Raw genomic sequence first — 125,378 nt, forward strand, 5'->3', positions numbered from 1 at the left:
AGCACTTATAATGATAACAGTTAGGCAGAGAACTTTGGAGTTAGATCAATATATAAATTAGAGTAACCTAGGTCACATAAACCAAATTAAGAAGAGCTAGGTATAGGTTCGGTACCACATTTTCACAGCTGTAGATTATAAGATTAGAATGATTAAGTAAGTAGCTAGAGAGTAATAATGCAAATATATACAATACAGGTCTGTATACGGAGGAGCAAGAAAGATAGCACAAAAATAGAAATGAAAGAGGGTATATAAATCATAAAATCATTCTCGTACTGAATAAGTAGGGCAGGGAAATTAAGACGGTGAGTGAATATAATAGTATTAGGGTAGAAGTAGTAGTTAATGGACAATTTTGTTGGGTGCGTTTAAAACATGACATGACAGGAAAAGTTGAGCTGTTTGACACACAACAAACGTTTTTTTTTTATAATGTTTACTAACAAACAACATAAAATTATAATAAATAAAAAAATGTAGTATTTTTGCAAGTGGGGTCGAAAGTCTTTTTGACTACTTTTGTTTGTGTTGTTGAACATATACAAGTATACAGCTGTAATCTTAAAGCCAAACTCATCTCATCTCAACTCAACTCAAGTCTATCTATAAGCAACCAATTACCAACCAAAGGCAAAGAAAAGTACTCATAGTGCTCTTCACCAATTATGGTTCACATGAGGCCATAAGCTGCAAAAGCAAAACTTGTATTAAGATATTCATTTTTCTATACAGTAAGTTTTTACAAACAGAAATCTTAAATATAAGGTGTTTCAAAAAGAGATTTATATTTATCTCTCTAACGATATTAGCAAAGCTCAAACTCGAAATCTTCATATTCTAAGATTATACTCTAATGATTATACATGTTTAGATTGCCGATACCTATGACAACAAAATAATAACAACGTCAAAGTAGTAAACATTTGTTTTTACGATAAAAGTCTAAGTCTACTCTACGCTTGTTTAATTTGATGCCACGATTTGTGGCTTCTGCGCTTTTATGAGAGAATGTCATTGAAATGCAAATATTCATGCTTCAAATCAAAACCAAACATGCTAATAATTTTGTCAAAACCATACCTATCAAACAAAAAACAAATATACTTTTTGGTGATCCATCATATATCTACTAATGTCTAATATTATCCCCAATTTTCTTTTATAGGTTTTAAACAAAGCTAATGTTTAACTATGATTATTACTTATTAGTATGTTATATAAATAAAATTTACTAGAAGTCAAGGTAAAATAGAAATTCTTTAAAGAAACGAGCAAAAACAGAATTTGGTAGTTTAAGGGAGAAATACAGAATTGAATTGAATTACAACTCTTAAAAAACTAGATTAACAAACTTTTGATTAAAAAATAGAGTATTCCAAAAAAAAAGCCATAAAAAGAGCAGTTTGAAATATGACTTCAACGTCCTCCACGTAAGGAGGTCCCACAACCAGGCTGTAAGAATCTCACGTGATATTATTCAAGTTGAATTCGTTTGACTTTCATGGCTCTAATCAACCATTAATCCGGGTGGGGCCCATAATTTATTCTAGCGTGTGACCTCATACTCAAACCACTCGTAACTCAGTAGAAGCTCCACGTTTCGATAGTACAATTCTGTACACACAAGAAAAATGGAAAGAATAATATTTTTTTCTCATGAACTTTTATACATTTGAAAATTGAGATATCGATCGAGTCTGGTTGGTTGGTAAGACAATTTTGAGATTATATTTTATAAGCTCCTTTGATCAATATAGTATGGTAAGAACTCAAAAAATTGATGATTGTATCTCTTACCAATTCACGGGCTAGTAAATTGGTGTATCTCCTAGTAAACTCTACCATCGAGTTTGAACTCTAAAGCAATACAATTTCTAACTATGAAACCAAAAGAAATAAAATCTGCAGTCGGCTTATTAAAAAAATCTACCACCACTTTAGTATTTAACTCAAAAATAACATCGCTGAACCTCATTTCAACCACACACTTGATTGTTTGAAGTAATCGGGTTGCTTCACGTGAACTTCTAATGTATGGAGACAATATGACTACTCTAAAAAAAATAAAAAATAAACTATACGACAATTCTATTTTTATATGTGCTAAAATAGTGTTGGATCATAAGTGACTGTCGGGAAGATCATTCATACTAGGTTAAGAGCAATCATATAAGTAAATTGAACTTCAAAATTTTGTTGGAAAGTTCGGGGTCACGGAAGAAACAAGAATGAGTCAAATGACTCAAGACTACAATAGAGGGAGACGTCACATCTCTATTCAAAATCTTAAGATATTAGGTATGTGTGTCCCCTCTCTTATATATCAAATATTTTTTTCATTTCTATTCGACGTGGAACTTAACCACTTACATTTGAAACTCAGTAGGTTCATGGTTCTCTCTTATATTATTTATGGGTTCTATCCCTAAATTCACATATTTACTTTTATAATTAATTACTTGTGTATCGTAGTGTCTTTTGCATGTATCCCGTTGTTTCAACCACTCACTGAAGTTCGTCTGATGCTGTTCTCTTAATCACCTCAATTCACAATTGACCGACAATATAAAAAATATTTATATTGACAATTTATACAAATTAAATCAGATATTGCATCACAATTTATGTGAAGGACCAAACCACATGACTAATTGATTATCATAAATGGATAAGTTTGTACATAATTTTTTGTGGTGATTAAGCTAATTCACTATGCGTTTGTACATAATTGATTTTGGTTCCAAACGGTTTATGTGATGGGACCGACCATATATACTTTTTCTAGCTTTTTAGATTCACTTTCTTCTCAACAACTTGCTCCTCAATGATACCAATACCAATCAAATACTTAGTACAGAAAACATATCTCCAAGATTATTAGAAAAAAGGGAAAAGGGCTTGTAAGTTAGTTGGACAATTTGACACAAAAGCATAGAGAACAAATAAGTTAAAGCACGGTAAGCCGCCCTCGTGGCATAAATTAATGAATTTTGGAGTATTGTGGAAATAATATAGAAGCAGTTAGGCAGTTTTTATACAAACAGCTGGCATCAAACTCAAACACCACCGACTTTCTTGAGTTATTTGGCTTTCACTTATTGCAATCGTCTTTAACGTGTGTCGTGTTACGTGTTGTATTACAATCCTGTAAATAAAAAATGATACAACACAGCATGACACACGTTAAAGACAATCATCATTGTATATTATAATGATGCGGAAGATGCGGATAGTAATGGTAACTTGTGATCAATGTAGTTTTGGATTGGGGTATGATAGTTATGAATTATGATTTATACGTGATAGAGGAGCAGTTGCAAAGTGGGGTATAGAGTTGGACCATGATATATTCTCTGTTTGATGCACATTTAGTTTATGTGAGAAGGGATTATGGAACCATATATTTTAGTATTAATGAATGGGTCCAGTATGCCCCCTTCCAACCTATTTGCCGGTTGAATTGTAATACATCTTCCCGCGTGTGCTGACTGCTTTGTTCTGTTCATCCAATAAAATAGTCAACTGCTACTACTTCTGCATAGTTTAATTATACTGCCTACCGTCCACTTAACACTGTGATTCAGTGAGTGCTCTGGTCTGGTCTCTCTTGATTTTATTTTTGCACTTGCGATTCACATATGCATGATTTGGTGAGGACTTTATAATTAAGTATGTGTTTTCACCATTTTTTTTTTCTAACACATATCATAATTAGGCTCTTTAAATTTATAATGAAACTAATCATCGAGTCGACAAGGACATATTAGTATTTTATAATTGAGATGACATTCAAATGAATGATTTCAAAAATAAACTATTTTTTTAGGAGAGTTATGTTATCAACTCTCCGACATTTTGTTGATATGTTTTCACCATTTAAGATATATGTTTAGAAAGTTTAAAAACATACATTCACATTGTAACTATAATTTAATCCTAATATGAATAACATGTATGCTCATTAAAATGCATTAGATGATACATCTACTTGATCGACTAACTTTCATTGCTCATACACTTTCTGAAGAAAATAATTGTGCAAATTTCATAGCAAAGCTTGATGCTTCTACTACTTTGGAGCTTGTCGTTCATACCTCTTTTGCATCAGATTTATCGGACCTCATCCTTTCAAACTCTGCAGAAATCTAATTCCTTAGACTTTAGTCTTTCTTGTTTTTGTTCTACTTTCTTTTCTTATTACTGTTAGTTCTGTAACAAAAAAAATAACAATTTTTCTTTTTGAGAGGAAAAAATCAAAATGTTGAAAATGAAGGACGTTGATTTCTTTTTTGAGGGAATGAAGGACGTTGATTTGTCTAGCATATTTATGGCATACATGACGTATCAAAATACACTTTTTTTTTTTTTTTTTGTATAAATCGGGTATTCGAACCCAGAACCTTGGTTAAGTTATAAGAGACTCGTTCCATCTCATCTAAGCGCTCTTGGATAATCTTATTGTTTATATGCATATTAAAATATTTAACTAATATAAATTACTTATTTTTTGTCAAAAAAAGATTTACTCATTTCAGTGAACAATTAAATAACCTTTTATTTGATTTATTATGACATAATCTCCTTTATTTTTCAGCGAAATGAATTGACCCCTAAAGAAGAACAAACATTCACCTAAAACACACTTGCTCTCCAATTATGTCTTGGTCGAAAAAGCGAGAATCATAACTTTTGGATTTTTTTATCAATTGGATCATGTTAACCTAGATAAAACAAAAGGGGGATTTCTTTTCCCACAATTCTCTCTTCTCGTGTATTCCCATTTGAATTATAAATTTGAAAGAATGGAGGTTTTTTTTAAGGTGTTTTACCGTGTTTTGGATGGTGTTTAATGCTTTTGGATTATAAAATTCAAAATTATAAGGCGCACAAGAAGATAGTAGGGTGGGAATAGTAATTGTCATTGAGAGGATTGAGTATGGGCTTTTTAATTATTTTGATTTTCTCTAGAACTTGGGTTACCAAATATTTCTTCCTAGGAAATTTTACCCAATACCCCTACATTTGTACTTCCACCCCTACAAATTTTAAATCATTCCAATATTATCCTTGTTGTCATTTAACTTTGTGCACATTTGTCTTTCACCCTCAATTTTAACTTAGGGTTAATAGTGTTTTTCACCCATGTAATAATATAAATTTATTTATATTAATTTTAAAAAAAAATTATTTAAAAATTTTAAAAATTAATTTCTTGAAAATAAAAAAATTGTAAAAATTAGAAAAATATTTTATAAAATTTTTGAAAGAAAAATTGAATATTTTTCTATATTTGTATCTAGATTTTTTAAAAATTAAAATTTTTCCATAAATTTTATTTTGTAGAAAAAATATTCGAAAAAAAATCCGATTATATTTTTAAATTAAATTCCAGAATATTTTAATTTTGACAAAAATCTGATTATATGTTCAGATTTTTTTTATAATTTTTTAAATTTTAAAAAAAAGTTATAGTTATATTTTATTTTTAAAATTTTAGAAAAAAAATGGTAATGATTGTTTTTCAGAAAAAAAAAACCTATTGAATTCCACAAATTTTAAAAATCGTCATAATTTCGTAAAAAAACTAATTTTTTAAATTTCTAAAAAAAAACTTAATGTTTTTTTCTGGTTTTTTTTATTTTTGAAAAAAATCTGAATGTTTTTCTGATTTTTAAAATTTTTTGAAAAAATCTGAATATTTTTATGATTTTTTGGATTTTTTATTATTTAAAATTAATTTTCAACTTTTTTTAAATAAAATTTGATGTGGAAATGTTTTTTTTACATGTGTCCAATTAAAAAAAAATGCCAACTCAAAGTCACATAAGCAAATCTGCTGAGTTGAATGGGGGAGGAGGATTTTCTAAAAAAAATAAAATAAAAAAATTACGAGGACGAAAACCAAACCGAAAATTTAAAAACACTATTAACCCTTTAACATATTTCCAAATTCACCAGTTCACCCGCACATAGCACCACAGACTATTTTAAACATTTCAGCATGCCATCAAATCCATCTTTAAAACCTTAATTCCTGCGAACCGATTTTAGGCATAACCAGAAGGAAAACAATTGTTGAAAAAAATGTTAAATTCATTGAAAGGTGTGTTAAATTCCATAGAACCCATCCTTAAATCCTAACAAATCTTTTACTTAAATCATTCATTTTCAAAGCAATCCCTTTTTCACTTAAATTATCTCAAATTCTTCATAGAGGGTTGATTTAGAAACAATAGCAAACTAAAAAGAACGTTAACAAATAAAATAAAAAAGAAGAGGAAGCCATGATTATAAGTTTTACGGGTGGTTTAAATTTCGTAAATCGTAAAGCTTGACTGTACGTTTTTCGTTAGGGGGTGATTTGTATAAACCGAATAAACCAACAAACAAAACCCAGCAAACAAATTCATGATTAATAAACAATCACTATCTTGCAATGATGATGATGCAACCCATGAAACAATAACCGCAAACTGCAAAACCAGAAAGCATGAAATGTTTTGACTTCATAAAAGGGTAAAATTGGTAGTTCATGTAAAAAGTAGGGGTAATGGTATAATTGCAGGCGTATGTGGTAAAATTTCCTTATTCCTAATAAATGGATCAAATATGAGAAGTTAATCCTTGTACCCATGCAATTAGTCTTTTACCCCTAAATGTCAATTTCAATGGAATCCCTCCCTCCCTCCCTCAACAACAAATTATGGGTATTTCTCTTATCGATTTCATACTAAAGAAATGCATGTTTCTAAAGTTTTCATCTTCTTTCAAACCCAAAGAAACGTGTTACTATTGGTTGGAGGAGGTTTCATTTCTCTATCATTCATCTATTTCACCAATGGCTTTTCTCTAAAGAATAGCGGAGTGGTTAGTCGTGGGTAAACTGTGGCTACAATTCTGTTAAGTATTTCAAAGAATTATTTATTAAAGGAAAGTGCTAAATAGTGCCTTTAGGGCATTGTTAAAGGACACAAATATGAAAATTTTGTGCCGGGGAGTTGTGTATTCAACCTTTTAGAAGACAAATGTTGTTTCCAATGAAGAATATCTACTTTTAACTTCTTTAATAAATGCTCTTTGAATACTTGTTAATATGACTCAAAACATTGAAATGTTTTGTGGGGAAGCCATGGAAAATTCTGACCGATTGTAGGGGGTAAAGGAGTAACTGTAGGGGTGCAAGGTGTAACTTTTCAAATATGGTGTAATGTTATTTAGGTTTGTTTTTGCTCAAATCCAGTCGTGGTTTATTTTTTTTTCTATGATGCATTTATTTCGTGTACTTGTGTTTTATTTAGTAATAAATTTTTTCACACTTTATACGCGGGAAAAAAAGGTTTAGAAGTTATGTTTAAATTTTATTCCTGGAAATAAATAATACATGGGAATAATTTTAATAAACTAGTACCAAACATGAAAAAAAAATAGGAAAAATTACACAAGCAGTCATTTAAGCCTGACTTTTTTGTTTTCTTTCTCTGTATTGGTCTTTAGGTTTTTATTTTCTTAAATTGATCTTTTATGCTACATTATACTTTCAATACTAATCTTTTTAATAAGTTCCGTAGAAATAAAGCATTGTGTGACATTTTAATATTGAGAAAACGGACATGTCAGATATTTCCATATACTTTCTCCTCTCACCTCTTCTTATTTAAATCTATATTCTCAAATCCAAAAACGTTAAAACAAAAGTATCTCATTGTTTGCAACAATGTCTTCATTTAGTCTAAATAGTTAAAATTTACGATCCTAAAACAATTGAGTCATTTATATCTAGTGTGAGAAGTGATGAATGAAAACTTGAATGTTGTTCATCTCTAATTGTGCAACAAAACTTATAGTTCACACCATCACAAAATATAACATAAAAGATTATAATGCAACACGAAGACAACTTAAATGCACCGCAAACAAAATGTATCGTAAATGATCAATTCATAAAAATTAAAATTTAAATGACCAATCCAAAATAAAGGTTAAACTTAAAGAATCGCATATGAAATTTTGCCAAAAAATTATATTTCTACCCTCACTTTTTTTTTCTTTCAAATTCTTTTTCAATTAGGTCTGATTTGGCCTTAGTTGCTTTCCCCTGGGTTCAAGGCTAGCCACTTTGACTTCGATTACAAAAAAATATGTGCATATGGTTACAATAATTAATTTTGAGTGGATGGATTAAATAAAACGATTTTAATTAAAATTGAGTTGAAAGTAAAATGATTTATATTTGAATACAATTTTGGTGGACTAATTTGGTTTCTTATAAAAAAAAATTGTTTGTAAAAAGCAATTCTAAAATTAAAAACTACAAAACCTGACATGTGAATCAATTCTACTACTCAACCAAACATGTCAGAATCAAATACCTCCAAAATTAATTTTGACCTATTTAAAAGTTGAATCAAAGATACACTTTGAACTTTTGGCTTCAAATTGAAACAAAAACGTCGGATGGATTTGATTTTTTTAAAAGTGAGTTCGTATATTATTTCTTTTGTGGTGGTGAGTGAGTTTCTATGTTATAAAATAAAGTTTGAAAGTTAAATCATTGATAAAAAAAGTTAATGTCTAAGATTTTAACAACTTAATAAATCGAAGATATATTTAGTATATCACTAAAAGTATTATATAATATTTTTTGTACAGAAACCTTATAAAATCCACTAACCACTGTGGATCATGAAGTAATATTAGGATAGTTAGATTATATATAATTTGTAAAAATTTGCTAACTGACTTATGTGCCAGCTCACTTATCCTATAACCGTTAGCAACTACCTTAATAGGATAAGATCAGGGGAGGATATGATATATAAGTCTTAGCATGATGACTGTAAGAGAGCACAACAATAGTGAATGTTTCTGTGATCAATTGACTAATATCTCAAATTCGTTCTTGAATTTTGAAAAATCGGCCAATTTCGTCCCTGAATTTTGTGAAATATCAAATTAGTCCCTGAATTTACAAAATGTCAATCAAATCAGTCCCTACGTTAAGTTGGTTTGTTAATGGAGGTGACGTGTCACGTTAACCTCTGACAAAGCTTACCACGTCAGATGTCACGCAAGCAGGGACCAAACTGATTGATTTACACAAAATTTCGAAGGACGAAATTGATGGATTTACACAAAATTTCCAAGGACCAAATTGATGGATTTTCAGAAAATTGGCAACGGCTCTTTCCCTTCTTTGTGAGTAACGACTCTTTCTCCACTTCCTCATTAAAGGCTATTTCTTCCCCAAATATATAAATTTGGAACCCTAATGTTATAATTCCTTACATAGAGTTCAAAATCCCCAAAATTTCTTCCATGAATTGATGTAAAATTTCTTCCCCAATTCAAAAAACTTAGAACCCTAATTTTTTTATTAAATTTGAAATTCATAAATCAAGTGGTCTGCCTTGTAGATTCAGTGTTTAGAATTGATGGGTGGTGCTCGAATGGGCCCTTGAATTATATTCATATCCATCATTTCGATCCTCAAATTAGTGAAAATACCATCAAATTGGTCCTTGAATTATCATAACAGATATCAATGTGATCCTTTGTGCATACATTTGCTGAACAAAGTAAAATGTAAAAGACAAACACTTTGATTATAAAAAGACAAACATTTGCATTATATCATAAGTCAATATTCAATGTTAATAAGTCATTACATAGCCAAAACAACAACAGTACATAGCCAAAAAAACATTAACTAAACTAGTCCAAAAACATAATTAAAACATGGGTTAATAGGTCTTTACCCCCTGTAATATAGGGCACTTTTGGTTTTGCCCCCTGTAATTTTTTTTTTTTAGATTCCGTCCTTGTAAAATGAAGATTCTTCAAGATTGCTCCCTGAGCCCTGTGACTCAGCAGAATCAATGATGTGGCATTTTTTTTTTATTTTTCATTTTTTTTTGGATGCCAAGTGTAAAAAATAATTTACATGTCATTTAAAATTAAAAAATCTATTTTTTTAAAAACGAAAAATAATTTAAAAATCAGAAAAAAAAATAGAAATTTTTTTCAAAAATTTAAAAAATTGAATTTTTTTTTTTTTTAAAATAAAGTTCCAGATTTTTTTTAAAATACTTCCTAATTCCAGATTCTTTTTAAAAAATTGAAAAAAATTTCAGATATTTTTAAAAAAATTTAAAAATTCAGATTTAAAAAAAAAATTAAGTTCCAGATTTTTGTTAAAATCAGAAAAAACATGAAGATTTTTTTAATTTAATTTTTAAAATAAAAAAATTATTTTATATTTCAAAATCTTTATTCCAGAAATTTTATAAATTCTTTTTTGAAATTAAATAATTAGAAAAAAATTCAAATATTTTTTACAAATTCAAAAAAATTAGATAATACTTTTTTTTTTCCAAATTTTATAATTTTAATTTAATTCGGATTTTTTTTAAATTTAGTATAATTTTTTTGGAAAATTTGAAAATATATTAAGTTCGAGAATGGAAACGGTATACCATATGAGTTTTCCTGTCATTGATGGGAAAATATCTGAAGTTAAGATTTTATAATATTAGAATGAAAATATATTAAATTTAAAATTTTCGAAAATATCTGAAGTTAAGATTTTAAAAATTTAAATAAAATCAATTTTTTTTTAGATTAAATAGTTGAAATTTAAAAACATTTATATCCAAATTTTTAAAAATTAAAATATTTTTCAGAATTTTCATTCTTTGGGGATTTTGAACTCTATGTAAGGAATTATAACATTAGGGTTCCAAATTTATATATTTGGGGAAGAAATAGCCCTTAATGAGGAAGTGGAGAAAGAGCCGTTACTCACAATGAAGGGAAAGAGCCGTTGCCAATTTTCTAAAAATCCATCAATTTGGTCCTTGAAAATTTTGTGTAAATCCATCAATTTCGTCCTTCGAAATTTTGTGTAAATCAATCAGTTTGGTCCTTGCTTGCATGGCATCTGACGTGGTAAGCTTTGTCAGAGGTTAACGTGACACGTCACCTCCGTTAACAGGCCAACTTAACGGAGGGACTGATTTGATTGACATTTTATAAATTCAGGGACTAATTTGATATTTCGCAAAATTCAGGGACGAAATTGACAAATTTTTCAAAATTCAAGGACGAATTTGAGGTATTAGTCGTGATCAATTCTTTGAGAGCATATATATATATAGGCACTAAAGCTGAAAATTCTTGTAACTCTAATCTTAATTTATGAGGAATAGGAATGCTACATCATTGAAGATATGAGTTAAATTGCTCCTAGCCTCGATAATCTTTATGTTTCTTCTTCTGCTCTCGTTTCTAATTCTTGTTATTATTAAACTATGCTGCAATCGGCCATCAAGAGTTATTCAATTACGTTACTTTTTCGATGCAAAATTATTTTCGTCGTCTCTTAACTAAATTTTAAATAACAATTTCATTCTTTATCTTTTTTTTTTTTGTCATTTTCCTCCTTTTGATCACTTTACATATGTATATGCATTTGTTGTTGAATTAATTATTTAATTAATCAATTATGGATTGACAATAATCAAATTATAGTCTATTGTGTTAAGCACTAATTAGATGATAAATATGTGTGATTGAACTATTCTTTCTAGATGGATCGTGATGAGTTGGACCATTTAGCTAAGCCCAATAAGAGGTCACTGCCCTCAGCCGTTTAGTTATTTAAACGTCATGCCATCAGACGGTTAAACATTCTCAACAATACTCTGAAAACTTAACGCTAAACGGAATGAGGGTAGTTATTCCTCTCATAATTTGATGACGACCATTCATGAACCTAAACATACATACAAGGTACACAATTTTTTATTTCTTCTTTGTTACCGATGATATGCTAATTTGTATCTAATGATCTATGGTTAAATTCTAAAACTTTTATTATTTGCAAGATTCAAATCCATCGTTTTATGTTAATATGAACTCTTAATGTTCAAATCTATGGTTTTCACTCATGTTTTCTTATAAAATTTAGATTTGATGTTTAAAAATTCATATGCACACGAATTAAAGGACAAAAATGACATGAAAAAATTAAATAAACGAAGAAATCAATATCAGAAATTCCGTAAAGAGATGGCGAGTGTAATTTTGCATTTTTTTTAACTAAAAACATTTCATATTTTCACTTAACAGTATGGGACTGAGACAGATGTAGGGTCTTATTTAATGTATTCATGGAGTTTACTCATTTTGTAGCATTGATTTACTGTGTTATGAATTGTGAGACACTGAATGTATACAAAAAAACAATGAAAATAGTCCCAAGATGTTTGTTTTTTATTTTTAAAAAACACGAGTAGTATTTTTTTTTTACAAAGCGTTATCTTGCTATTTCAAAGATGTTATAAGGTGGACCTATCAGTTAGTTTGGAGAGGGATGTAAGAGTTGGATATCTTCATCAAAACAGAACATTTCATTACTTCCAAATTTGAGGGAGATCCAAGAATCCAAATTCGAATTTTAGCTGAAACTATCATTGAATATGTTTTACTTACTTCTCAACCGAATTTCATATTATTAGACTTCTTTTCTGCAAGAATTGGAGAGCTAAGACCATCAAAGAATGATTTTGGAGGGAGGGATACGAAAGTGCTGCGAAAACTAAAATACTCTTATTTTTCTTTCCGTTTCCATCACTATTTTTTAATAACAAATGTTAATATGTTAATTGTTATGTTAGTATTTTCATCTTTGTTAAGACTTGAGCCCTGAACCTTTTAAGCCACGGGAAATCTTCTTACGACTAATGGATAAACGGGCAGTAAATAAATAAAATTTAAAAGTTATCTCATCTGTCATATTGCATATTATTGTTCATAGAATTATATTTTCACCCTATAGCTTAAGCTGAATTTGTTCCTTTATTAAAGAACTAACTTGAAGAAAAAGTTTCTTTGATTTCAGGGGAATCCAATCAATGACAAGGAGAAATCAGGATAAATTAGCAATCATAATTCATTATAAAATGTAACATATGTATAGAAAATTTGCAGACAAAGGCCACTCTACAATTAAACATGAATTAAGGTGAAGGAAACACTATATAAGAATTGAGAGAGTGACATGGTTATTCATTTAATGCCACTTTTAAAAAAGCTCGAGCTTAGAAGTAATGATATTCAATATGATGATACATACACATTAACATATTATAATACAAGAATCCTAGTGAGCTCTAACAAAAAAGATACTAAACTCAGGTCCTTGAGCACCATTATTAATATTATTATCAGGATTAATCATATAAAAAGCTTCAGAATCCTTAGAACCAATTACTCTTTCAAATCTACCTCTCATATAAGTCATTTGGTCACCATCAGAACTTTCCTTATGATCAGATGCGGTTGGTAACACCCCTGCTCCCATGGACACACCTCTCAAATGTTGCATAACTTGAAGTTCTTCATCACCCATTTGTTTCCTCCTAATTGAATACCCAACTTTTCTTCCATTACAATAAACAGCCCAAACAAACTCTTCCAACAACTTCTTCTTATTCGTTTTCGTCTCACTTTCCAACGCGATTCTAACGATATCAGACGACATTTCTTTGTTCAAAGCACTTGTTAGCATTGGTAACTCAATGAGAAAAATCGGCATTTGTCGCGTATCTTCTTGTATTGCTATGCTTACTCTTCCTTTTCTGTAACCAAAGATTGTTCCTGTTGTGGCACTGTCTTTTAACATAGGCTTTCTTGGTCTTCCTAATAGTGCTACCATTTTGCAACCAGATGTTAACATAGGGAAGAGTTTGAACATCTTTAAGAGTCCACCAGCGGAGAATTTGTTGCGCTTTTGATCGCCTGTTGTATGGCGAAGGAGTGATGCTATTGCTGGATTTTCCATTGGATAGCATGGACTAGAGTGAACAGATGGCATTATGGAATATGATAATGAATATTAATCGTTATGAAATTGTGCTAAGTTAAGGTAACACGATTCTAGGAAGACAGAGTGGTGGGTATGTTTGGAGATGGATATATGGATTATGGAGTTTACAGCTCATAAGATGGAGCAATACATATAGAGAATGGAAGGTGTGGTTAACTATAGCTAGGGTCTACCAAGCTAATTAGATGTAAGTTGGGACTGGAAAGTTAGTTGGTCTTGGTCACATAGATAGGGCCATGTACTTATGGAATCTTTTTAATGGTAAGCTATATATATTAAATAATAGTTATGTCGTAATTATTGATACCGTAGAGAATTGCGATCAAATGTAATTTATGTGTGATTTCTATAACGGTCAAGGAAATTTTTTGGATATCAGGACAATTATAGTCACGGACCGAGTGATAAAATACTATATAAATAATGTTGTCTCTTTATTTATGTGGCCCTAGATACAAGGCTCATAGGAAGCAAGTAAATTTCATGTGCACTAAGTTGTTAAACTCTACTTGTTAAGATTCAAATAAATTTTTAAAAAAATATATAGGATAACAACTTCATTATTCGTACAAGAAACTCAAAATTTCAGGGACGTTTTGCCATCGGAGATCCTCCACCATCAATCTCCGTCGAGGTTGGTTTATGTTTTTAGACAAAAACAGAAACATAAAAAATTGAGATGTGATCAAAATGACTGTAGTAAGTAAAGCATTATTTAAAACTGGTGGTAAGTGTTATAAGACATAGTTTGAGTGAAGGAAAAACCAATATTAAAGGTAGGTTGATGTGACAAAGTTTGTGAAATATAAGTGATAAGATAAGGGTGGGCAGGACCACAGGGTTGTGGGGTTAATAAGGAAGAAAAAACTCACAAAAAGGTGAAGAAAGAAGGGAGGGGTTGAGGAAAGGGTTTGTGGTAATGTTGGAGTAGCATGTGCCTCTCTGATCATTACATTTTACATTAGAGTATCAATGTCAATTGCTTTATGCTTTTTCCAAAACCCATCACTAATTATTGAGATGAACCTCATCCTTCCCTAACATTTATGCTTGTATACATGAAACTTTGCTTTTTACTTGTAAGTGACTCTCTCTTTCGTGTGCCTTCTTTATTTAGTTGCTACTTTATTTTAATGTGTCAGACCATATGTCATATTCATCAAAGGTGTGTTAGGCAGTTCAAATTATCAAGAGGCCCGGCTCGGTCGTACCATCCAACTCAAACTCTTGATTTCATTTCTTGCCTTTATTTTTTTTACCACACACTCACTCCCCAATTAAACACCAAAATATTTCATTTTACACATTTGAAATTGGAGTTGTAAATTGCAATTCCAATAGATCTCACAATTTGGGTGATTAATAAACACCAAACTTATTCTTTTTCAGATCGAGAAAAAGTTTAAATGAGTTTGGTTTTGATAACTTGTTAAGGCTAAAAAAATCCTTAAATTTAAAAAGATATATATGTATTATTTGGTGGTGAGATATATATACCACGTTAATAATAAGATTTAAACTTGATTCATTGTGAGATATAAGTTGAATCATACCAACTAAATACATTACTTTTTTTAGGAAAAGATAATTCATTTCATTTCAACCAAAATAATAGAGTGGATACAATATGGATGACGATATAAAGTAGTGGGACTAGCATGTATTATAAAAGCTCGAGCAATATTATGAGCGACTATATTAGCTTGTCTTCTAACATAAGCTATACCATAACTAACATTAGAAAAAAGCAAGGTCCTACAATTAGAGAGTAAAATTCCTAACTCATTCACACAGGAGCTAATGTTATTACAAAGGTGTGCATTCACAACTAACTGACAATAACTTTCAAATACTACCCGATTGAGAAATTCGAAGTGCTTGTTGTATAGCGGTAGCTTCACATTCAGTTGCAGTTGGAATAAAGGGAAAAAACATTGAGTGAGCTTGTATAAGTTGTCCAAGGTTGTCTCGAAAATAGATACTAACACCAAATTTTCCTTTAGTTTCAAAAAGGGCACAATCAATGTTACACTTGATCTAATCTGCCTACGGTTTAGACCGTACTAGAGTAGCAGACTGTACATTATCATTGGGACGATTGAACCACTTGAAGTATCGAACAATATCCAATGTTATGACACAAAGATGTGTTTGCATTGACTGGTTTTTTCTCCCATAAACAAGCATTACGCGCTCGCAAAATACTCCATAAGATAGCTACAAATCTAGCACGATTTTCTACCTCAAGCGCTCTAAGAATGGCAAAGATAATAGATGAAAAACTTCCACCGGACGTCATGTATGATGCTATCATACCCCAAAGATTCACTGCTTTTTAACAACCAATAGCAAACTTACAATGCATAAACAAGTGCATTTCATTTTCCAAGTCGTTTTGCAAGCCTCACAAGCTAAATGGCAATGTACTCAACGACCTTGCAAATTAAATCGTGTATGTAAACAGTTGCGAAACAATCCCCAACAAAAATGTTTGATTTTAGGCAGAACATGTCATGACCATATCAACTTCCAATCGCCAGAGACATGATAGTTTGATCGTTGGTCTGAAATACTCAAAATACATCTTGTAGGCAAATCATTTGACTGTGTATGAGCCATTAGGAGATGCATTCCAATTAAATTGTATCATAATAAGTTCGAGAGTGCAAATGTAACTTACAAACATCGGATGTATCTTGTGTGTTCATAATAGAAGCAATATTTCAAGTGTTGGTTGTTGGGTAAACTTGTGAGATATGTTAGATATTTTTTAAAAAAATCTATAAGAAAAAATTCTTAAATCTCGGGTGGCGAAATTTAAAATGTATAATCTAGTAAAGAAAATTTTAACGTAAATTTTTTTAATCTATAAGTGATAAAGAAATTATGAGTAAATGAAATGTATAATTATATCGAGTGTGAGCATAAACCAGCAAAGTGTGGCTAAGATTAAAGAAACTAGCAAGTGTGAGTGCATAAATAATAAAAAATAAAAAAAAACTGAGTAAATGAAATGCATAATTATAACGACTGTGAACTGTCAGTGTAAACTAGCAAGTGTGGCTAAGATAAAAGCAACATCTGACTAGTAGCGAAAAATCTAAATAAGATTCTTCAAAACAAAAATCTAAATAAGAAACTTAAGTAGCACTCTACTTCAAAAAAAATAAAAATTAAGTAGCAGTACTCTCTTTAAAAAAAAACTGCATAGAACTCATTTTATCCCCTCAACAAAAAAAAAAACAAATGTTTTTTTTTTTCAATTAGTAATTTTTTTCGATATAAAGGTTCATATAATTGTATAAATATTATACCATCTGTTTCAAAATAAATGTCATTTTTAAATAAAATCAAGTAATGTCATGTTAAGGTTTATATAACTAGTTACTCCCTTCGTCTCTTATATTAAAGAAACATCTAACAAAAATTACGAATATTAATAAAGTTGTTGGAACAAAAAAATTGTTTCAAATGTGAGTATTTTTATTAAATTACCCCTTATGTTTAAATGTTAAGTTTTATATTTCAAGACAATTTAGTAAAAGAAAATAAATGTATCTAAAATTTATAGAGGGTCTTATATTTAAAGACAAATAAACTTTTATATTGAACAGATAGAATATACATAATTATCTAACAGACTTGGATCGTAATTTCTTATTTTATGGTACAATAATACCTTTGTTTTTAACTGACTAGAGATCAAAGATATGGAAAAAAACTAACTAGAGATTTAAGTGAAAAATCATAAATTTAATATAATATAGAAAATATTGGAGGGTGGCCACGGCCCCATTAGGGGTAATAAACCCTCAGCCCCTACATGTAGTGTCCCATGATACATGTGGTGTTATATTGTCACACATCCCACTCTTCTCCCGCAACTTGTACCCATGCTTACAAGCTAAAGAGTCATGATTTTGTGCAAAAAACAAATCCCATTTATGAAACCGCAAAGTTGATTAATATATTTGAATTGTACCCTTCATGCAATCCTTATCTCCTCAAAAGAGAAAATGAAAGAAAAAGATGAAGACACTATCGGTAAGTAACAAAGGAAGAAGATAAATTAAATTGGTGCATAAATTATTTTTTTGAGAGAAAATTAGTAATGTCAAAGATTAGGGTTAATATCCAAAGTGGGGACCTTTCACGCGACTTAATGAAAAAAGTTGAAGCAGCGTCGGTATCAAGCTGTTACTATGAAAGTTTGACAAGTATACATTGCAAATAAAGTTCCTTTTATGTATGGTGCATACGTAGGGGAATGATTTAGGCTTTCCTAATTTTTCTGCTTCTCATGTGCTTCTGTTTGATTGCACCATTCATGAACCAGATTTTCTAATATACAAAAAAGCAAATTCCTCCAAAAAAAAAAAAAAAGGTGAATCAGTTACAGTTAAGATGTTAAAAAATTAGGTTGGATTTAATATGGAAGGCACAAATAGCAAAGGAATAGGAAAAACAATTGCAGCGTGATTAATAATCACATCATGAACACAATGCTGTGATAAAAAAGTGGAAAGTTATGTGGTGAGATTTCTAAAATGATTACATTAAAGAGAAGACTATAAAGGTGTGATTAATAGAACGTGCTATTTTTATGATTGAATGGGTTGATTCACGCATTAATATACACTTTGATTTGAAACATAGCATTAAAGAATGTATCTTTTTGTTAAGAACTGTTTCTTCTCATCAAGTTTTGCATGTTGCTCTACAAATAGACAACTTCACCATATACATATATTCTATTGGATCTATTTTAGTGTAAGTGACGAGTAAAAATTAATCTAACAACTAATTACTTATATTCATCACTAAAAAAAATGAAGGTAAATCGAACCTAAAATTTATTTGTTCGCACATGACATGCAGTACCCAATACAAATTTTTCCAATTTATCCAAAAATGTAGAAAGTTCTGGTTTATGCTGTGGTGAGTTTGAATGGATATAGATATAAATTGTAGCCAAGAAAAGAAGTAACTGTAATTGTCTTTAGCTATTGGAGCCAGCTATGCCAGCGTGATAGATTTGATGTATAATCTTTGCTTTACAAGTGCTACAAAATTAATAGTGACTTGTTGCCAATCAATATTTTCATACTACGTCCTTACTTGGAGAAAATAATTAAATGTTTCTTCTTTTTTTCTTTCTAAAGCGAAACATCAAGTTAGGTTAAACTTTTGATTTTATTATATTAGCGGCAATTTGAAATCAGTGAATTAGCCTAAAACACATTATTCTCAACTCAAATCAGGGTTGCATTGTCACTTAATGACTTGGAATTATTGGAGCTATAGTGATGGATGGGATTGATGATTGTACACTACTTTTTTAGGATTATATTATGTGATGGATTGAATTGTTTGTGGTTTATTTGGAAGATAGACATGACAAAAAAGTTTTACCAGTAAATAAAATACTCTTTCCAGAGATAGCGAAAACTGAGAAGCTTTAATGGACAGACTGGGTGTACGATTCAACAACTACAGCTTGCCAAAAAAATAATATTGAACAACGACAATCTTGTACAATGAATGAGGTGGGTAGGAAGTGAATGTAAAATGAAATAGTTTGCTCAAAGTTCAATTAACACTTCTTTTTTTTATAGAAACCAATTTAGGTTGGTTCGATAGTGTTGACTTGAGACCTAAAAGTGTGTTCCTTCTTAAAGTTTAAGGTTCAATCATCTTCGTGTTAACTAAGATGGGTCAGTGTACATTTTCTTAAGAGGAAAAATCAAGAAGGAAAAACTAAAAACAAGATCGTTGGTACTACACCCTAAAACATCAAGATAAAAGTGTGTTTTGAAAAACCGTAACAAATAGATGAATGTTTTTAAAAGTGTTTATTATTTTATTTAAAAAACAAGATTAAATATAATTTTAATCTCTATAAATTTTCATGTAGTCAATTTTAGTCTCTATGCAAGCATGTTGAAGTAAAACATGTATAATTATGACTACATGTTTGACTTCAAAAATTTTAAATGAATTTTCGTAAACATGTTTTATTTTTAAGGGTTGGAAACATGTTTATAACTTTGTAAGAAGTTATACAAAATTTAGAATTTTTTAATATGAGAAGGATTAAATATGCATTTTTTTTAAATGTCAAAAACTCAAAATAAAAGTAACAAGAATTTGGATCAATAAATCAAATTTTGAGCTCATTTTTTGTAGATGGACTTTATATAATGTTGTAAACATATCAGGAAAAAAACTTTAAAAAAATACATTGACTTAACAACAAGGGTTAAAATCATTTGCAAAAAAGTTAAATTTTATAATTTTATAGAAATCAAAATCTAATTAACAGAAAATATTTAAAAAAATTGTAACAAATAGACTCAATGTCATGGCTTTTGGAGCAAAACATTATACATCAATACTCCACACTTATACAAGCCTATTAACTCCAACCTCAAACACCAAAGTAATATAAGCAGCTCAAAGACAAAACAAAATATTAAAATTAAAAAGAGAGGCAACTCATTAGATTTGAAGGGGTGCTGTAAACTAATAGAGCAGGTCTTATCAAATGCGATAAGAAGGAGGTGGTGATGCATGGTTGTTAGTGTCATGACTTTTTGGACTAGATTATTGAAAACCAATAGAAGAAGTCTTATTTTAGAAAAATTACTCTTTTTTTTTTTTTTTAAATTGTTCATTACCTTAAATAAGATAGAGTTAAATCTCGTTTGACATTTTTTAACTAAAGATAACTCTAGATGAGTTAAGAGAATGATCAATTTTAAGAGGGAGAAGAGCCATTTTCTTATACTAAATGTGATAGAAGGAGAAAAGGTTTTACAAAGTGAGAGCTATTTTTTTTTAAAAGGAAGTGAGCGCTATTGTTTTCATATAAATCATAACTTTTTGGATTTGTCAAGCCACGGAAGAAAAAAATATCAATTTTTCTTTTGTTAAACTTAAATGTGTTTTTCCGTCCAAATAAGTAAGTTTGATAAATAGTAGTTTTTTAGAAAAAAAGAAGTTCTCTTGTGAAAATTGCTGAAGAGGTATTGATTAAAAATCAATGAAAAACATTGATCCGAGGTGAGAGTTCAATAGGTTTTTTTTTTTTTTTAAGGAGAATTCAATAGGTTTGTTAGTACAAAAAATACCTATTGAAAATTACCTTCCGATAATTTGAGCAATTTGGAGGTTACAAGAGACCCATCTCTTAAAAAGTGGGTGATTCATTGTTGAGTTGGATCATGATGTTTTGAGTGAAGACACCTTCTTTTGATATTATATTTCTATATAATTTGAATTATAAAATTGGATTATGATGTTTTGAGCGAAGACACCTTCTTTTAATATCATATTGAGTTTCTCTCGTCCTATATAATTCGAATTATAAAATTCAAACAACATAAACACCTTATAAAATCTTCCAAAATACATTAAAATATTTAAGATTTAAGAATCCAAACAAAACGTGTAAGAAACTCAGGGTGGTGGGAAAAGTAACTGCCTTGAGAGAATGGACTCATACAGGAACACTAAAACAAGCCCATAACTCCATACTCTCGAACTCATATTAAGTTAACCAAAAAATAAACAGATTAATTTGCGCATCAGTGGTGCTGGCTAGCAATAGTTTCTTGACTAAAATATTGTTTTGATCCCAGCAAATATGCCTCATTTTAGTTTTATTTTCGGTAAAATAAATTTTTTATTTTTGGTCCCTGCAAAAAAAATAGTCCCTTCAGAGACTATTTTCAAAAGTAAAATATTTTGTAGGGACCTTTTTAAAAATCAAAAGATTTTACAGGGACTATTTTTCTAATAAATGAGTGACAGTCATCATGTGTCATGTGTGCAAATCATAACAAAAGTGGGACGAATAACCAAAACCAAAACGTAGCATATTTGCAGGGACCAAAAACTAAAACAAAAAATTTCAGGGACTAAAACCAAAACGAAACATATTTGCAAGGACCAAAACCATATTTTAGCCTACTTTCTTTTCAACACTTTCAAATACTCACTTTTTTTTATTGGTTTAAATCAAGGTGGGTCTTACACTTTAGAAATGTGTTCAACTTAAAGTGGTGTGACATACATTAATTTTAGACTATTACTTTTCCCAACCTATGGCCTTCTCCCGCGCCCTGTAAAATTTTCAAAAATGCCCATGTGCATTCCGGATTTTAAAATCCGGATTCATGTTTACTATTTCGGATTTTATAATTCGGACAATTCTTATGTATAATCAGCCATCAGACTCTCACATTTCAGCAGTTTTGAGTTTTGCTTTTAAAAATAACAAAAAAAAAAACGAAGTAAAAAATGCTAAAAACCTGTCAAATAAAATCATAAAAATATAAAAATAGCACAAATTTTTTTTAAAAATCAAATAAAACTAATGCAAATTTTTTCAGATTTTTCTAAGAATATGAAAAATGGGTCTAAACGATGGAATTTTGGATTCTGAGGGGCGGAGTCCCGTAAGAAATTGATTCTATGGGAGTGATGGTCCTTGAATTTTTTCTGATTTTCTGGGAAAGTTTCGGAGCAATCCGATCAAGTAGTCCGAAAATCCGATTTTTGACTAAGAACAAGTAACAATGACCCAAAACAGAAGAATGAGAGTAAGGAAGATTAATATTGTCCCTAAAATGACTATCCATGTTTAGAATTTGTGCTGATACAGTTCGGATTATATAATCCGAACTGTTTTACTTTGAAAAATGGTGTTTAGGGGGTTTCCAGATTATGTAATCCGGAAACATCATGTAACGTGTCCTATTTTTTGAAGTTTCCGGTTTTATAAAATCCGGAAAAATCCGTTACTCATTTTTTCATCATTTAACAAAAGAAAACATCATTCCAGATTAGAATGCTCCGAGGGTAATTTTAGGAAAAAAAAATAGGGTGCGCGAGGAAAGACATAGGGTGGGAAAAATAATGCTCTTAATTTTATCCAATAAAAAAGTAAGTGTTAGATAGAGTGTTCAAAAGAGTATCATAACATTCATCTTTACACATTATTGGCATGTGGTTTCATTAAATATGTTAACTAATTCAATCTACATAGCCATCCACGAATTATTAAAAATAAATGGTTAAGCTGTTTAATTATTTTTATTATTTTAATCTTTGCTACTCAAGTTTTTTTTTTCTTTTTTCCAATGGAAAATCTTTACTGCTCAAGGTTAGATCAGTTCAACAGGTGGCCATGACTTCTTTCATTCACACACAAACAAAAAAAGGGGTTTTTTGGTACCGGACGAGAAGTCAATATTTTAAAAATGAATGATAATTGATAATTTAGATACTTCAACTAATTTGTGAGGTTATAGTTATAATTTGAGGGGTATGACGAAATTTTCTTATTAATATCTACTATCTTAGTACTAATATAAGAATTCTAATTTTATAAAAAATTACATTTCAATACTTTATTTAAATAAATAAAGCCCATTTTTCTTAAGGGTATTAGTGTCATTTAATAATTCATTATCTTTAAAAAAAAAGGGTTTATTTGTTTAATGATAAATTTTTTATTTTTTATGTAATTAAAATTCTTATATTAGAAGTATAGATTATGTTTTTCAGCTTTGGCAATTTATCCAAGAGGATGGCTATGTCCTTCATATGAAACTTATGTTAGAGCTCTATGAAGGTTTAGAGACACATATGTGAATTATACAAGAATGATCATTTTATTTATATTATTGATCTTTAGATTTCGGCTATGTGTTTGATTGATTTCAACTTAAATTTATTTATAGAGAAATGATATTTGAACAACCATTTTTTACAACTTTTGTGACAACTTTCTCTCTGATATTCACATTATCTTTTTACTTTCTCTTTCTATTGTTTTGGTTTTTGTGTCACTACCTCATTTTCTTTGTAAAATTTTGATTGTCACAAAAGTTATCACATGTATGGATGTTCAAATAACACAACTCTTATTTATATTATAGATCATTAGTTTTGTGCACTTGATTAGCGGAATCAATGTCTGTGTGTGTATTTTCTATTGATTTGGAATGCTCGTTATTGCTGTTGGATTTTGAGGATTTGGAGAAATGAAATGAAAAGAGCCATAAAGGTTTAAGGGAGAATAAAACTTAAAGAAGACCATTTTGACAAAAGATTGTAAAAATGAATACAAGTGATGCTCTTATATACAACCTGTAGGGGATTAACAAAACAACCTCTTAATAACAAACTCGAACTAATTTCATATTTGACACTTTACCAACAATTAAACTAATTACATAATTTACTAACTATGATCATTATTCTTTACGGTCTTCGTCAAACTTAAGGTAAGAGAAGTCTTAACTTCTCTTGTTTGAGGGTAAAAAGAACTCTTAACTTTAGATAACAAAATTAATGGTAAAAAAAAGAAATTATAAACATGATTGTCTTCGTATCATTGTTTTTTTCATGTAGAAGTTGCTTAAAAACCCATGGAAATGGCTAAAAAACAACAACGGTACCGTTTGATATTTTTTTGTCATTTACATGTGTTTTTAAGCAACTCTATATGTGAAAAAAGCAATTTTATTGTCTTCCATGCATTATGCTAGGTCTAGGAAGTGTGGCCCAAAAGAGATTTTGAGGGTCAATCTATTCCGGTCCATGCCAAAACTATTACTTTTTCCACCCTATGTTTTACTAGCGTGCCTGTAAAATTTCCAAAAATGCCCAAGAGTAATTCAGATTTTAAATATGTTTGTAACATGTATAGTCATTTTATGGAAAATATTAATCTTCCTAACTCTCATCCTTCTGTTTTGGGTCATTATTAGTTGTTATTAGTCAAAAATCTAATTTTTGGACTACTTGATCGAATTGCTCCGAAACTTGGCCAGAAAATCAGAAGAAAAAAAAAAAAAAATCAAAGATCAAGACTCCCGTAGAAGGGACTTTTTAAGAGACTTTGCCTCTCAAATTCAAAATTTCATCGTTTAGACTCATTTTTCATTTTTCATTTTTTTTCATATTCTCTAAAAAATTCGAAAAATTTTGCATTAGTTTTATTTGATTTTTAGAATTTTTTGGTGGTATTTTTATGATTGTATTTGATAGGTTTTTATCATTTTTTACTTTGTTTTTTGGTTGGTTTTAAAAGCAAAATTCAAAACTGATGAAATTGGAGAGATTCTGATTGCTGATTATAGATAAGTATATTTCGGATTATAAAATTCGAATTATTGAAAAATCATTTCAGATTTTAAAATCCGAATTACTCATGGTCATTTTTGGAAAATGTACAGGACGCGCGAAAAATGGATAGAGTCGGAAAAGGAATAGTCCCATGCCAAATTTTGATATTGAGGTTTTTAATCATCGTTGTTTGCTAGTGCCTAGTGGTGTCCATATATTACAATTGCAACAAAAGGAGTTGTGTTCAATCCTCATACTAGATACACAACTAAACAGGTATATTAGAACCTCTTGTTTGTTTCTAGTTTAAACTTGTTTTTGTTAACTGTTATTGCAATGAGTTTTCAAAGTTGGTTGTTGTTATTCAATTTTATTCCACTTCTGTACGTGGACTTGATTTTCAAATTGGTTATGTCACATATTTTGCATTAAATTGGACCATACAATTTTGCATTAAACTGGCTTTGGCACTTGTTGTATCTTCGATTTATATAGCAAATTTCCCCCAAGGTCTTTTTCTCGCACCTATATATGCCTTTTCCTTATTATTTTGCACTTGTTTTAAATGATTTCAACTTTGATTGTTTTGGCTCGTTTTTTCTTGGTACTTGCGAACTCCAAGAGAAGTCGATCATAATCAAAGGTGATACAGAGTAGACCAAAACAAGGAAGTGCTTGTTCGAGAAGGTTTTCCATGCTGCAGAAGCTTACGGTGGGACAGAAGATATTCTCTGGTGCGGTGGAAGGTTCAACATTCAAAGGCAAAACATGTAAGCACTCAAGTCAGCGAGAGAATGATGAAGGAAAAATGTGTGAAAAGTGATCTCATCTTAGTTGTGGCACAAAGCCACACTTATATAGATGGTAGAAATGGCTTAAGGTAATGATGGATTTTGGTGATACCGAGTGGTGATCTAAAGATTCAAACAACGATGAGAGGCTTAAAAAGGCAGTTTATTTTTTATTTTTTTTACTGAAGAGGATGTTGAATGGTGATTGGAGAAAAGTTGCAAGTGTCAGACTCATGGTTCTCACCTAACATGGGAAAAGTGAAGTTGCTTGTCCTAGAACTCCTTTCTAAGATCCTAACGACTAGGTCCTTCTTCAATTTGGTCCATAGGTTAGAGGTATCATGTCAAAACATTGGTTTGTCCTCGACAAGGACAGTGTGTAGTCTTCTTGTGTTTGATATTCGTGTCCATTCCCTTTAATTTAATGAATGGAATCATCTGAAGGTTTTCCCTTCTCAAGTGCACCCTTTGAATCAGGAGAAATGATATTTGAACAACCATTTTACAATAATTTTTAGATAATTTTCTCCTCATACTCACATGACATTCTTATTCTCTCTTTTCTTTTTTCTCTCTATTGTTTTTGACCAATAGAAAAAAATAAAAGCAAAGTTGTCACCAAAGTTGTCATCAATTAGATGTACAAATATCATTACTCTTGAATTAGACTTTTGCGAAGGTTTTTCAATATTGGTGAGAGTACAAGAAGCTAACTGATAGCTTATAGCTGATAGCTGATGACTAATAACTTATAAGCTAACTAAAGTGTGTTTGGTAAAACTAGCTGTTCAATTAGCTGATAAATGTAAAATGACATAAAGGACATTCTTAATTTATAATAAAATCATATAAAATAATATTTAAGTATCTGTAATTTCGTAATCTAAATTATCTTTAAAAAATACTTTAAAATAATGAAAGGTATAATTTCATTAAAATGTAACACAATTGATGGTATATTTTTTAAAGAATAATCAAAGAATAAAGAACATGTCCGTGAGCATAAAAAAAAAATAAAGAACATAACACTAAGGTTTATTTTCATAAAAAAAAAAAATAATAAATAAACTAAAGGTATATTGTTGCGTTGCGTCGATTTTTTTTTAAGGCATATTGTGTAAAAAAATAACAACGAAAGCCGTAGAGTAAAAAAAATAACACTAATAGTATATTGTTCCTTAAGAAAAAACTATTAGTATATTGTTCTGTTAAAAAAAAAAATAGTATATTGTATACATAGAATTATAAAGAAAGCTGGTTGGTGTTTTTATTAACAAGGGCTAGTAATATTTTCTAAAAAAAAAAATAGACGGTGGTATTTATTATGGAGCTATATTATAATAAATTGTAGTGGGTAAAAATGGAATTTAGATATAATAATAAGGGTAAAAGTGATAGAAAAAGTGAGAAGCTATAAGCTATAAGCTCAAACGCTACTTGGAATAGCTTCTGAAAATTAGCTTATAACCTCGTGAAATAAGCTATAAGCTCATGGTGAAAAAGTATTACCAAACAGAACTTTTTTTTGTCAAACGAGCTTATAAGCTATAAGCTAATATATGTGTCTTACCAAACGGTCTCTCCAATAACTCTAATCCTTTTGGTGTACCGGCGTTTAGGAAATGGTGTGCCTTGAGAAGATTTTCAGTTTTTCCGTGTAAAAATTGATTTATTTTTTTTTGTTGAAAAAGAGTAAAAATTGCAATTAAATGGGAGTACGAGAGAATTTTCAATTTTTTCCTTGTAAAAATTGTATTTTACTCTCTCCGTCCCAATTTAAGTGAGCCTTTTGTTCATTTCACACTTATTAAAAAATATATTAGTAAAGGAGGAAAAATGATTTTAAGTGTTCTTGTCAAGTATTGATGTATTTACCATTATCATAAATGCAAAGTATAATATATTGAATAGAGAATGATAAAAGTAGTATTAATTATTATAAATGAAAAACAGTAATTAATATTGCATTGAAAAGTGAAATGAAATGAGTCAGTTAATCTAGGACAATATTTTTTTAAAATATTTTTTAAAATATTTTTTTATGACAAACAAACACAAAATAGCTTCTGTTTATTTTAAAATATCTAAATTATTAGATATCAAAATCTACTAATTATTTAATTCATATCAGGCTCTAAAAGTTTGCTTATTGATATTAATATGATAGTGATAGTAAATAATTAGTTTATTTGCTAAAAAAAAAAGTAAATAACTAGTTTACAAGTTGGTTTATAGAATTATTCATTTTTTTAGAACTGTTTTTTTTTTACAAATTATTTTTTGAGAACTTGTATGACGATTAGTTACTAAATATTAATTAAAGATGCATGCATCAACAAGAACTTGTTATTTTTTTGTCAAACAAATAAAAGAACTTGTTATTTTTTTTCAATAAATAAAACATAATTTTATGGTATGCGTTAAATAAAATAATGTCATATTATCAAAAATCGAATAAAATATTGTATTAGAGTCAAATAACTTTAAAAGAAAAATTTACTAATATTTCATTTTACCATAATGGAGAACGTTGTTCACATAGAACAGTCCACATATGGTAAGAAAAGTAGGAAACTAAATCGATGAATACTCCTTTTTCCTTTTTTGCTAATAGATTCATGCATACTATAGTCCTTTACCATTTATGATGACTTAGATGTTTAGATTCAAATCAATTTAAGATTTAAAATAAAACTGTCAGCCGATCTAAAAAGTTAAAAAATAACGTCAAATTGAATGTTAAAAATAAAAAAACATTCGATTTGACGTTATTTTTTAACTTTTTAGATCGATTGACAGTTTTATTAAATTAGTTTTTGAAGTCCTATTATATAAATCGTTTGGATTGGATTAGAATCCGAATTACTTCTTTCATAACCGAACCAAATTGTATAAGTAAGTTTTAATAACTTTTTTAGGGTACTTATGTATTATTTAGTTGTATGATATACTGCTTAATATATTGTTTGCTGGTTTCAATTTTTTCCTTAAATAATAATAACCAAAAATTCTAATTCAATTGATAAAAATATTAATATTGTTGATTAGACGGTGTGACAGAGGTTTAAATCTCAGTTCATCAACGTATGATGTAAGTTTTCAATCACTAGTGTTATTTCTTTTAGCTAAAAAAATTAATCATATTCTCCAATCATATATAATTTTTAAAAAAAAATTAATTCAAAACCAACTGAATCGTATCATAAAACATTTTTTTTTTCAAAACATATGTTAATGAGCTTCAACTGAGATGGAATGGTGTAAATTAAATCCCATGGTTTAAATCGAATTTTACTTATCTCTTGTCTAATAATCTCGAAATTCCAAAAAAGTTATCCTACTCTCCCAGCACCCAGACAATTAAGAAGAAAACATCGTGAATAAATTATACGTCAGATGTGTTAGTTAGGAAGCAGTGTCTCTCTAACCAATATTAGATCACAATACAGCCCGCACTTTGTCTCTTCAGAGTTCAGACTTGAGAGACGTGTATTATTTGTGCAAGACAAAATAAACACATTCATCTAAAGTTTATCTGTTTTGCATGTTCTTGCAAGAAGATTGTTATCAAATTGAATTCAAACAATAATGTGATGAAATAAATTGTCATTAGGCCACATATTCATACTCATTTGTCTTCATCGACTAGCCACATGCTCTTGTCTATGCAAATATTCTAAACAATGTCGGTATATAATATACACAATAATAGAACTTTGTCGTGTCTTATCGACTTAAAGATTAGTCTTTATAATTGAACGTTTTCATATCAATAATAACAATTAATGGTATATTAAAATTTCAACAAAAGAATACATTTTTGATGAAAAGAAAATTGTTTGAGAGGTTGAATGAATGAAGAAAAAAAATGCATGACATTCATCTTGTATTTGATCCTAACCCAGCTAACCTACCCAAAATCCCTTGTTTATAAGGCAAGAAAGTTCTCTTCTTCAAATCTTCAGACTCTGCTTTTTTCCTAGCATAATGCAATTCATGTGCAGAAACACCAGAATCCTTTCTTCTAGGCCTTGGAATCTCAGAAGATCTAAACGGTGATGATGAACCTTTTCCTTCTTCAGATAATTTCTTGTTGTATGAAACAGGGAATTTTCTGAATGGATCTTTGCTTGTTCCTCTTCCTTCTGATGCACTACGAAACAACAAAAAATCTCTCAATCTCCATATTCTTGAACTCTTGGACGAAGAAACGGTTTGAACAGATTCAACAGAATCCTCTTTATTAATCTGTGATTGTTTATGCTGTTGTTGTTCTTCAACCCATGTGTATTGTGATGTTCTATATGGAGAATGTGAACGTGTAACTCTACGACCAGAATTTGATGAAGAAAATTCAGAAGCTGGTGTTCTATCTCTACCTCTTCTTTCTCCATTACCAAGAGATGAATCTTTCTTATTTTTAGGTGAAAAAGCTTCCATTATAGCTTTTTTACCTTTTGCTATTGGAGATTTTTTGACTCTATTTGGAGATAGAAGAGGAGATTTAGCAGATTCTAAAGGCTTGATTACACCACCATGGAAAAGTTCTTCAGCTGAACGAGGTGATGAATCTGATTCTCTATGAACAGAAAACGCAAATCCAGCATCTTCATCTTCAAATTGAGAGAAAAACCTTGATGGGCTAGTGGGTGCACTTAAGTAAAAATCTTCACCAAATCGTTTTGGTGAAGAAGGTGTACTTAGATAAGGTGAAATTCTATTGAAATCGAAATGATCTATGTTAGGACTCTCTCTGGGGCTATGCACCAACACTTCCATTTTCTTTTTCTTGTTGTTGTAACTTTTTTGTGAATTGGAGGAATAGGTTTATAGCTCAATAGGTATATGTCTGTGGTTGGTGTGCAATATATATGAAGGGTAATAGGCAGAGAAGGATCACCTATATTTTATTTATTTATAATATTAATTTATAAGATAATAGATGAAGGGTTGTGATTATTTTGTTGACCATTTTTATAGGGTTTTTAATTTGTCCTAGCCGCCTTTGTATACCTAACCTATCCCTTGGTGTTTTCATATGGTATCTTCTAAATATAATAGGATAATGTACTTATGTGTATAAATAACTGTGTGAGAGTAGAATAATTCATCCCACACATGTGAACTTTAACCGGTTTCTTTGTTTGGTAAACTTTATACTCCTACACGTGTGATCAAATATTGTATAGCTTCTAGATTTTGGTTGTGTTAGCTTAGTTTTAACCAATACAATACAGTACCACGTGCAATGGTCTGAAATGGACGGTTGAATTATTTAACATATTTGGCTGCTTCTAGATGAGTAATCTTTTTATTTAATTTATGTCTGTATACGTATGTATATACACAGAATTGTGTACGTGTGTGAATGGTAGTTTGCCTTTCTTGCTTGACAAATTACTAATTTGGTCAATTCGGATCGGATATTCAAATATTTTGGATTGGATATTCATCAATTTCGGTGGCGCTTAGCAATGGGTGAACTTGAATTCTAGAAGAAAAGAGAAAGAATGCACACTTTCCTTATAAATATGTAGTATAGTAGGAACAAGTCTTACTGTGACAATCCTAAATAAAAAAAAGAATTTCCATTTTGGTAGCAATGTCTTTTTCATTTGTGTAAGTATGTCAAAACATATTTCGCTAAGTGTCGTGTTCAACCAAGTATTGTTGGTATAATAGTCTAAAGAAACTTATTTTTAGAGAAATAATTTTGATTAAATATAAGTTGTATGTAAACAATTCTACACTTCTGATAAAAAAACCAAACTGCATAAAATTGAAAGAAATACTTGAAGGAACGATTAAAGAGAAGTCATTTCAATGTCGAATATGCTGTCAAACGCTGCCGAAAAAATTATAATTTAAGAACAAGTGGTTAATCGATTCTGTAACACCACATCCACTCACACAAAGCTGAGAGTCTTGATTAAGGACACCTCGTCCAAATAAATTATTTTTGGTGGAAAGCTGATTTATAAGAAAGCAATATACCTTCAAAGGAATGTCCTTATACCTAATAAGATCCGAAACAGGTGAATAAGAATGAGGAACCAAATTAACGAGCAAATAATATGTCCCACACAATATAACCAACAACCGGATCTAAAATCTACTGCCAATGATCATCACTGTTAACCTGGAAATTAACATTGTTAAGTAAAACCTTACACTCCCCTACTAACTTCTCCTCCCACGCAAACAACCTAGACCTCCAAGTCCAAGACTCTCATTCCTCTTACCACCCCAAAGGAAACATATTTGCCACTGACACCCACTTATTCACAGACAATTCAAATAACCTTGAAAATAGGTCCTTGAGAGGAGCATCCCCTAACCAAGGATCTACCAAAAATAAATATCAACCCCATCACTCACCATCCTCCTTAAATTATCTTCAAATCACCTTCCTTCCCTGAACCCAACACCATTACAAACTTGCAAGTTGCAACAACTCCTTCCACCACACAGACCCATCTCTACCCCCTCCTTCAAGCGCCCCCTCCTCACCATATTTCACCCTCAACACTTTGTACCATAAGTCTCCTTTAATATCCTCCAAACACCACTTCCCTAAAGAGCAATATTAAACTCCTTCATTATCCCAACCCCAAACCTCCAAACTCCTCATTCAAGCAAATAGTATCCCAATCAATCTAATATATTTTTTTAGTATCCTAACCACCACCACCTCAAAAAAAAAACCAATTAAATACATATTTAAGAGAAGAAATGATACATGTGGGGGTTTTGAAGAAGAAAAAGTAGACCGGAAGACATTACATGACTGACTTTAAGATAACTAACCGACCACCTAAAGATAAGTTTATTTTTTTCCACCCGAACAATCTATTCTTTATATTGATAAATAATATTATAATACGTAAGAAAAATAAAAATAAGCATGATGCACAAATAAACAAGGGCATTATATACAATAAAGGACATAATATAAAATGATTGTCCAAATCAACAATTGATTGGTCCAAATAGTAAAAGGCATAAGCTCCGTAAAAATATTTAATCAACGGTTTTATTCCCAACGCATGCGTATTGAAAAAATTCAATTGAAAGATGAAAAATAATCTTGTGTATTTCACATGTTTTACGACGAAGTTTAGTAACCGCTAAACAATGATGTAAACTTGGTACCAATATTATGCTAAAAAAAAAATTGCCCAACAAAGTAGTATAATTGTTTCTACTAAAGACAAAAATATAAGTTTCGGCCGAAATCAATTTCATGCTCCAAAATTAATTTTATTTTTTTAAGGCAAAAAATATATTTTATGAACAAATCATGTTTTGTATAATATGAAGTTTGCAACGTGAAACAAAACAAATATTAAATTACAGTGCAAAATTTAGTACTTATTTGATTTCACGTTGCAAACTCCAAATAATGCACGCTATGAGGAAAAAACACAATTTGTTCGTAAAGATCATTTTTGGCTTCAGCAAAATAAACTAAATTTTAGCGCATAAAATTGATTTAGCAAGAAACAGATAGTTTAAAGGCTTTGTTGAGTTTAATAATTTTGGAAGTCCTATCACCATTTATTTGCTTTGCAAAAGCTTTAAACCTTTGTGACTACAACGCCATATGTATTGAAGATATATCTTCAATAGTAACTTGAAAACATGATCTCTCCTTGTGTGGATATTTAACAAACAAAATGAACATTCTATTTGAAGACACGTTGGTTAAGAATGAGACCTTTATGATTGGAACTGTGGAACATCACAGTCAAACCATTTTCTTGTAAATATCCAATGTCGAATTGATTGTTCTTATATAAGCTCTAAAACATAGCATTATTATACATCAGTGATCATATGAGTGATCCCATTCGTTTTCAATTTTACACATCCCTTACAAGCTACCTCCATGCATTTTTGAGTTATTTCCCAACTTCACACATTGCTTGAATTTTGTAATGCCAAATTTTCTTGCACTTACATTCCACTGTGTCACGGGTCCGTCTTCCACTACCTCTTCATGTTCCTCTAAAACTTTCTCTACGTACCAAAGTAGTAATTGATAAACCTACTTGACCGATGGCTCAACAAAAAAGAAACAATGATTTTAATTAGAAAATATATCAAAACTATGACGGCGAAAGACAGGAAAGTACGTAATTGCGAAAATGGGAACAAAAAGGCAAAAGGAAAGGCAAAGAAAGTAAACGAGAAAGTCAAAAGTTGAAATGTTTTTGGAGGAAAGTAGAAAGAAAATCAAACGGAAGAAAACAAATATATCTGCATTTGAAAGAGCAGTGTGGTGGGTAGGAGTGAGATGAAAGAACACAAAAAAGTGTGAAAAGAGCTTGGCACGAGGCTATGCACAAAAATCATATTTTAATGGGCTGAAAAAAAAAATACAAAAAAACCTGTCAATAGGAGCCATAGAGAGAGACTATGCTTTTACACAATATATTATTTCATGCTCGTTTTTTTTGGTAGAATAAGTTTGTACTTCGGACCATGCATATATTATGCATTGTCCTTACTATCTGAGTTAAGCTCACGAGGACTATTTCATGCTCGTCTATCTCTTTTACGAATGTTCTAATTATATACTCGAACGTTTTTAGAGATTTTTGGACTATATAATATGAAATATGTTTTTTTTTTTTTTTTAGGAATGAAATATGCTTGTATGTAAGCAAAAATCAGAATCCCTCTCATTTTAATAGTTTTAAATTTTGGTTTTGAAAACAACTAAAATGTAAAGGAAAAAATTAATAAAACTTGTCAAATAAAATAAAAATATTATAAAAATGCCACAAAAAATTCTAAAAATCAAATCATGCTAATGCAAAAAAAAAATGGATTTTTTTTAGAATATTGAAAATTAAAAAGAAAATCTAAACGATGAAATTTTAGATTGAGGGGAGTAGTCCTGCAAGAAGTCCCTTCCATACGAGTCTCTATAATCAAATTTTTTTTCCAGATTACATAAACAAGTTTTGGAGCAATCCGATCAATTAGCCTGAAAATCGGATTTTCAGTTGGGATACGGTGGGAACAACTAACAATGACCTGAAATACAAGGAGGGGGTATCATGGTTAGTATAGTTCTTAAATTAGCTATTCATGTCATAAATGGACTCAATTTTTATGTTGGTACATGTCAGATTGTATAATTTGAACATGCTTTCTCCTAAATTCTTTGCACAACAGGAGTTATATAGATAGTTCAGATTTTATAATCCAAAAAAAAAAAATAAGGAACACACCCTACTATTTGGGGTTTTCAGATTATAGAATTCAAACTACTCATTTATTCGGATTTTATAATCAGAATTGGTGAAAAAACTTATTTTTCCATCTAAAAATAAGGGGAAAACTATTTTCCAGAAAAAAAAAATATGGCGCGTGAGAAATGCATAGGGTGAACAAAATAATAGTTGGCCATAAATGGGGTGAGATTTCTTTTTAGGTCCATTTAATATCTCTTTGTGTTGAAAAATATCATTCGAAAGTTATCTACCGAAGTTGTTAAAATTAAAAAAAAAAAGAATGCACTCTGAGAGTTATCTCCCGATTATTTTCGGGGGTCTAGGGACATTGAAAGGACCTAAAAAGAACTGCTTCGTCATGGTTAAAGTCTTAAAAACTAATGTTCGAAATTACCTATTGGGATGAAGAAAAAAAATCATTTTATCTCAATTTATCCTTCCTACTCCGAAAACAATAACCTTGTTTCCATCGAAATGGATAAATTAAAGGAGTTTGGATTCGCTCTATTTATCTATCATATATTTAGAGTGTGTTTGGATGAGAAAATGTTTTGAGCTAATGTAATGTTTTGAGGAAATTCAAATACTTTTAGGTTTTGAATAATAATTTGGAGAATTTTCAAAATGATGAAAATTTATGAAGCATTTTGTTTAAGTTAAATTTAGAGAATTTCAAATGACACCTAAAAGCTAAGAATTTCAAATTTCTTCATACTTATAATTTTTCAAATTGACCTCAATAAATTTCCAAAAAATAGCAATTTGACCTTTTTTGGAAATTGCAAATTTACCCGTCAATTTTTTCAAAATTATAATTTGACCCCTTAAAATTTGCAAATTGACCACTAATTTCAATTTTAAAATTTTGCCTAAAAAAATTAAAATTTATAAAAGTTGTCCAAAAATTATGACAATGAAATATATTTTTTTTTAAGGAACAATGAAATTTTTTATTACTTCATATTACAAGAATATTTAAAAATGAATGCAATTTAATTGAATCATTTGAATTGCCTAGAATTTCAAAAAATTTAAAATTTCTCAACTAATCAATCCAACATAATCTTAATATTCGAGAGAAATATATGAGTGGACACACTAGTGCAACCATTTTAATAAGTAACCCCACTAATAGAGTTCACCAACATTTCTCTTGTGAACTATCTCCTTTATAATGGATAGGAGAGGTGAATAAATTGTGCATATCTAGACTAAAAAAGGGTTTGATTTTTAAAAGAATTATGCTCTTCACCCAGCACTTTTCGCTCGCGCCCTACAGTCATTTCAAAAATATCTTTGCGTTAGTTAACTCGCGCTAGGAAAAATGTGAATTTTCTTATTCATTTGGCAGCTAGTACTGCTTTATGTGTAATTGCTATATATGCTATACCATGCACCAAGCAACCTTGTTCTATCCACTAGTTCATATTAGAGAATTTTATCTAGTATAAACACCTGTGATTATACCATGCAGCAAGCAACTCTCGGCTGAACAAGTGGAAATTTTCTCAAGCTTTTTAGACAATAGTGGTCGCCACCTAATCATAGGCTAATATAGCCATCTTAACATGTGTTGTTTGCCCAAAACTCCACCTCATCCATCTTCTTATTCGTTGAATGCAACCTGGCCAACTTCTGATTTTGGATTGAAATGCATCTTGGCTATGCAGCAATAAAAATGTGACTGTCCTTTTGGAATTATGAACTAGCGTGAGTTAACTCACGCATCGTTACTTAACTAGCGCATAGTTTTACATTTGCGTTAGTTAACTAGCGTAAGGATAAATTTGGAACGGCTGCATGGCGCGAGCAAAATGTGCAGGATGGAGAGCATAATTCTTTCTAAAAAGGTACTAGTAAAATCCAAAAGCAGCTCTCGTTAAGGTGTGACTTGGGCTTAATTGGCATACCTACCTACTCAAAAGTGATTTGAATTGTGTTTTAGAAAAAGTAACCACTTAAAATCCGAAAGAATACTATTAGCAAGAGCAAGTTTTACTTAGTCACCACCTTAAATTAAAAATATTTGGAGACAAATATAAATGGTGAAAATGATATGGATAAATTATTTCTCTTTTAATAGTTTTTATTTAGGTGTGTGGGCAAATATTTTTTTATTTGTGGTTGTGACTAAGTAATATTTGCTCCTATTAGTAATAGTAATGCAGTTTTAAGAACTCATAACATCTTAAACACACTCTGAGTTAAGCTAGCAACTTTTGTTTTTATAGTAATTACGAAGCCATAAAAATAATAATTATCTTACTCCTCTCTTTTCCCAATCAATGATCAATCAACATTATGAATTCTAGACACAGAATATGATCCATTTACATTTTTGTTGATTTGTAATATTCCATGGTATAAACTTCGTACGACTTTGTCTTAATACTCAAAATGAATCATATATTGAATTACTGGGGTTCCATTAAGATATTGGAGTGTAGTTTAATATATTATTTTAGTGTTTTTTTAATGGTTCTCAATCATTATAGCACTCTTCTTAGCTTGAAAACCCAACACAACTTGCTCACATCAGTGTCAAGTACTTGAAGGGTTAATATACGAGTTAATTTCAATATTTTAAGTAAATGACACCACAATTATGAATCTTTTGGACCACAAACCAATCCTCATTGCATGTGTAACTAGAGAATTCCAATATCATCATGCTTTGAATGTTAAACCATATATGGAAATCCATCCGTACTCCTACTACTATCAGTAATATTCTGTACTCTATAAGAATGCAACCATTTGTTCATTGACACACTAATAGCATGCATAAGTACCAACTAATATTAATTAACCTTAATTCGTAAATATTGTTTATCTGGACTCAAGTGGTTAATGAGTTTCAGTTAAAAATGAATCGTTCATGAGAATTTGAATCTAAATCGTGGCTGGAACAATCATTAGTCAGACTTTACTTACCTTTCGACTAAATTCTGAACTATTCGAATATATTGTACAAGACTATTTATTTATTGCACAAAGAAAAGAATATTTTCAGTCCTAGCCAATATTGACATTTGAAATCAGGATCCTATAATCACGCCCTTTCTATGGTTGTTGAGTAATAATGATATAATTGAAGGTTAAAGCTTCTTTTAACTGTAAAGTGAGATTAAAGAATAGATGACATGTATGTACATCTATTATTTGTATGATCTAGAGCTGTAACGCTGTATACAAATTATATACAGAAAATTGAAACAAAATTATGTGCTCAGCAAGTATCTAAAACTAAACTTATAAGGCATAATTTTTACAAATTGTGAGTGAGGTTCAGTTTTTCTTTTCTCAAATAACTTAATTGCTTCTTTCCCTTGTTCACTTGGTAATTGGAGGCATATCCAGTCTAGCAATGATTCTAAGTCTTTTGCAAAGTCAAGTAAATACCAATCCAACATCTTTGGAATAACAAACTTTGATGTTGAAATTCCAATTGCAGCCTGTAAGTATTCTCTTTTGGCTATTTCTAGTTCCTTCTCAACATGTGATGCTGTGTAAACTCTAACCTGCATTTGATCATGAATCAGCAACAAGACAATCCAAATAATGAAGTAATTGAATTGTGCATTAAAAATATGATCATTCACCTTGTCTAAAAGGTTATGTTAAATATCATAATAAAACTTAATCTCACTTGACTGTTAACTTGTTATTTTATTTACGAAAGCAATATTGGTGTAAGCTTTCGTAGAAAAAATTGTTTAAGTACGCAATTAATCAGACTTTCAAATGATCAGACCTTGAAACTGAGTTTACGACAGATAATAGATTAGGCTCAGGCCTAATATTTTTGAAGTAGGTCAGACTCGAGCATTCTAAAGCTTAACCTAACTTAACCTATTTACACTCCTATCTGAGACGCTGCATCAATATTATTTTTGTCTTTGCGATCACAACACTACCTTGATTGAGGTAAATCTATTATATACAATATCTAGAACTGTGACAACGTTTAAAACCTTTGTAAAATATTAAAAATTTAATTTTAAGCAAGTGATTAACTTACAGCAGGAGATGACCAAGTTCCACAAGAGAGAGCAAATGTGACTAGGGGTTCTGACAATTCCAGTCCATAAGTGCTTCTTATTGTCATTTCATGACTTTTCACTTCCTTTAATAATGTGATCTGTTTGGAATTTAGCTGTAAGAACTAAGAAGCTTATTAATTTTGTATATCTTCCCACCAACAGAAAAAGCTACATTTGAAAAGGACAAGGACAGAACTTACATATTTCCAGTGATATGGAAGCCTTAAAATGCAGTGTTCTATGGTTGTGGCATTTAACAAGGTTCCACCTACATTTATTGTTGCCTGAATAACAAGAAAACCGCATTAATTAATGAGCAAAAAAATTAATGCTGTTATATGCTAAACTTGGAAAACAAACAAAGTAAAACCACACCTTCTGCATCAATGCAACAACCATTTCAGGACTTTCTGGTATGCCTTTTTCTACGAAAGCCTGAAACAAAGCAGAACTTTTAATAAGCCATTACTTTCAGATTGAAGGCATATCCGGTGTCCGACATGGCCGACACATGTGGATATTTTCAATTATTCAGTTTTCGTAAATTACTATCAATGTCGACATGGTGTCCATGCTTCACATGCCATTACTGATATTCAAGATAAAAGTTAACTGAAAACAGTAAAAAATAAATACAATTTTTTTAGATATTTTTCTAGTAGGAACATTTGACATACATTCATCATACAAGAGTTATATATGTTGATCCAAAATGCAAGCTTCTCTTGGCGGTTGAGGTTGTCAATGTTAACACATGTTAGTTGTCTCAAAAGAATCCTGCATATTTCAGGAAATTAGAACAACTAAACCATTAATTAATATAAGGGTCATAAAAAATTAAAGTAGTAATATTATAGTTTGAATTTGATTAGAATGCAACATACTTCAACCGATGTAGTAGAAACAAGGACTTAGCAGTTTGTGCTGGATTGAAAGATTCAGCTTCAATACTTTCACATAATTTCTTGTACGGACCAATATCTTTCTTTCCAACTTCCAAGATGCCATAAGGATCAAAAAACTCTGTTCCTTCAATGCAGTTTTTAGATTTTAGAGGCTTTAAAGTTGGTGTACTCATTCTCAAGAGAATGCTAGTTAAGCACTTCAGAATATTCTCAGAGATTATATTTGGACTTTCATCTCCTTGTGGAGTTTCTTGTAGACGATGATTTCTGACTTCGGCAATTGGTTTGTTGTTCAGCCTTAGTTCTTTCTGCTGCGAAAGTGATGAAATTTTTTTCAGTTTTTGAGCTACTAGTAAAATGGTTTTAAATTGCGGCAATTTTTAATGTTTCGCAACTGCAATATCGATTGCATCAGCCAGATTATAAAGGTTTGCAGCATAACTGCAATCACGACCACAATTTAAAAGTATGTTGTAGTAACTAATGCTATAACACAAACTGTAAACTATTTTTACACATGACAAACCTGTTTTTTAGGAGGTTCACAATGTTTCTGTAGTGGTTTATTGTCAACTGGAATTTTCTTAATTGAAATTTTTGCCATTTGGTCTTTACATATGGATTTCTTGTTGCTCTTGAAAGAATGAGCACGTGATTGAATCTCTTTTCTTTGTTTATCATCTGGTAAGACAAAAAGGAGATACATGAAATCAGGGACAATAGTCTTGTCACATAATGTACTATAAATCACGGTGAAGCAACGCTGTGATTTTGTCGAAGCTTCAAAGTGTAGTGTTCGCTAAAATCAGTGCGGCACACTGTCATTTTATTGAACTCATTGTCAATCCAAATATGCAAATACTCAATTTTGAAATAGATTAATCATAATTGGTATGTTACAAAATTGATTATTGGATTGGACTAGTTACTCACCAGGAAGAGTAGTTTTAGGCCTAGTTGAAAATGTTGCAGTATGATCCAATTTTGTACTATCATTTGGATTTGCATTATTCACAGAAGCTGCTTCCAAATGCTCCAGTTTCATCTTGGAGGATGACATGTAAACTGCTTCTTGATGCAAATCCTGCCTGAAATGTAAGACCTTCTCTTCAAGCCTAACTATTTCTTCTTCTAGCACAGCCACTTCAGCCACAAGTCCAAGTGTCTAGAGTTTTTTTAAGATAAAAATCATCACTCAAATACTCAATTTCTGGAATATAATAAGTAATAAAAAACTACGTAGGACTATAACAATATTAAAGGTGTGTCTTATGTCCGACACCGACATATGTGATTACATTCGACTATTTAATTTCCTCAAAGATAAAAGAGGAAAACTAGAAAGGGAGAGTGATTTTACTAACATAGGGAGGGAGATAAGGAGGAAGACGAGGTAAGGCTCCCAAAGGCCTATTCAAAGCTCTTTCCAATGCCTTGTGAATGTTCTCTTCATGCCTAAGCTTCTTCTTCAACCTGTCAACCTGAAAGTTGAAAAAATTCATCTCAGTTTCAAGTTAGAACCAAAGAAAATGAATGGAATTCAAGAAAACGAGGACATTAACATTACATCTTGTTGCAAAGCCAATTTTCTGTCTTTGCTTGATGTTTTTCCACCTTTAACTGCATTTCTTATGCTCTTTTGAGAGTTTTGAGGAATTCTGGGATCTTTGTTTATTGAAACTGAAGTCATGGCTTGTGAATTGTGATGAGACCTGTTACATGAACATGATCATAATTTAATAATAATATCACTGTACAAACCGTTTTTCAAAAAAATTGTGTGTGACATAATAAATGTACCCTTTTATGAGTTCTGACTTTATAGAAAGTTTAATTACTTTTCCATGTGACATTGAAGCTTACTAAACCTTATTTTAAAAGCCTCAAGTGAATAATAATGATTCAAGAAGAGACTCAAACTTGACAAGGAATGAAGTGTCATCATACACTCAAGTTGATAATTGATTCATTTACTTTCACCTATGATCGTATGAAAGGGATACAATAATTATAAAGTGTTGCTTATAACTTTTGTTTAAAAAATAAGGGTAGGGACAAAAAAGAACTTATCCAAGCTGGAATGAAACGCAAGCTCTAATTATAGAAAGATGGGGGGGGGGGGGGGGGGGGGGGCAGTGTAACAGAAGTAGAAGGCTCCAATCAAAAAGGTGTATATGTCATAATCAACCACCGTGCACTTTCATTTGATACGCGTCCTATAAATTTAATTAAATTTACCTTAACCCCAACGTAACACTCTTTTTTATAATAAAAATATATTTATTCATTCAAGTTAGTAGAGGACATTAGTTACGAATATCTTTAGATTTAAATGAACAATGCGTTAAGACAGAAAATGAAACAATGTCGAACGACAAAATCACAATAAAAATTGTTTTGAATTTATTTACGTGAAAGTCACTTATTTAAAGTAAAAGAGAGAAAATAAAAGTGATTCATGATAAAAAAAAAAAAAAAAAAACTCGAAATCATCCATTTTTTTTCCAATGTCCACACTTAATGGTATACGATGTCAAGATACGTGTTGAAAATCGTATGTTCAAATAATATATTTTATTTAGATTTTTTAAAAACTACATCTTCTTATCCTGGGATGGTTCGTTTGTTCTGTACCTAAATATTAATGAAAGAGAAATTTGATGGGTGCTGGTAGCCTTGCCAGTGAACTATGTAGTGATGCCAAATCGAAAGAAAGGGATGGTTTCTGTTAGGCAAAAGCTGCACAGTTCACATGCTTTGCCACCTAAACCCTTTTACCCTTTTTTGTGGTCATTATTATTAAGTAAATTAATGAATTCAAATTCAATTTCTTGAAAGAAAAAAAAATTGTGATGTGTTTATTTCCAAAAGTCAAGGATTCTTTTTTTTGAAATCATACGATTTAACATATGATAGAAACATGTAACATTCTAAAAAAAAAATTGATTTACACATGCATCCAACTATACTATTTGGTTTTCAAAAAAATGATCTCTAATAATTTAGAATTTGATTGAAAGATAAATAAAGTGCGATCAAATTCAGAATTTAATTAAAAAATAAGTAATTATTCAGAAAATGATCTCTAACAATTTGAACAATACATCTTTAACCGAAATTTATTAACTACTTTTTTATCATAAATTCATTAACTATTTTATTCAATTAATTACTTTATTCAACTGAATGTAAATGCGTGTGTATAAAAATTATCAAAAAAACTGTCATGTAAGTATATTTTTGTTAATAGTTCTATAGACATTGATATGTAGGGCTCGGATTTGAACTTTGAATTTCTCAGTTCTTTATACTACTAACTCCATAAATAATATTTTTAATGAATTTTTTATTTATGTCTTAATAGAACTATCATTTGGATTTTCCCTAAAAAAAAAAAAAGAACTATCATTTGGACCCATCATCGATGTTTGACTAAAAAATTACGTGGCAGTTGAAACATCATGAAATTTGCAAATATTTTTTATTTTGATTCTGCCATTGACAATCTGGTGTTTGTCGTTCTTTTTAACTACTATCTTTTGGATAGATCTTCATTCTATTTATTGGCTATAAACAAAATAATTAAGACAGAGGTAGAGTACTATATTATCACAATTCACAAGTAGTTGCCACATACGCATCAAATATCTATTTGATATGTATACAAATACAAGTAGTGTACTAAACTAAACAAAAGCTTAGCTGAACTTTTTAAAACGTCACATATTTTTAGCATACATTAAAAACTTGTTGGATTGAGAAAGCTAACGAAAAGAGGTTACATAATAATATACGAAATCGCACATGAAACGGCAATTAGATGATGATGGACGGTTGGGAAGATATGAAGAGAAAGCTAAAAGCTTGTGTTTCAAACATGAACAACCCTTATGTCCCCATCCACTACCACATGAATGTGACTCCAAATCACAAGTTCGCGTTAGACATATCTTGTTGGGAAATTAATTGAAGTTAAGAAACAAACGTAAGTGAAAAGAGGACGGGACAATTTTTTTAATGAAAAGAGGACGGCACAATTAGTGTCCACTATATTATGCCTATGTTTAGTATCATGGTAAATATCTCAAAATTGATCCACCGTAATTTTTTTAAAATTGCACTTTGTAACTTCTGTAAAATCACGGTGGTCACCGTGATTCTGAGATAGCTACTGTAATACCAATCACACACTATATCTATAACAATATATAAACATGAATACACTTTTCAATTAGGTTTTAATGTTCGTATTATGTGACATTTGTAAATTCAATTAGTCTGACTTAGATGTTATAATATTATTACATCCACATATTATTCAGCTAAAAAAATTGAGTAACATGACAACTCTTGTTATTTCAAGGTTTACCGTGGAGGCAAATTTTATTATCAACACAATAAGAATTTGAATTTCTTGCACAAAAAGAATTTGAAATCACACTAGAAACTCGTGTGACCAAAGGCCACACTAGCAATAGCATGTACTCCAGCATAGTTAAACAAACACTTGGAAAGAATACCCCTCCTGGAAAGTACAAAATTAGAGATACGAATTCCGCTCAATCACTTCCGATTGTTGCATATCTTTTGTATTGTCTCGAATCTTCCATCTTAAGATTAAACTTTAGTTTGGAGCTGACCGGTTGAATTATCACGGTCTTAATTCAATTAAGATTGAACTAAACTAAGACAACACGAGTACTATGAACTAAACTAAGACACACGAGTACTATGAGTGAGTGATATAAAACATGGAAATCTTATTTAATGTAAATAACACTTGAACCCATTTACACTCCCTCAGAGTTTAAGGACAAATTGAGTGCTCGACTCAATCTGTAGGTATTTACATGATGGGAATTTTTTTACTAGTGGCGCATGATAACCTCATGAGTCTCAAGAATACAACTGAACAAAGATAGCAAAGCCATCCACAATGTCAATCCAATAAACTAATCAAATACTCTACATAAATAAACAGCTGGAAACAACTCCAGGTTGCTATGATGGGCAGAGAACTACCTCGATAAATCATCATAGGATCCTAATGCTTCAAGGATGCTTTCAACCCAGCTGTCAGGAGAAAGAAGATTGTCAAAAACGGATGTATCAACAGGAACTCAAAGCAGTCTAAAAGCAATAAGATATTTGCATAAACTTGGCCAACTTACCCTTAAATACTAGCAATCAATTATTTCAATCATAACAAGTTAACAAATATGCTTTTGTCTTTTTTTTTTTTAGAAAAAAGACATGCTTTTGTTCAACTATTCTTCTAATGCAAAATACTCTCCAAACTTGTCTTTACTTCTAATCTTCTATCATTGCTTTTGTAATTTTCCCAAACTAATTCCACAAGATTCTATATTAACTGTCATAAATTCAGCTTCAACAACATAGTATAGCATATAAAAGATACATGGATTTGATAGTCTATAGTGAAAGCTATGATTTAGAAGCTAAAATGCAGACTTACAATTGCTGATCTTCCAATATACATGAGTAAATATATTATCAGAATCTCAGTTTTTTTAATTTTCAATCATCCATTAGTATTACACAGCATTTAGAGGACTCGAATCACAAGAAATATGACTTGGGATAAACATCAAATACCCGACAGAAACAGACAGCAATATGGGTGTGAGGTCTTTAAACTTGCTAAAACTTGAAAAATGACCCTTCAGTCCATCGACAAAATAAAAAGCATTCGTCATTGATGCACGTATTCTAGTAATGAAAAAAAAAAAAAAAAAGACCCAACAATTGAAGCATATTAAATTTTTTTTGGAGAGAATTGAAGCATATTAAATTAAACAGTAAAATGCTTCTTTCAGAATGTATTGAAAATAAAATGACACAGATGAGTGACCATCATGTGTATTGATTAACAATAAACATGGGTCATGTCATAAATAATTCCTATATAGCTTAATGAAGTGAAATCTGAAAGTCTATGATCATCTGGTGAAGATTTGTATGTTGTTTCGAGTTAGTAAAAAGTTATGGGAGTGATTATGTGTTTTTTTTTTTTGGTCAAGTAGCCTAATGGCTAGATTATCCCTGGTAGCTACCAACTAAGCTACACTTACAGGACGATTATATGTGTTTTTTAAATGAAGGTAAGTTATTAAAACTTGAGTCACTCCTATGTGGGGTGAGCCTGCAATTTCCAAAAATAGAAGAGCTTGTTATAATCGTTGTGTGAACCATTTCAAAGAGGAAAAACTTCTCCATGTGGCCAGACGTTGAAGACTCTTTATCATATATATAACAGGTTTTGAATACTTTGGGAAGAGAATTATCACAAGAAAAACCCCAAAGTATTCTCTCAGAGGCGGATTTGTGATTACCCTTCAAGGCCTGGTTGTGTTGGGTGGTACACATTTTTGAAGCCTAATCTTCCTGCCATGGCAGCAGTTGTCTCCCCAATGCATGCAACTGAATTGCTCCAGTCGGAATCCGAAAGGAGATTCTTCCAGGCTCTGTTGCAGGTTAAAAAATCAGCTGGGTAAATACTAAATAATATAGAATTTCCTAAGAAAATAAATACCATACCTATTTATAAAGTGCAAATAAGAATTAAGAAGATAAAGCAAGTTTTTTCACAATTCTTACAACCTCAAGAGTCATTAAGACGCTTAACCAACAGGTACAAAAACAGCATCACAATTAGTTGGTACGAAAAAGTTAAGTTAATGACTTCATCAAGGAAGTACAGCATGTAGCTCCCGCTTACACAGTTAGTATAAAATCGAAATATAATTAACTTACTATCTGTAGATTTGAAATGGATATGAAATTATCAAAAGACTTGAAGGCAAAAGGGCAATAAGGAACTCACCGAATTGCAGATGGTGAAGCTACTGTAACAACGGGGGCAGCAAGTGCTTGCTTTAGAATCATCTGATCAACATGTTGAACTGGTACCTGACGGCTAAGTTAGAATTAGGGGCAACAGTAAATCTCTGACAGAGATATATAACCATAAATAGTCCAAACTAATTGCCGTTCCAAGTGCGAGAAATAGTTGGTTATGACCAAAGCTATGCAAACCATTTGCAATCAATTTCTTTCTGAAATGACAATGATCATAAGCTATTGATGCTGGTGTAGAAGTATATGCATGCCCCGTATTCTGAAGTTGAAAACTTCAACATAAAATAAATAAGGAGAATGCTAACCAGTGCCTCAAGGACATTGGTTAAGAACTATAACAAGTAAGTTTTTAATAAAAAGTAGTGTAATCACTAATCAGTACTTGATCAAATGTAACAGCTTATCTTTTCAAGACAACTTCTATTTACGGATTCCTAAACCAATGCCCCTGAGGCACCGGTTAGAGAGACCCAATAAATAAATACAGGGGAAGAATTGTACAAAAAGGACAAAATTTGAAGTTTGTGTAACATTTTCCCCCAAACTGCATAATGTGAACACTTGACAAAATACATCATAGCAGGAAAATCATTTTCATAAACACAACTTCCAAAAACAACATGAAACATATTACAGGGAATGTATCATTAATTACAGTTTAAATAATTTAACTCGGCCAAGCGTACATAACATGTGCTTGCAAAGACTGCTTGTATTGGACCATATTTTCTTGAAAAGAAGGGGACACAAGGACTAAAATATTTTACCGTTGTATATGTGTTCATCCTTGTAACTTCAAATCCACGACTTGAAAGCCCTTCCTCTGGTTATGTAAATATCACAGACTATTAGAATATCATAACTTCAATAATTTTACAACATGTGAATGCTGATTTTGTAAAAGCAACAAACATTTCTCATACCAATCTCATTGCTAGCCTTTGCAGAAGCAGGATATAGAATGGTAGTTTTATTTCCAATTCTGGGAAGCTCTGTAGCCAAAACTTTTCCTGTTGCTGAAAAATATAAAATCCTTAATAAGTCACTTTCACAACTTGAAGCTTCAAATTCCATTTTATTTTAAAAAAGCTACAATTCTCTTTTACTATTACACTGATATGATTAGTAATATGATCACCTACTAACCAAAGGCTAAAGATGGTTAGACACAAAATTCACATTCTCCAAAGTAAAACTTATGTAGTTACGCCACTGATTCACATAAGTAACAGAACAATCAAAATTAAAAGTCCCTCTCTCATCTACCTGGATGCATATCTTGGAACTACCCACAAAATAATAGTAAGATTTGGGATATTAGTTCGTAATTGTATTTTTTGAGCTAGTCATCCATCATGGCGAAGAAGTGAAACTGGAGACATAAATGCAGGAGCCATTTAAATTCAGTCTACACTTAACTGATAAACATGGATACCTTTTGAAGGTGAAAAGGCAACATCAAGTGATTGGTTTGATGACAGCAAAGCATCCTTGAAAATGCTTGCAGTACCTGATCCAACAACGCCTATTCTAACGCGAGGCATCCCAGCAGCTCTAAGGACAACAATTAAGAGTAAGCTAATCATTTGGTAGACAATTAAATGCTAAACAAAGTTTTATAACTACAAAAGTAACTATAAGCTAATCATTTGGTAGACAATTAAATGCTAAACAAAGTTTTATAACCACAAAAGAAACTATAAACATTGAATATTCGTCAAATTTACATTTTCATCTTTGACAACTCAAGCACGACTTAGATTATAGATCAAAGACAATTTGTATAACACATTGCATAATAAAAGACATGTCAAGCATTCTGCCTACTTAATGCCTACTTAAAAAGGAAAAGATGTCAAGTCACCGAAGAAAAGAAAGAAAGAAAAAATATTTAGCAGAAACATCAATAGTCTCTACAAAATTAAGGTAAACCTCGTCATGGATAGAGTGACTTTGGAGGGGTGCATGTTTGGCTTGCATTCCACAATTACCAAGAGTTAATTTTGAAGGGAAAAATGATTTGCAAAAAAAAACTGAAAATCATTTGAAGGAAACTACGGATTGCTTTTGTACATATGTATTACTTCACTTCAAAATTTGAATTTTCAGAAATAATTCATTGAAAATAGATTCAAAATTACCAAAATCATTTGATGATAACTAAAGGTTACATCTCTAAAAATGTATAACTTGACTTCAAAATTGAATTTTCAGACATAATTCATCTAATTACATTCTACTCGAGGAATTTTTACAATTTAACCAAACAAGCCTAAGTCCTTACCTCCATGCCTCTAGAAAGACTGAACCAGCCTCAGGAGAAGTGATGATAACCCAATCAAATGCATAATCTGCAAGAATGATGAGAAGAAATTAATGGGTGAAAAGTGATAATGCACCTAAATAAGCATGACATTGACAGCTTCATTCATGCTATCATGTGTATCAGAAAAATATATCCAAGATACAACATGCAAATGACTTTTTAAGCTGAAAAAGTCCACATCAAGGAACCCAACCCAACCCAACTGTGTGATGGAAAATAGCTTATCAATACTAGGTATGATATTGTGTCATGAACTTTAAATAGAATTTAGAAATGTCACTGCATCATTTTTCCCATTAAGCATTCATAAAATTTATTATTAAATAGGCCCAGTAAAAAGATAATAAAATCATATACAAAACAGAATGATTACTACTTCCAAGAGCTTACCAGTTAATAAAGTAGGAAGCTTGTCGAAATCAGGTCCTCGTAGGTGCTCAATGAGTGGAAGCTCCAAACAATTGATTTCATGTTTGGCCTGCATTTGACATTGGAATAGTTTTTCCAAGAGCTTACAACTTAATAAATAAATAAATAAACTATGAACGTTTTTGTCTTTAATTTCATAATTGAAAATGATTAGTGAAAAAAATGTAATGTAATATAATGTGGAGTGAGTGAGTGAGTACCAAAGCAGTGATGAGCTTGGAATTCTTGCCACGTTCTCTGGTGACGACGACTTTTGGCGTTAAATTAGAAGAAGTGGAAGCGATAGTGAAAGTAGAATCGGTGGCGGAAGCAGAAGGAGGAGGAGGAGCAATTTTTGGTTGAGAAATGAAGAAGAATTGATGCTGCCGGTGAAGTTGAAGACAAGGAGGAGAAGGTGAAGAACAGAAAGGGGAGACACAAAATTGAGCCATTGAATTGAAACGTGTTGGATGAAAATACCCTGTCCGAATCCAGCTGTTATCATCACATCAACCTCCCCTGGTCATTTTTTCTTGTTTAAAAAACTAAAAAGAATCTATAAGAGGAAGAGTACCTAATTTTTTAATCAACAAATTACAAACTACTATAATTAGCATTGCAATACTCACAACCCCCTTTTCAATTAAAATATTATCTCTCTTTTTTCTTTTTTTTTTAATATCAATTCAATGCATTTCATTAGCGGAAAGTTGTTAAATATGTGACGATACATCATCATAAACGTGGAGTTAGGGTTAGATAGAGCTACCTTTGTTAACCTATTAACGACTTCATTCGTTTATCTCTTATCATTAAACTCGATAGAGAGTTTTAAAATCTATCTGATAAAAGTGCTTTAGGCATTGATTATACATCAAAATTTACTATTATCATTCATACCTTAATGGAAGGACTCGACAACCTTCTCAAAATCCAAGGCAAAATCAACATTATCAAATTGAAGGTCTGAGTCTCACTCTAGCGCCGTATACAGGCTAACAGCCTCCCCTATTGCGAAATTACAAAGAGTATATATTATAAGTACATCATAATAAATCAAATGTATAATAAATCTTTATTGTATACCGTCAAAACTTAGCTAATATGCTCCACAATTCAGTGATAATGCAAGTCACTTTTAAGGATAAGAAAAAAATATATAAATTTTAAAGTTCAGGAGCCATTTTGCACATAAGTACAAAACTTCAGGGGGATATTTGCAAAACGTCATGTTAACTAACAGAAAAATTTGACGGAGAGAGTAAATTAATCAACGTTGTGCAATTTCAGGGGGTAATTGAAGTTTTGTTAATTTCAAGGGGGTAATTGACGAAACTTACAATTTCAGGGGGGTAATTGACTATTTACTCCATATCCCATTGTTTGGATTTATAAAATTTTAATGGAGTGGAATCGAACATGATGGGATCTATTTCATCATATACCACCACTTCTTCTTATTTTTCATTCCATCCAATTTGAGAGGTAAGCAATGAAATGAACTTTCTTAATTAAATAATTACCATTTCATCCCTATTTTTTTATTTCATCACTTTTCATATATTCCTCTTCTCCTTTTTCTTTCTTCTGCAATTTATTTACATGAGTGTCAACTGCTCTCTTCTTCTCTTTCAAAAAAAAAAAAAAACTACTCTCTTCTTCTACGTGGACGTTTGATGATACCAAAGATAACACAATATAGAACAAAATTTCAACGTTTGTGACAAATTATTTAGGCCAATAATTTATAAACTTCGTGAGTTTTTTCTTTAAGCTAGAAAAATGGTGAGATATTTTTTTGAATTAATGGGCTTTTACCCCCTGCCATATGGGGTCTTTTGGTATACCCCCTATAAAAAAAAAAAAAAAACTTGAATTCCCCTTTGTAAAATAAAGATTTTTTGGCTTACACCCCTGAACCAATCTGATTGTGCACATAAGCTGACATGGAGCGCTGACTGTATAAAATTGCATATTTGGCACGCTGACTTGGCTTTTTTATTTCTTTTGCAATTTTTTTATTCCATTTGAATTTTTTTATTAAAAATTTAATTGATTTTTTTTTTATTTCTTTTTCATCTTCATCTTCTTCCTCACTCTCTTTTTTCAATCTCCTTCTACCATCTTTTTTCCAGCAACACAGCATCGCAGCATCAACACAACAGCAACACAACAATCTCTTCTTTCCTAGTTGTTCCAATCCATCCCCTTCTAATCAATTTTAAATTTTTGGATCACTCATCAACAACACAACAACAACAACACAAAATTCTTCTTTAACCCAATTCCAAACCAGAAAAGCAAAATCAAATGGAATTTGAATGGGAAACAACAACAACAACTTCAACTTAAAACAACAACAACAACAACTTCTTTAAAAAAAATCATCAAATCAAAAATCAACTCAGATTGCTTCCTCTTCCAATCGAAAATCAAACCCAAGTGGTTAGAAATCAATTCCATGTATGAAGAATCAAAAACCCAGATTCAAAAATCCTCTCTTTCAAAATTCGAAAATCCTCTCTTTCAATTTCTTGATTGTGTTGTTGTGTTGTTGTTTCTTGATTGGAGGGGTGGAGGGTATGATCTGGAAGAAAAGAAATAGAGAGAAGAGAAAAGAGAAGAGAAGGAAGAAGAAAAGGAATAACAAAAAGAGAGAAGGTGTGAGAGAATAGAAGGAAGAGAATAGAGAAGAGAATGATGAAGATAATAGAAGGAAGAAGAAAAGAAAGAAGATAAAACAGAGAAGGTGGGAGAGAAGAGAAGGAAGAAGAGATAAGGGGATTTACGCTAGAGAAGAAGAGAGAAAAGAAATGGGATTTTTTTTTTTAATTTATCATTAAGGGTATTTTAGGTATTTCATCTTTTTAACATAATTTTAAAAATTAAAAATTATGACGTGTCAGTGTCATTTCACCTATTACTACACAGTCAACGTACCACATCAACTCATTAATCCAGTCAGATGATATCAGGGGTGTAAACTAAATAATCTTCATTTTACAAAGGAGAAAAAGTTTTTTTTTTTTATAGGGGTATATTAAAAGATCCCTAAATGGTAGGGGTAAAAGCCTATTAACCCTATTTTTTTTTTAAGGTAGAAACATCGTGAGTTTATTGTACCAAGTTTATATTTTTCATCGTTTGACTGACTGACATGGTACAAAAGATAATCTATGTCCAGTTAATAATGATGTGATGAGTGCCAAAATTAATTGATATGTTAAACTAAAAACAATAATTAAATAGCCTCATATTTTACGTTTAAATATAGAATTTTATTATTAAATACGTAAAAAAGTCTTGAACTAATATTAATCCGTGAACAACAATAATATTATTTTATTGAAATATAATGAGTTTTATTTTCAAAATAATATCGTTTTTAGATAAGGGTAAAAATGGTACAAGAAAGTTATAATTCATTCCAATTCTATTTTATTGAAAGTTATTTTCAAAATAATATTATTTTGGGAAGGATAGTTGGCAATCAACGGCACCGTCTGTTTTGTGGGTAATGATGACTAATGGTGGAGATTTGCGTCCCAATTCTCCAACAACACTTATTTCTTTTCTTTTTTCTTTGATTGAAAATTCCCCAACAACACTACCATCGTGTAAATGCAATGCACTGAATGTTAGGTGTTTTTACTTATTTATTTACTTTTTCAGTGGTTTAATTTTTGAAAATAAATAAAGATTGCTAATTTTAGATCAAGCCATCAAGGTCGATGTCTATCTAAAATAAACTTTATATCAATCAACCCGTAACTATTACGTATTATTTTTTTACAAATAATTATCTATTCTTTTTTTAGGGGAATAATTATCTATGGAATATTTTGTATATTCACAGAGACAATTATTCTTAGTTTTTAGCAAGAGTAATGCAGTGTTCCTTCAAAATTCAATCAATGAGTAAATCCATTCTGGTGGTTGTGTTCTTGTTCATTGCTGTCAAGGTTTTTTTTTTCCAATTAACTACATATGTTAATTGATTAGATATGACTTAGCTCAGAGTCACTTGTTTTGCAACACAAGCTAATCCATTAAGTTTTACAATCCAATCGATTAATCTATTAGAAACAAAATATGTTCAACTTTTCTCTCCCTTTGACTCAATTTTTTTCTAATTACATCGAAAGTTTATTTGCGACTTCAATGCTTAATTGAACTATTTTACCATGATCGACCAGTGCCCATACCTAAATTAATTGCACAAATAGCAGCAAGAAGGAACCAATGTGATTGAATTGAAACTTTTTTTTTGTTGTAAATGAGTATCCTCTATGTGTAACTGTCGAGTCTTGTAAGACTTAAATAAGCGGCATACTCTCACTCAAAATTTTAACGTTGCTGAATCTAAGTGTTCTTGGGTGGTTGAATTGAAACTTTGAACCAGTGAGTGTCCATTCTTCAATGTTGCAATTGTTGATCGAAAGAGGACGAGGCAATGAAATCAAAGATAGAGGTTTGTTATTCGTCGTTGTCAGTGGCGTTTTATGTTTGACTGGGTGGTCCATGAAATGATGAAAATGATTGGAGAAAAGAAAGTTAAAGGAAAAAATAATAGTGTTAAAAAGGAAGGGAGGTTTTGTCTGTTTGATAAGAATTTAAAGGAAGCTGATGTAAGTTTTAAAACCAGAGATGGTGTCAAAGTCATTTTAAAAAATCTTAGAGGAGGTGACTGTAATTTTTCCTTGATTTTATAACATTTGGAACTTGATTTTTTAAATCAATATTTAGAATTTGATGATAAGTTTGAAATTGACCACGTTTATAATCCTTATGATCTTTAAAAAGAAAATGTGAAAGGAATCTTCATTAATATTTTGAAATAAAAAATTGATAATATATTGTATTATATATTTTTTTTGAGAGAATATATATTGTATTATATATTTTGTAGGATGTGGGCTGATTCAAGAAGATAAATTTGGGATATTTTTTTGGGTTAATTTTTATATTTAAATTGGTGAAATTTACTTTTAAAGATTGTTTAAAAAAAATTGGGTTAAGGTTTATATCTAAAGTGATGAAAATTATTTTTAAAGATTGTTTAAAACGTGAGACTAATTTTTGGTTAATCATTTCATATTCATAGATCATGCTAAAAATCAGAGACCAATATTTTTTTATCAAGAGATAAATTTATAGCAAAAACAAATAACGAATTCAAATTAATATCATAAATATAGCATTTGATAAAGTTAATTTTACGATCCGTACTTTTCACTTCAAAACAAATTGTAATGTTAGGAGAATAGCAGGTTTGATTTACTAGGTTATTTGGCACATAGAATATCATTAAATTAAATCTTTGATTAATGAATACTCTAAAAATAAAAAATAAATGAAATCAACAAATTTCGTAAAAATGCATTCAAAGCATCGGAAATATATGTTAAGGACAAAAACTAAGAATTCAGAAGCAATGAGGAAATGTTTCTCTATATTAAAGCTTTATTGGTGTGAGGGGATTTCAACTCTCGTAGCCTCCTCTCTTGAGAAAGTATTTTGGCAAACCTGCAAAGATTAAAACAAATGTTTAGTCATTTAATCGCATAATCATCTCTTCATGATTCCTAGCCAAAGTATTAATTTTTCCGCTACTTATCTTAGGGGTGCAAGTGGTTCGGATAAATCCAACGAAATCGAAAATCCGAACCAAACCAAACCAAAAAAAATATCCGACCTTACTTGGTTCGGTTTGAAACCGATCCGAACCAATCAAAACCAATCTAGTTTGGTTTGGTTCATGCTTTTTCATTTCGAGATCCGTGAAACCGATGAACCAATCCAATGATAACCACACTTCTTATTTTACTAATATTATCCTACCTCACACAAATTTATGGTTAGGCCCAAAATTAATTTCATGGCGACCATATTTTCATGATGTTTAAATTTCAAGATGTTTTAAATTCAGTTTGCATGGATTTGTTATTTTGAAATTTATGTGTTTGTTGATGAATGATGCATGTATGGATCATGAATGATTGAAATATTTGAGTTTGATGAAGTTGTTTTTGAAGAATGATGGATGAATGAATCTTGAATCATATTTATGAAATATTGAGTAAGGTTAGTTACAAAAAGTTGTTTGAAAAATAGAAAACATGAAAAAACAAAATATGAAATACAATTATACAAAGTTCTATGAAATATTTTGTGAGAATATGAATTTTTTTTTAGTTGTATTTTTAAAAAACCGATCAACCGAACCAAATTTAGTTTGGTTTGGTTTCTTTTTTGAAAAACAATGAAAACCGAACCAATCCAAACCGATGAAGGTTTCATCGTTTCAGATATTTTTTGACTGAAAACCAATCCAAACCGAACCGTTACACCCCAAACTTATCTTAATTGAGAAGTGTTTGACGTTCATAAACTACTTTTAGACTCTTCTTAATGTGGGCAAATATCGTAATAATAATTATATTAACTGTGAGCTTTAATTGATTAGTGATCAAATTAAGTAATAAAGCTATTAGATTTCTAATTGGATAATTAATTAAATATTTAATTAGTTGATATGTACTCGATGAGTGGATGTCCGGATGACCTATTAACGGAATAATGGGAAACCCTATTGGTTATCCAATATAAAAGAGGTTATGGTTCCCAATACACCGTAAAACATTCTCTTCTCCCCATCTGAATAGAATTAGAGACATAAAGGTGCCGGTTAAGGAAGAGCCAAATCAATCGCCGCTGGCATATGTTGATGTGTTTCATATTATATCATCTCCTCTCCTTGTTTTAGATCGTTGTTGTTGAGAGGGTTGTCATGAAAGCTTCATTCAGGTATTTCTAATACCCTCATTCTCAATATCATTGATAAATCAAACATATCGTAGATCCGATCATAATTATATTGAATGTTTTATTTACTTCAGCTATTAATTCATATTTATTGAACATGTTTTATGAAATATGTTTTTATTTAGACCTAATTTTTCCAACATTTGTTAGATAGTATTGTTTATATCCAAATTAACTTATGTTTTTTTTAAGAAGCCAATTAAAACTGTGAACTGGTCAAAAAATTAAAAACTACGTAAAATCGAATATTATTAAAGGAATTATATATTTATTACAACCCCTGCATTTGGGATATATATATCATGATGTGCACATTGACAATTTTTAAGATCATACACGTTGAAGTTCAAGTTTGATATTTTGGATTTTAAACAAAAATAATCAAAATCTACATTATTTTTCAATTGTCCCATATAAATTCAACTCTCATCAATGAATGTAGTGACATCCCAACTATAAATATATTTTTTCAGTTATTTTTGGGTTAATCATTCAATTTTTAAGAGAATTCAGAGTTTGGTCGAAAGGTAAATAAAGTTTAGTGAAAATTTATTTTACTTGGAAATTAAATTCAGTTTCTCCTAAACAATTTTTTTTAAAAAGAACTCATTAACCACCTAAACTCAATCATTTAGTCAAATGTTTTTTAAGCTTTATGTTAAAACAATACATTGGAGATCTTGGAAAGCATAGGAGCAACAATAGCCAGAGACAAGACTTTTCTACCACTCTCAGTTAAATTTTAGCAAATAGTTTATGAACAAAAACACGACCAAACAAGCCTACGATCGTTTCTACATAATTAGTGTAAATGAAGGATCCATAAATTTTAATTTGTGGAGACAAGATCGTATATATATGTTAAAATAATGATAATTATCACTCAGTAAAAAAAGTTGAGACTGCATACTTTATTTCTCTAGTATCTTTGTATTTTTTTCATTTCCTTGTCTAACATTTTATCTTCTCTTTACATAACTCACTTATAAAGTCTCTTTTTTGTCCTTTTAACTAGTAATATTACAAATTTTAGAAAAATGACAACAGAAGATGGTTTTAAAAATGAAAGGAACCTTATTTTTACTTCCATTCCATTCTTCAGAAATCTTTACTGCACTTCCCATAATATCTAAACATGCAATTTAAGTAACAAATCCCTCCATCGATTTTGCTACATCAATCAGGCCAACATAGTAATATAAACATCCACATACACTGTCTAAATTGGCGTCCCAGCATACAATTTATCTGACACATGCCTCCATATAGTTTACGTACAAATATAGCTCCTTTAGGTTTCTGACTTCTTTCATACTTGGTTAGAGCAAGGCATCGTTTAATTTATGCATGGTGAAGCTACCATCCAATTGAAAAGGAAAAATAGAGTTTAAAGTACAAAGCTGCTTTTCAAAATAAAAGGGGTTTCAAAATTCTTTTATTATAAGAGTTTGACCATGAATGCGCCAGAGTAAAGATCACAATTTTAACGATCATGTAGATCATCAAAGTGAATGAGGTTTCAAGCATAAACAAAGTAGAGGAAGGAGAACAACCTTTGGATTGCATGCAATTAAAATATCATCACAAATTATGGTTGTCACATATGGTTAAACCTTCCACTCAGACCAAATGTGACTGGGATTCTATTATGGAATTCTACAATTGGTAGGTTATTATATATAAATTCTATTGTAAAGCCTCGATAAAATTGGTGGTTCTCCATGACCTTGGATGGGGTGTGCCTCCACAAATCTAAATTTTTTAGATTCAAATCAAAATTAAAATATCGGCATGGCATATAAGAAATGTGAAGAGACAAGGACAGCTCAATGGCAGGCAATAGCTAGTGCAGGCATACTTATAGGTAATTATTCCAATCAACAAGTTTAAGTTCCTCATTACTCCTACGAGTCTAAACAAATGATTAATAATTGAATTCCTACCGTGCTACTTAGGTTATCAAAATTCAACTCCACTCCACAATTAGGAGGGATTCTTCAGAATACAACCAACATATCGAGCAAGCTACTAGGGAGAAAAGTTAATTTTTCTCATTCAAACATGATGCTGTTGTGAGTATTACTTCTGCACTGCACTTTCATTTAGCTTACTTGTTGTTGGTGTCCTCCATACATGGGATAAGCAGCAGCATACATGCTCTGGTCATAAGGATGCGGCATAGCATATCCATAACCATCATAAGCAGGTCCCCCATAATATGCTGGCCCATTCCAGGGACTGCCGAATTCAGATCTAAACTGCTAGGCAAAGAGATGTGTCAATTGAGATAGAACAATTGCAAGATGCAATGAATGATAGACAGAATGGAGACAATCTGGTATTCAATGAGCTATATTCATCAATAGTTATTCTTAGAGTCTTCATTTGTATGTGAAAATTCATTAATGAACAAAATAATCATGGAACAAAATTTGATTGATTCATATTAAGCAAAAAAAATCATATCATGATTGCATTAAACTACACTTCATTAAATTTAGCAGCTGAGAACAAATAGACCTTTTGTTTCTCCTAAAACCTACATGAAGTTCATGGTATTACTAGGTGAGTTATTTAGTCGTTAAATTACACTTGCCCCTATAGATCAATAGAGACCTCGTAGGATGGCCACACAGATGTATGGGCCTAAGTATGAGGTAGAGAACAATTACCTGCTTATTTGCCGGATTGCGGCCCCAAGAAAGACGAACTGTTTGCTTGCCAACTGTTGTACCATTTAGCTTCTGCAATGCTTCTTCAGCATTATTTCTGCAGATAGGTTGTTTAGAATGATTAATTAGTGAACACGTGTAGTAAAAACCTTGTTATCTCATAATAAATGCATAGCTTAAAAATTGGATATAAATTTTACCTGTTTGCAAATTGTACAAAACCACATCCTTTTCCAACAGGTATCTTAACAGAGACTATCTCACCATACTGGGAGAATGGTTGTCTAAGATCTTCAGCGGTAGCACTAGGGTCAAGTCCTCCAACAAATATCTATAATGCATCCTTACAAAATTAGTGACAGATTAACTTCTCTAAAAAAAAATTAATAAAAAGCTGAAAAACTAACAGTTGTATTTGTAGAATCAGTGTCAGATTGGCTGGGTGTGCCGTTTGACTGGCCTCCTGTATAAAGAAACAAACTAAATCAATACCCAACTACTAGAGATGTTCCAGACTTTTCATGCAGTTTTCAGGTGAAAAGCATATGCAAATGTTAAAATGGAGAGACATTAAAAAAAAAAATACCTACACGAGATTGAAAACTGAAAGAGGAGAAATAAACAAGTGAATGGATTCAGGAAATTCTATGAATTTACTACTTGCCTGCTAATTAGAAACAAATAACATTTTCTTAACAAAATTGATATCGCCAATTATACCATAAAACAAAGCATACATTTATATGAGCAGTAAAAATGCAATTCCTTAAGTTACTCGACAAAAATACAAAGCAGAACAAATACAATTTGAGCATAAAAAAATGTCTAAAAGTGTTTGTCTCCGAATTGAATGTATACCACATTTTTTTTCTTCTACATGAAGAGTGAAATTTCAGATATGAGACGCTATATAAGTTGCCCTACCTTGTTGATAGCCAGAGGATTTCCTAGGAGTTGCAGCACCAATTCGCATTGCCCTGCTAGAACAGAAAACACCATTCATTTCATTCAAAGCTTTAGACCTTTCACCATCATCTCCAAACCTGACGAAACCATAACCCTTTGAACGTCCGGTATTGGCATCAAAAACAACTTTAGCAGCTTTAACTGAAGGGTATTTATCAGAAAAAGTTTCAAGTAACATGGTATCTGTAACATCTGCAGCTAAATCTCCTACAAAAATAGAAAGATCAGGGACATTATCTGAACGTTTGTGATCTCCTGTGCTAAATGTCGCCCAGTTAAGGCGAAAAGGTTGCTCTGTGTTAGGCATCAACATCCCAGCATAAGTCTGCAAGACTTTCTCAGCTGTCCCATGTGAAGTGAATTCCACAAATCCATACCCCTCTGTTTGACAAGTCTGCTTATTGCGAATAACCTTAATGGAGAAAATCTGCAAAAATGCATGTCAATTAGATACAAAAGTTGCTGTTAAAAAAAACAAAAAATTAGATACAAAAGTTTATCCATCTCAAACCAAATGAGAATCTCAACCACCATTTCTACTACCAAAATGAGGAAAGTCGATTCTCCTAATTAAATACCACAACATTTATTTGGATTAAATAATAATCTTGATTGAATATCATAAGACTTTTTTATCGTAAACATGTGTTTGGAAACTTTTTTCTATCATCAGCATGTGTTTGGAACAGCGGCACATTTTGAGAAATCACCATAAGAAACCGGTTACTACGTCAACCCAGAAGCTTTAGTTTTGTATTTTCACGGTGAAAATATCTCAGGATGCGAAAAATGGCTTGCAAACCCAGTTTCAAATACATGCTTAAAAACTCTTTTAAAATGCATTAAAATCCCATTCCAATACACCGCACTAAGCTTTCAAAATTCATATTATTTTTTCACCAAACAAAAGTGACAAAAAAAAAACATTGCAATAATGTCACTTTTTTGGTTAAATCTAGCCATCTGCAAAAACTGCACCTTAAACCCATGTCAGAAGTGCAAACATTTCAATCTTCTCTTTAATCCAAAAAACTATTAATACACATGCCTTTAATTTCTTTTCAATTGTACTATAATTACATACACAATTAGTAAAAAAAAAAAATCCTTTTTTCTGGGGGATAACTCAAAACCCAAAAAATTAACTTCATAACAAAAAAAACCCAAACAAACAAAAAGACACAAAACCCAAATGAAGCATAACCGAATCTTAAGTAGAAACGACAAACTGTATTATCCATTTTCCATAATAACTTACAATCAGAAAACATAGAAGTAACAAAACAAAAAAAAAAACGATTTAATGTTGATAAATAAAATCAAGTGAAAGAAAGAAAGAAAGAAAGAAAGAAAAAGGGAAAACCTCGCCGGTGGAAGCGAAACAACGGTGGAGATAATTTTCATCCATCCAATGGTGCAAATCACCGACCCAGAGAGTTTTATTATCAGCAGCACTAGATCCATGATGCACGTGAGGCACGTGGTGAAGATAATGATGATAAGCCATGTAATGGTGCGGTGGCGGCGGATAATGTTGAGGCGGTAACATATGATGCGGCATTACCATTGCCGCCGGTGGATATTGCATCGGAACCCACTGCTGCGGTGGTGGAAATGTAAGTGAATGCGGTGAAGGTGGCGGCGGAGTTTTCTGTTGCGGCCTGTTGTTACTACTCTGTTCCGTTGGTTTCGAATCAGAACCGTTAGTTGATTGCATCTTCACGACGAGTTTAAACAATCAATAGTTACTAATTACACCCCCCTCGTTTTGGTTGCGTTAGAGAATTGAAATGAATAGAATTAGAATAGAATCTGTGGATTTGATGAGAGTGTAAGAGAAAGAGGTTGCGGCGAGCGAGGGTATAAGAGGATTATTGGTGAACGAGGTTGGGCGTATCTACCGTTGGATTAAATGGTGAGATTAGATTTGAGCCGTTAGATGTGTAATAAGGGATATGCATTGCACTATTTAAGTACTAGTAGTGTAGTAGTACTTGGTTCGTATATCTTTCTCTGAATCCGCCGCCACCTCTTTCTTTCTTTCCTTTCATTCACTCACTTCTTTGTGGATTTTTTCTGCTCTTTTTTTACCTTCTTTGTGTGTCTTGCTACGTAACCACTAACCTAAACCTTTTTTTTTACCCTTAACTAATTTTTTTTTACTATATAGACTTCTCTCCCTTGCCCTCTCAATATGCCATTTCACATAGTTTTATTGTAGTGGATAATTAATTATAATTATTGCTAGAAACAAATAAATTATTATACAGTTACCAAATCTCCCTTATAAATTAAATAGTGATTTTGTCAAAAGAAAATGTAAAATAGAGATGATAATATTTTCACTTAAATCATAGTAATTATGTGTATTCTAAGTTGAAAATATATACTTTTTTTTTTCTTTTAAATAAGGTAAATTAGCTCATCAAAATTAATATTTGGTAAAATAGAACTTGAAAGATCTTGAGATAGCATACTCCAAGATCTCAATTCAACACCACTAGACCATCCTAAATGGTGTTGACCCACGTGCATCCCAACCCAAATATCAACTTCAAATCTCAATCCAACATCACCGTATCAACTCAAGTGACGTTGACCCATTTGCATTCAAACCAAGATAAAAAAAAAATACCAAAAATAATGTAAAATGACCCAAGTGTACCTGCCAAATTTGTCATCAAGATATTTTCTTAATGGTTTAGTTTCGGATAATTAGGTAGAAGGGCAAGAAACAAATTAAAAATATTATGAATGTAATAAACTATGTGCTCCAAACTAGGTTAGAGCTCAATAATAGGAATTAAGGGGTCGTTAGATGGTCGGGATAAGGAGACAATATATGATACATTTATCATATCATGTTTAAATCTCATATTTGATGCACCAAACAGATAGGATATATAAACTATTTTTATATCCTATTATAACTTGCCTTTTTAATTTTTATCCTGAGTATAAGCTAGGTTAGAAACTATAATGACATGATTATAAATTCATTCCATATTTATTACCATGATATAATACCATTTTTAAAATATTGTCATTCCTTACTTATTTATTTATAATTAATTACATGTCATTTTTAAAATATTTAATTAATTACGAGAATAATTTTCTCATTTAATTATAATAAAATAAAGATATCTTTTTTTTTTTTTGAAGGAAGGAAATATCTTATTTGTTATCTCGTGCTCATCAGACACATGATAGAATTAATGTTTATCATTTCATATCATATTATGTCTTTATACAACTCTATATCATATCTTGTCTCTATCTTAACATGAACATAATAAGGCACATGTTTCATGTATGCTCCACCAAGGTTATCGTTGAGAAACAATCAAGATTAAAATGATAATTAAAGGATACAATTAAAATATATAATCAATATTGCATTGAAAATTAAAATGATAATTCATATTAAGATAAACATATTTTTTTTAAGTTATGTCTAAATTATAGTTTATCATAATAATCTAACTAGTTTGTCAAAAAAATAAATAATAATCTAACTAGTCACTACCAAAAAAATAATAATCCAACTAGTGTCTATTTTATCTAACTATTAAATATCCATAGTGTCTTTATTGATACCCGTAACATTTCACCATTAGGTAGTTAAAAATTCCCCACCTTGAAGAGACAATTTTAATTCAATCTTTATGAAACTTCAAAGCTTTACCTTAGCACAGAGAGAACATTTAATAAAAATAACAGAGAGAAACATAAGTTTTTTTTTTTTTTGAGTCAAAGAGAGAAACATAAGTTTTTAAGTATTTTTTAAAAAAAAATTCAAAGAAGTATTTTAAAAAGGAGAAAATTTAGGTACAATTTCTTAGGTATTTTTCGTATAGTTCTTAACTAAAAATACATATTTTTTTAATATAACAAACTTTGAGAAAATTATGAATTTGAGGAAATTATGATATTTTTTATTAAAAATCATACGAAAAGCACCTAAAGAATTGTACATAAGTTTCTCCTTTTAAAAAAACTTGTAAATCAAATTCAATGAAATAAATTGCAATTTGGAGTAAGTGTGGCTATGTGCCACGAATTTTCCTTTTTAGCGAAGTTTTGGATACTGCACTAATTTTATTCTAACAACGATTTAAATTAAAACAGCAAACGATTAAAAATATTGAATACTTCTCTTATTGGATTTCAGATTAATTTTTCAAAACTAATTAATCGTATGCATATACTCTAAGTAGTATAAATCTATTATTTGTTGGTTTTTAAGTTTTAATAATAAAATTATTAGTTTCATTTAATCTATATTTTTACTACGTTATATGTATTTTTTAACAAATCAAAATAGGATATATTAAAAGAGTGTGTAGAGCAACAAGGAGCTAATAATTTAGTGCTACTAAGAGATCGGACACCACATGAATTAAGACATTGAAAATATGAATCAATCTTTTTTTATCTATTTTGAGTCTCACACTTCCTCCTTCGTATGTGTGTATCGTAAAATGTAATTGGAATGGACTCTATCTTCATTTTATTTAATTAATGCCGAGACTCAGTGATCTAATTGTGTAAACATCCTTATGTATGGTGCAAAACATTTTTTTTTTGAACAAGCAAAAATAGAATATATATTAACCACAAAAAGTAACTCCTCTAGCACAAGATGTGCCAAAAGAATTACTAAAGGAACATAGTTTCAATTACACAACCATCAAACAAACCATTATGTGATGCCCAAGCATTGAAACGAGCTCGAACACCACCTATCGGTGCCAAACCTAAAGGCAGCCTTCTTGGCTTTCATCCAGGCTAAAGACATATATTTCACTTTATCTAACAACCTGAAACAGGGGTTACAACATTATTGAAAAATCTATTATTGCGCTCATTCCATAAGACCCAAACGCAAAATAGCCAAATAAACTAAAGGAATGACCGTTTTGCTCTGCCACCACCTGTTAAATGCACGAATTTATGGTGCAAAACTTATCTCACATTTTTTTAGAAAATAAAACTTATTCCACTTGTAGACCATAGAATTATCTGAAATGTGCATGCAAATTTTTTATACACCAATAGTAGTGTGTAAATGTTATTTTTTTGTTTTTTACAAATAATCTTCATGAGGTGATGATATCCAAGGCATTGTCAAAAACTAAATATGAAGACCTCCTACCTGAAATTTGAACTTTAATGAAGACCTCCTACCTGAAATTTGAACTTTAATTAATCACATTGTGAAAGTTTCTCCTCCAAAGTATTATTAAGTGAGTCATGCTAAGTAAGTGATTAGTTTTAGGTAGAAAATAAAAATTTCTAAGGTTTCAAGGTGTTGAATGCAACATTTCAAAGATAAAATTTCCCTTTTAAACTTTTTAACAAATGTCTAAATGACACTTGGCAGTTTAATTGGTTTGAGATAAGAGAAAAAAATTAGGAGGTTCTGAATTCAAATCCGATCAATAATATAACAAATTAGTTAATAATATTTTTCACTAAAAAAAAATCATTTCTTCAGCAAGTAACTGTAATTTGCCAAATAATTTTCCATTTTTCATCTATGATGTGTATGTCATATGATATGACCTATTGCGAATGCAATATTGATCAAAAATATCTTTTTTTTTTTTTTTTTAACAAATCAAAATATTGACCAAAATATCTACAATCACCGTTCGAAAAAATACCTAAACATAAAATAAATTTTCATATGTACAAAGGAGTTGTTTCAAAACGCAATATTTAAGGATTAATGAGAGTATTAGTCTATTGATGTTGCTCTAATGATCTTATGACAAAGTCTGCTACATTTGATCTTGATTAATCTTTGTAGAGAAAACTCTCATACGACGTCCCAGTCAATGTTTTCTGAACTTCGTCCCAATTTTCAATTTGCATTGACAATGGAGCAGTATGTATCTTGACTTGTCGACTCTCTAGTTCTCTATATGGCACCTTCAAAAATTCTTGAACATCCTTCAATTTCTGTATCATGAAACATTCAGAAACATATATAGAAAGTCTAAGCAAGCACAAAAGGTTGTAGAATTATGGTGTGTCAATTTTACTATGAATCTAAGCATGCACAAAGTCTTACCGTGCGGTTGTTAACAAGATCCTCGTAGTAAAGAACAATGTGTCGAATGCTTTTAAAATATGATATGGCTTTTGCAATTGTCTCATTTGTTTTCTTTAGTTCTGGTATCAATAACGTGACATTGATTTTTGGCTTATACTTTGCAAGAATTGTAGCCTGCAGAAGCATAACAGGATCAGATTTAAAACCAAAAAAGATTATAGCAAGAAAGAGTGAAAAAATCAGTGACCTCCATTGTAGAGTGCACATGAGACTTGTGTGTTCCATTCAATAGCTTGACATCTTTGTCATAGGAGTTGGCTAGTACAGATACCATTCTACGGAGTAAATTTCTTCTGAACAAGAATATTGTAGAAACTTGTTTTTGCTCCAAATATTCAACTATTTCTTTATGATGATCCATCAAACCCTTAATTTATTGAAAAATATGACAATAGTTAGAGAAATTTTATCGTAAAATGATGCAATTCAATTAACCATATGTTTGGTAATAGCACAACTCAATTCAATAAAATCAAATACTACTTAAAAAATAAACACACCCTTACTTAAGAACTTCTACGATACATTCGTAAATTGAGGTGTTAGGATACTCTACCTACCTGATTAAGCATCCACTTGTAGCCAATAGCAGCAGAGCACTCATTCTTGGAAGCACTAGTGAACCAATCAAGATTATACACTTCATTTATAGTCTTCAAAATTAAAGAAACATTTTCCCTTCTTTTCTCAACTGAAAATATTTCTCCATTTGAGCTTACGTTAATATGACTATTCAAAAATGTTTCAAACCAACCACTCCCAGATCTTTGCATTGACACAATGCAAAAATATCGTACAGGATTGCAACTACACTCCTCTCTGCAAATTCATCAACCTTATTTATTAAAAAAAAAATCAACCAACATAAACAACTATTTGATTTTGAAGGAATAAACAACTATTTGATAAAATCATTGTATGCGAGGATTGATTTTATCATCCAAAAAGTTTAGCAGTATATTCATATGTAATTAATCATTTATATATAAAAAAACCATGATAATATGATTAGAATTATACCTACTATAGGTTTTGGGTTCTGGATAATGTAAGTAGGGAATTTCCCATTCTTGGACATTGGAAGGATGAGGGCATGGTTGCGTGAAGACACTAACACCTAAGAACTTTGAATATGTCCTTACACCTTTTAGCTCAAAACAAATTGAGCAAATGTATATTCCACAAACCACCGCAATAGCTAAAACTACCAACCTCAATGTTAATGGAAATTTCTTTGTAGATTTTATATCTAGTGAATCCTGTAATCCATAAAATTTTGCCAATGTTAGTCTCAAATCACATAATTAAATATAAGCAGTTATAAATGTGCATGTAATAACAATAACAAAAGAAGATCACCAGAGCTTACCTTGGTTTCCATCTAAGATCTCCATAAAGAAAAATAGACAATAGATCCAAATAATGTTCATATTCTGTTTCAAATTTCAAAGCTAGAGATATACATGGCGAGTGAAGGGGTCAAATAGCATGGTTGTCTGTTTACATTTTTTTAAATCAAATTAATATCGTGCTTGTGTATAAACATGTCTAAATATATAAAGTCCCTCAAAAAGAAAATGTCTGAATATATAATGTTCCACCGGTAAGTTTATGGACTTGCAAAATTATAAATCATCATTTATTTATAGTAATAATATAACAATATATCATTTATAATTATAATCATTAAATTAAGAAAATAGAAATTTAAATTAAAAAATAGAAAAAATAACTTATATATCCCCTCTAACTAACTCTCATCACTCACACAAAAAAAAAAAAAAAAACCTCTATTATCCCACTAACTCAATCTCATGATCAAGTTATCTACAAACAACATCAATGATATATATATATAGGCTGTGTTTGGTAACATAAAAAAGCTAGCTTATAGCTTGTTGGACTAACTTATAAGCTTGTTTTGATAAAATAAGATGTGTTTGGTAAAAAGCTTTTCACACTAGCTTATAGCGTTTTTTAAGAAGCTAATCCAAGTAGCTTTTTAGCTTATAGCTTGTAGCTTTTTATACTTTCTTCCCATTTTAACCTTTTCTTAATTTTATTTTATTTTATTATAATAAAAAAAAAAGTACCCACTATCTTCTTAAACTAACTACATTTACCATGTATGGCTTTTTAAATTTTCTTGTCCACTTTTTTGTTTTTTTTTACTTTGCTCATAATTCATATAATATATAATTTTATATAAAATTTATAATAGTGAAGCAAGTTTAGTTAAATAAAATTCATAAAAATAAAATAAAAATTGTTAAATAAAAAAATTCGATTGAATTCATAAATACATTTATTATTTTGGAAATGAAAATAATTTGAAATATATTTAAATATTTAAAAATAAACGTGTTAAGTAATAAAAATTATATATATGATATTAAAAAAAATTAAACAAGCATGTCCTTTTATGTCATTTTATATTTATAGTCACTTCAACAGCTAATTTTACCAAACACTTTTAATTTTAATCAGCTAACTTTTCAGCTATTAGCCATCAGCTATAAGCTAGCTTTTCAGCCATCAGCTAGCTTATCAACTAGCTTATAGCTTTTTTTTACCAAACACACCCATAGAGAGAGAGAGAGAGGGCATTTCAAATGTGAGGGTGAGAGGGTCTTTTATCAACCATTAGATCAAAATCAATGGCCCTTGTTAAAAATCTTATAATAGTGACTGATGTATGAGATTACTCTCAATTCTCCCATGTCTCTTCTTTTCCGGTCTTCTTCTTCTTCTTCTCAATTCTTCATATAATTTCCTCTCCACTTGGTCATTTCCAAAATACAATTTTTATTTTATCTCTAGTATCTCTTTCATTATTATAATTTATAATAAAAAATTATCATGAAAATCCCATCTAAAAAAGTAACAGGAAAACAAGAACATATAAACTAAGATCCAAAAACAAGAACAACCATGAAAACCTTTTTTCCCAGAACGGCGTCGACGAACTCCGATGAACATGAACACCGACGAACAGCAACGTCGCTGACTAACACTTTTAGATCTACTCATCAACGGGATTCACATCATTATGGTTTAATTTCCTTTGTCAGCTATTTTAGATCTTTCTGTTTTAAAGGTTGTCGATTGATAATGAAGAAATTTCTTTGTTCTGTGGGTGTGAGAGGAGGTTGAAAATCACTGGATCAAACAACAAGTTTTTCTTGTTTTTGGTGCTTCGTCCCTTTCAAATTTAACTTCTCCATTATTCTGTGCAAGGCTATTTTGCTATATCAACTCCATTATGAGAGAGAATTTGGGAGAAAACTTTGCTTTATATAGCTTATCTTTTAACTATGAAACTCAACAAGCTTTTGATTCTCACCATAATTCCTTTAATGATGAATTAATTTGGGATGAAATGAAACTTGTTGGACCTTCAAAAAGGAAATTAAACCATAATGATGTGAATTCCGTTGATGTTAAAGCATTTTTTTAAGGGGAGATGTTAAAACAATATTTACTAGTTACTTAATGAGAAGACAAATAAGAGAAAAGACAACAAAAAAGGCGTGAGTGATTTGGATAATAAGTGAGAAAAAAGAAGGTGCAATTTAACATTTCTCATAAGAATTCATTTAGAAGTTAAAGTGAGCATTTTAGTACTGTCGTGCAATAGTACCGATTTGAAGTTAAAGGGAGCATTTTAGTACTGTCGTGCAATAATAACGAAAATATTGTAGCACATTTTAGTATTTTCCAATTTATTTTTTTTACAACAGTACTCTCAAGTTATTATCATTTAATTTAGGCTTAAATAAGTCTTTTGTCCCTGCAAATATAGGTCATTTGAATTTCCGTCCTTGAATTTACTAATCCTTCCAATCTACCACTGCAAAATTTAATCATTTGACTTTTGGTCCTAATTAGTTTTTTTTTTTTTTTTTCTGAGGTGGGTTGTCATTAGCGATGTGGTGCTCATGTAGCAAGTGATGATTGGGCAAGGTGGTTGGTTTAAATAGATCTTTCGTCCCTCAAATATATGTCATTTGAATTTTCATCCCTGAAGTTACTAATCAGATGTAATTATGACCATTTTTTAAATGATTAATATTTGCAATGACAAAATGGAAGAATTAGTAACTTCAGGGATGAAAATTCAAATGACCTATATTTACAGGTCGAAAGGCTTTAATTTATCTAAAACTTTTGACTTATTGCTTTAGTTTAGCGTGAACCTCCCGTTTTGTCTTAATTAGTAACTTGTGAGGGTTGTAGCTCAAGTCTAACCAGGCAGCCACCATCTTTTACTAGGAATATCAGTTTTGTGAAAGTCCAGACAATATGAAATTTTGTTATTTGATTTTTATTTTTGAGTAAAGATAGTTTGAATATCTCTTACAATTTTTTGTAGTCCAATTCAATCTAACAGGAATTAATTTATCACTAATATAAAGATAGTATTAAGGATCAATTTTCTATTATTTTTTGTTTGTGATCGAATTGAATCGACTATTTAATCGAATTTTTATCCATAATTTTTGGAAACTTGCACGTATCACCAAAGGAATCAGCCATTTTCATCGTCTGCCAAACTGAAAACTGTCATATTGACCCGAAAAGGAAGAAGAAGAAAAAAAAACATGCAAATGGGTTATCACGTTGCGTGTCAACCATAGTAATGCATATTTAATCCAAAAAAAAGCATGGTAAGGCATGCATAAATGGGGAAGATTCATTCGAAACACACGGTTGCACTCATTTTTTATACGATTTTACTTAACAAAATACCTAACTAATTCTTTATAAAATTCTTGGTTTAATTTTATGCAACAGGGTGCAAATGCATCTCATAGCCCAAATTTTCACAATTACCTTTTTGTTCCAAAATTATAAAATGGCAAATTATACGGTACACCCAATATATTTGAGTGTACCGGTACACTCACTCTTTAAATTAATAGTTAAATGAGTTGTTTTTTGATAAAAAAATAATATTTTTTTTATCATTTATAATTATAATAACTAAATATTATTCATCAAAAGTGTCAACGAATTAAAATTAATATTTTTTGAATTTTTATCACCCATAATTGAGAACATTGATTATTTTTTTACGATAATATATAAAAATATTACTAAAATTCTTATAAACAATGAAATTATGTTTTTTCTTATGAAATGATGTTCTATAAAATATAAATGTTGATAAATAGTTATTTATTTCACAAAAAATGATCATTAATTTATGAATGTACAGTAGAAGTTCCCTTATAAAATAACCCTCACTTAAAAATTACCCATATCATATATAGATGACCTTGTTCATATCAATATAAACAATTTTATCTCAATCAACTACCTTCATTATGCCTAAGTATGGGGTTCAAATGACCAGTATTGGCATGTTATTAAATGACCAAGAGTTTGAAATATATCACAATTTTGCAATCAAAATGGCTTCAAAATTATCAACATTTGACGAGTTTTTAAAATTTTATCATATTAATTTTATATATCAATTTCAAAGTAAAGAGAGATAAAAATCCATTCATGTGAATATAAGCACAAATCCACTACGACCACATTGTAAATACCTTAATGAACTCTCGTATATAAAATAAATAAATATTTTATAAAAATACTAAATTAATGTTGGTATTTATTTATTTTTTGTCAAGATTAATGTTGGTATTTTAAATAAGGTTAAATAAGTTTTTGGTCCTTATAACTGTAAATATATCAACTATTCATTTTAGTCCCTTTAAAAAATTTCTTCGACTTTTATTCCTCTAAAAGTTTTTCATCTTCACTTTTGGTTCATCCTTTTAAGTAAACTCATATGTAGAATTCCCCAAATGAGGAGGGTTTTGTATTATGAAGGAAAAAAAATGAACCCTCTAAAGTCTTTCTCTCTCAATTTTATCTATTTCTTCCACTTGCTTCTTCCTTTTTTTTCAAACCATTCCCCTCTCTTCCCCTCCAAACTCACAAACAAAGCGTAAAAGTTTACAAAGTCTTTGTGTTGGCGTAGCGTTAAGAATTAAATTTAAAGGGAAGCCCTTGCAAGTTTATTTACCTTGATTTTGTTTGACACGTTATTTTATCTTTGTTTTTTGAGCGTCTAATGTGATTTGAATCTAGTTTAAAGTAGAACTTACCATTTGTAAGGAGTTGTTTTAGCTTAAACTAGAAAATGAGTTGTTTTAACATAAATTAGAAAATGATTTAATCAAATAATTAAACTCAAGCTGTTAATAAACTTTTTTTAAGAAGAACTGTTTGACAAAATCCACTGAACTTCAAATTACCTTAAGTTTATGTTTGGATGGGGGAATTCAACTACTTTGAGGTGAATTCAAGAATTCACCTCAAAGTAGTTGAATTCCCTCAAAACATTACATTCCCTCAAAACATTCCCCCATCCAAACACACTCTAAAAGTGGAATGGATGTTAACACACAAAAAAATGTTGAAAAAAATCTTTGTAGTTTAGATATATACATTCATTGATGACGGTTGAATTTAGACGTGACAATTAAAAAAATTGATTTTTTAAAATAGAAAATATCAAACTTATAAAACTTCAAACTATACGATCTTAATAGGCTAAAGTGCACTTTTCGTCTCCTATGTTTCATAATGTTGCAATTTTGGCCCCCTATTAAAAAAAAAAAAGCAATTTTGGCCCCTTTCATCCCAAAATTGCTCAGAAGATGCCACGTGTCCTAGAAAAGGGGTCATAATCGCAACTTTTTTGTAAAGATAAGGGGTCAAAAACATATTTCCCTTATGTTAGGGAGTCAAAAGAGCATATTTCCCTAAACATAGGGGATCACTTTTGCCATTTTTTTAATAGGGGGTCAAAATCGCAACATTTGAAAACTTAAGGGGCGAAAAGTGGACTTTAGCCATCTTAATAATGATTGTCAATGTGCTTACTAGGTATATTCAGGATATATCCAAATTGCATGGAATGTAAGTCATATTTTTTATAAACACTAGACTTCACCCGTGCGATAGATGAAGATTGTTTTTGGACAAATTATTTTTAAATTGCTAGTTGTGACTAACATGTAAGACATTTATATTATTTTTAAATTATTTTTAAAACAATATGACTTTTTTTAGGAGAATTGATGGTTGTTCTTTATATAGTTTGTAAAATTAATGTATTAGAATATTTCAGCATAACTATAGTTTACATAAGTATTCAACACCAATAAGTTGGTCACGGACTTGCACCATTACAATGAGGGAAAAAGAGTGTTATAACACCAAAGCCACTAAAAAATTCATCAAGACACATTATTTGCCTCAATTGAAAGAAACTTGATCACTTAAACTCAGCAAACTATACAGAGGCAACTTCTGCCACAGAGAAGCATGAGTTGCACAGTTATAAGGCACCTCTCACAAAATACAGCAACAGTCTAAATGAATTCGGCAAGCTGAAAAACAGTGATATGGATAGTCTGCAAGCCACGTCTCTCTTGATTGATACATCAACTCCCCACTGAAGATACAATACAACAACCAAAATCCTGAAACAGTATGCATATATCAACACTGCAAAAGCTACAACACACTACTCAGACAGAGCAACTCCAACTCGAAGACAGGCTAAATCAAAGGCAAAATGACCAAACTATCATGACTTGACTTCGCCTTTTTTGTATAAGAAAACATGTCAAAAACAATAAGATTAAAGAAAACATGTAGAGCATCTCATCAAATATAGCTTTAGTTGACCACATTATGCCAGGTTTTGGTTGTGATATTCCAGGGTAAAAACAACATACTCTATTATCGTATATTTTCTCTCTATCGAGACATGAAAAACTCAGGGCATGTGAAAAAGTAAAATACATCAAAACAACTTCCAAAATTCCTACAGGAACCAAAAAACATGATAAGTAATAAGCCTCCAAATTATTCATCTATGTATATCTAAAGACTAAAGAAAGCAAAATATAATCAAGCATCATTCTCATATTACGACAATGACTTCAACATAAAGAGATGCAAAACTGGAGTAGCAAAGCTAAAAAAAATACATAATTGTGCCATAACATCTGAAACCAAATTGAAGAAAACAAAACTGACCTTAACAATTCTGCAAACCTGCTAATGGGCAACCACAAAACTCCAAGCAGAAAAATCACTAAGGCCATAAAACCATTTGCTTATCCCACTTAATATCAAGAGTAGAGTTTTATATTCTTAGGTTAACTCTAGAAGACAGTAGTGAAGTTTACAATCTTTCATGTCACAATGAAGCCTGCTCAATCAAAGGTTTATCCCAAGAAACCGGGTGAAGTGGAAATTGTGTAGGAGTTTATTCAATGGATAGAAACATAACAACATAAGACAAACTAAAGCTTCATTCCAATGAGATAGGAAAAATTAATAAAAAATTAACATACTTACATAAACAATAAAACTTATATACAACTGCATTATGTAGAATAACTTCCTTTTTTATAACTATGCACGAAATCTTATGATAAGATCATTGCAGGTATTAACACAAAAACTAATCCAATTGAATTTAGTAATAGTTGATAGCAATCATACCAAATATCAAATCCGTTGAATCATCATTGTGTTTTAGGAGCTTGGAGTACTAAACATGTACAATTAAATAAGAGTAATTTCAATGGAAAGAACTTCAGTACCTGGTTCCCTGCAGAACTCACCTACCGGTTGTTGTAGCACTGCCACAATGTTCCCATCTCCCAAATACATATCTGTTGCCAAGAATCTAAAAAAATCACTACATAATTAATGTCCAATTCTTTACAACTAATTCAATAACTAAGAAGCATCTTAAAAAAACTCAAGAAATAAGAAGAAAATTAATGAAGCTAAATCATGACTTAGTCATGGACATAGCAAATTAACATCAAATTAATGTCATATCATAGTAAATCCACATTAGATTTTTTATCAGTACAAAATCTGTGAAGGAAGAGACTTCTGGTCTAAGTGGCGTAGTCGCATAAACAGAGAACAAAAGAGAGATAAGTTAGAACAAAAGAAAAAATGAAAACAGCCAAACTTGTTGTGGGATAAACAAAATCAAAGGATCCCCAATTTAAATAGTTTGAATTGAAAAATTGAAGAAACATTATGCTAAAAGAAATCCATGTAAAATCAATAGCAGTGGCCAAAACTACCTATCTACTGAGACGGAAAGGAATTTCAGTTCCACCATTAATCTCAACAAAAACAACCAGCTGCGATACAATGAAAATAACGTCAACCAAAAATTAAAAAAGATGTGATTTCAGATCTACCAAAAAAACATATGCATCGGGTTTCATTAAAGGGAAAAAAAAGAGGGAAATCAGAAGCCAATTAGGTTGGCTATGGTGAGGGCAACAGATCGTGTAGAGAGAGATAGAGAAAGAACTGACCGTCGCGGTAGCAACTGATGTTATGAGTTTGTTGTGATGATATGAAGCCATAGACGGTGGCGATGGAGTCGACGGCAAGGGTGGTGCCGGAACCGAGAGCATTGGCGAAGGGAAGTGATGAGAATAGGTAGGAAACAATTTTGATATATGTTTATCTGTTTACGAAAATGATCGATTTGGGTTGATAGGAAAATAGGAGATTAGGTCCGATTTGTTTAAACAAAGAAAATAGGGTTAGTTAAAAGAGTAAATTTAATAGGGTTTAGGTTAAAATTAAGAAGAAAAAAAAAGCTTACGGTTAAGAACATTACTAACTCCTAACTTAACCCCGCCACCCAAAAAGACAAGGAACGTTTTTTCAAAGAAAGCTCCAAATTGCTATGATTTTTAATATATAAAATAGCAGATTGACTGTTTTATATTTGTTCTCTCATTTGAGAACCCCACCTTCGTAGAAATTATTCGTTTGGAAAAAAAGGTAAAAGTCTAGGGCATTGATTATTCCATTCCTTTTTTTCCCCTTAGTTATACTTGTAAGACCACAAAGGCAGAATATTCAACGTGTACGAGGCCATGATTGCTGCTATTGGACTTGGTAGTTGGTAAGCATTCAACACTTTTACCTGACTAGGCAACATACCTCGATCGTATGCAATCTAAAATCTCCTATAAATAGAGAACTTTAAGGAATGCAATCATCACAACAACCTAAAATACTTTCAATATTCTAGTTTGCTTTTGTTCAATATTTCTCTACTCCCAACTGAAGTTCTAGCTCTTCTATTTGTGCAAACAATTCATTGATATTCATAAGCTTTTTGATTTCTTTTACATTCCTCATAACAATCACATCTTCAAACAAAACATATATACATATATACAAACTTCAACTTAATTCCCAAACATATATTTGATGGAGAGAACACAATCATCACTTCTACAAATTCAGCCTCCTACCTATGGGAACTTAGTGACTATTCTAAGCATCGACGGTGGTGGTATTAGGGGAATTATTCCGGCAACTATTCTCGAGTTCCTTGAATCACAACTTCAAGAATTAGACGGTGAATCTGCTAGGCTCGCAGATTACTTTGATGTGATTACAGGAACTAGCACAGGTGGTCTTGTAACTGCCATGTTAAGTGCTCCAAATGATAAACAACGTCCACTTTTTGCTGCCAAGGATATCAAGCCCTTTTACTTGGAACATTGTCCAAAGATTTTCCCACAACAGAAGTACGTATACATATTCAAACCAATTGCACTTATTCTGGTGCATTAAGTTCATTGAATAACTTATGTATCTGATAAATATATATAATTTGTATTAATGGTTGAACTTATGCAGGCACATGTTGGGATCGGTGGGGAAATTGTTCAAATCATTAGCAGGACCAAAATACGATGGGAATTACCTACACAGTGTGGTTAGGGAGAAGCTTGGGGAAATTCGTGTACATGAAACACTCACAAATATTGTGATCCCCACGTTTGACATAAAAACATCGCAACCAATCATTTTCTCATCTTATAAGATCAAGAACGCCCCTTGCATGGATGCTCGACTCTCGGACATATGCATCAGTACCTCTGCTGCTCCTACTTATCTTCCTGGTTACAACTTCAAGAACCAAGATACAGAAGGCAACGTACGTGAGTTCAACCTCATTGATGGTGGTGTTTGTGCAAATAATCCGGTAAATAATTATATAATAAAAGTTACATACAAAGTTTTTTTTTTTTTTTTTTTTTAAATTCAACTTTATAATATTGTACTAATTAGTTTTATTTGTTTTTGGTGATGATCAATGTTCTAGGCTTTAGTAGCCGTGAATGAAGTAACGACGCAGATAATCAATGAGAATAATGACTTCTATGCCATCAAGCCCATGGAGTATAGCCGTTTTCTAATAATCTCATTGGGCACCGGAACACCAAAGAATGAACAAAAGTTTGATTCAAAATTGGCAGCAAAATGGGGTCTTTTGGATTGGTTAACTCACGGTGGTTCCACTCCCTTAATTGATATCTTTAGTCAATCCTCTGGAGATATGGTTGATTTCCATCTTGCTACTGTTACTCAAGCACTTAATTGTCAAGATAATTACCTTAGGATACAGGTAATTAGATTTCATAACTTATATATATATATATATATAAAATTGCATTTACCGTTTCTCAATTCTAAAATCATAATTAAAAATGCAGGATGATACATTGACCGGTACAGATTCTTCGGTTGATATTTCCACAAAAGAGAATTTAGAAAAACTTTGCCAAATTGGTGACAGATTGTTGAAGAAACCAGTATCTAAGGTCAATTTAGAGAATGGTATGTTTGAGCCTATTGAAAATGGGGAGACCAACCAAGAAGCTCTCAAAAGGTATATTATGGTCATTCAATGATTATATTTATGGTCAACAAAAATTGTAAAACTTTTCCTCAAAAAAAAATGTAGAAATTTTTTATATATGTATTTTCATGAGCTAAATATCAACATTAATGCATGCAGGTTTGCAAAAATACTATCACAAGAGAGGAAGCTTCGAGAATTGACATCCCCTCACACTAACAACACCTTGATATAGAGACAAATCCACCCACTCGTTATGTTCATGAATATTCTTTGTCCTTAAGCTAGTTTTAGGGGACTTAATATAATTATTTGTCTATTTCATTTATTTTTTGTATTTATAATTTGTGTTGGATTCAATGGATGTAAAGAAAAGGTGTACGTATTTTTCCTATTAATTCATTATAATAAAAATATTTAATTTATGTTATTCTTTGTACCAAATAAACTAAATTTTAATTTTTTTTTTTTAAGGAAAATTTTGATCTCTAAACTAGCTACTTGGCTGGATTTTTTTGGTGGTGCCTGGCGTTCGAACCTCATACCTTGCTTATATTATGCATTGTCCTTACAAACTTGGCTACATTTGATAAATGGTTGTAAATTTCTCATATATGTTTAGTCTATTTATGTAAATAAATAAATAGGACTTGTTTATTATTTTTTTTTTTTGAAAGATAATAGGACTTGTTTATTAAAGAGAGTTTATTCGGTTCAAAAAATATTTAGAGAGTTTATTAAAACGGAAATGCTACTTGTCTTGACAAACAATTTTTCGAGAACATCACACCCTTACAAACTTATTCCTTTATCCAACTTATTATTTACAAGCTACCCATGTATTGTATAAAATTCCTAGATCTGACGGTTCCAAATAATTCTTGATAAGTTGGCGATGTTTTCTCTCCCACTAAATAGTAAAAAGTGTTGGGTAAAGAGCAAAATTCTTTTTGTAAGGCTTTCACGATCCTAAAAAGTCTGGAATCCATTTGGGATAACCTATACGGGCCACAGGAGGTAGCCCATTTAGCCCGCATAACAAAAAAAATCATAAAAGTTTTATATATTATTTTAACAAGGAGAAAACTTAGGTACAATTCCTTAAGTGCTTTGCGTATGGATTTAACAAACTTTGAGAAAATTATGGATTTGAGGAAATTATGGTGAATTTAGTTAAGAACCGTATAAAAAGCATCCAAGGAATTGTACTTAAGTTTTCTCCTTTTAATAATTCCTTACTTAGTTGATTATTAAAGAAAAAAATAAAAGTGAAAAATCCAATGAATCAACACATATATAAAAGAAATAAAAAAAAAATGTATTTACTTGTTTTGTTTCTTATAATTTTAAATGTCAAACATATAACGGTTGCAAAAAAAAATTACAAAATGTCGAACATATAAATATCTACAACCATAACATGCGTAATTTATCTAAAATTGTTTTCCTCTTCGTTTTAGTTTAAAAAAATGTTTACAATTTTATTGTTATAGGTAGTATTTAAATCTATTAAAAATATTTTTTTTGAAGAAATCTATTAAAAAGATTACTTATAAGAAATTTTGTTGAACTATTTTAACGTAATTTTTTACAACAATAAAAAAAAGTTATTTTTTTATAAGGGTAAATCCATTTAATCCACGGCGTGTATAAGGCTAGGATCGAGTAGAGTCTTTTTATAAAGCTTATATTTAATAGGTCTTTTTGACTCAATCTGATAAAGTCTGAAGTCTATTACGATCAATCCTAAATAGATCAGAGAGTCCATTTTAACAGCTAACCAAAAGTATATTTAATTAGATTCATTTTTATTTAAATTAAAATTTCGTTCTTTCAAACGAAGTTCTTACATGTTTTAGAGAATTCAATTTTGACTTTGATTTGACCACAATATCATAAAGAAATCATGAAAAAACAAATTCCCTGCACTTTGATATGCAGCCCCCCCTACATTTGAACCATTTAATGCTGACGGCTATTTTACCATGAGTTTGATGTGCTTAAAATGTTAATTTTGGGATGTTAACCACTATTTGGTGATTTATACTATTAAAAATTAGTTTAGACCGATAAATCAAATTCTTATATTTGTTCGACAAATTAACTTGAGATATATTTTATAATTTCTTAAATTTCTGGCATATGTTGTAGATTAAAAAAATATTTTATAATTCTTATATACTCTGAAACTTTTGATCCCTTTTGGTTTGCCTTATAATACCAAAACCAAGTAACTCTGAACCAGTCTTTGGACCATAGCAGAGACGACATAATATAATATTGAAGGCACGCGCGCATCTTTGACTGAGACAGTTTGAGACACAGTCAACATCATATATCCATGCCATACTCTCCAATGCAATCTAAAAACTCCTATAAATACAATTTTATAGTAGAATGCAATCTAATCTAACAAACCAACTAAATCCTACTACCTTGCTTTCATAAATATTTCTATTTCTGCAACAAATTAATATTCATAAAAACTTTCAGCTTTAATTCCCTGACCAAACTTCAACTTAATTCCCAAACATATATTTGATGGAGAGAACACAATCATCACTTCTACAGATTCAGCCTCCTACCTATGGCAACTTAGTAACTATACTAAGCATTGATGGTGGCGGCATTAGGGGAATTATTCCCGCAACTATCCTCGAGTTCCTTGAATCGCAACTTCAAGAATTAGACGGTGAATCTGCTAGGCTTGCAGATTACTTTGATGTGATTACAGGAACAAGCACAGGTGGTCTTGTAACTGCCATGTTAAGCGCTCCGAATGATAAAAAGCGCCCACTTTTTGCTGCCAAGGATATCAAGCCCTTTTACTTGGAGCATTCTCCAAAGATCTTCCCACAACAAAAGTACTCACCATATTTTGTCTATTCAAACAATCCACATTCTGTCAAAAAAATTAAAATCTAATAGTCAATATATGCTTATATAATTTGTGCCGATTGAACTCATGCAGGGACTTGTTTGGATCATTTGGAAAATTGTTCAGATCATTGGTAGGACCAAAATATGATGGGAAATACCTTCACGAAGTGGTGAGGGAGAAGTTGGGGGAAATTCGTGTGCACGAGACGCTGACCAATATTGTGATTCCCACATTTGACATAAAAACAATGCAACCAATTATTTTCTCATCTTATAAGATCAAGAAAACTCCATGCATGGATGCTCGACTCTCAGACATATGTATCAGCACCTCTGCTGCACCTACTTATCTTCCAGGTTACAATTTCAAGAACCAAGATACAGAAGGCAACACACATGAATTCAACCTTATTGATGGAGGTGTTTGTGCAAATAATCCGGTATATATACGATAAATATTGAATAACTAGTTGTTTTTGGAAATCAAACTTGTGACACTAATTAGTTTTGTTTTTTATGATGATATTTCAGACTTTAGTGGCTATGAATGAAGTAACAAATCAGATAATTAATCAGAATAATGACTTCTATGCCATCAAGCCAATGGAATATAGCCGTTTCTTGATAATCTCACTGGGAACTGGGACACCCAAGAATGAACAAAAGTTCAATGCGAAAATGGCAGCAAAATGGGGTCTGCTGGATTGGTTAACTCACGGTGGTTCGACTCCCTTAATCGACATGTTTAGTCAATCATCAGCTGATATGGTTGATTTCCATCTTGCTGCCGTCACTCGAGCACTTAATTCACAACATAATTACCTAAGGATACAGGTACAATTATTATCTTCCCCACATATGTAAACACTAATTTGTATGTTTTTTGAGTTTATGTAGAAATTGTTTAACATAAGTTCTATGCAAAGATAAATTTATTAACTAGCTAATTGTGTATTAAAATGCAGGATGATACATTGACCGGTACAGATTCTTCGGTTGATATTTCCACGACAGAGAATTTAGAAAAACTTTGCCAAATTGGTGACAAATTATTGAAGAAACCAGTATCTAAGGTCAATTTAGAGAATGGTATGTTTGAGCCTATGGAAAAGGGAGAAACCAACGAAGATGCCCTCAAAAGGTAAATATATACAAAACATGTTTCATTATAATTAATAGACAATTATGTGATTAAATGACTAAACATTTGTTTTAATCTTTCCAGGTTTGCCAAAATACTTTCTCAAGAGAGGAGGCTCCGAGAGTTGAAATCCCCTCACACTAATAATAAAGCTTTGATATAGAGAAACATTTCCTCATTGCTTCTGAATTCTTAGTTTTTCTCCTTAACATAATTCCCATTCTTTCAATGTAATTTTACAAAATTTGTTAACTTCATTTATTTTTTAAAGTATGCATTGTACTCTATTGATGTAATAAAGAAAAAGTGTAATTGTTTGTTCATTAACTGTAAGATTCAATTTAATGATATTCTCTAAACCAAATAGTTAAATTTAACCTGCAATTCTTTTGACAATGCTATTAGTTTAGTAATCTCTTTATCTCGATGATATTGTGGGTGAAAATTACAAACAACTACAATTCTCCCAAGTCCTAGTAATAAATACGAAGACAACTTTCATGTAAAACAAACAACCCTATATGAAAGACTATTTACTTTAAATATGATCATATATATATCCAAATTGTAATTGTAATAATCTAAATTTTATTAGGTAGATATTAATGAGTTCTAAACTCTAGTTTCACCCAATAAAACAATTGTGATTAGAACATATTTAGGCCAGTTATTACATAGAGAACGTGATTTGGGCACATTGTGAGTCATATATACTCATATATACGCCTAGGTTAATTTATTCTGCAACAAAATTGTGTATTCTAACTTCTGCGATGAGTGTTGGATCACCAGCTACACCGAGGACGAGGACCGATCATAAATGTCTTTTGAAAGCATTTTTTCATACCCAATTTTTTCCATACTACATTCTTGAAGTTTATTTCCAGATAAAAAAATTGTTCAAAAGTAAATAGCTAACAAAAAAAATTAATACAATAAAAAGTACATCTCATTTCTGAACTAAAGTCTGGGAAGGATCAAAGCGCAATGAAAAAATGGGAGTGCGAAAAGTCACTTTTATGTTTCTTTCTAGTCTCGCTCTTCTTAAAAACAGTTTGTCTATCATGAGTTATTGGGGGATTACTTTTCCCACCTATCACCTTCTCCCGCACCCTATTTTTTTTAGGAAATTTCTCTATAACTATATAATGTGACTCTAAAAATTAATTTCTTCATTTGATTACTAATCATTTTCATTGCTTTCACATCAAGAAACTCTATATTGGCACAATCTGGATTCTACAATCCAAAGAATTCAAATTTCAATTCAAAATATAGAATCTGAGTGTCATTTTTACATAAGCATGCCAATTTTCTTAAATTTTATACACTGTTTCAAATGTAGATGCTCATCTCAATCCTCCAGATTATTTGAAACCTAAAATAACAACTCTAATTGTGGATCATCACATTGATGCAAAAGTCGAGATTGTACCTACAGTTGCATATGGTATTGATTGTTGCCTATAATTCACGACGAGACGAGATGTTGACATGAGTTCGAGGTGAAGTGAAGAAGTTAAAATTTATTGTTGGGTTGGATTTAAAAGAGGTGGTGTATATCAAGAGTACAAGAAAAAGTTGAAACATCAAGAGTAACAACCTTAAAATGTGAGTGTCTGTCTATTTAGATTGAGGTAATATTTTTTTTAGCAGTGGTTTATCGAATCTTAGGATTGTGCATGGAGAACAAAATCATAAGCTACCTCAATTATTTGAAAGTCATATATATGAAGAGTGCATTAAATGGAAAGAGAACAAGCTTGTTCTAGGGATGACAAGTAATATGGTCCTCCAAGAAATACTCTAATGACTTTTCAAGAATAGAAATGGCCGTGGTGCAACCACTATCAATCATATTTATAAGGCTTAATTAATGATTTGGTCGCTTAAGTTATTTGTTGGTTACATTTTGATCCCATAAGTTATTAACATTACGTTTTGGTCCCTTAAGTTATCTTCCGTCAGCCAAATAAATCGCCACCGTCAGAACTGTTAACTCTTGTTTAATATTAACCATTTGATTTTTTTAGAAATTACAACCATTAGATGACGAGTGTCTACTAATTCTAACGGTGCACCATCAGCACCTATCTTTTTTCACCTTTATTCACCTTCTTCCCTCTGCCTCTTCTTCATCTTCATCTCCATCTTCATACATTCATAACAACTTTCAAACATACCAACAAAAACAAAATCGAAAAATAAATTCTCATTATCATCAATAATAGCAGCAACACATTACAATTTCTCCGAATTGAGAAAGTTAGTTTCTCCAAATTCTCATCGTCATCATCATCAACAAATCAACTGCAACAGCAACAATGCATCACAATTTCTGCAAATTCAGAAGAAAAACAACCAGAAAAATATTTCTCCAAATTCTCGTAATCATCAAAAACACATCAACCACAATAGCAACAACAACATCAACAACAACATCAGCAACACAGAATCAACAAAGTAGCAAACCAAAATCAACAATTTTTGTTTCATTTCATCATCATCATTGTCAATTAAAAAAAGAGAGAGAAAAGAAAAAGAAATCAGGAATAGATCAAGAGAGAGAGAGAGAGAGAGAGAGAGAGAGTAGAGTTCCAAATTCAACCCTTTTTTATTCCACTGTTCTCAAACAACAACAAATCCAGAAAAAACCATCTTCACCTCTCATAATAAAATATAAACTTAGTGTGAACAAGAATTTTGGTATTCTTAAAATAAAGTTTTAATTTTAGATCTCAAACAAAAAACGAAATTGAAAGTTTGGAGTTAAAAGGGGTTTTGATTTTGGGAGATTTTTGTGTGTTGTTGTTGTTGCTGTTTGATTTTCAAATCAGGAGGGAACAAAAAGAAAAAAAGAGGACGAAACAGAAGAGATAGAGAAGGGCGCAGGAAAAGAAGAAGATGGTGTGGGCATGATAAAAGGATCTAATTTTACTTTTGTTGTTTCAATTTTGGACCCAATTTTTTATTTTATTTTTTTAATTTATTTTTCTGGGTATGTTTAAAATTTTATATAAATGTATGAAGATAAGGATGAAGATGAAGGAGAGGAGAGGGAAGAAGATGAAGAAAGTTGAAAAAACTTAGGTGTTGGTGGTGCACCGTAAAAGATTTATTAGACATCCATTATCTAATGGTTGTGATTTCAAGAAAAAAATCAAACGGTGAATATTAATCAAATTAATGAGATCTTTGGTGCACCACTTGTAAAGTGCATCCACCTTAGACATTGTGTTAACGGTTTCGACGGTGTGGATTTATTTGGTTGACGGAAGATAACTTAAGGGACTATAACGTAATGATAATAACTTATGGGACCAAAATGTAACCAATAAATAATTTAAGGGACCAAATCATTAATTAAGCCTATTTATAATGCATGCACATATTTAAAAAGTCTATCATGAGTCTAAGATCGAAAATGCAACATCAAATATCGTCTACCGTTACTTAAGTTTGTCGATGCGACTTCTACTTTTAGCTTTTTTCTTTGAGGTCTTGAACTCTAGACAGTGGCGGTTCTAAGGTCCGGCAAGCCCGGACGCCGGCCCAAATTTTTTGCATTTCTTATGTAAATCCCCCTAAATTTCTTATATAAACTCCTATAAATTTGACAATTTCTTTATATTTTTTATTATTTGTTTGCAATTTCTTATGCAAACCCCTATACATTTATTTGTAGTAAGTCATCCTTTGTAGTCTATTGTATCTGCTACAGCTACCACTACATGCTAAAAAAAGTCTTTGATTAATCCGCGTAAAACCTTGGAAATATAAGCCATAAATCCAAGGGTTTTCCAAATTGCATAGATCGAGAGATCCATCCTCAAATAGAGCTTATGTCATGGTTTTTTGGTATTTATATATTTTTTTGTTACTCTGATCCTTGTTCTTATTTTAGGTTCTTATTTCTAATCCATGGTTTTAGTTGACATCATCATCTCATAGGCCATGGCTATTAAATTATAGTAAGAATGGGCTTCAAGAGAAGTATTGCTTAACCTTTACAACAACTACGAAATGGATTCATGGCTTAACACAGGCTCTTTATATATGTAGGGTCTAAAGATGTTATGGAGGTAGTATTTTTTTTAAATAAGATGTTATGGTAGTTGAGATTCATTATATATGTACAAATGAATCTCCCTTTCTTTTCATTTAAACTTTAATAAAGCATAAACCAATTGGTTGGAAACAGGCAATTCACAACTTTTTAACAGTGAAAAATGAGAAGCTCAAATTAGATAGATCTATTATTATTCACGAATGATTAAACTAAAGTATTTAAACACAAAAACACAACTCATTATTATTAATGAATAATATGCTTCCACACAAAGACAAACACATACTTGGATTATTGAAAAACTTTACTATTCATTGATGAAAACAGCTATGCGTTTAATCAAACTCTTAGCTTTATCACACTCAGGATTGAAAATATGGAACACATGATCTTTCCCTTGAATCTCATATAATTCAGCCGTTCCTTTCCAACCACTATTAACCAATTTATTATGATAAAGTTTACCTCTTTCTATCAATATATCTTTCTCACAAACAGTAACAAGAACTTTTTCAACACCTAACCCTTCAAGCCTTGGTGCTTCTTCCACAAACGGATTAATCAAAGGATCATCATTTCCTTTATCAGAAGGACAAACCAATTCCCACCATCTATCCACCATTCTTCTCTTCAAATCATCACTTGTTTCCTCACCAATTGGTTCCTTACCCCAAAAGTAAGGATTCACCATGATAAGACCCAAAATCTTGAAATTGAAATTATGATCCTTTAAGGCTATGTAGTTTCCTATGTTAGCACCTGCACTATCACCTGCCAAGAAAACTTTGTTAAAGTCAACTTTTTCTTTAAGCCAACTTTCATAATCATTCTCTTCACCATTTTCAGCAGCATGTGAAGCAATCCATTGAACTGCTTCCCAAGAATCATCGTAAGCGGCTGGAAGTGGATGTTCCGGTGCTAACCGGTAATTAACCGAGATAGCTATGATGTTTGCTTCTGCTACAAGTTTGTTGAGGGAGTTATGGTAAACAGGGTCGGAGGATGAAGCTATACAATAGGCTCCACCATGGAAGTATACAATCAATGGAAGCTTTTCTGAAGTTGAATTGTTTGGAGAATATAGTCTTGCTGTGACACCGGTTTCTGGGATGATTGTGATGTCTTTGGAGATAACGTTTGTATGAGGATCGATGCCGGGAGGAACGACGGCAATGCCGGCATATCTTTCGACGGTTCCGTCTTTGTGTACACGAAGGTAGGGAGGAACTTCATAGATTTGTGGATGGGTTGGATCCATTTTGGAGGAAAGAAAAAAAAGAAAAGAGAAAGATTTAGGAGTGAGTGAGTCAAAGGGTGTTTATTGATGAGGCTATTATTTAAGGACTTTGGTTGGTTGTCTCAAAAGTCGCAAGACAAGGACATCATGCATTTTTATTTAGGGAAATGACTAAATGTGGGGTCATATATGAAATATGTAGAATAGGTGGATGAGATGATATTTCTCTTATTAATATCTTCATTTGGTGGTAACAATTTCAATTTGTACATTATATTATTTTTTCCCACACAAGAAAAGTTTACTTTAAGACTTTTATTATAAAATTGATTTTTCGTTTTCTTATTTTGAATATTAGTAGTACTATGTTCCAATTGATTTAATATATTTTTGACATTTCTTTTCTTTAAAAATTATGATTGTTTGTTTTTCTCGTTTCATATGATCCATTCTTCTGGGACTTAAATTATTTGATTGATTTGCTAAAAATTGAAATTATGAAGGAAAGTGAGTTCTATTTATTTCTACCCATCTTATATGATTTATACGAGGATGAAATTTATCTTATGATTTAAATTTATATGGGATAAAATTTGAACATGTGTTTATTAATGGAAGCAAGCATCATTTTATAAATATGTCTTGTAAGATTAAGTGAAGTTCAATCTAAATTTTAAAATGATATTTGAATCAATTCATTTTCGTTTGAATGTTTGTTATTTGTCATCGCTATCAAACCACTTCGATCTTGTTCTAGATGTTCAAATATTGAGTCAATGAGAGCATATTAAGAGTATGGCACACAATGTTTATAAGTGGGGCACACTGTTTTCTCCTTATATTAGCTGGTTTAGTAAGGTTAAAGACTTAATGCATCCCCTGGTCCTTTAACTTATTTTAATTTCTCAATTTGATCCTGTAATTATTAAATGTTTTAATTTGGTTCTTATCTTTGTTTTTTTCATCGATTTGGTCATATTTTATTAATTTTAAATCCTAAAAAAGAAGACCGCTGGATAAAGCAGGTTCATCATATCTAACTGTGTATCACCAACACCTAATTTATTTTACCTATCATCATCTTCTTCCTTCATCATCATCTTCATATAGCCTTCATCAATCTTCATCATCTTCATTAAAAAAACCTTTTTTTTTTCTTTCAAAAATTCATCATTTTAACTACAACTTCATCATTTTTCTATTCCTTCTCAAACATTATAAAAAAACAACGATAAATAAAAAAACAACAATAAATCTCACTTTTTATTTATTTATTTATTTCCTTTTAATAACAAAAGCTGCAATTTTGATCCCTTCTCCATAACAAAATCAATTTCTGAAACCAACCCATTTCAGGAAATCGAAAACCCATTAGCAGAAGAATAATAAATCATGAAAATTCAAAGTTCTTCTCCAATGAGTTTATTTTTAGGGTTTCTGTTACTATCGTTGACGCCTTCATCAATGGCGAAATTCGTGGTGGAGAAGAACAACTTGAGGGTCACTTCACCGGATAGTATCAAAGGAACATACGACAGTACAATTGGTAACTTTGGGATACCTCAATACGGTGGTAGTATGGATGGGACGTTGTGTATCCAAAGGATAATCAAAAGGGTTGTACAGAGTTTGATGAGTCTGGGTTTTCCTTTAAATTTAAGCCTGGTGCTCTTCCAACTACTGTTTTGCTCGATCGTGGAAGTATGATTCTGAAACTTGATTTTGGGTTTTGTTTTATTGTGATTTTGTTACTGTGTTTGTTTAAGAGACTTTTTTAGCTGGATTTAGCTTGTTCTAGTATATTCTTTTATTTTTAGTTGATTGTTATGATTGTTTTTGAGCTAAAGTTGGTTGCTTTTGTCTGTTTAGTATTACTGACATGTTGTTTGGTTAGTGAAGATTTGCTATGAGTTGTTTTTTTCTTCGCCAATCTGCTTGTTTAAGTTTAAAGCATTGTGAAGTGTTGATGTTTGTTTAATGTTCAAAGAATTTTGCATTCTAGATTTAGTTAGATTGGTTTTTTTGTTGAAGTTGAAATGGTGAATTTTTTAAAGGAAAAAATGGTTTTTTTAATGAAGATGATGAGGATTGATGAGGATTATATGAAGATGATGATGAAGGACGAAGATGATAATAAGTAAAAGGGTTAAATATGTTTTTGGTTCCTACATTTTATGCGATTTTGAGAATAGTCCCTACATTTCAATAAATGTTTTTAAAATCCCTACATTTTTCCTCCGTTAGCGTAAATAGTCCCTGTTGTCAAATTTCTAACGTGATGTCAATGTTGGTGGTTCAATCTCGCCGGAAAACGGCGGGGAACTTCACCACGGTCTTTCTCCGCAATGTCGTAGATGCGGATCGCCGGTGTTCGTGACATTTCCAATGAAATATGTTGGTTTAGATGGAAAGATTTGGAGGTCGAAAGCGATGATGTTATCGTTAAAAGTGTTTGTTGTTGCGGGTGTGGAAGGTGTTGTGGTGGAGATTTGGTGGGGTGGGTTTGAACTTGTTATGATGGCTTGTGTTTCATCAATATGACATTGAAGGCATGGACCAATTGCACCAACGAAAGAAAAATGTAGGGATTTTAAAAACATTTATTGAAATGTAGGGATTATTCTCAAAATCGCGTAAAATGTAGGGACCAAAAACATATTTAACCCTAAGTAAAATAAATTAGGTGTTGGTGATACACGGTTAGATATGGTAAACCTCCTTTATCCAATGGTCTTCTTTTTTGAGAGATTTAAAATTAATAAAATAGAACCAAATCGATGACAAAAATATAGATAAAGATCAAATTAAAACGTTTAATAGTTAAGGGATTAAGCTGGGAAATTAAAATAAGTTAAGGGACCGGAGGATGTATTAAGCCTAATGTTAAATTAAACAAGAAGAGTGTGTGTTTAATTAAGTATATATTATCCGTGCAAGATCCATGAGACGAACCTAATCAATTGAATAATTTAAAAAACTATATCATTTTTTTTTGGGTGAATTAAAAAACTATATCATTATGAACCACTTGCAAGAGAAACTCTTCTACATATACAACCGCAAATGATAAATATTTAAGCACATTCATATCAAATGAAAAAATTTAAAACAAAAATAATTAGATGATATCAATCAACATCATTTATTTTATTTCTTTTTTAATTTTTACATTTTACGTGTATATGTCTAAATATTTATCTTCATTCATGATTGTGTCCGGAGTTTCTCCCACTAGTACACTTTGTTCATATTAAAAGCTGCATTTGTCCGGAACCTTAAATATTTTTCCGATTGCCGTCTTTTTGGGACATTGACCAGGAATACAATGGTAAAAAGACTTTTCCATCTTATTAGACTTGAAAGTTCAAAGGAACACACTGCCAAACAAATCACCACCTTCATATTGTTAACAATATGCAGGATTAATGTAAGGAGTACCCCCCCGAGTGGGTCTAAAATTTAGGTGGAAGTATTATGCAGTCTGAAGCCACAAAACTAATGCATATAAAATTAAAAGCTAATATTGTTCTAAGTCATATTGGATATAATATATGGTTTAAAAGTGTTTATCAGACCCAATACATATTAGACTTAGCATTAAGGACTAAACTCCTACGATTTGATTCATAGTTGAGAGAAGTTTTTATATTTAGTGTCTGAATAGTGTTTTGAATAGGATTATTGTTATGAAAGGAATATGTGAGAGACAAAAAAATATTTATTAGAGGAGGTATCCTCGTGCCAGTTTTTGTATTTTTTATTTTTTTTTATCGATGAGATACATGTTAAAAGCACAAGATTTCTTAAAAAAAAATTATCAATGAGATCCATGTTCAAAGTGTTAACAATACATATGCAAAATAAAGAAAGTAAGAACAACAAAGACGGCTAGGATTTATCAATAGCTTGTCAATGACTTAACATTACAAAAGGTTATAAGAGAATATATAATAAAACTAATGGACTCTAACTTACTAGTATAAAGGTCCAATAACTTAAGTTCAATACTTTATTATCTAACATCTACCCTCAAACTTACAATGAGTCAACAAGAAGCATTGTGAGTTTGTTAAACAAAATACGAAAAACATACTAAATATATGAAGTTTTAACATTACCCTTCTAATATTTAAGCTTGTTACAAATTATCTCAGAAAAATAAACTAAATCAGCTAATCAGCTGTCAGCAAAACCAATGGAGAGCAACAACCAGCCAAAGTGAGTTATCTTTGTAGAGAGAGCAGCAATAACCATCAACATCAACCAATCAAATAGAGAACCATCCAAACAATAGAACCAATAGAGAGAAGGTCATACATAATAAGAACCAATAGAGGAGTAACCAAAGAATCATCAAAAGTGGGAGAAGTGCAATCAGAAGAATTAAAAGGGGAAAAAGTGCAATGCAATCAGAAGAATAAAAAAGGAAAGAAGAAACCAAATTGTGAACACTCGACTCACCAAAACAACCAAATGTGAGAACTAGACTCACCAAACCACCAAATTGAAGAATCAAAAGGGAGAGAAGAAACCAAATTGTGAGCACTCGACTCACCAAACAACTAAATGTGAGAATTAGACTCACCAAACAACCAAATTGTGAGAACTAGATTAACTCACCCAACAACCAAACAATTCAACCAAACGAAATCAAATCAATCTGAACCAAATTAAACTGAATGAAACCAACCTAAGACAAATTGAAGAACCAAAAAATGAACCAAGACAAACTGAAACAAACTAGACAAAATCAAAGACTAAACGAACAAAATCAAACTAAACCAAAGAAAACAGAGACCAAAAGAGGGAAATAGAAAACCAGCGAACATGCAAATTTGACGTCAAACACCTCAAAAGCCAAACAATCACCAAGACTCAGTCAACCCGCAATCAGAGAACTTACATACTCAAATTAATAAACAGAATTGGAGAGTGACTCAAACACAAAAATAAAACCAAAAGAACGTCCACAAACATCCCAAGACTCTTAACAAAAAATGAAAATCATACCGAAGGATCACAACAAACGAAGCAACTGAAGCCAAATTAAACAAGCATAGAGAAACTTGCCGACACCCAAAACAAAAATTGCACAATCGAATTACCACTCAACCGATAAGCATTTCTATATGTATCATCCATGAGTCACTATAAATTATAAATCCAATTGCTATGATCCGTTGCAAAATATCTCATCCAACCCTTATCCAACAAAAAAGTGATGCTGAACTTTTCACTATTGTGTGGAAACCAATCCACACGAACACTATATTGAACATTTCATAACCTTTAACCTTCAAATATTGACCAACGGATGAGAGGCAATAATGAAGAATAAAAACAAACCCACTAAATCAACAAACCCACGAACAGATGAGAGACAAGCAATTTACACACGAAATCGCACCATACCAATAATAGAAAAAAGGTTAAAATGCACTTTTGGCCCCCTAAGTTTGGCTCCGTAGTAATTTTTGGCCCCTATTAAAAAAAAAAACTTTCCTGCCCCCCAACTTCACCCCTGTTTGCAACTCAGTAACCCCCTCCTATTTTAACCCGGTCAAAGCTTAGGTGACCATTTGATGGATGCCATGTGGCATTTAATGAATTAAAAATAAAACAAAAAATCAAAAAGAATTAAAAAAAGAAATTGGCACGTGAGACAACAAAGAAAACACATAATGGAAAATCAAATTGTCATCATCATCTATATGTGTACATCATCATCCATAACCTACAAAGAATCTTCTAATTTCTTCTTCAATGTTAATTCTTTATTTCTTATAAACAAATTCCTTAAAATCAAACCCATATTTTCAAAAAAAATATTCACCTTCATCTTCTTCAAACTTCGTCAAACTTCAATTTCATTACATCTTGATCTTGTTCCAAAACACCATTGCACAACACAACAATACAACAACATCATCATCTTCTTCACAAATCCTTACCCCAGAAAACTGAAAAACCCAACGACACCAATTCACGTCCACCACCAGATCACCGAATCTCGCATCAACACCCCTCTTATTCCATCAAACATAGCAAATTTAGCCTCTAGATTAAGGAATTGATTGAATAAAATGGTGTTGGATTTTCTGAATCTTTCATTTAAAAATTTTAGAACTAGAAAAAAAGGCTTTTTTAAATCTTTTTTCAATTGTTTTCTTATTGTTTTTAAAACGAGACCAAAAATTGAAAGTGGGTCTCTTGGGAAACCCTCATCAAGGTACGATTCTACTAGTGTTCCATAACATGTTAAAAACCAAAAGTTTTTGTTTTCAGTATATTTTTTTTCTTTAGATCTTTTTTTTTTTTAGTAGATTGTACCTTTGTGTTGCAAAAGGAGGGCTGAAAAGTTATTTTTTTAATAGGGGACTAAAATTGCTACGGAGCTAAATTTAGGGGCTAAAAGTGCATTTTAGCCTAGAAAAAAAGAACAACATTGTTGCCGAGAGAGAGAGAGAACAACAACAAAGACGGTTAGGGTTTATCAATAGCTTGCCAATGACTTAACTTTAGAAAAGATTATATGAGAATATATAATAAAACATAATGAACTCTAAGTTACTACTCCCTCCGTTTCATAATACTTGTCCATTTTAGAGAATAATTTTGTTTCACAATACTTGTCACTTTCAAGTTTCAATGCAACATTAATTATTGTCTTGTCAATAATACCCTTGCATATTTATTGTAGAGAGAGAAAAAAATAAAATGAAATAATAAATGATTAAGGGTATTATAGAAAACACACACATATTTTCATCAAAAATAACAAAATTTATTTGGTTTCTTGATTAGTGCAATTTCTCCAAAAAGGACATGTATTTTGAAACGGAGGGAGTAATATAAAGTGTCAATAATTTAAGCCCAATACTTATTATCTAACACAAAACACAAGATTTTTTCAACAAAATAAAAATGGTCAAAGCACAAGATGGCCCACTTTGTGTGAACGATTTGTTTTACGAGAAAAAAATTAAAAATAAACCAAGCATTTGTCCTTCCTATCTTGTATTTATCATTGAGCCAAATATATTGGTTTTTATCACTTTTTATACAACTAATTTCCACTTTAAAATTAACATACCAACTCATACGAAATAAAGAAGAAAAAAATGATACGGATCATATTTAAATTATTCAAAAATAGTTAATATCAACATTAGCATTCATATAAATGAATAAGAATATAAGGGAAGGTCACGGAAGAATTGATCCTGAATCAATATTTGCCTTTACGCTGCAGCCAAGATGGTTTTAAATCTGTCCTAATATAAGTGAGATGTACTTATTAGAATATTAGTATTGATTTACAATTGGTTTCTGGTGAGAAAATACAACTCAACACACTCTGTACCGAAAAAGAAAGATACAACTAAACACAAACAAAACCATCGCTCCAAGTTCCAAATTCCAGAAGAAAAACTTAGGATGGAAGGTGTATAATTTATTTGAATGAATATGTACATGCTTTGTTGGAGCGGCAAAAAATATTAGAATGATTGAGCATGCTTGATTAGTTTATTTAATTATTTAATAAAACAAAATTGTAGCACGTTATTTATTCATAAAAAAAAAAATTGTAGCACGTTAAATTCGCCGATACGTAGGGTCCGTCCTTTAACCCTGGGTCTTTAAAGAAGAAGAAAAAAAGTAAACCGTTTTGAATTTTGCGACATTTGTCATCAATACTTTCTTGACCTTTTGTTTGTGGGAAAATGATATTTATACCACAATTTTAAAACAAAATACAAAAGTATGAGAGGGAGAGAGGAAGAACAAATGACAATATGAGAAAAAAAAGTGTATTAAAAGTTGTTATCGGTTGTTTAAATATTATTTTTTGTTGAGTGTGATGAAATAAGTTATTTGATAAAGATATTGAAACATTTTACACATTGCAATTCATAGACGTTGTTATTTTATTACAGCGAGATAAATGAGTTTTTTCTTGTTTTTTGCCGTGTTTATATATGCTTCTTCACACACAACTCATATTAGCATCAAGGAAAGAAAGTGTTATGCTTTAAAAAGTCGAGAAACAATAACTCATAATTGAGTCGTCGTATATTCAGGGGCGAAACTGCTTGAGGCTGGGTGTGGCAATAACCACACCAGTCCCGCTCAAGTTTTAGGAAAAATAAAAATATTTGTGATAAAAAATACACTCAGTGCAACCCAATACAACATTAATACCCAAACTTTCCCTTACCTATTCCAAAACACACCACACATTTCTTTCTTTCTTTCTTTATCCCCTCTCAGATTTCCTTCACTTTTCTTTCCTCTCCTCGGAGCCTCACCTTTCTCTCTTTTTCCCATTTTCCCCTCACTCTCCTTTCAACATGTCCTTCTTGTTGGTTGTTTCATGTTTCCCCAGTCCAGTATCACAACCGACCACCGCCAAAATATAATTTTATTGGAATATTGATTTGTGGTCTTAAGTTTTGGTACGCTAATGTTGAATATTGAAATTGAAACATTGATTTGTGGTTCTAGGTTTTGGTACTTTATTATTGAAACATTGTAGAATTTATGTGGCTTTAGGTTTTGAAACTGAAATTGAAACATTGATTTTATGGTTTTATGTGGCTTAGGTCATAGTTTCTTTTCGGCAGGCATAGTCAAGTAGAGATAAGACAATAGAATATAGGACACCAAATGTTCTTTAAAGTGGAAAAAATGTGTGACATATATTAGGTTTTGTTCACATTTCATTTTCCAAAAAACCACTATACACCCAAACACTTACTGGTATTTTAAGAAATTGATGATAGATTATTTTTTTCCGGTAATTTTGGTTGCGACAATTATTTTTAGTATAATTATTTAGTAAAATTAATATCATTTGGTTATTTGACAAAAACTTTTCGCCTAACTGCTATTTTTTATGTATGAGTACGCCCCTAAATACATCAACCTTGTTTTGTTGATAATATTGGGAAGTGAAAAAGTATTATACTTTTGTGGAATTATGTATAATATCGTCACTTTCATTAGTTACATACAGGTGTATATTATTACATATAAAAGCACGACATCCATGACGTGTAGGACGTGTAGGGTGAATTAAATCTTGAGAAATGATAACTAAGCACATAATATTTGACACAAATACTACAACATGAATAGTTTTGACATTTCATCCATAAAATAGGGCAGTTTTGTAAATTCCCTAAAACCTTTACAATCATCTTGTGCATTCTCTTTCTTTTCCATCGTATCTGACCCACCAAAATCCTCACCACCAACCATCCTATCTTCCTCTTCTTTTTCTTCCATTTTCAACCACCCTTCTTCCCTGCAAGAACAACCACCACCCACGACCATGTCGTTGAGCTTAACCTGCGCGTCGACGTTGCTATTTCCGGCCAAATCTCTTCAGATGCGATAAGTGATCTGTGAGTCGATATTTGGATCTGAATTGCAGGGCTTTTGCAGAAGAGGAAAGAACGACGCTCGTTGTTGTTGGTGGTGGTCAGATCTGAGCTGATCGGAGAAGACGGTGGTTGATAAGAGAGAGTTTGTGGTGACAATGGTGAAAGAGAGACTGTGAGTTATAGAGAGATTGTAGTTGGACGAATACGATGGTCGAGCGGTGGTGAGAGAGTGTCATAGAAGAGGGAAAGAAAAAAGAAAAAAAAATTGATGTATAAATACCGTATAAATATACGGTGAACAGTGTTTGGTGTCAAATTTGTGTTTGTATTTTGATGTCTAGTTATCATTTCTCTTAAATCTTCATATCAATCCTTATAAACATTTATTTATTATCATATCAGTCTCTATATAAAAATGATTAATGTCAGCATTGATGAACTATTATAGAGCTAAAGAGTATTTTGATTAACGAAATACACAATCGAAGATTATTTAAAATTTCAATACATAGATTAGTGTAGTTACTCATTACACCACATTATCCTGTGAGCTTAGTTCACTTGGTAGGATATTGCATCTTATATGTAGGGGTCAGAATTTAAACCTCAAACACCTCATTTCTCCACATTTAAAATGAATGAGCTCTGACCTCTAGACCACATTTTTTAGAGATCAAAAGCACTATCACCTAACTAAAAAAAATAGTGATAAAGTAAGTTGAGAATTGCTGTTCCCACATCTTGTTTGGCTGTGCCACACGAGTAAAATACGAAAATGCCCTTCGGCAGTTTGCTACCGAAGTTTTTAGGCAACCGGCGGCAGTTAACTGCCGAGGAAAACCTCGGTAGTTAACTGCCGAGGAAATCTGAACTTAAACAATTTCGGTAGTAAACTGCCGAGGAAATCTTCATCTATAAAACATTTCAAAATCATTCTAACAGTATTTTTACACAAAGTTTTAAAATTCATCATAACAGTTCAAATAACAAATAAATATTGGTGCAAATGCACAACTTAATTAAACCAACATTTTTGTACATTAAACAAAGTAAAAAAAGCCCATGAAATTAAAAATAATGTCATCAAAGTAGAAATATACAAATATACATAACTCAATGTCATCAAAAGACTAAAGCTAAAAAATAAGTCCTAAAAAAGGAAAATAGTACTACTGGTCCTGGTCTTGATCCTGATGATGGTGCCTCCTCCTCGGCCTCTGGGCTCTCCTCCTGGTCAAAATCGGCGCGATCTGCTCCCTCATATGGGTCATGGCCTCATACCACTGCTGAGGGGTCATGCTCATGACCTCCTCCTGGCCTAACTGCGCATCAGCGTATGCAATAGCGCCACTAACCATGTCATAGGTGTCAGGCGAGCTTCTCGCCTCATACCGCTGCCACTGCTCTGCAATGATCTGCTCTTCATTTGCAGGCCTCGGAAGATCTCCTGGAATAGGTGGCAAGATCTGAGGGTGAGACACCCTAGTGTACCACAGGACATAGCCATCCGCCACCCGCCATGTATCCTCTCCTGCCTGCTCACCCCGAGCGTCCGTCTTAAGCGTGTGAGTGCGGAAGTCGACGAACATCTGCACAATGGAAGGCGGGGGGAGGTCCCTAACATCAGTCGGATGTCTGGGGATGGTCTGCACGTATCCGTACTGCCTCAAAACCCTCTCGGGCAAGTGACGGTACACCCTACGGACGCCGCACATAATCCATCCAGAATACCAGAAAACCTCCTCGAAGTCCTGGATCTCTCTGTGCTCCTCGTACGGCCTCCAGCATACATCATCTAACTGTATACGATCGAGCAGTGACCGATACGTGATCCCCTCCCCATGACCCTTCTGGAGCTTCCACCTCGCTGCAACCGGATAGTTTTCCAGGTAGTCAGTGTTGAGATCAACACTGAAAAACCCTGAAAAATGCGCCAAAAACCATGCCTGCACAAACCAAACAAATAACATTTATAAATTATTACGCACGGAAAAATATAACAAAAAATTAAAAGTTCACAAAAAAATAAAGTTAACATAAATATAAAATTTCAGTTTTCTTACAGTGAGCAGTGTCACGCTCCCCCCAAGCGCTCTGTGTCCAGGCCTACATGCATCCGCCAACTCGCCGTATAGGTAGGCGAGGGTCATAGCTCCCCAGGAATAATTACGCATCCCTGCGTAGCCGTCCGCCATGGTCGTCGCCCTGATCACTTCAGATCTTTCTAAAGATGAATTTGGTACTGCTTTTTTTATTACAGCAACAACAATGTCACCAATATAAGCATACCGTCGATTACTAGCTCCTATGATTCGAATACACATCAATTCGCGGGCTCCGCTATTATCGGCTACATTTAAATAGGTTTGAGGTTGAATCATATCATTTTTTTCTATCTTTCAGTCAAAAAGTTGAAGTACCTTTTCTGAACTTTGAATTTAATGAAGTTAAAGAATTTTTTGTGCAACCTAGTCTATTCATATTTCACTTAGAGATTCCTAGATGGAACAAATGAAATTTTTTGTCTTTCTTGCATATCTTACAGAGAAGATATTCTTAGGTACTTTATTTCAAATCACGTGAGCAGTTATATTAGCATTACTAAGGAACATAACGAAATATCAGATGAAATAGAACTATTTTAGAAGGGATATAAGAAAATCTTTTGATTGTTTGTTGCTTTATATTTAGAAAATGAATGATCCGTATTCTCTTTATATTCTATTCTCTATAGAGAATAGAATATAAAGAGAATTATAGAAAATATAGAATATTAGAATAAAAAAAAGAAAATAATAAACAGAGTGTTCTTATTCAAAACGCCCTGTGATCTTCAACCAATTCTGTGCTTCAATATAATTCCCAGGGGTAAGGGCTATAGCTTGTTTCCAATATTCAGCGCTTGTTGCTTCTATCGCCAAACAACAAGCATCCGACCAAGTACATAAGGTAACACCGGACGCAGTATGTCCTGACCCTCTCCAGCTCCTCAACCTCCTCAGGATCCTCCGTACCCGCCAATACGTTGGCCCTACCAAGGTACGAGGTATAGAAGTCCCTCAGCCTGGGGTAGCTAATGTACCCACCGTACTCCTGGTTGCAGATCTTCTCAGCCTCATGTTGGGCCACACCAAGATACGTCATCAACAGTGCCGCTCCCTCATACTTGGGCATCTTCTTCCCATTGGCCAACATCCGCCCCTCAATAGGAAGATGCGTGAGACATGCGACATCATCCATTGTCACAATCATTTCCCCCATCGGCATGTGGAAGGTGCTGGTCTCCGGATGCCACCTCTCGCATAAAGTAAGCAGCAGGGCATGAGGCACGGTAGAGTACCCCAAGTAGACCAAGTCATGTAGCCCGCTCTGCTGAAGCGCATCCCAAAACCAATTCTCATTCCCGTTAGGGCGTCTGAGAGTGAGAATCTTCGCCCCATGATTAATCGGTTTAAGCACGAGGGTCTTACGAACCTGAAATAATAGAAAAAAAAAATATGGATATAATAATTAAACATAAAAACACATAACAATGTATAACAGTGTATATAATAATTAAAAACACATATAAACAAAACAATTAAACATAAAAAATAGAATTAAAAAAATAAACATATAACAGTGTATATAATAATTAAAACAAACACACATTTAAAGAAAATAATTAAACATAAAGAAAAAGAATTAAAAAAAAACACATATAGAGGTGGATATAATAATAAAAACAAACACACATTTAAAGAAAATATTTTAACATAAAGAAAAACCAATTAAAAAAAACACATATAAAAGTGGATATAATAATTAAACAAACACACATTTAAATTAAAGAAAATATTTTAACATAAAGAAAAAACAATTAAAAAAAATACACTTACATTATTTGAATTATACCAGAGTGACAACGCCACATGACCGGCATAAGAGTGGAGCAAGGACAAGTCAGCCGGTCCACCAGGAAAGGGAGGGTCCGTAGGTAACACCTCCGGTGCAGCAGCTGCTGCAATGTCATCCTCGTCTCCTGCATCCTGCTCATGTGGTATATGATCCTGGTCATATCCACTGTCTGTCACATCATGATGTACATGATCCTGATAGTTCAGGTACTCCACCCCAGTCTGGTCAACAGGCTGTGACGGGTCAACAACCTGTGACTCCTCAGACTGTGTAGCCTGAGAGCTTCCTGAGCCATCTCCCCTCCGACCTCTACCCCTCTTTGGGATGTGGGCAATCTGTCTCTCCCTGCGGTGGCTCTGAGTCATGGCACGCCTACCACCAATCATCCTCGATGGATCAATGGGGTCCTGATCGGCCATATCTACAAAAAAAAATAAAAAAAATTAATATCATTCAACCACTTTATCAACAAACAGTAAACCTAAACAAAACCTACACTTTCACATTCAACCTAAACATAACCTAAACATAACCGCTTTCATATTAAACCACTTTACCAAAATAAAGACATTGATTGAACCTAAACATTATCATACACATTATCATTAACATTCAAACGCAAAAAATCAAATGCATTATCATACACATTCAACCTAAACTAAACATAATTCAATATACACATTCAACCTAATTCAATATACACTTTTTCAATATGCATTCAACTTAATTCAACATACACGTTTTCGAATTACAATCAAGATCGTATCCAATACCTAAACTAACTAAATAATCAATAAAATTGTCATTGACACATTTTATCAAACACTTTGTGTGCAAAGTATCAAACATGCTCAAAATGTCTTATTTTGCCACCAATCAAAACCACATTATACCCTAACATCATTCAATCATCAATTAAACCAACTACATTCAATTATAAACTACATGCACTCATAAAAAATTCAATTCATACATTAACCCTAACCACATGAAAACTACCATTTTTTTAAAAAAAAAACCTACTCAAACTAACATTATGATTAAAAATGAGTCAAGATACTTACTTGTGATTAAATAGAGATGATGCACTTGATTTTGCTGAAAAATCAAATTTGGAGAAGTTGGATGGTTTGGAAGAAGTTTTGAAGAATGAAGCAATACTGGAAAACTGAGTTTCTGCGTTCTGGTTATGTTCAGTTTTCCTCGGCAGTTAACTGCCGAGGAAATCCTCGGGAGTTTGCTGCCGCCGGTTCACTCAAAACTTCGGCAGTTAACTGCTGAAGGACATTTTGGTATTTTACTCGTGTGGCACAACCATACTATATGTGGGAACAGCAATTCTCAACTAAGTTTTGAGAGCTTAATATTTTCTGCTTTTGAGAATGAACGTTCGCTCAAATAATTAATTAAACGCAAACGCAATACAAATTCAGAATTGGCCCGACCTTAATTTGTGCGCTACTTTTGTTGTGAATTATTGATTGGAATCAAATAAAAAAAGGGTGAAGTATGGCTTCTCAGATACTTCGACGAACCTTTTCAAACCCTAGGTCATTCTCTTCTGCCACCACTCCGATTCGTGCCACTCTTTTTCCCGGTGACGGTATCGGTCCTGAGATCGCCGAATCCGTCAAACAGGTCACTTCCTTTTCATTTCTCTCCAATTATTCCTTACGCCTTTTCCAGTGCTCCATCTCTTCGAAACTTGTTTTTACTGATATTTACCTTGTCATACAAAAACAGCTAAGCTAAATATGTCTTCCCAAATTTAATTTTATAATTATATTATATTATATGATTTACCTTGTTTGCTGTTATCTTATCTTAATTGTTCCAATTGACTTAAACCTTGGAGATAAAACTAGTGTTTTTTTTTTATTTTTTATTTTTAAATATAAATGGGACGTGCCTAATTTGAACTTGAGCGTATAAAGAACTGAGACCTGTCGTCGTTATGTTCATAGTTTTCCTCCAAATCTATTGCATTATAATCATCCATGGTTCAAAATATAGAATCTATGATAGGAGGAGCAAGACCAAGAACAGAGAAGAAATTAAATAGGCTGTTGAATTGTCCAGTTAGTTACGAGTGTAATGGGGAATATAATGAGAGTGGTGTGTGCGGGACGAGTAAGTTAGGTCTTTTTGGTTATTGAGGGGAGGAGGACTTAGAAGGGACAAGTCTAAATTTTAAAATGTACTCCCTCCATCCTCCGTCCCTAATTATAAGACCCTTTTGAGAATTTTTTTTGTCCCTTTTTATAAGACCCCTTTGTTATTTCTAACTACATTAATTATTTCTTTACATACATGCTTCTATTTATTATACATCTTTTTCTTCAATCAACAATAAATAACATGTTGAAAACATAAACTAACTTTTTTTCTTAAAGGATAAAATTGTAAAAACAATAGTGATTACAAACAACTTTAATACAAATATCCACTATCTTAATTCCCGTGATTTTGGCAAAAGGGTCTTATATATAGGGACGGAGGGAGTATTTATTTATTTTTCAAAAAAACAACATATTAAATGATCATATAATACTTCAGTCACACTTAAAAGAGAAATGTAATCCCCCTCCCCTCCATCCGGGGGTTCTTACTTTTTATTTTTTTTATTTCTTATAATGACAAATGTTAGTATTTTCTCCATTGCCAGGATTCAAACCCTTGACATTTACTCCTTAAATCCTTTAATCTCTTAGCACAACCAAGTGAGCTCCCATTCTGTTTTCTTTCGTTGGGTTCCCATCAGTATATTGGTTAATTTTACTTTTCTTTCTTTCTCAATTGTCATGAATGTGGAGTCTGTTTTGTTGCCGAGAGTGGTCACTTTCTAATGTTTGTAATACTTTATTCTTCCTTATATCTCTTGCTTTGTTTGTTTCTTATTGGGAATTATGTATATTCATAATAGTTGATTTTCTTTTTTGAATAAAAATGTAACTTGCTGTCAATTTTTTACTATTGCTATAATTAGGTATTCCAAGCCGCTGAAGTTCCAATTGAATGGGAAGAGCATTATGTAGGGACTACAATTGACCCTAGAACGCAGAGCTTTCTTACATGGGAAAGTTTAGAATCGGTAAGGAAAAATAGGGTTGGCTTGAAAGGGCCAATGGCTACCCCTATTGGAAAAGGACATCGTTCGTTAAACCTTACTCTAAGAAAAGAACTTAATTTATATGCGAATGTCCGACCTTGTTACAGCCTTCCTGGCTACAAAACTCGATATGACAATGTAGATCTCATCACAATCCGTGAAAATACGGAAGGCGAGTACAGTGGACTTGAACATCAGGTAAATTTCACAATAATCAATATTCCACACTATCATCCAAGTTCTGATCAATTTAATTTATTTAGCATTTTTGGGTTATAGGTTGTGAGGGGTGTCGTTGAAAGTATCAAAATTATTACACGTCAAGCAAGTTTAAGAGTGGCTGAGTATGCTTTTCACTATGCCAAGGCACATGGAAGAGAGAGGGTGTCTGCGATACACAAAGCCAACATTATGCAAAAGACGGACGGTCTTTTCCTGAAGGTCCGCTAACACATTCAAATGCCTATAAATACTCTGTCACAATTTTTATTCTTGAATACTAATAACAATGACTGTTTATTTTGAATTATTTTTAGTGTTGCCGTGAGGTTGCTAACAAATATCCAGAGATAGTATATGAGGAAGTTGTCATTGACAATTGCTGCATGATGGTAATCTTAGTTAACTTGATGAGTTGATGTAGGATACAGCTGCATTTTTAAATTTTATTTTATCTCTGAAAATGATACACTGGTTAATTTTTTTACCATCCACAGCTTGTGAAGAATCCTGCACTTTTTGATGTATTGGTGATGCCTAACCTTTATGGTGATATAATCAGCGACCTTTGTGCTGGCTTGATTGGAGGATTAGGCTTGACACCCAGGTTTTTTTTTTTGTTTTGAATTTTGGGAAAATAAATATAATAGTTGTCTGACAATATAATTATATCATCTGACAATATTTTCTTTTCCAGCTGCAACATTGGCGAGGGAGGTATTGCACTTGCTGAAGCTGTACATGGCTCAGCACCTGACATTGCTGGGAAGGTGAGCTGTAGAATTACTTTTCAACCATATATTATCTGTTTTAAAACTTTATGCTTGTTTTCATGGAATTTATGTTTTTTTAGTGCTTGTTTTGTACTTGTGCACCTCTTGCATCAAGGACAACCTTCAGATGAACTAAGAAACTTGCAATTTTGAATTCGTAAAACCTTTATTTAAATTACACTTGTTTTCCTGTGGTTTTATGCAGAATTTGGCAAATCCAACTGCTTTGCTGTTGAGTTCTGTCACCATGTTGCGCCATTTGGATCTCCATGATAAAGCAGATGGTATTCAAAATGCCATCCTCAACACAATTGCAGAAGGGAAGTACCGAACTGCTGATCTTGGTGGCAGTTCAAAGACAACAGAATTTACAAAAGCAATTATTGACCATCTTTGATTTTTGCATTCCTGTCCGCAAGAAATTGTTAATTATAATTTTGTTTTAGTCAATTTTTTTTAATTTCCCCAAAATTTTCCAGAGGAATAGGATTACCTCACATAATGGATAAAGTTTCTACCTACATGTTTGACATTACAACCAGACAAGAAATGTGCAAGCATTTCAAATATTTTGATAGGGGTCCTTTCAAAATGCACATTGATTGATTCTCGCCAATCTATTTTAATATTCTTTGTCAATAATATAGTTAAATAATGAAAGTACCAGATGCTGCTTCATTCGGCATGATCATCACTATTTGTGCTGGCTTTTGTTTGCTTAATTCTAAAAAATGAATATCTTATTTAATAATATTAGTAACATTTGTTGTTTCTTTGAGATGAAGTTATTAGGTGATTCCCATCATTCCAATCATGCCATGGTGGCTGTGATTTTACTATTCTATTCGTGTTTGAATTGCTTTGGTTCACTGGCTTGATAAAAACGCAAAAAAATAGCAATATTTTTGCTGGAAAAATGTAATAAATAGAGTGCAAGATGCAACAAAGTAAAGAAAGACCTATCTTTAATATATCCGTGTTTGAAAAATAACGGTAATTTAAAAGTATTAATGAGAAATGCCCCGTCAATGTAAATCTGCACGTTGAAGAATAGAATGTATAACCACCAATCATGAGAATGGATGTGCCTGACACGCTCGAAGCTCTGGTTGGGTTGATCATGGCCTATTACCTTTGTTGTTACCTTCGTTGTTGGTTACTTAACTCATGAACTGACAACTCCAGAGACCCATGGAACAACCACTGGTGCTGATGGGTATGAATTTCGATATGATTCAGGATACTTGTCTTTAAAATTTAGTTGAGGTTTCTCATCCTGGATTCAGAAATATCAAAAGGTATTATGCAAAATACACATAAAAGAGCAAGCCAGTGAATCATCATCGTAAGGTAACTTACATATTTCAGCCAGCATTCCCGATGTTTGTGTTCATAGATGTCTGGAGAATGACACCCAAACTCATTTGGGCAATAAACCCAAATATTGCATTTCATTACACCTTCTTTGGCATGTCTTGCATGATCCAAGCAAGCCTGGCAGCAATCAGCTGCACTATCTTTGTGGTGAGTAAGACCCCATCTTACAGCAGTACCGTCATAATCGGTGTGATGTTCTGCATTGCACTCAGGTGGAAGGGGTCTGCCAGGAAGAATCTCCTCATCTGGATAGAATTAATACAGGGTAAATGCAAAGAATAAATTTCTGCAACAAAAAAATATTTACATACTACTACTTCCAAGTTCCAGTTTCTATTGCACAATGTCTGCATATTTACAGGTTTCAGGAATGTTTTTGAAGGAATGTAATGTTTCGAGAGAATTCTTAAATACTTTGAGGTGAATTCCATTGTTTGGATAATAATTTGAAGAATTTTCAAAATGATGGAAATTTATGAAGTATTTTTTTCAAGTTAAATTTAGAGAATTTCAAATGATACCTAAAAGTTAAGAATTTAATAATTCTTCAAATTTTGCATTTTGGTCATCAAATTTTCCAAAAATTTCAATTTGACCCCAATTAATTTCCAAAAAATTGCAAATTGACCCTTCAATTATAATTTGACCCCTCAAAATTTTTTAAAATTAAAACTGACCCCTAATTTTAATTTTCAGATTTGGCAAAAAAAATTAAAATTTATAAAAGTTGTCCAAAAATGATGACAATGAAATTTTTTATTACTCCGTCCAAATAAAAAGTATTGAAAAATGAAAGTAATTTAATTGAATAATTTAAATTGCTTAGAATTCTAAATTCTTCATTAAAGCACACTCTAAAGTTATTTTCGACAAACGCAATTCAAACCGGGCATAACAAGGGGAAACTGATATTACCAAACTCCTCTGCACCCTCAGGTTTGTCATCATGTTCTTCATTAACTATTTGTGCTGGTATCCAAAGCCCAACCTCTTCACACAGCAGATCCCAATCAGACTCCAAAGCTCTTACTAGCAGACCTAGGAAGTTAAAATGCAAAGGCTAATTTCAACTTCTAGAAGAGCATTATGTTTAAGCACATCACAATTAAACTATGATAGTCATAACAAAAAATCAATGTCCATACCAGCCTCTTCGCCAGGGATGGTTGAGTTAGAGGTCCCCTTCACATGAGCCAACTTAACCTCTTTAAGTTTTTCCTTGCGCCAACTTTCAACAACTTCTGTAATTTTCAAAACGTCGTATCATCCAAGTTACAACTACGAGTTATGTACACATATTTAATGAGGTAAAATGGATTATAAATGAGTATTTCAAGAGAGAGATGTGTCAGACAGATATCTAAATCAATAGGAGAAAACAACAACTTAATTAAAAGCAATGCCTTATTTTTCACAAAACACTTGGCCAGTAATAGAAGGTGAGTTAATACAACTACACAACATGCAAGTTAGTGCAGTTAAATGATATTGGCTGCAAAAATCATAGATTATTAGTAAGGTGCATCAAACTGAAATTGTTATCACTGTAAAACCAATAGATGTAATAAAGAAAATCATATCCTAAACATTTAGCTTGTTGTATTAGTCATTAAGACATCAATGCAAACATAATCACCAAATGATTAACATGAATACCAGTACAATGTTGCAGTACTAGCACACACTCACCTCGTTCCTTAGCAATATTAATGCTACTTGAATTCAAGCTCCTTAGCGTATGCAAAATCTCATCAACTATTTTCTGCTTCAAATATCGCGGTAACTCAACCGCCAAATTCTCTCTCAAAAATTCCCCTTCTAAAACCTTCACCTAATTGCACAACGGTTTCACAACAAGCAAACAATCAATAGATACAAATGTAAAGCGTTGTTAGATATTAATTAATCTGAGTTCTTACCAAATTAATTAACTCAACCGGTTTATATGCCATGCGGATATGCACCGATTCTTCCATTTTGTGAATCTGATCCGGGCTATAAGATACAACGACTGAAAACACAAGAAACAAAATCAATATGGAAACGGTTTATCTTGAAAGTATGAGAAGATTGATGTTATTAAACTTACCATCACTGGAAACTTCTGCAAAGTGGATAGAAAGAGAAGAATAAAGAGAGCGAAAAACGAAGAGAGCAACAATGGCAATGTTGAAAAGGCAAAGAAAGAGAGTAGTGTTGTTGAAGGAACAAAGGTACTTCCCTCTGGCCATGTCTCTCTCACTATCTTCATTCGACCACACTCTCTCTTTTATTTAACTGCAAAAAGACACAACACCGAATTTTTATATGAGATTGAGCAATTCAAGCAACCTCAAAATTCAGTTAATGATCTCCTTTTGTTATTCTAAGAATATTGATTTTGCTTTGTTTTGGTCGCTGGTCACACTCAACTGAACTAACTGGGTTATTGTTTACTGACATAAATAAACATATTCCTTACTTTTTAAAAAACTAGTACATCCTACATAATAACAAAATCAAAGTCATAATTGAATTCTTGATATTGTTATTGTTTTTTATTTTTTGAAATATTGATATTGTTATTGTTTATTAAACAAGTATATTGATTTTTCTAAGAAAGTTTCTTAATTACTACAAAAATTGAAGTGTTTTGTATAACTTTTTTCAATAGGTTAATAAGATACCATTTAGTGAAAACTTTCACTTATTGCAATTGTATACTTGATTGTAAAATTTCGTATTTATATTTTTGGTTTTATGTATTACAATAGCTTTCTTCTCATTTCTGTCAACAAAAAAAGAAGCTTTCTTTTATGTAAGACAATGATGGCCTTGTCATTTTTCATTTCCATCATTTACGTGCAAGTTGGTTGTGAGTCACTATGTGTTTTAGGAAACGGTGAAAAGGACATTTTATTATAAAAAGAAATTAAACTACCGATTTCGGTTTATGAAATTCACAATGAGAATAGTTTGGACAAATAAAATACATTTTTCTATTATTTTTGAAGTGAAAATTTGTCATAAAAAAAGTGAAAATATGAAACAATAATCTCATGTGCTTAATTTTGGTGTTACCATTATATACTCTGTTAATTTAAAAATAAAAACTTTTAAAATAGTTTCTCTCTTTAACAATCTCTAGAGTTGCAACTTCATATCCAAGATGTTGAGTATAGAAGTTTTTATTTGAGTCTTTTAATTATTAATTATGTGAAAGAGTCTAAGACAAAGAAGAGAGAATGAGGAAGAAAAAGGATGGAGTAAGATTGTTACCATGATTACAAGTTTTGAAATGAAACTATAGTGTATAATTTGGTGTTAATTTACTTGTTTGCCCCTAAAATTTCTTTAAAATGGTGTATTTTTGTTGATGTAAAGTGAATGTGAATTGGTTTTTTAGAAAAAAATAACTTTTATTTAGCTACACTACTTTGACCGATGAATTATCTTAATATTAAAAAATCGAATAATGAAGAGTGAGGTTGAATCCAGCAGAAGGAATTAGATTATCAAAACGTGACAAATCATATTTCAATTTGTATACAGATGTAGTATAATATGCTTCGAATAATATCAACTCAACTAAATGTGGGTGTTTACCCTCGTTGATGCGGATGTGCAGTAAACTTGAGTCCAATTGTCATCCTTACATTAATTGGTATAAAGAGAAGTGCTAACAACACTTATTATTTAATTGAGTAAACATATGTGTGTCTTGCACTTTGAAAATGGGATAATAATATATTTGAATACAATATTTTTTGAAGAAACTAAACTAGTCCATCCAAATTGCCACGAGAAGAATTAAACATGAGACAGGTATATTCCAAGATCTCAAACCAATACAACAAACATAAGTGAGTTTATTTGAATACAATATTGAAATAGGAGTATTGCCTTGTTTTTTGTTTACAAATAGCCTAGTGGTCATAGTTCATATATTTTTAAGGGTTAAATATGTTTTTGGTCCCTATAAATATGTCAACTTTTCGGTTTAGTCCCTCTAAAATTTTCCTTCAACTTTTAGTCCTTATAAAATTTTCAATCACTACTTTTGGTCCCTATTTTTAATTTAATTTTTGTATTTTTTTTAATTAAATTGCGCAGAAATATGTATAATATTCTAAAAAAAATTCCTACAAAAAATTAGAATTTTTTAACAAAACACAAATTAAATATGAATTTTTAACCGTAAAACATATAAAAATTCATATTAAATTCATGTTTTGTTAAAAAATTCTAAATTTTGTTTGGAGTGATTCTTGTAATATTTTGAATTTTCTGAAAATTTTTATTAAAAAATATAAATTCTACATATGAGTTTACTTTAAAAGAGGGACCAAAAGTGGAGATTGAAAATTTTATAGGGATTAAAAGTTGAAGGAAAATTTTAGAGGGACTAAAACAAAAAATTGACATATTTATAGGGACCAAAAACATATTTAACCCTATTTTTAAATGTAAAATGTTGAGTGAGCGATTCGAACATTTATTCTTACATAATACTATCCTCTCAACTGTCAGCTAAATCGTGCCCACGTGATAGAGTATTACCTTTTTTTTTTTTTGATCTAGTAGTCTAATGACTAAAATTCACCTTATAAAGTGAATAAGTGGGGTGTCTGAGGTTCGAACTCTGACCCCCTATATATAATAATGCATTGTCCTACTAATTGAGCTATACTCACGAAACGAGTATTACCTTTTTTATGTAACCCTAAAAAACCTTTCGTGTGTAACTCAGAACTATATTCAATAACGTTGAATATGAGTTGAAGATAAATATCTTCCCAAAATCAATCTTTCGTGCAACGTGCTAATTGAATGGACCAGGTATGGTCGAAGATAAGGACAACGGTAGTATTTATCTTCAAAGATAATCATTCTACGACACTCAAAAAATAAAATCAAACCAAAAAATAATAGAGTAAGGTTATTAGGTTAACAACATACGTTTTAACTCACATTTTTCCCACATATATTTTTTAATTGATTAAAATCTACCTGCACTAAATATGATTTCCTCGACTCAAATTAGATGTTTCTTTTAATATTTTTATTTATCTTAAACTATTTGTCTCTATGTCTAAGAAAAAATAAAATTGTAACTCCGTTATAAAGTTTTTTTAAATCAAATAATAAAGTTGTTTATTGCATCTCATAAAATATTATTTGCATGTAAAACTCAATTTAGTTGTTATTATGTCCTTGAATGTTTAATGAATATTTACAATAATATATATATTATCGTTGACAATAAATCTATTTTTATAGCGAGTGAAGTGAGAATAAGTACTCCCTCCGTTCTATATTATAAGAAAAAAATCACACTTATTAAGAAAACGAAAACATAAGAATTTGGAGTATAATTTTTTGTGTTTTCTTTGAAAAAAGTTTTATAGGAAGATGTAAAAACAATATTCATTGGCTATTGGTTATGAAAAAATGAAAGAGAGAGAAATTTGAATGTAATTTGTATTTAATTTTATGAAAATAAACAAAAGTTTTTCTTGGAAAAGAGAGTTTTTTTTAAAGAAAAAGATTAAATAGGATAAAAGTTTGTTTTTTATGCTTATATTTTGAGACAAAGAAAATGAAAAATGTTAACGAGTGTCTCCGTACACTTTTTAAGGACCATAAATAACAAGTATTTATAAAAATGCATGTAATCAATGCATTGGAAATCAAAATGTTTGACTTTTTTAAAGAATAATTACTTATTTTATTTTAGTGTGATTAAAGAGTGCCCTGGGACAGTCGTTACCAAGATCCTACATTAAAATATTATAGTGATTATATGATACACATTTAAGGACAAAAATGACTATTTAACTTGGAAACAATTTCAACGCACTGGAAAAAAGTTCCTCTTCAACACAGGAATCAATGAAGGACATGTTTGACTTTTCTCATGTGAATCCCAAAAAATACTGACTAGTTGTAGAAATGATAACAAACATAAGTAGAAAAGAGAAGATAAAATGCACCAATTGAAGAAATATAAAAATAATGGAATTTGAGTTTCAATCTTGTGATGGCGTAGCGTGACCTCAAACATATCTTCAATTGACAAAATCTTAACCCAACCATTAAGGTTGTTTCTTGATTTCTCCAACCTCGTTTTCGTGCTTCCTTAATAACAGGAATAAACAAAACAAAAACTCAAATTGCATGTACTACTTGACCCTTCTTTTTCTTCCTCAATTCTTCAACCCTATACGATTTTCCACAAAAAATCGAATTTTGCAATTACCCATTTGAAAATTTATTAAATGTTCAGAGTTTTTTAGTTTTTGTAGTGTTGGAAAAGAAGGAAAATGTGGGGGTTTGGTGGGAGATATTATTGGGGAAGAAGAAAGGTAGATTGTGAGAAAGCGAATGGGATAGTTGTTGTGTTTGCATGGATGTCAAGTGAGGAAAAGCATTTGATGAGATATGTCGATCTATACTCTTCTCTTGGTTGGAATTCACTCATTTGCCATTCTCAATTTCTTAATATGTGAGTTTCTTAGCTTATGATTTTGATGTTGTTGATGATAATCTTTGTAGTTGTAATTGATAAGGGTTTGATTTAGGTGGATGGTGCTACTATAACTACCAATTTTACAAGACATGGATTTATATAATAGTAGTAGTTTAGTATTTATAAACTATTGTTGCATATATGATCAGTTTTATAAACTATTTTATGCCAAATTGAAGCAAAAGAGAATTGGTGAATGGTCCTTCTCAGCTAAGGATTACTGGTATGTCTATTAGTACCAGACATTGTGGTTTACTGGTAGAATTGAAGATTGAAGCCTGATCACAAGGCAGGGGATGAATTACATCCAGGATAACTGTTTTATGTTTGCCGAAGGAGCCATCGTGTATTAGGTTCATTAAGTGTGATTGGTAAACTAGCAGTTGTGCCTTTGCCTTCTAGGTTTTTGAAATAGACAATACTATTTGTCTGCTTGTTGAAATAGCCACCCGAGGCATTTTCCATTACCAATTGCAAATTGATGTCTGTTTAATTTTAAGATGAGATGAGACCATCTATACTGTGGTTGCTTACATATCTCACTCTATACCGGATGATTAAGGATGGAAATGAGACACGCTAGGTTAGGCTAAGCCTTACCTTAAAACAGGGTTGGCTTATTTACTTAACTTAACATAAACCTTTTTAAAAGGCTTGATATAATTTTTTGAAAAGTATCACTTGGCTTGAAAGCCTATTTAACAGCCTTCTTTATAGTAAGACCTTGCCTATCTCCAAATAGGGCATTAGGCCTATGTCTTTATGTTGACTAATGGGATTAAACTTTTAAATAAGCTTACAAGATTAATTAGTTAATCATCAGTACAGTGATAAAAATATTATCATATTGTGCACATTCATTTAAATAGGGTGACTTGTCGATCCCGAAGGACATTTAAAAAAATTTAAAGCCTAACATTTTTAGCTAAATTTGCTTTTAAGAATTCCTTGGCCTAGCTTATTTAGTAAATAAGCCAAGGCAAGTAAGGAATAATACAATTATACGTGTTTGTCATAGCCCCAATGAGCCACTTGGGTCATTCCCATCCCTATGGATATTGAACTTAACATTTATATTATTTGTAGGTTCTTCCCTGATAAAGCCACAATTCCTGCAGTTGATATTCTAAATGAATTAGTTGAGGTATGTTTTACTGTAGTCCTTCCATTTTGTAGGTTAGTCAGTCTGAATTCAAGTCAGCTAAAAATATTTTTTTTCCTTGCATGCTAAGGTGGTCTATGATCTTGTGTGTTAAGATTTACACTAAAATGAGTCTGGACGAGATAAGAAGCATATATATAACATCTATTCTTGTTTCATGTCCCGTTGATTAGAAAATGTCTAAAATAGTCTACAATGAAGTATTAGATTAGAGTCTAGCTAGTGCAGCTAGGCTAAGTCCCGTTGATTAGAAAATGTCTAAAATAGTCTACAATGAAGTATTAGATTAGAGTATAGCTAGTGCAGCTAGGCTAAGTAAGTGTAGATTAATTGGTAACTTCGGTACCCACCAAATTGCTCATATAGTTATTTCAGATACAAGTCAGTTTGTCCTGCACAGCTACTGTATAAAGCTGTATTTTATCTCAGTAAAAGTGTATTCATTTTACAATTCTTAATAAGTAATAACTCTTCTCTCTTGAATTATCTTTATCTCAGTGTTCTACAGTTTCTACGGTATCTTAAACTATATCATGAAATAAACTGACTGTATATTAAATTTAGTCTTCTGTCGAATTTTTAATCTTTTGTTAATTTAGTAAAAAATTGACTAGTATGAACAAGCTTACAAATACTGCTATTTGTTCAATATGCAGGTGCTGAAAATTAGGCGTTGTCCCATTGTCTTTGCATCTTTTTCTGGTGGTGCAAAAGCTTGTATGTTAAAGGTTCTTCAGGTATTTTAACTACAGGCTTCATTCTGTGCGTGTTTATTTACATTTTTATCATTGGCCTGTAACAGCTCTTAATTCTGGCTGATTACATTGTTTTCCTTTGTTCCAGATAATTGGTGGGGAGTGTGAAACACATAATATGGTATGTTTTCGGGCATTAGCTGTTTATTTTGAGGATAATTGAGTTCATAGATTGCATTGTTAGTAAATTCATCGATGTCTTAAGTCTCAAAAACTTAAATGATCTACAGTCTCAAAAACAAGGTCTACAGTGTTGAATCCCCAACTTGCCATCCATGCTTCATAATTTAAATGATCTTTATTTCCCTTCACTTATTTTTTTGACCAAGTTCCTGTTCACACACAAAAAAAACTGTTCATGTTTAATCTTGTTATATTCTTCACTGCTTAATTTTTGTCATTGCACAGGATGATTATCAGCTTGTTAGAGACTGTATTTCTGGCTACATTTATGATTCCAGTCCAGTTGATTTTACTAGTGACTTGGGTGTTCGATTTGTTCTACACCCATCTGTTTTAAAAGTGTCACATCCACCAAGATTTGCTTCATGGATTGCCAATGGCATAGCATCTGGTCTTGATTCCCTTTTCCTCAACAGATTTGAATCGCAGCGTGCAGATTATTGGCGAACACTTTACTCCACCACTGTAAGCAGCTAAAAATACACAGTACATGACATATAACCAACAAATTACCTCCTTTTTTTTTTGAGGTATCTTGGCATATCTGCTTATTAGGTATCTTTTTGTTGCAGAGTATGCAGGTCCCGTATCTCATTTTTTGTTCAGAAAATGATGATCTTGCACCTTTTGAAGTTGTTTCAAATTTTTTCCATCGACTAAAAGACCTTGGTGGAGATGTCAAACTGGTAAAGTGGAGTTCCTCTCCTCATGTAGGTCAGTATCTTGACTAATTATGCATAATAGCGCATGGGTGAGATAATAAGATTCAGCTATGCCTATTAACTCGTGCCATAACTTTGTACTTTAGATTGACAGCATAAATTAGAGCTTCGTTTAAGTTAGTTTTCTTGGTAAATAGGATTCATTGTGCAAAAAATGGTGTGCAACCATGGAAATTGTAATGAACGAATGTAATTTTTATGTCATGCATGTACAGAGGGAAAAATGTATTAAATTTTACTTGAATATGTTAGGTCATTTTCGTCATCATCCGGATGAATATGAAGCTGCTATCACCGAAATCCTTGGCAAGGCAGTTGCAATTTACCGCCACAAAAACAGAAGATTTGAAGACGAGAAACTGGGCATAGAGGGAACAAGAGATGAGATCACTGATCCGTTCTCTGAGCTGAGGAAAGCAGCAACAACCTCAACTAGTTTCCAGGGTTTTGCTGTTGCTCCGAGTGAGAATTTGTCTCCTAGTTCAATGGAGTATTATGATGATAAAGATGTTGGCTCCGTAGCAGATGAACGAAAAGGAAGTTTTATTCATCTTCCCACCCGTCCGAGCATCAACGCAAATGGGGTTCTTGGTCAAATATTATTCGATGTTTGTGTCCCCAAGACAGTCGAGGATTGGGATGTTAGGTCGAATTCCAAAAATGCAGGACTATTATCTGGTACAAGGAGGCACGCTCCTTTCAATCCTATAAAATGCATCCGACGCTCAAGGTTGTAACATTGTTGAATGTTGACATACAAGTTTGAAATCTGATGTAGTAGAACCTGAAATAAGAGTCCGAACGACTTGTAAATCCCCTCTCAGCTGTCTTTTTAATTACTGGAGTAATGTGATTGAGAGAAGCTGGTCATTTCCTGCGTGAATTGTACAGTTACTTCAACGGAGATAAAGTATATTTTATGTTGTGACTAAGATCACTGTAACAGGAATATATATGTTCTATGTATGATGAGAGAATATTGAAAAATACAAGATTATATGAATTAAGACGAAAAGATAGACAAAATTCACTGTTATTAATATTAAGTTAAACACATGTATTTTTCGTTATGCAAAAGTTATTAGTATTACCCTTAATATATTATGATAATAATCAACAATCAAGTAAACAAAATTCACCAACTTATCTGATAGTTATGCAAGGAATCAACATATATCTTGGTACAAAGTATTTTATTTATATATGTAAAAAAATAATCTAATTTAAATTAGTTACAAAATCTTATCTTATCTTATTGTTGTCAACAAATAGTAGTTACCAAATGGAAGTACTACATTTTTTTTTATTTTTTTTTAAGGATGAAACGAAACAAAGTTGAAGAGTTGAAGAAAAAGAAGAGAATCTGAGAATGGATCATTGAGACTCGAGTTATGTAGTTGGTAGCAAGTAGAGTTAGGGTGAAAAGAATGAAGAAGGTTGTGGTGACCGGTGCATCCGGTTACCTTGGTGGAAAGCTATGTAATTCCCTCCACCGGCAAGGTTACTCCGTTAAAGTCATAGTCAGACCCACCAGTAATCTCTCCGCACTTCCTCCCTCTACCGAAATCGTATACGGCGACATCACTGACTTTTCCTCTCTTCTCTCCGCCTTCTCTGATTGCTCCGTCGTCTTCCACCTCGCCGCTCTTGTTGAACCCTGGCTCCCCGATCCCTCTAAATTCATCACTGTAAGATTCTCCCTCATTTCGAATTTCTCCTTAATCCTCTTATTCTGTTTATTAATTCAATCAATTTTCGTTTGAAATTAGGTCAACGTTGAAGGTTTGAAGAATGTGTTGGAAGCTGTGAAGCAAACCAAGACAGTGGAGAAACTTGTATACACGTCGTCGTTTTTCGCTCTTGGACCAACCGATGGAGCTATTGCTGATGAGAATCAAGTACAATACATCAAATCAATACTTCTATTTTTGCTTTTTTATTTTTTGTTTTTCTTCTAAATCCTAATTCGAAATGTAGGTTCATCATGAGAGGTTTTTCTGCACGGAGTATGAGAAATCAAAGGTTGCTACCGATAAAATTGCATTGCAAGCTGCTTCTGAGGGGGTGCCAATAGTGTTGCTTTATCCTGGGGTAATTTATGGACCTGGAAAAGTTACTGCAGGAAACGTTGTTGCAAAGATGGTACTTTTTTATTTCTTCTTGTGTGTTTTGTTTTATCATATGTTAATTTTGAAGTTAGATCATCTAAGGCTGCAGTGTTGCAGCAGTAGGATAGTTGGATTTAGTGCATGTTTGGATTGACAGCCGTATTGTTAGAGGCAGAGTGAACTATCGTGATTTTAGCAAAAGCTGCATATGAATGTTAGGTATCAAAGTGAATTTGCAGAATCACGGTGGGTGCCTTAGATTCTGAGAAACTCACTATGATATCAAACATGCTTCAACAAAATCAGGGTGCCACTGCCACCGTGATTCTGTCACTAACCACCCATCCATACATACACTTAGAGTTCTGTTAGACTGTTACATTTAGAGAAGGTTAAATTTAGTCTAAATAAATGTTAGATTTGTAATATGTATGGATACGCGCTGATTCCACTTGACTCGTGTTACAAAGCTGCTGTATGTGAGAAGCAATAAAGTATAGCTTTGAGTTAACGCACGTTCAAGTTTGTTTTCACTTAGTCTAATCTAAATTTGGAACAGCCGGGACATCATACTGCTGCTCTAAATTTTGATTTTTTTGTAACATCTAGTTTGATAATTTTTTATTTATTTTTTTAATTTGTCAGCTGGTAGAACGTTTTAGTGGTAGATTACCTGGTTACATAGGCAAAGGAAATGATAAATTTTCATTCAGTCATGTCGATGATGTAGTGGAGGGGCACATTGCTGCTATGAAAAAGGGACAAATTGGGGAAAGGTATTTACTGACGGGTGAAAATGCATCCTTTAATCAAGTTTTTGATATGGCTGCTGTGATCACCAATACTAGTAAACCAATGGTTAGTATCCCTCTGTGTGTGATTGAAGCTTATGGATGGTTGTTAGTTTTAATCTCTCGAATCACTGGAAAGTTACCTTTTATCAGTCCACCGGTAAGCTTCCTTTTAGACTTTGATTTTCAATTTTCATGTATCTAGTTAAAAAATTTAGCTGACAAATTGATATCTCAGTTAAAAAATTTGTAGACCAAATTGGTTTCAATGTTTAACTGCATAGAAGTGTAAAAATAAATGGCTAAACAAAAAATCCTTTTATGTTTCAAGATTATCCTTCCTAATGGGCAATAGTAAAATAAAATTTCATGAACAAATTCGGTTTTATCTCAATAAATGGCTAGCCAAGCTATAATTTTCAAAAGAAAATAAAGCATATTATCTTCCCTGTTCTCATTTTGTGTGTTTTAACATTGAACCAGACGGTGCATGTTTTAAGACATCGTTGGGAGTATTCTTGCGAGAAAGCGAAAATGGAGCTAGATTATAAACCCAGAAGTCTGAGAGAAGGGCTTGCAGAGGTACTAATCTGGTTGAAGAACTTGGGATTGGTAAAATATTAGCGGAATGTTCTGCTACTTTTCATAGGGCTTCTCTTTGGCATGATCTATAACACTTGTAAATTGTCAAAAAAACAGAGTGTAATAAAAATACAATCACCAATACAAGAAAAGGTGTTGCTGTAAAAGAGGGAACTTGTAGACACTGTAGCTAATGTATGAGATGCTGCATTTAGCCGTCTCTTGATAATCTGAACGTGATCGATTGTTGGCAATGATAGCATAGAAGGACATGCTTGCACTTGAAAATAACGACCCCAACTTTGACATTGTTGCAATGTACTTCTGTGGTTTTGGATTAATCTACTACTGTTTTGCAATCAAGTTCAAATCTAATTCTATGGAAAGAAAGATCTCGTACATCTTTGACCTGCAACATTAGAGCTCTACATTTAGATTGGGCAACTAATTAACACTTATTTTGGTCTCTCTAACACAACCCTTTCGTATTTCTTTTAGTCTATGTAATGTAATTTCGCAAAAACTGAAATGCATTGGAAGTATAAACTGAGGTGCCATTTAATTTGGGAAATGCTAGTTTTTTCTCATCATGGGAAAGTTAGTTTTTGGCCATTAGATTAAATAGGGAACACAATTTTACCATGGTCTCTCAACATTAAATATTTTCTACCACATCTTCCACCACCACTCTTCTCCCCCACCTTTGCTTGACCGTAACACATAATGTGATATCTCACAACTCCATCTTTTCTTTAATTCAACACTTATACAGTACAAATAGACATATGTGTTTTCTCTATCAATATTAAAAGAATCATCTTTTGTTTAATGGCTAAAGTGCATTTTTCCCCCCTTAACTTTTAAAAAGTTGCGATTTTGGCCCCCTATGTATAAAAACTACAATTTTAGTCCTCTAAGATTTAGCCCATTTGCATATTTGGTCCTTTTGGTCAATTTTGATCAAGTCAACGCTGAATGGCATGCCACACGTACAATTTTTTAATTTTAAAATAAAAAGAATTCCAACTCACCAATTAATATTAAAAAGACAGATTAAAATTTTAAAAAAAAAATCATCAATATTCAATCCACACAAATCATACCCAGAAAATCTTCTTCTCTTTTCTCTTTCACGCGAACTCTTCAATCTTCTTCTTCTCTGGAATAAAGGATACCAACAACAAAACATACTTTTCTTTCTCTCTCTTCACACACAACCAACAACAACGGCAAAAACATGCCTTCAATGAGCTCGTCGCGATAATCGTTGATGTTGTTCTTGCTGCGATTTGGGAGAGCCAACAACCTTGAACACACTGACATGCTTGCTTCATTATTTGACTCATTCCTAATGGCAGGTCCAACGGATAAACACTAGGGTTCTCTCTCTCTCTCTCTCTCTCTCTCTCTCTCTCTCTCTCTAAGTACCCTTATGGCTTCCAGTTCCAAATCAGTGAAAGTATTCATAATAACACCATCAAACAATGATAATTTTGGACACACACTTGATTAAATCGGGTCTGGAATCACTTTATTATACGGGTCTGAAAGATCTTTGACATGGAATGGAATAGAAAAACTAGGAACATTTACTGTTTCATAATTTGATTCGAAGAACTGAGTTGAAGCAACTTCATCAAGGTTTGGAATAGTGAGAAACAAAGAGAATAAAACAGCTACTGAGGACAAGAAAAGGTAACACAAGGTTGAAATGTGCTCTCTATCGTTTTTTTTTTTAATTTTATGGGTTCAGATGCAGGCTTAACTTTGGTTGTGGTGGTTGTCTTTTAGCACTTGCAATTGGGATAATATTAGTGATTGTAGAATTTGTTGATTTTAATATTTATTTAGACTTTCATTGTTTGGGGTTCTGGATATTTAAACAATGATAATATTGGTGATTGTTTGTTGTTGTAGAAGATGAAGACTGTTGCTCTCAAATGCCAAGCCTTTTCAATTTTCTTTTTTCTTTATTTTTTAATTCAACTAATTACATGCGTGGCTTTTAGTTTTTTTTTTAAATATTGATATACACACGTGGCGTGCCACCTCCTTGAACTGACAAATCAGCGTTGACTTGGTCAAAATTGACCAGAAGGACCAAATATGCAAAGGGGCTAAATCTTAGGGGACTAAAATTGTAGTTTTTGTACATAGGGGGTTAAAATCGCAACTTTTTAAAAGTTAGGGGGAGAAAAGTGCACTTTAGCCTTGTTTAATTCTTCATCCTTATACTCACAAAATCCATAACCTTTTGGTTTTCTAATCTCTCTATCAATAACTAATATGTACATAAGAGAAAAAATCAACCCACTTATACCAAAGAAGACTTCTTTTTATCAAACTAAAACATACCCACAACTACAAAACATAAAAAACACTTTTCCATTATTGTTCATCTTCACCAAATTGAACTATCCATAGTGAACGTTATCTTCACAAACAAATAAACCAGCCATGAAAGTTAATTTCAGAAAATTCAGAGTATATGATTGTTCATCTTTTCCATTATTATTTTCATCTTCACCAAATTAATTACAAATTCAGAAAATTAGGAATGAAAAACCCATAAAATAAAAATAAGAAATTAAAAAAAAAAATCAAAACCATATCAATTTTTGATCAAATTAATCAAATCATCACAAAATATAGAGAAAGTGAACGAGATTTAGATGTTAAAGATGGTGATGGTTATGATGGTTCTATTGAGAGAGAGGAGGGGGGAGGAGGTAGAGAGAGAAAGTGAGAAATTGGATGATTGTGTGGTTGAAGAGAAAGGGAGAAAAATCTAGTATTGAGGGAGCATGATAAAAGTATGTTCTCCATTTAATTTAAAGGTTAAAACTTACTTTCCCATAGAGGAAAAAAAGTCTTCTTTCCCAAATTAAATGACACCATAAATTGAACCCAAAGTATTAAAGATAATAATGTGAAAAGAACCCGTTGACGTGATTTACACCCTAATCATTTGGCCAAGCTCATCTAACTTAAATTTAAATCTGCCGTGAATTTGATTTAAGTTCAAGTTGTTATACCAACAATTTCTTTTTTACCTATAAGAAAAGTTTGAGTGAGTTGTGTGTAACGCCCTAGTTGTTATTAATTATTTTTAATTTATTTTAGAGTCTTTTGTATGATTTTAATATGAATTATGTTGATTGGTGTTGATTTTTGGTGTGCTATACTTTATTATATGATTTATTATGATATTTATTAGAATAATGTGATAATTATTATTATTTTAAAAATTGGGGAGTTAATTAGAATTTAATTGAATTTAGTGGGAATGAGGTGTAATTAAAGGGAGTTATAAGGAGTTAAGAAAATAGAAAGGAAGTTAAGTTAAGAGTTAGAAAGACAGAAAACTGTCTGTACGTACAATTGAACTTTTGGGAGGAAAACAGAGAAAACCAAGCCAAAGGTAGAACAAGAGCAAGAGGGGAACGATTTTGCTGTAGCTTTGTTTGTGCAATTGAATTCAGGTAAGGGTGATGTTTACTCTCAATGATAATGGTTATATAATTCTGATTTTGGTTTAGAATAGTTCTAGTTGAAATTGGGAATTGGGGGTTAGGTTTTGGGAGTATGATTCTTGGATTGAAAAGTGTGGAAACTATGGCAATTGTGTTAAGAATTGATGTTCAGGTTGTAGAATAATCATAGGTTAAGTTTCCTATCAAATTTGGGGTTTCGGTTGCTGAAATTTGTTTTTTTTGGGTGAAAATTGTGCAGAAATCGTAACAGCAAGGGAAAAACTCGCTAGGAGTTCGCTATTAGCGAAACTCCCTGTAACTATTTCGCTATTAGCTCACTTTTCGCCATTAGCGAACTTGCCCAGTGACAGCATACCCTGTTTTATGTTCTTGTGTCTTTTTTACACGTTTCTATTTTGAATTGGCCTTTGGTGTAAACATGAAAGTTGTAGATAATTTTGTTAGCTTTCCAATGGCTTTGGTTTGACGTGAAAATGATTTTTGGTTTTTGAGTTATGATGAAAATACTCCAAGGAGGTCTTACTAAAATCTTATGAAAATTCAGCCATTTTCTGACTTTAGCTTCATACACTAGGGGACCAATATGAACATCCTAAAATGTTTCTTTCAATTTGTATAACCTTAGAAAAGTAGTAAATCTTACTGGAACTTCTTGGTGGCCATGATTGATTGAATTTGATGAATTTAGATATGAATATATGTATGATACCATGTGAAATGCATTGTCTATTGGTGATTGGTGGTCGTTGGAGTCGTTGAGTCATAATGGCTAGGTTGAGTGGTATGTAGATATACCCAAGTTGAGTCCATGACATAACATAAAAGCGGGAGGACTTATGTCCTGGAACGCCTCGTCGTTCAAAGCGGGAGAACTTATGTTCTGGAACGTCTTATCGTTCAAATTGGCGAGGACTTCGGTCCTGTGAATGCTTTAACCATTCAAAATCCGGTGATGACTTATGTCCTGTAAAATGGTACCACATGCATGTGTCTAGTTGCATTTGTCGAGGAGTCTTAGTGGTGTTGTCATGTCATTGCATGGGTCATTGTCGGTGATTGAATGATACTTTCTACATAATTGGTTGAAGTTGATTATGATGAATTTGATGTGAACACGAAATATATTTAAATATTGAAATGTTGATTATAATAGGGTGTTAGATTCAATTGATGAGTTTTATGTCTATTATTGTTGATTGTGAATCTCACCCCTTCTGTTTGAATGTTGCCTCGACCGTGGGTAACGTGCAGGTGATTCCGAGTAGTAGGTGTGGTGGCTCAACTGTCTAGGGCTCTGATACGTACGGGATGGGAATTAGTTATATTTATTTTCATTTCTTATGTATCAATTTTGGAATTATGTTGTGGAGCCTTTTTATTGTTATTTGAACAATGTTGTTGACTTTATGTTAAGGCCTTTCGTACCATAAATTGTTGTTGGATGTTTACGATGTTAATGATTTGAAAACTATTCCGCTGCTATGTTTTGATATTTTATGAAGTTGTTTTAATTAAATAGTATTTTATTCTATTTAAGAAATTTTGAAAAGTAGTGTGACATACCCGTTCGTGTTTAACTCTGATTATTTATTATTATTAATAAGTTTGAGATAACGAGGTGTTACATTGTGTTTCATGGATTCATTAGAGTCAGGATAGAGTAAACCAAAAAAAAAAAAGAGTCGGGATAGATTTTAATGTTCAATAAGTGTTGACGTACGTACGGATAACCCATTCAAGGGGTCTCATGTACATAACGGTCTAATATTTTTTTACTAAACAATCTAGTGTATATTACTATGTTGTTATTTGAATTCAAACTAGCCAATGTAAGATAAAAATATTAATAGTAGTAGGCATCAAATCAATCACAAAAATACCCAGAAACATGCCGTGAGTGGATGGCGTAGGACAAGACACAGTATTGGATATTGCTTCGCCTAAAATATGATTTTGATCCTTGCAAATATATCTCGTTTTAGTTTTAGTCCCTGTAAAAAAAAATTATTGTTTTTGGTCCCTGCAAAATATTTTATTTTTGAAAATAGTTCATGGAGGGACTATTTTCAAAAGTAAAATATTTTGGAGGGACCTTTTCAAAAATCAAAAGATTTTGCAGAGACTATTTTTCTAATGAATGGGTTCAGTCATCATGTGACACGTGTTTAAATCATCACAAAAGTGGGGCCATAGATCAAAACGAGACATATTTGCAAGGACCAAAAACAAAAAAAAAAAATTACAGGGACTAAAATCAAAACAAAACATATTTGCAGAGATCAAAACCATATTTTAGCTTTTTCCTTATTCTCACCTTCTCCCTCTTTTTACAATTTATTTCTATCTCTCTCTTTTGATCTTTTTTTTTTATTCTCTCTCTATCTTAACATTCTCACTAGATAACCACTTATGAAGAAATTAGGATAGGAGAGAAGAAGAAGAAAAAAGAGGAAGATGAATGAACAAAATTTATATTTTTTTAATTTTATCCTTTTGTATTTTTGGTTTGGTCCCCCCTTTCTAGCCACTCATCATCTCTCTTGATACATAAGTCTATTTTTGCCAACTCCGTCGGCCACCATAATTTTTTTTGTAACGGGAGTTAACGGGAGAGACTAATTGCAGACGGTTAATAACTTATAAAGATGATTTTGAAAAAATAGGGATACAAGGACGAATTACAAAAACACGCGAACTAACAGGGACATTTTACATATTTAAACCATGTAAATATTTATACATGAATTTGAGGAAATGTCATAAGAATGTATAATCATATGATTTTTTTTATTAATTAGAATAATATGATTAACATGGAAAGTTATTTTGAATATGTACAATCATTAAGAGGTGTTAGGTTTGAATGCAGCCTTGGGCATTCAACAACGTTAAAACTCTTAGGGATAGTTTGCTGTCCATCTGGGTCCACAATGCTTGAGGGATTAGTCTCTTCAGTTACGCGCGGAGGATACTTGGTTTACACCCAAAAAAGAATATGTACAATCATTATAAAACTTTAAGGGTCTTATTAACGAGTGTCCACGGGATACTC

General features: G+C 31.7%; 14 protein-coding genes and 1 long non-coding RNA gene across 21 annotated transcripts; 5 read left to right on the forward strand and 10 right to left on the reverse strand.

The window, feature by feature from the left end:
• Positions 1-13,019: 13,019 nt before the first annotated feature.
• Positions 13,020-14,135, reverse strand: LOC11420891 (protein MIZU-KUSSEI 1). The gene has a single exon (XM_003602953.4). It carries the CDS (start codon positions 13,874-13,876, stop codon positions 13,163-13,165), a length of 714 nt encoding a protein of 237 aa, XP_003603001.1. The 5' UTR covers positions 13,877-14,135; the 3' UTR covers positions 13,020-13,162.
• Positions 14,136-29,512: 15,377 nt separating this feature from the next.
• Positions 29,513-30,678, reverse strand: LOC11430612 (uncharacterized). The gene has a single exon (XM_003602955.4). The coding sequence runs from the start codon at positions 30,592-30,594 to the stop codon at positions 29,695-29,697; it is 900 nt and encodes a 299-aa protein (XP_003603003.1). The 5' UTR covers positions 30,595-30,678; the 3' UTR covers positions 29,513-29,694.
• A 7,470-nt stretch (positions 30,679-38,148) lies between these two features.
• LOC11431804 (uncharacterized) lies at positions 38,149-42,081 on the reverse strand. 4 transcript variants are annotated; one of them, XM_013606250.3, is made up of 11 exons: positions 41,806-42,081; positions 41,573-41,717; positions 41,370-41,486; positions 40,939-41,170; positions 40,532-40,686; positions 39,985-40,313; positions 39,778-39,877; positions 39,476-39,535; positions 39,301-39,384; positions 39,079-39,222; positions 38,149-38,578 (listed from the first exon to the last, which is right to left on the reverse strand). In XM_013606250.3, the coding sequence occupies exons 1-11, from the start codon at positions 41,856-41,858 to the stop codon at positions 38,279-38,281; spliced, it is 1,719 nt and encodes a 572-aa protein (XP_013461704.1). In that variant the 5' UTR covers positions 41,859-42,081; the 3' UTR covers positions 38,149-38,278. The 4 variants fall into 4 exon arrangements, with proteins under 4 accessions (XP_013461704.1, XP_024633965.1, XP_013461705.1 ...); XM_024778197.2 differs by having other exon boundaries at positions 39,985-40,316; positions 41,806-42,079; XM_013606251.3 differs by having other exon boundaries at positions 39,079-39,198; positions 39,985-40,316; positions 41,806-42,078.
• Positions 42,082-44,745: 2,664 nt separating this feature from the next.
• LOC11423221 (uroporphyrinogen-III synthase, chloroplastic) lies at positions 44,746-50,188 on the reverse strand. The gene is made up of 9 exons (XM_003602958.4): positions 49,840-50,188; positions 49,601-49,688; positions 49,169-49,235; positions 48,320-48,438; positions 47,808-47,900; positions 47,652-47,707; positions 46,850-46,935; positions 46,359-46,490; positions 44,746-45,078 (listed from the first exon to the last, which is right to left on the reverse strand). Exons 1-9 carry the CDS (start codon positions 50,068-50,070, stop codon positions 45,024-45,026), a joined length of 927 nt encoding a protein of 308 aa, XP_003603006.1. The 5' UTR covers positions 50,071-50,188; the 3' UTR covers positions 44,746-45,023.
• An 8,081-nt stretch (positions 50,189-58,269) lies between these two features.
• On the reverse strand, positions 58,270-62,114 carry LOC11432878 (polyadenylate-binding protein RBP47C). The gene is made up of 6 exons (XM_003602961.4): positions 61,445-62,114; positions 60,040-60,508; positions 59,523-59,578; positions 59,316-59,446; positions 59,116-59,212; positions 58,270-58,701 (listed from the first exon to the last, which is right to left on the reverse strand). The coding sequence occupies exons 1-6, from the start codon at positions 61,796-61,798 to the stop codon at positions 58,546-58,548; spliced, it is 1,263 nt and encodes a 420-aa protein (XP_003603009.1). The 5' UTR covers positions 61,799-62,114; the 3' UTR covers positions 58,270-58,545.
• Positions 62,115-65,699: 3,585 nt separating this feature from the next.
• On the reverse strand, positions 65,700-67,583 carry LOC11432298 (uncharacterized). Its single transcript, XM_039832105.1, has 6 exons — positions 67,572-67,583; positions 67,223-67,461; positions 66,763-67,021; positions 66,390-66,569; positions 66,161-66,316; positions 65,700-66,048 (listed from the first exon to the last, which is right to left on the reverse strand). The coding sequence occupies exons 1-6, from the start codon at positions 67,581-67,583 to the stop codon at positions 65,884-65,886; spliced, it is 1,011 nt and encodes a 336-aa protein (XP_039688039.1). The 3' UTR covers positions 65,700-65,883.
• A 5,735-nt stretch (positions 67,584-73,318) lies between these two features.
• LOC11421428 (uncharacterized) lies at positions 73,319-75,986 on the reverse strand. Of its 3 annotated transcripts, XR_005645322.1 has the most exons (3): positions 75,580-75,986; positions 75,340-75,399; positions 73,319-74,924 (listed from the first exon to the last, which is right to left on the reverse strand). It is a non-coding gene; the product is annotated as an uncharacterized lncRNA (long non-coding RNA). The 3 variants fall into 3 exon arrangements; XR_005645323.1 differs by lacking the exon at positions 75,340-75,399 and having other exon boundaries at positions 73,319-74,910; positions 75,580-75,969; XR_003010424.2 differs by lacking the exon at positions 75,340-75,399 and having other exon boundaries at positions 75,580-75,959.
• A 310-nt stretch (positions 75,987-76,296) lies between these two features.
• Positions 76,297-78,363, forward strand: LOC11429843 (patatin-like protein 2). The gene is made up of 5 exons (XM_003602966.3): positions 76,297-76,815; positions 76,928-77,276; positions 77,397-77,699; positions 77,788-77,963; positions 78,093-78,363. Exons 1-5 carry the CDS (start codon positions 76,493-76,495, stop codon positions 78,166-78,168), a joined length of 1,227 nt encoding a protein of 408 aa, XP_003603014.1. The 5' UTR covers positions 76,297-76,492; the 3' UTR covers positions 78,169-78,363.
• A 1,988-nt stretch (positions 78,364-80,351) lies between these two features.
• On the forward strand, positions 80,352-82,299 carry LOC11421429 (patatin-like protein 2). Its single transcript, XM_003602967.3, has 5 exons — positions 80,352-80,797; positions 80,905-81,253; positions 81,345-81,647; positions 81,779-81,954; positions 82,039-82,299. The coding sequence occupies exons 1-5, from the start codon at positions 80,475-80,477 to the stop codon at positions 82,115-82,117; spliced, it is 1,230 nt and encodes a 409-aa protein (XP_003603015.1). The 5' UTR covers positions 80,352-80,474; the 3' UTR covers positions 82,118-82,299.
• Positions 82,300-86,238: 3,939 nt separating this feature from the next.
• Positions 86,239-87,412, reverse strand: LOC11435184 (probable carboxylesterase 2). The gene has a single exon (XM_003602968.4). It carries the CDS (start codon positions 87,279-87,281, stop codon positions 86,331-86,333), a length of 951 nt encoding a protein of 316 aa, XP_003603016.1. The 5' UTR covers positions 87,282-87,412; the 3' UTR covers positions 86,239-86,330.
• A 10,403-nt stretch (positions 87,413-97,815) lies between these two features.
• On the reverse strand, positions 97,816-99,066 carry LOC112420436 (protein MAINTENANCE OF MERISTEMS-like). The gene is made up of 2 exons (XM_024779789.2): positions 98,710-99,066; positions 97,816-98,592 (listed from the first exon to the last, which is right to left on the reverse strand). The coding sequence occupies exons 1-2, from the start codon at positions 99,025-99,027 to the stop codon at positions 97,816-97,818; spliced, it is 1,095 nt and encodes a 364-aa protein (XP_024635557.1). The 5' UTR covers positions 99,028-99,066.
• A 2,847-nt stretch (positions 99,067-101,913) lies between these two features.
• On the forward strand, positions 101,914-105,335 carry LOC11420892 (isocitrate dehydrogenase [NAD] catalytic subunit 5, mitochondrial). Its single transcript, XM_003602972.4, has 7 exons — positions 101,914-102,181; positions 103,530-103,850; positions 103,932-104,093; positions 104,189-104,263; positions 104,369-104,478; positions 104,569-104,641; positions 104,850-105,335. The coding sequence occupies exons 1-7, from the start codon at positions 102,053-102,055 to the stop codon at positions 105,039-105,041; spliced, it is 1,062 nt and encodes a 353-aa protein (XP_003603020.1). The 5' UTR covers positions 101,914-102,052; the 3' UTR covers positions 105,042-105,335.
• A 228-nt stretch (positions 105,336-105,563) lies between these two features.
• Positions 105,564-108,439, reverse strand: LOC11431374 (uncharacterized). The gene is made up of 7 exons (XM_003602973.4): positions 108,111-108,439; positions 107,941-108,032; positions 107,711-107,852; positions 107,167-107,262; positions 106,937-107,059; positions 106,004-106,266; positions 105,564-105,920 (listed from the first exon to the last, which is right to left on the reverse strand). Exons 1-7 carry the CDS (start codon positions 108,250-108,252, stop codon positions 105,810-105,812), a joined length of 969 nt encoding a protein of 322 aa, XP_003603021.1. The 5' UTR covers positions 108,253-108,439; the 3' UTR covers positions 105,564-105,809.
• Positions 108,440-111,986: 3,547 nt separating this feature from the next.
• LOC11430613 (uncharacterized) lies at positions 111,987-116,421 on the forward strand. 2 transcript variants are annotated; one of them, XM_024778079.2, is made up of 7 exons: positions 111,987-112,505; positions 113,616-113,673; positions 114,348-114,428; positions 114,535-114,567; positions 114,855-115,094; positions 115,202-115,343; positions 115,604-116,421. In XM_024778079.2, the coding sequence occupies exons 1-7, from the start codon at positions 112,324-112,326 to the stop codon at positions 116,086-116,088; spliced, it is 1,221 nt and encodes a 406-aa protein (XP_024633847.1). In that variant the 5' UTR covers positions 111,987-112,323; the 3' UTR covers positions 116,089-116,421. The 2 variants fall into 2 exon arrangements, with proteins under 2 accessions (XP_024633847.1, XP_024633848.1); XM_024778080.2 differs by lacking the exon at positions 113,616-113,673 and having other exon boundaries at positions 112,369-112,505.
• A 226-nt stretch (positions 116,422-116,647) lies between these two features.
• Positions 116,648-119,191, forward strand: LOC11431375 (putative dihydroflavonol 4-reductase). Its single transcript, XM_003602975.4, has 5 exons — positions 116,648-117,039; positions 117,121-117,249; positions 117,329-117,493; positions 118,105-118,410; positions 118,734-119,191. The coding sequence occupies exons 1-5, from the start codon at positions 116,779-116,781 to the stop codon at positions 118,872-118,874; spliced, it is 1,002 nt and encodes a 333-aa protein (XP_003603023.1). The 5' UTR covers positions 116,648-116,778; the 3' UTR covers positions 118,875-119,191.
• Positions 119,192-125,378: the final 6,187 nt, after the last annotated feature.

Source organism: Medicago truncatula, chromosome 3 (genome assembly GCF_003473485.1).
Source record: "Medicago truncatula cultivar Jemalong A17 chromosome 3, MtrunA17r5.0-ANR, whole genome shotgun sequence".
Taxonomy (NCBI): domain Eukaryota; kingdom Viridiplantae; phylum Streptophyta; class Magnoliopsida; order Fabales; family Fabaceae; genus Medicago; species Medicago truncatula.

What these genes read in the sequence shown, in the direction of transcription:
- LOC11420891 (XM_003602953.4), bottom strand. Translation starts at nt 13,876, where the DNA reads ATGCCATCTGTTCACTCTAGTCCATGCTATCCAATGGAAAATCCAGCA.
- LOC11430612 (XM_003602955.4), bottom strand. Translation starts at nt 30,594, where the DNA reads ATGGAAGTGTTGGTGCATAGCCCCAGAGAGAGTCCTAACATAGATCAT.
- LOC11431804 (XM_024778197.2), bottom strand. Translation starts at nt 41,858, where the DNA reads ATGTCACATGGAAAAGTAATTAAACTTTCTATAAAGTCAGAACTCATA. An exon ending in AATTGGCTTTGCAACAAGAT is followed by an intron (nt 41,487 to 41,572) that starts GTAATGTTAATG and finishes TTCAACTTTCAG; the next exon opens with GTTGACAGGTTGAAGAAGAA. An exon ending in CTCCTTATCTCCCTCCCTAT is followed by an intron (nt 41,171 to 41,369) that starts GTTAGTAAAATC and finishes AAAAAACTCTAG; the next exon opens with ACACTTGGACTTGTGGCTGA.
- LOC11423221 (XM_003602958.4), bottom strand. Translation starts at nt 50,070, where the DNA reads ATGGCTCAATTTTGTGTCTCCCCTTTCTGTTCTTCACCTTCTCCTCCT. An exon ending in GGATGAACACATATACAACG is followed by an intron (nt 46,936 to 47,651) that starts GTAAAATATTTT and finishes CTTAGCCGTCAG; the next exon opens with GTACCAGTTCAACATGTTGA. An exon ending in GCTTCACCATCTGCAATTCG is followed by an intron (nt 46,491 to 46,849) that starts GTGAGTTCCTTA and finishes AACCTGCAACAG; the next exon opens with AGCCTGGAAGAATCTCCTTT.
- LOC11432878 (XM_003602961.4), bottom strand. Translation starts at nt 61,798, where the DNA reads ATGCAATCAACTAACGGTTCTGATTCGAAACCAACGGAACAGAGTAGT. An exon ending in ATCCTCTGGCTATCAACAAG is followed by an intron (nt 59,579 to 60,039) that starts GTAGGGCAACTT and finishes TTCTTTATACAG; the next exon opens with GAGGCCAGTCAAACGGCACA. An exon ending in CTGATTCTACAAATACAACT is followed by an intron (nt 59,447 to 59,522) that starts GTTAGTTTTTCA and finishes GATGCATTATAG; the next exon opens with ATATTTGTTGGAGGACTTGA.
- LOC11432298 (XM_039832105.1), bottom strand. An exon ending in ATGTGCACTCTACAATGGAG is followed by an intron (nt 66,317 to 66,389) that starts GTCACTGATTTT and finishes ATGCTTCTGCAG; the next exon opens with GCTACAATTCTTGCAAAGTA. An exon ending in ATCTTGTTAACAACCGCACG is followed by an intron (nt 66,049 to 66,160) that starts GTAAGACTTTGT and finishes TTCATGATACAG; the next exon opens with AAATTGAAGGATGTTCAAGA.
- LOC11429843 (XM_003602966.3), top strand. Translation starts at nt 76,493, where the DNA reads ATGGAGAGAACACAATCATCACTTCTACAAATTCAGCCTCCTACCTAT. An exon ending in ATAATTACCTTAGGATACAG is followed by an intron (nt 77,700 to 77,787) that starts GTAATTAGATTT and finishes TTAAAAATGCAG; the next exon opens with GATGATACATTGACCGGTAC. An exon ending in AACCAAGAAGCTCTCAAAAG is followed by an intron (nt 77,964 to 78,092) that starts GTATATTATGGT and finishes TAATGCATGCAG; the next exon opens with GTTTGCAAAAATACTATCAC.
- LOC11421429 (XM_003602967.3), top strand. Translation starts at nt 80,475, where the DNA reads ATGGAGAGAACACAATCATCACTTCTACAGATTCAGCCTCCTACCTAT. An exon ending in AAGATCTTCCCACAACAAAA is followed by an intron (nt 80,798 to 80,904) that starts GTACTCACCATA and finishes GAACTCATGCAG; the next exon opens with GGACTTGTTTGGATCATTTG. An exon ending in AACGAAGATGCCCTCAAAAG is followed by an intron (nt 81,955 to 82,038) that starts GTAAATATATAC and finishes TAATCTTTCCAG; the next exon opens with GTTTGCCAAAATACTTTCTC.
- LOC11435184 (XM_003602968.4), bottom strand. Translation starts at nt 87,281, where the DNA reads ATGGATCCAACCCATCCACAAATCTATGAAGTTCCTCCCTACCTTCGT.
- LOC112420436 (XM_024779789.2), bottom strand. Translation starts at nt 99,027, where the DNA reads ATGATTCAACCTCAAACCTATTTAAATGTAGCCGATAATAGCGGAGCC. An exon ending in GGAGCGTGACACTGCTCACT is followed by an intron (nt 98,593 to 98,709) that starts GTAAGAAAACTG and finishes TGGTTTGTGCAG; the next exon opens with GCATGGTTTTTGGCGCATTT.
- LOC11420892 (XM_003602972.4), top strand. Translation starts at nt 102,053, where the DNA reads ATGGCTTCTCAGATACTTCGACGAACCTTTTCAAACCCTAGGTCATTC. An exon ending in TTGACAATTGCTGCATGATG is followed by an intron (nt 104,264 to 104,368) that starts GTAATCTTAGTT and finishes TACCATCCACAG; the next exon opens with CTTGTGAAGAATCCTGCACT. An exon ending in CACCTGACATTGCTGGGAAG is followed by an intron (nt 104,642 to 104,849) that starts GTGAGCTGTAGA and finishes GGTTTTATGCAG; the next exon opens with AATTTGGCAAATCCAACTGC.
- LOC11431374 (XM_003602973.4), bottom strand. Translation starts at nt 108,252, where the DNA reads ATGGCCAGAGGGAAGTACCTTTGTTCCTTCAACAACACTACTCTCTTT. An exon ending in TAATATTGCTAAGGAACGAG is followed by an intron (nt 107,263 to 107,710) that starts GTGAGTGTGTGC and finishes TGAAAATTACAG; the next exon opens with AAGTTGTTGAAAGTTGGCGC. An exon ending in TGAGGGTGCAGAGGAGTTTG is followed by an intron (nt 106,267 to 106,936) that starts GTAATATCAGTT and finishes AATTCTATCCAG; the next exon opens with ATGAGGAGATTCTTCCTGGC.
- LOC11430613 (XM_024778079.2), top strand. Translation starts at nt 112,324, where the DNA reads ATGTGGGGGTTTGGTGGGAGATATTATTGGGGAAGAAGAAAGGTAGAT. An exon ending in TTCTAAATGAATTAGTTGAG is followed by an intron (nt 113,674 to 114,347) that starts GTATGTTTTACT and finishes TTCAATATGCAG; the next exon opens with GTGCTGAAAATTAGGCGTTG. An exon ending in GAACACTTTACTCCACCACT is followed by an intron (nt 115,095 to 115,201) that starts GTAAGCAGCTAA and finishes TTTTTGTTGCAG; the next exon opens with AGTATGCAGGTCCCGTATCT.
- LOC11431375 (XM_003602975.4), top strand. Translation starts at nt 116,779, where the DNA reads ATGAAGAAGGTTGTGGTGACCGGTGCATCCGGTTACCTTGGTGGAAAG. An exon ending in GAAACGTTGTTGCAAAGATG is followed by an intron (nt 117,494 to 118,104) that starts GTACTTTTTTAT and finishes TTAATTTGTCAG; the next exon opens with CTGGTAGAACGTTTTAGTGG. An exon ending in TACCTTTTATCAGTCCACCG is followed by an intron (nt 118,411 to 118,733) that starts GTAAGCTTCCTT and finishes ACATTGAACCAG; the next exon opens with ACGGTGCATGTTTTAAGACA.